Consider the following 144,179-nt stretch of genomic DNA (forward strand, 5'->3'; position numbering starts at 1 on the left):
CGTCAGACTCCATGGGGCTTTAGGTAGGAGGGAAATTTAGGCCAATTTTTAGTTAGCAAATATTTTGTGTGGGCCACTAAAAGCAAACTGTTCAGTTCATTGTTTATGAATGTTTGGATTGTTATAGTTAGTTCAGGAGGACCATCAAAGTCATAATGGGAAGGGTGACTTTTTTCTTTTTTCTTTTTTTTTTTTCCCTTTGGATACCAGGGATTGAGCCCAGTTGTGCTTAAACACTGAGCCACACCCCTGGCTTTTAAAACATATTTTATTTAGAATCAGGGTCTCACTGAACTGCTGAGGGCCTTGCTAATTTGCTGAGCCTAGATTTGAATTCATGATCCTGCTGCCTCAGCCTCTCAACCTGCTGGGATTTCAGGTGTGTGCCACCATGCCCAGCTTGGGAAGGGTGACTCTTTAGTAAGCTGCTATAGAAGAACACTAAGGATGGGACCATATTTTCACTCAGCTCTTCCCTAGGATTACCTGCCTGCTGCATCTTTTTCTGCCACATTCCATACTCTGTCCATCTTTTCTGTGTTAACTTCCTGAGTTATGAGAAGCTGGTATGCATAGTCAGTGTTTTCCTTTATTCTGAGTAGTTATGTCAAATTATTCAACATATTAGGGAGTACCAAGGTTCCTCAACTTATAGGAAATTGATAAGAACTATAGATAATATCCTGGGGCCTGTAACTGGATTCCCAGTAAGGTGAAATACTGCAGGTTTGAGCCTCAAGTAAAAATGACACCATCAATATCATCAAAACATAAACTTGAAACAATCCAAGATCCATGAAGCAGAGCAATGAGCGAATCTCTTGGGTAGAACAAAGCCCTGGACAGCGGCACAGCAGCATGTGTTCAAGAGACACAGGCAAATAAATGGTTAAAAAAGGAAAAAAAAATACTTTTAACATAATACTAATGGAATAGTAATGGTAAAAATAAGTTACAGAAAACTCAAAAGTAATATAACCAAGGAAAACAATGATTCTTACTCCATGATCTTTCTGTCTTGGAGTGAGACTACCATGGACTGAGTCCTCAGAAACTGTGAGCTAAAGTAAATATTTCTACTTCTAAGTTGTGGCTTTTAGCTATTTAGTTCCCAGAAATTAAATGTTCACTACGACAGAAAACTTACTAGTTGGAATGTCCTCTTCCAGTGTCCTATTTTTTCCCTGGTGCTGGATTTCAGAACTGCCTGGGGTGACACTTGGTACCCACAAGGGTATTTCTCATAGAATGTCTGTAGACCATCAGCCTCCTGGTCATCTCTTCCTAGAGGACAGACTGAGGATTGGGGTGGAGACTTAGGGTAAAAATGGTTGTCCTGGGGCTTAAAGGAGTCTCCTTTTTTTCCACTTCACTGACATTTATAACCCCTTGGAAGATGAATATTTTTCTAGTAACCTCCATTTCATGAAGATTATTGGTGACCTAAAAATTGGATCATGGTGTCAAGGGAGAAATACAGAATTTATTCTCCTCTCTGCATTTTCTCTGAATTGTGAATAAAAGGAGAATATCCAAAAGTTCAAGGAAAACCCACACCCTTCAGGTATACAAGAATCCACACTGTACTTCAGTGAGTAAGAATGGGGTGGGAGAAGGCCCAAGGTGTCAGGATGCCTTGATTCTAACCTTGGGTCTGACCTGTCTGTTTTACAGTCAGCTCTGCTCTTCCTGGGCTTGTCACCTTGAAAAGATTACTTTACTTACTTCAGCTTCAACTTCTCCCTAACTGTAAAATGTGTTTTACTAATAAAGCTTCAAACATAAGAAAATATATCCAAAGCTACAGGATACAGTTGGATTTTAGAAAAGGAAGTCGGCATTATGTTACTTTATTTAAATGTTTTATTTGCCTTTCTTTTTCTCTGGAATGTTCTCTATGGGATTCTCATATGCTCTATATTTTTATGGGTGATTTCAAGTGGAATTCCAGGGCTTAGCTTTGGAAATTCTACCAGAAACAATAAACAGGGAAAATCTATCTTCCATTATGGCTGCAGAAAAATGAATGCAGTTTTTAAAAATTGAGTGATAGCTGCCTAGGTGAATTTCAGATTTACCAAATCATCACCTCCTCATCCATGAAGGCCTGTGACAGTCAATAAATCATACATCTTATTATCTGGGTATTGGAGCTTAATGCTAAATCATGTGATATAAGTTTTGGCAAATCCTAGAATTATTCACATGATATATGTTTTAGCAAATGATTTGTTATCATGGAGATAGCAACCAAACATTACTTTAATGTTTTAAAAAAGATGGATGCTTTTGTTCTTCCTCTTGAGGTATGAATGTAAGTGCTTTACACATTTGTTGCCTTCTGTGGACATAAACACTGAGTTTGGCCAGGCATGGTGGGTGGTGCGTGCCTGGGATGCCAGCTACTCAGGAGGCTAGTGCAGGAGGATTGAAAGTTTGAGATCTGTCTTGGCAGTTTGGGGAGACCAAAAGGGCTATGGATGTTGCTCAGAGGTAATTCTTCAAACAGATCCTGGATCCAGTCCCTACTACAAAACAAAATCCTACTGAATGAGAATACTTTTACCCAATAAGTTATGGGTCCTTTCTCATTTAAAACTAAATGAATGAAATTGGGAAGCAGAGAGGTTTTTGCTCAGTTAATCTTGAGCCTACTATAGAAGGTCCTTTTGCTTCTTGAGACTCGTGTTTTCCAGGAATGGGTTTGAACTGCCTGCACTCACTCCAAAAGGAAGCCTAGTGGAGGAGGAGGTGGAGATGGTTTCCAGGTGTGTGGCCCTGGCAGCGTTGAATTTTCCTCCCAAACTGCCTTCTATTGGAACATGCATTTTTACTTCTCGGCCATTCAGGTTCATGCTTAACATGTGAGCACTTTGCTTCCTTTTCTTCTCACAACCATAAAATTGAACTCTTTAAACATGTGTACACGTGTATCCCCCCTATCTCAGGAGCCTTCTCTGTTTACACTTTCATCTAACCAGGCCAGTCATATGTGACCTGCAGGATTGAAAAGATTTTCTTTGTGATAAATGGACATTGGAATGTCTTGGTATCCTGGATTCCCACTGGAGATGTTTTGGGGTCATTGGATGTTGCTGAAGAAGTGACCCATGCTTAGTTGACTTTCACCTGAATGTTCCATCATCTATGAATACACAAGAGTCAATAAGATGCACATTTGTTGCCCCTAAGAACTTAGTCCTGAAAGAACATAATGATTAGAAGAGACTCAATCTCTAGCATGCCAAGGAAATTCTACTGAAACACCTATTAAGTCATTTGGTTTTGACTTGGCCAGTGTTGTCACAGCACTGATTATATGTTCTTTCACATTGATTGACACTTTGACAACTTGTTCTATTACAGCTGTTGTAAACTTACTTTCTTGGTGTAAATGCTGTCTGCCAGATTTTCCCTATAATGCTATTTTTTTTTCTCCTTGTCTTTAGGAATCTTGGTAGGATTTTCTAAGTAATCTACATAAACATTCCTATTTGATATAGAAACTCTTCTTTCTTAGTGGTTTTTCTTTGTGCCTTGCTTTGGGGAATGCAGCCTCTGCCTTTGGTTTGCCAAATTTACTCCTGGACGATTCCATCTGCAGCTCACGGACATAACCTCATAACCTCCTTGCATTTTCCATAAAAGAAACAAGCATCACATTTTTCCAAGAGTCTGAAAATTATAAAGTGTACCTCAAAATAAACTTGGAATAACAGGGAAAAAATGAAGACTGTAAAAGCCTCAATAACTGTGGCTCTTATTTTATTCACTGTCCTTAAATGTGTGAATCACAATAGTGTCTTCTAAAATAGCATCCAGCCCAAATTGATGTGTGTGTTTTACAAAATGGAATATATGACTCATTTGCATGAAAAATTGTCTACTGTTTCAATGTATAAAGTTGACATTTCTATGTGTGAATACATAAAACACAAATATAATTTGATCAATTTCATTTTGTATATTCTTAACATGTTTCCATTAGTCTTCTCATTTATAATAACTGCCTTGCTCTGAAAATTGATCTAACATGCAAACTTTATCTTGACTTTAATGCACCCCCGAATTACAAGTCAAATAAACTTGGGTAAAAATCAGCCTCTACCATTTACTGGTAGAGTGACACTACTGCTGTCACTTTCTTTTGATTTTCTGCACTAAGACATGAAAATCTCTTAGAGTGAGAAGTATGTATTTGAAATGGTCAAAAAGGATTGTTGTTTAGTTGCTATTTTAATAAAAGTGCATAAATACCTTAAAAATTGAACTCAAATTCATCAGTGGTTTTTTCCCTATAGTGATCTACCTCATTGCTGTTCAAGAGTTTCTCTTGGACCACTGCCAGTAGGATCCCTAGATTGGAATCACTGCTACATATCCAGAAAACCAGGTCACAGTTTAGTAAATCTCTGATTCATGGTTGTGCATTTAAAATTTTAGAATCATCCTTCTTACTCACCATAACTTTCTCCTCTGAAAAAAAATTGGCAATTGATCTTATATAAAATCACAATTAAAATGTATATTTTATGTTGATGCCTTAATTTTACATATTATTTCATAAAAGTTGATATATACACTTTTTTTGGACATATGACACTCTTACCTCTGAGTTAGATAATAGAGAATATCACTGTGTTACAAAGTATTTTCTTGAATAATTAAAGTGACTCACCCACTTGAGAGCAGTTCTACTAACTACCATTTCATTTTCAGTAGGCTTTCAAGCTCTGTGAATGATCAAATGGTCAATGTGCTATTATTTTATTTCAACTGTTGACATTCAGGGATATGGGCCATTGCTTTCTCTGAAGAGGAACGGGAATGCCTGGAGCCTGCTCAGAGGAATTTATACAGAGATGTGATGCTAGAGACCTACAGAAACCTGGTCTTCCTGGTTGAGCAGAGCCTCCCTCCAGAATTCCTAATTAATCAGAATTGCTAACTATGTAATTTCCTTCCCCTGCAGAATATCTTTGAGAGCTTCTGCTATTCATGAATGAATTTCAGATTCTTGCTTTCAAGAAAAAGGCTTGGGCAGTTTTTGTTACTGAGAAGAAAATGTTAATGCCATTCTTTTAGGTTAAGCCTCTCCCTTTCTTGAGGTGATATATACCCTTCACTTTATATTAGTGGTACTTACAGTAATTCAGTGATATGGCATGATGTGACCTACATGTCAAAATCCAATTTCTTTCATTTATGTTACAAGAATAGATATAGGTTTCCTCACTTCAGAATAGAAACATCAGTAGTCACAGGGAGAATCTCAAGATTTCATTTTCCAATAAACACATTGTCTCTAAGCTTTGTTTGGACACTTTCCTCTGGTGCAAAGGAGAGAGCCCCAGCCATGTATCTAGGTGGATAGAAATTCATGAAGCCAAGGATACAGTTGAGAGGTCCAAAGGTCAAGGAGGAAGCCAAACTTCCAATAGTTGGGGGAGAAGTTGTTATGCCACAGAAATGGTTTGCCAGAAGCTTAGGTTATTTCTCTTGCTGTCTAAAAGAGCAAGTACTGCCCTATATTTAGCATGGTTTCCTCTTCTTTAGTCTCCTCCTTCTCCTGCAAGGATGTTTCAGTACATTGAAATTAATAGCCCAAGCACTCCCCTTTGCTTGTGAGGGTCAGCATGATCTGATAGCATTTCCATCATTTGAGGCATCTCAGAAACCTATGCACATTTCTTGAGACCTCTAGGTGCAACCACTGTAATATATTAGTATCATAAAGCAGTTTCTCTAATATCACTTATTTTTATTCATTGAAATTCTCTTATCAAATATAATTATAAATACTTACAATGGATTTTCTGTGCAATTTTTTCTGCCATAGTGAATGTCAGTGACTCACAGTGGCTGCTCATTTTGGATGTATAGGCACAAGAGAAAATTGTAGTGATATCAAAGTGTTTGTAAAAATAACACGTCCATGGTTATTCAGAAATTTGTTGGTTGAATTTCCTTTTTTTTTTCCTTTTCTGTATTTTATTTTATAGAGTAAATTTCATCTTGTAGTATAGGTTTCCTCACATCAGTTAATAATATTTTTTATTTTTTAGCCTACATTTTATGATTAGATGGCTTTTTCCAGTATTTCACAAATTAGGGAAATATAAGATGAAAATAAGCTATGTCTGATCCTGTTTCCATTGCCAATAAAATTATATTTGCTTCTACTTTTTTGTTTTATATTTCATTTTTGTTTCTATTACCAATAAAATCACATTTGATAAAATAGATGGTATTGCATATAATTTTTTTAAAGAATGTTATTCTTATGGTAATTTTTACCACCCAGCTTCTGGTCACTTTTTTATGTAATATCCTTACTTTTTTTTTTTTTTTGCCTTTATGTTGCTTCCTTAGATTTAGAGTTTCCAGTAGACTGCATACAGTTGTATTTTTTAATAAGTTTTCTTTTCTTCTTATTTTTCTTTTACTTTCTATTCTTATTACTTTAACTTGTGGTTCACTCATTTTATTCTTTGATTCCTCTTTTGCTTTCATTCATTGTTGCCGCAGTCTGGCTGGGCACAAATCACAAGCCACTCAAGAGGAACAAACTTGGGCTGGGGATGTGGCTTGAGCAGTAGCACGCTTGCCTGGCATGCGTGCGACCCGAGTTCGATCCTCAGCACTACATACAAACAAAGATGTTGTGTCTGCCAAAAACTAAAAAAATAAATATTAAAAAATTCTCTCTCTCACTCTCTCTTAAAAAAAAAAAAAAAAAGAGGAACAAACTTTATTTCTGAACTCCACCAGCACACTCCACACACGCTCCCCAGGAACTCTCCCAAACGCCATGTGGCTCCTCCAGGAACCACCAACCGGAAAATCCCTCCTCCGGCACTTCCCCAACCAATGGGAACTCTTCAGGAATCCCAGTGAGAGCTCAACCGGAACTCAAGGGGAACTCCGCGAGAACTCAAAATCATCATCTTAATGGCTCGCTGGCGTCACCTCTCAACCACTACTTCTGGCAAAAATGCCATGCATCATCCTGACTCGGCTGTGGCCCTCAACACATTGTATGAGTATTTTGTCATTTACTTTGGTATTTTCTAAAAATCATTTTAAGCTTAGAATATATCTTAAACTGGCAAGAAATTAACTTCAATTTTAAAACAAAATTCAGTATATTTATATATCTTTTTAAAAGTATATCATTGATGGCAGTTATTTTTATATTATATACTCTGTAAGATGATTATGGTGATTTTTATGTTTTTGTCTTCCAAGTGTAATGAAAAAGTGTTTTATGACCCATCATTCCAGTAAATTGAAATCCATATTGGTATATTACATTTTCTTATCACATGACTTGTGTTGCTATGCACATTTATTTAATTTTCAATATGAAGGATCTACTTTAGTATTTTTTGAAGGACAGGTCAAGTAGTTATGTTTGGGGGCATTTATATATATTTAAAGTCTTTATGTTTCCTCACCTTTGAAGGTTAGTATTTCTGGTTGCAGTATTCTTAGTTGGTAATTTTGTCTTTGACCCCTTTGACACTATTGCTTAGTTCCTTTCTGTATTGCAAGGCTTCTACTAAGAAATTGACAATTATATTCAAGTTCTTTTCTCAGTTGCACAGTTTTCTTTTGGTGCTCTCAAGATTCTCTCTTTGTATCCAGGTTCTGTGGCACAGGATGGTGAGTTCAAAGCCAGCGTCAGCAATGGTGAGGTGCTAAGCAACTCATTGAGACCCTGTCTCTAAATGAAATACAAAATTGGACTGGGGATGTGGCTCAGTGGTTGACTGCCCCTGAATTCAGTCTGTGGTACCAAAACAAAGGTCCTCTCTTTGTTAATATTGAAAAAATGAAGTAAACTGTACTTTAAGTCTTTTTTTTTCCTACTTGGAGCTAATTGAGCTTCTTTAATCTTGACTTCTGTTTTTTTTGCTCATTTATAATTTCTTAGATTTTTTTCAATTGATACTGGGGATTGAACTCAGCTGTTTTCCATGGCCTTTTGCCTCAGTCCTTTTCAGTTTTTGACAGTCTCACTATATTGCTGAGGCTGACCTCAAACTTGTGATCCTACTGTCTCGTGCAGTGAGGAGGTCCATAGAACAGTGCAGAGGAGAGTGTGGCTGCGGAGCTGCTATTTCAAGCATGTGGCACAGTGCTTCCTGTTTTTCAGGCCTTTACTAACATCCTATTGTTTTCCAAAATGACTACTAATCTGCTATTGGCTGGCTTTTATATGGACAAATCCAAAAGAGTACAGGACACAAGAAAAACGGACACTTGACTAATCAATGGAACAAAATGCAGCACTAGGAACTGAACATTAGGAAAGAAGAGTTATGAATTACCCAAAGAACCTAAATAAACATTTGAAATAAGTTTAGTTTAGTGAACTAAACCAGAACACAGAAAACTGAATAAAATTCAAACAAAGATCATTACTAGAACCAAGCAACAATTGTGTACTTGAAGAATTACTTAAGAATAATGTCTGAGAGAGTTGGGAGGGGTGTTGTGCACAGCTGTATTCCTAGTAACTTGAGAGTAAAGATGAGAAAAACAGGAACAGCAAGCAAGCAGCTGAAACATCTGGGTGGAAGCCCCTGAGTCAGTCTCACCCTCGCTTAGTGGAAGAATCCTCTTGAGCACTAGGGTCTGCAGTGTCCGCAGTTTGGCATTCCATGCACATGGTTAAAGCAGTCCTGAAATCTTCTTGCAAGGCAGAGGTTGTCTTCCCATCTGAGGATGTTGAGGCTGGGGTAGGTTAAGTGCATGGGCTCTCTCTCATCCAGTGAGGAGGTCCATGGAACAGGGTAGAGGAGAGTGTGGCTGTGGAGTTGCTATTTAAGACCTCTGAAGACCAGGATGGAAGCATGTTTGATTTTATTATGCAGTTACCATGTGAATATACTCGGGCAGTAGCTAAGCAGATTACAGGCAGCCACCAATGCAATTTATTGCCATCTGTCCTGGCAGAGACCAGTTGAGGAGCAAGCTGTGGAGCAAGCAGCGGGACAGCAACACATGGCCTCACACAGAGGGGTGTGCCTAAGGGGTAAGGCCTGCCACTCAGGCACCCTTACCAGTCTGCCATGTATGCAGTACTCCATGCACTTTTCCCCACAGTTAAATATGGCTGCAAGTGGTGCAGCCATAGCTCAAGTCTTGTTCCAGGCAGCTCCAAGTCTCCTATACTTACTATGCTGCTTCTTAGGGACAATAATAAAAACAATTGCAGGTTTTGTTTGAACTTCTATGAGAACATACAACCAGGGAGTGGTGCATTTATCATAGCTTTATAGAGAGATAATACATGTAGCATTCAATTCACCCATTAAAACTATTTAATTTAGTGCTTAGTATATTTGCACCACTATAATCAATTGTAGAACATTTTTATCATCCTCAGAAGAAAATGTAATCCCTTAAAATGAACTTATACTCATTTTCCCACAGCTCACTCAGCTCCAGACAACTGCTCATCTACTTCCCGTCTCTGTGCATTTGCCTGTTTTGGAAATTTCACATAAGTGGAGTCATACAGTGCATGGTGACAGAGTGACTACAACAGGTCATTCCAGAAACATTCCTGCTCTATCTTGTATTAACAAGTGAGTTCCTTCTCAGTGGAGACTGTTACATTTCCCTCCACCCTGTGACCACTGCTTACTTCAACCCTCCTCCTTGCAACTGCCCTTGGTAAGGTCTGCACTTTGGGCACCTAGTGGGTATTTTTAGCACTTCATCATTTATCTGTCTTTCTCACTAGTCTAAACCTTTGAAGTCAGAGACATTGTGTTGTTGATACTTAAGGTACCCAGCATGTGATCTGGCACTAGTAAGCCTTTCAGTGTTTGCTGTGGAAGTCCTCCTGCCTGGTCTTTTGGACCACCTGCTGCTGGCGACTGCCTCCTTGCCCCTGCTTTCATCTTAGCTGCACACATGACTGCCTCTCCCGGATTCCTCCTTGGCCATCTTCATGTGGACTTGCTGATTGAACTGCTCTCTCCCCACTCTTGCTGTTCTTTCCTGATCTGAGTAGGCCAGGGCTTTAGGCCATGGTAGAATCAAGAAGGTAGTCTAGTTCTGGCAGCTGCATCCCTTGTCACAGAGGTCTGAAAATAAGCGTGTCTCTCTTGGACTGGAGATACCAAAGAGTACCTTCTTCCTCACTTGTTGTTGACTGACGCAGTATGGAAAGAGCATTGGATTTGGCATCAGAAGAGTCTTGGTGAGAGACAGAACTTCCCTACTACTTAACTCTGTGGCCTTTGCAAATTCATTAGTTGATTCTTTTCTTGTTTGTATTAAAGTAGGACTAGTTTCCTCTTCCATCCTCATGGGGATTTGATGAGGTTCATTTAGGCTGAAGTGTATTGAAATGTTGCCCTCAATTCTGGTCCTTTTTACACCATTTTACAAACATTTTCTGATATATTGACAGAAAGGTCATGTGACACATTTGCAGATGAGCCTTACAGGGAATGTGTGCTATAGATCAATGTGGAGCTAGGAGAAGGGAAAGGGTGCTGGATATTTTGAGGACTCTTTATTTATGGTGTGTTAGGTTTCAGGGAAGCATTTGCTACTGGTGCTTTGATATGTACCGGCAGTATGTTTTCTCTTTAAAGTCGGCCGCCCCCGTAACATATATGTTCCATTTTTTCTTTTTATTTAGAATTTTTTAATGTGAATAGCCATTTTGGCAGAACTTCAGGAAAGGCATATAAAATAATTGTTCTGTATAACAGGTTTGAATCACAGTATTTTTGAGACATTAAATTGGATCATCACGGGAAGTGTTGATGTTCAAAACCCATCTCTCTAAGTTGTTTTTTTTAAAGGCCTAAATTATGTCTCATTTCAAGTTTTTTTTCTTGGGTTATTTTTATAGGATAGTCTTATTACAAGAATGAAGAATTACCACATTGTTGAGATCTCTGGCAGTTAGTGGATCGAGCAGTGAGCATTCTCTGTGTATAAAGTGCAGATTTGTTTATCACCATCCATCATGGATACCTGGGTTGAGAAGGAGGTTTTCCTCAGAGGCACAAGGTTGGGAGGAAGGAGAGCGAGAGGAGAGCAGTTTGAAAAAAGTAAGTTGGAAGCAATCAGATGCAAATTAACAATGCTGGATTATCCACCAAGGTGTCCCTGAGTGGTTTTGGAGCCTAGGAGTTATTTTGAGTTGCTTTTTTCTCCCTCACTCTTCACATCCATTTGTTCATCATCAGGCAGTATTCTCACGGATCTTCGTCTCTTTATCCCACGGTAGCCAGCATCACTGCTAGCCTTTTTTGGCCTATAATAAAGGTTTTCAATTTTTTTTTTTTTTTACTAAGACTCACAGTACGAGGTAGCATTTTATTTGATAGCCTAATCCACCGAAACTTACAAATTGTGTCACAGTTTTTATAAGCAATATTTGATATTTCAAGCATAATGATCTCCGATATTTTCACATTTCTGCCCCATTTTCTCCACTCTCCCCTTATTACTTTTTAAAAAAGGAGGGAAATGAAATCCACTAAGTGGATTTTATAACACACAAATAATAACGGTAGCTAGAAAAGCAACCCTTGGCCTGCATAGGAACAGAAAGTCATGAGGTCTTCCCATTAGAGTCTGTTCATATTGCATGTTGGAAAGTTAGATTAGAGGGACAGCTCTGCTGCCTACTCTCCTGTGTGACTTTGCATCGTTATTTTGCTTTCAAGTTTGGTATCCCTGTTTATGGGGATTATTTAAGGAACAAGTAAAAAAATGCTTAGTAAACCATGCATTTAAAATATTAATAGTATGATTAGTAACATGCACTTTTTATTGAGATATGGTTTACATACAATGTATTGTACCAGTTTTGAGGGTGCAATCTGAATTTTGACAAATATATGCAGTTATGTATATGCTACGGTCATGACAGGAAGGATTTCATCACCCTTGTTGTTTCCTATGTGCTCCTTTGCAGTTGGTTCTCCTTGTGGCTCTTGACAGACCCTTTTCTTCACTATAGTTTAGTTTCCAGAATTTCATATAAAGGGGATCACAAAGTATCTTATCTGTGTCTGGATCATTACTTGGTAGAACTACAATTGGTTGACTTCTTTCCACTTTGGGGCTTTTATGAATGAAGCTACTGAGAACATTTTTATTTCAAGGAATTTCTTCTTTATTTCATCTGTGTTGTTGAATTTGTGGACATACAGGTATTTGTAATATTTCCCTATCTTTTTAACATATGATCTGTATTGATGACCTCTTTTTCAAAGTTGATATAGATACTTTGTGGATTTTAGTTTTTTCTTGTTTTAGCTGACTAGTGTCATGTCAATCTTTTAAAGACTAGCTAATTAAAAAAAAAGTTTTAGTTGTAGATGGACACTTTATTTTTATTTATTTTTTTATGTGATGCTGAGGATTGAACCCAGTGCCTCGCATGTGCTAGGCAAGTGCTCTACCACTGAGCTACAGCCCCAGCCCCAGCCCCAGATAGTTTTTATTAATTTTGTATATAGTTCATTTTTCCCATTTATTTATTTTATCTTGATTATTTTATTCCTTCTGGGTTTTTGTCCTGGTGTTTAAAGATAGAAGTTTTAAACATTGATTTCCACTAATTGATTCCACTAATGAAGACTTATTGCACAATGTACTTATAGAGAGAGCTGCTGTAGCTTTGTCTCACAAATTATGTGATGTCTTCATTTTTGTTCACTTGAAAATATTTTATACTTCCCTGTTGATTTCTTCTCTCATCTCTGGTGATATGTTTTGGTGTATATGGTTTTATTCTCAAATATTTAGGATTTTTCTGCTGTCTTTCCCTATCTGATTTGCAGTTCCTTTGTGGTCAGACTATGATTTGTATGATTTTAGTCCTTCCCAGCATAAGTCTTGCTATATGTCCAGAATGTTGCTTGTTTTAGTTAATGAGCTCTGTGTTTCTGCTTTTGTTGGATTGAATCTGGAGATAATAAAGAGGTCATGATGTTTGGTAGTATTCACATTTCCTATATTGCTATTGATTTTTTGTCTCCACTTCTAATCATTATTAAGAGAGCAGGATTAACGTCTCCAACTATAATTTTGCATTTTATTTATGTCTCCTTTCAGTTCTACCAGTTTTTGCTTCATGTATTTTGAAGCTTTACAGTGACAACCATATAGTTGTCCCTTGGTCTCCATGGGGTATTGGTTTTAGGATCCCAAATTGTAAGAGCATAACTAAGGGTGATCCTGGAGGAGGCTGGACATCCACAGTATTAGGCTAGGGGCTTTGGAGCCTCTCCTCTGGAACATGTGTGGCCAGTAAGCTGCTGGTGCAGAAGCAGGCTTGGCATTCTTGTGCCATTTTCTGGACTTTATGCTGCCTGAAGCTCTCCTTGTGTAGCACAGAAGTCTGAGTCTCCTGGCCATAGGAGAAGAAGCCCAGGCAAGGATCCATGAATGTTAGATTCTAGAGTCCTCCATAATATTATTTTAAAGGACATAAGGAGGGCAAGAGTTCTATTGTACCACACGGTGAGCATTATGTTCTTTATTGGTGTGGTGTACCAAGTATTGAACTCAGAAGCACTTAGCCACTAAGCCACATCCCCAGCCCTTTTACTATTTTGTATTTTGATACAGAGTCTCACTATGTTACTTTGGCCTCACTAAGTTGCTGAGGCTGGCTTGAGATCCTCCTGCCTCAGCCTTGCACGTTGTGGGGTTTCCGGGCTTGTACCACTACACTGGCTAATTTACTGTATTCTTGATGAATGCTAATAGGTAATGCCATGTTTTCTAAGCACTAAAATGATGATTATATGAAATAATGCATTTGTTCATTAGCTGGATTTAGTCATTTCACCATATATTTATATTTTAAAATACCCTGAAATACTTAGTAAATATATAAAATTTGGCAATGAAATGAATCAGTAAGTAACCAAAGTTATAAAAATTATAAAGCAAGTAATTTTTCTTGATTGCTGTGTTTTGACTTCACTCAGGTAACACTGACATAGGCTCTGTGTGTGTGTGTGTGTGTGTTTACCATTAAAAATATTTGTCCATATTTCTCCTTAGAGACCATAGGCTCTTTGCCCCTTTTTGTATATCTGTAATTGTCATCCAAAAATCTGTTATATCCAGGATTCTGCCACAGTAGACAGAAAGTGGTCTTCAGACAGTCCCAAGAAATCCAGAAATGTTCACATTTTACATTTCCCTTTTCCTAATTAGGGAAAAGAAGGGAGTTGGTGGATTTATTCTGGAGGAGAAAGGCCTGTAGTGGATCAATATAATACACTTTCATTTCCTCTGCTATATCACTCTCCTAATGGTCTATTCCTCTTGGACACTGTGAACTCTCAGATGGTTTGGGTAATTCTAACAAAGTAATTTTGTCTGTCCATTGTTATTTAGCTCATATATTTATGGAGAACTGATGGCCTTGGATGTACTATTCTGCCACCCTGCTGATGTCCTGACTGCTATAATTTCATGTTATATTTGCAAAGTAAATTCCCAGTCTAGAATGTAAAATCATTGTCATTTTCATTTATTTCAGCCATGACCTCTCTTCATACTTAGGAAATTTCACCAAAATCTGGCATAGAACATTTATTTTAAAAAGTGATAAAGAGAAGATATGGAAATTGTGACCTCAACTATTTACAACAAAAAATGGAGACTATGTAGGTAAGAGTGAAGGTCAGAAATCAGAAATCATCTTGTCAGTACAAGACAAATTAGTACTGACTATGTATAATGAAAATTTTACCATCAGCAGACCTCAAGAACATTTAGTACCTCAGAAAAGTATTGAACTTATAACTGAAGGACAAGTTTATAAAAGGGATCATTTTGAAAGTTTCTTGACAAACTGCAATAAACAAAAATTTTCTTCTTGTACCCAAATGTACACTTTTAATGATTGTGGGAAGGCCCCTATGTACTCTATACTGCTTAATCAAAATTCAGATATAGATTACTGGAAAGTGTGTAACACATGTAATGAAACAAGCAAGACCTTCAGCCAGGTCTCTACCCTAAGCAACCAGTGCACTTAATTGGAGAAAACAATTACAAATGTAGCAAAACACAGAAGAACTCCAGCTCTGGTTGCAATATGAGAGAACATCAGTGTGCTCATTGTACATAGAACCTTTACAGAGATGACAAATGTGGGAATGTCTTTCTTCGGTGCTCAAAGCTGATGACCCATCCAAGTACTCAGGGCCAAAAGACGCCTTGCACATGTGAGGAATGTGAGAGAGCTTCTAACTCAGCTGCTAGCCTTCCTCAATACAGTGGAGCTCATCCTGGAAGGGAGTCCCCCAAATTTAAGGAATGTGTCCAAGCATGGAGTTGCTCACCCCTTTCTAAACACCACAAGTACCATAGCAGTGATCAACACTACAAATTCAAAGATTGTGGCAAAACTTTTAATTGAGGACCTCCCCCTGTTAAGCACCACAGAACTCATAGTGGAGAGAAACCCTACAAATGTGAAGAATGTGGCAAATCCTTTAAACATCACTCCTTCCTTTCTAAATACCTAAGATGGCATAGCAGTGAGAAAACCTACAAATGTAAGGAATATGAAAATCTTTTTAAGAATTTTTCAACCCTAACTCAAAATCAAAGGATTCATACAGGAGAGAAATTCTACAAATGTGAAAAATGTTGCAAAGGTTTTACTCAAAGAACAGGCCTTACTAAACACCAGAAAATTCATACTGGAGAGAAGCCCTACAAATGTAAGGAATGTAGCAAAGGTTTTAGGTATAATTCATCTTTTACCAAACACCAGATAATTCATACTGGAGAAAAACCCTACAAATGTGAAGAATATGGGAAAGGCTTTATTCAAAGAGAACACCTCACTCAACACCAGAGAATTCACACTGGAGAGAAGCCCTACAAATATGAAGAATGTGGTAAAGGTTTTACTCAAAGAACAGGACTTCTCAACACCAGGGAATTCATGCTGTAGAGAAGCCCTACAAATGTAATGAATGTGGGAAAGCTTTTAGGTATAATTCATGCCTTATAAAACACCAGATAATTCATACTGGAGAAAAGCCCTACAAATGTGCAGAATGTGGGAAAGGGTTTAATCAAAGAGCACACCTTGCTGGACACAAGAGAAATCATAATGGGGAGAGGTAAATACAAGTGTAAAAACTGTTGCAGACTTGTCAGCAATCACTCAAACATTGTTAATCACTGGAGAATTCACAGTGGAGAGAAACCCCAAACAAGAAGGTAAATACTGTGGCCAAATCTTTACTCAAATTTCAAATTTTCTTTATCTTTAGAAACCTAGTACCTATAGAAAATGTGGAAAGACATTTGCCTGACATATATGCCTTAAATAACAGCAAAATATCTATCATGAAGAAAACACCATGAGAAATATAAAAAATATAGCAAAGCCTTTGTCTTTACCTCCTATCTAGATAGATGTGTGTGTGAGAGGAAAATGAGGAATTGCCTTTAACTTTTGCTTAAAATTTGTTATACATCCTTAGCTAATGTAGGAAAATAAAGAAATTCTCACAAATATCATAGAATAGTGCAGAAAACTTGTCTCTGTAAGGATACAAATTCATTATAAACCAAAGATTTTTCAATATTTTAACTTTTCAAAACTGGAGGAAATAATTCTTAGATTCTTTTATCGGAAGACTTGTTCCTGAGAGCTGTTATTTTTGAGACTTTCCAGTGAATTTTGAAATACTTTATTCCCATTATGTATGAATTTGTTTATTAAATAAAAGTAAAATTTGTTAATGTGTTAACATTGTTATTTATTGAATCATGGTCATATGTGACAGGTAACACATTGTTCTTCTTTACTAAATGTTCTACATAAAAGACAGTAAAAATGTACTAAAATATCTCCATTAATCCTTTTAGAATTGTCAACTCACATGGAGAATAGTAGTCCCATCAATCCAATCTTTATTTATTCTGTTTGTAATCATGGAGATTTTAAGACAGTTATAGGTAAGATATAAGAACATGAAATCAAGCCCAGATTTCTCTATCTTGAATTAGTACTTTCAAATTTTACCCTATAGGTGCTGGGCCCAGTGGTGGACACCTTTAATTCCAGGAACTCAGGAGGCTGAGGCAAGAGGATCCCAAGATTGAAGCCACCCTCACTAACTTAGTGAAATCCCAAGCAACTTAGTGTGACCTTATCTCAAAAAAAAAAAAAAAAAAGAACTAGGGATGTGACTCAGTGTTTAAGAACCCCTGGATTCAATCCCTGGTGCAAAATAGAATGACAGTACTCTTAAGGACCCTGCAATTTTGGAGAGCAACACAACTTACCAGGGATTTTTGAATACCCCAGAAACTAGGAGTCATCAGTGCATATTTTGTGAAAAGGGGGGCCATTGGAGACAGAGATTCCCAATGCTTGCCTGGGAAGCCTTGTGGTCAGCTGGACACTGGCCCATGTGTGGTAGAAAACAAAAAAGGCCGAAGATCCAAGCAGTTCCTCATGAAGTGCCCAAGAGTAGCCCTGAGGAGACTTGGTTCACATCAACAAGTTTAGTAAAACATTTGCCCAATATAAAAGACCTCTTCAGTCTTGGACACCCAGCAGGGAAGTGTGACTAGAAACAAGTGCCCAATAATGAGGGGAAAGACAGAGCCGCACTCAGGGAGCATTTAATGCTCCCACATGATTTATGTAATTATATATCTTTTGACTTTTGTCTTTGACCTTGGCTACCTTTTATTCTATGATCTATCATGGTAATTATACATTGGGGATTGAAGGCTAGAGTGAGTATATGGCACAGGCTTCCGAGATTTCTCTGCCACTGAGTCCTTGTGAGATACTCCAGATTACACCTGTCCCTTTTTAGGTCTTAACAGGAACAGGAACACCTGTCACCACACAGAGAGAAAAACAAACATCTTATTCAGAGGAGACACTGGAATTCCTGCAAGTCATGTTCAGAAGCTAAATAAAAAAGAAAACACAACTATATATATATATATATATATATATATATATATATATATATATATATATATATATATATATATATTTGTGTGTGTGTGTGTGTGTGTGTGTGTGTGTTAGCCCTTTGGGTCAAAGGAAGACCCACAATCATTGATTTGATTGAAATTGATTGGGATATGTAACTATTGGAAGTTCATGATCAATTTTAGGCCTAAGAGATGTGGAAGCAGTGTGTGTCTGGAGATTCAGGGATTTCAGAGTCAGCTACAGTCATCAGCTGCTCTTCATCCCAAGGCTGATTGATTGCTCTACCATTTCTGCTTGTCTCCACCCCAGGTCGGCTCACACAGGAGACTGCTTGGTTCTGATGACTCACTTAAAAGTTTTCTAAGGCAAGTTAAATTGTAATTTGGGAGTGACTGGGGAGTTATTGCAATTATTAAGAATATTTGCAGTTTTAGGAAGACACAAGGCCTTTATTTTATGTATTTTTTTTTTTTTTGTGGTACTGAGGACCAAACCCAGTGCCTCACACATGCTAGGCAAGCGCTGTACCACTGAGTTACATCTGAAGCCCAAGTTATATTCCATTTTTGGAATAATTTTCAATTTATGTGTAAGAATTGTTATTATTGAGTCCAGAGGGAAGTTTCAATACATGTACGTATTATATGATCCAATTAATAATTCACATAGCTTTCACTCACATATTTTGCATCATTATGGGAAAAACACTGAGAATGTTTCTTCTCATTTTTGAATGCACCACACATTAATACCTATAGTCTCCCTGCTGTGTAATTGGACCCTAGAGCCCTAGGATTTATTTTTTTTCATAAAACTGTGTTTATGGACCCATCATTCACTTTCAACAGATAACCAGAAGTGGGATACCTGAATCACAATCTTATAAATTTTTAAGAAAAGGGCTGGGGATGTGGCTCAAGCGGTAGCGCGCTCGCCTGGCATGCGTGCGGCCCGGGTTTGATCCTCAGCACCACATACAAACAAAGATGTTGTGTCCGCCGAAAACTAAGAAATAAATATTAAAAAAATATATATATAAAAAAAGAAAAGATCAGTCACTCCTGATGGCTTCCTCTTTTTGCATTGGCATGTGTTCCTATCTTAGGCACCATGATTCCAAATGCCACCATATGTGTTCATCAACAAGTCATGACAGCAGGCTTTGAAATGGGAAGTTTATATTTCATTTTTAAATGTGTTGGGTGTGTATAGTGTGTCTCATTTATTTGCCTCACTACAATTGTGAGATACAGCATGAGTCCTTCACTTTCTAAACACACACACACACACACACACACACATGCACATACAACACACAGTATATTTACAACTCCCCCTAATTTTCCTTGTTTTCATGAAGAATAAACAGTTTCCCATATGAACTAGAACATACCTACTTCAAGATGATGAGTCTCAAGCCCAGTTGTCTATGAGAATCTTACAGTTATTCCCCTTTAATAGAGAAGGGAGACTGCTAAGCAGATGGGACAGGTCAAGTGCAATTAGCATGATTACCCTATTTCTGTTTTACCTAGGGTGACACAGAATATTGGTGGTATTTTTTTAAGACCTATGTGTAAAAAAGTGTTGCAGTAAAAAGCACTTCATTTTTATTTATTTATATGTATTTATTTTATTACTGGAGATTAAACCCATAGCTGATATACCACTGAGCAACATCTCTGCTCTTCAGTTATTTATTTTGAGAATAAATAACTTGCTAAGTTGCTGAGGCTGGCTTTAGAAAAGCACTTCTCCTGCCTCAACCTCCTCAGTCACTGGGATTACAGGCATGTGCCACTGTGCCTTGGGGGAAAAAAAAACCAACAGATCTGAAATGTTCAGGGAAAGAAGTTTTCTTATTCACTTGAATTATCACAAACCCCATGAGTTTTAGAGTATTTTTAACAACTTCCTCATGTTTGCCTGTTCTCAAAATGGAATAAATAATAGTCAAAGTAAAACCATCAACTGAATATTAAAATATTTTGGGGGAGGTACTGGGGACTGAACAAAGAGATGCTTGGCCCCTGAGCCACATCTCCAGACCTTTTAATATTTTATTTAGAGACAGTCTCATTGAGTTGCTGAGGCTGGCTTTGAACATGGAATCCTCCTGCTTCGGCCTGAGCCACTGGGACTACAGGTGTGCACCACTGCACCTGATTTAAATGACCTTAAAGGGAGTCTCACAGCACCCTTCCAGCCCAGTAGGCAGAGCAGAGGACTGTAGGTGTTTGTCCATGGGGATGTGTAGATTACTATCTCAAATGTCACCAAAGGTGTTGCCTTAAGGAAACTTGGAGAGCAGGTAAGCACTGTCGTTTGAGCATCTGCATGACTCCCACAGCATCCCCAGGTGCTTTGCAAAGGAAACTGCTAACAAAGTTTGCTTCACTGACAATCAACTGAGTTGCTGGAGGAAGATCACTTCTCACGAAGTTGAGGACTCATAGGAAGGGAGAGCACCCTGTACTAATGTGTTAGAGTCTGTAAACAAGCCAAGATGGCGCCTGGCATTTTGCCAGAGGGAGTGGTTTGTGAAGTAACGCCAGCGAGCCATTAAGTGTGGAGATTCCTTATTGGTTGACTGCTGTATCTAGTTTATGTTAATTAAGATAAGCTGTGTGGAATGTATATATACCCCTCCTGCCTACAATAAATGGCTCCCACTCCTGCTGTATCAATCTACACAAGTTGCTTGTCACCCCCCAGTTATTTTGCTGCAGCCGGACTGTGGCACTAATGTTTCCCTTTTAAACTTTTTTTTTTTTTTTATAGATTTGATGCCCTTTAGAATCTTCTGTAATATTGGTACTTGCTGTGAATAAGCATGTTATTAACGACTATTTGAAGCACTCACAAAGTAGATAACATACCCTCAAGTGCTGCCATTTAGGTTGTGCTAGCAGAGTGGCACTGTTCATTGTCTGCTCCCCAGGCACAAGCCCCTCACTCCTGGGCTCCTGTTCCTCACACAGGCTCTGACTTTACTCATTTTTGCATTTGAAACCATCAGCATTAAGATCCTCAGTCTGCTCCTCTCATCACACTCCTTACAAAGAAGGAAGAGGGCAACTGGCCAGAGTTCTCTGCAGTGGAACTGATGAGGGGCATGCAAGCACTCCAGGATTTGTTATTACCACTTCAGACACTCCCAGAAAGTGTGTGGGCCCTGAAAATTCAGAAATCATTCTGGCTTCTTGGGCAAACACTCATTCCACTATAGTTGTGGGTGGACTTGCCCACCTAGGTCTTCTGCAGAGGAAAGGAAATTTCAAGCTGCAGGAAAGATTGGCTTGTATTGGGCACCCCTGAGCCTGTGGGTACCTCTTGAGAGGGCAAGGAATTCCCTGGGTGCCATCTGGGTAATGAGGGTTCATGGCTGAGCATGAAGTCAGAGAGGTTCTGTGATGGCCTGGTAGGTGCCCAGGGCTGCAAGGGGGTGCAAAATAAGCCCAATTGATGGTGCAAGTTGGCATCTCAGTGCAGGCAGGGAAAGCACAGCAAGCATGCTGCAAGGGCTGCATTGTGTGTGCGTCTGACACATGTGCAGTGTATACAAAGGCTGTTTAAACTGGATGATTTGGGTGTATTTGGAAGATTCATCTATACACATGCAGAAGAGGGGCCAGCAAGTTCCTTGAGAAAAGAGCTATACTATCTTTAAATTTTAAAAACATTCACAATGTCCAATTATAACTGCCAAGCAAACAACTTAAGTTTTCAGAAATTGCTGAGAGCCATAGCCGAGTCCCAATGACGCATGGTATTTTTGCCAGAAAGGAGTGGTTGAGAGGTGACGCCAGCAGGCCGTTGGGATGATGATGGTTATGTTAGGCTGTGTATGTTAGACCCTTGCTGTCCGCCTCGGCCTGCTGCTTTGGAATTCTCACTACTTTGGAGTTCTTGTGGGGATTCCCGGAGAGTTCCCATTGGTTGGGGAAATGCCGGAGGAGGGATTTCCAGTTGGTGTGTGGTTCCTGGAGGAGCCGCGTGGCGTTTGGGAGAGTTCCCAGGGAGCGTATGTGGAGTGTGCTGGTGGAGTTCAGAAATAAAGTTTGTTCCTGCTTCAGTGGCTCATGATTTGTGCCCAGCCAGACTGCGGCAAGAAATTAATTGCACTTAAATTTCCAAAAGTAAATTTGCAAATCTAAACCACATTTTCAAATTTTTATTTTTAAAACATTCAAAACTACAAGTTAACTTTTCACAAAAAATTGAAACTTCAAAACACATTGTTTTCCTTTTAAAATTGAAATCTATTAGCTTTAAAAGTGAGTAAAAGGTCAACTTTGCTAACATCTGGATCCTTGAAGAAAACACTATTTTGGTTACAAGAAGAAAGAAATAGATCAAACTCAGGGCTGCACACATGCTAGACAAGTGCTCTACCACTGAGCCACATCCTCAGCCCTCTTTATTTTGAGATAGAGTCTCATTAAGTTGCCCAGGCTGCCCTTGACCTTGTGGTCCTCCTGCCTCAGCCTCTGGAGTCACTGGGATTGCAGGAATGTACTACTGCACCAAGCAAGGCCTTTTTTATTTTTAATTGCCGAGGATGCAGCTTGGTGGTAAAGTACCTACTTAGCAAATGCAGGAGCCTGGTTCAATCCCCAGTACACACACACACACACACACATTCATATGACTGTTACTAGCCAAGCTTGGTAGCACATGCCTATCATTCCAGTGACTCAGCCAGCCTATATCTATCTCTCTGTGTGTGTGTGTGTGTGTGTGTGTGTGTTTGGTACACATACATCTATACTGGATATTGAACCCAGGGTCACTTTACCACTGAGTGCCCCATCCCTCTATTTTGAGACAAGGTCTTGCTAAATTGCTCAAACTATATATATTTGCTACAGGGAATTTGACTCAGGATCCCTTAACCACTAAGCCACATCCCCATCCCTGGTTCATGTTTTATTTTGAGACAGGATGTCACTAATTCCTTAGGGTCTCATTAAGTTTCCCAGGCTACCATTATACTTGTGTCCTCTGCTTCAGCTTCCTGAGCAGCTGGGATTACAGGTGTGTGCCAGTGTCCTGGCTAAGGCAATATATTTTATTGATTGATTGATTGATACCAGGGATTAAACCTAGGGGTACTTAACAACAGTGCTACATTCTCAGTCCTTTTTAATGTTTTATTTATTTTGCTTAAGTAAAGTTTATTTTTTTTTAAATGTGTTTATTTTTGCAATGCCATGTTTAGGGCTTTATGAAGAGGTAATATAATTTCCTTTTCCTTAACCATGGTTTTTTATTTTCAATCTTCTGCACAAAGATAAAAGTTTTTGTTAATCTCATAGTTAATGATATAAAACAAAGATCAGCAAACTTTCTCCAATGGTCTAGATAGTAAATATTTCAGGTTTTATGGCCATGATATGGTCTTTATCATGTGTTCTTTATCTTATAACCTCTGAAAATGTAAAAACCATTTTTAGTTTGTATCACATTAAAAAAATATGGCCAAATTTTCCCTGCAGTTGGTAATTTGCAGTAGATATTTTATACTCATGGTATAAAATATCTACTTTGTCTTATCAGAGAAAATGCTCTCTTTAGCCTTCTTCTTCTTCTTCTTCTTCTTCTTCTTCTTCTTCTTCTTCTTCTTCTTCTTCTTCTTCTTCTTCTTCTTTTAGGTACAGATGGACACAACACAATGCCTTTATTTTTATGTGGTGCTGAGGATAGAATCTGGGTCCCACCCGTGCTAGGGGAGCGCTGGACCGCTGAGCCACAATACCAGTTCTTCTTTAGGCTTCTTGAGAATCTACTATTGCTTAAAGTTAAGTAGAGAAAAGCCTTATTTATAATTAAATGTGGCTTGTTAAAAAGGTAGAATTGGGGAGTTCTTGCTCACTTTTGACTCTCTCAGGCAGTTTTTCCATTCATTCATTCAATATCTGCTAAGTACCTCAAGTTTTCTAGTATTTCTTTTCTTTAAAAGGGCAATTTCAGGCTGGGAATGTGGCTCAAGCTGTAGCGTGCTCGCCTGGCATGCGTGTGGCCTAGGATCAAGGGTTCGATCCTCAGCACCATGTACAAAGATGTTGTGTCCGCCGAGAACTAAAAAATAAATATTAAAAAAATTCTCTCTCTAAAAAAAAGGGGGCAATTTCTTCAGTTTCTCTAAATCAGGAATTACCAGTTTTAGGAAAAATTTGGATTAAAATTTCTACTGGCATTCAAGAGAATTCATGATTATAAAAAAAAAATCTAGCTTAACAATACTATGTTGCCCTTAAAATTGACACATCCTTCTTAACATTACAGTCTAAATTAGGAAAATATGTAACTATCTTTACCTAAAAAGATACTTTTTTTTCTCCCATAGGTTGAAACTTTCTTTAAAAAAAAGGTCTCAGATCTTGAACAGACTCCACCTAATTTCTTCCCACTTTCCTACTTTGCTGTCATGTAACATAAAATCTGGATCCAGGTAGGGTTCACATTAGTTTTTTGTTTGTTTGTTTGTCTGGCAGCACTGGGGAATGAACCCAGTGGTGCTCTACCACTCAGGTAAGTCTCCAGGACCCCCCACTTTTTTTTTTTTTGAGACTGGTCTCACTAAGTTGCCCAAGCTGGCCTCAAACTTGTGATCCTCCTGCCTCAGCCTCCCCAGGATCTGGGATTACAGGTGTGCACTGTTAGAGTCTGTAAACAAGTCTGGATGGTGCCTGGCATTTTGCCAGAGGGAGTGGTTTGTGAAGTAACGCCAGCAAGCCATTAAGTATGGAGATTCCTTATTGGTTGACTGCTGTATCGAGTTTATGTTAATTATATAAGCTGTGTGGAATGTATAAATACCCCTCCTGTCCTACAATAAATGGCTCCCACTCCTGCTGTATCAAGGTACACAAGTTGCTCGTCACCCCCCCGGTTATTTTGCTGCAGCCGGACTGTGGCAGTGTACTGCCCCACTTGGCTCCATATTAGCTTTTTGTATCATCCATAAAACTATAGATTTACAAGTAAATATTGTCCCTGAAGCAATTTGTACTTGCACCCTTTGTTTCAGAAATGATCATGTTTCTTCTCCCAGATGAAAATTCTGTTAGTTTTCTTAATCTTGCTATTTATCCAAGGTGAGGGAAGACATTTTATTTAAAAAAAGGGAGCCAAAAGGAGCACAGGCTTCAATATTAAAATATAAAGATTGCCCCAGCTGCAGCTCTTTGGCACAGACATCAACTATAATAACTTGATCACCGGCATCACCAAAATATGGCACATGTTGTAATTAGAAGTGGTTGTGATTTTCCTTTTAATCATGTAAACAAAAGGGGAAGTGCTTTGGAAAATCACTGTGCAGTGTTCTCTCATTTCTCTTAAGTACACATACATACAACCAGTTTTCCCTTTCATCAGGTTCTTGAAACAGGGGAAGAACCAAACAGGCCAGGGTCACCACTTTTGCTCTCCTCTCGATGTCCTTTTCTTCGCACTCCTGCTTGGCTAGTTTTTATCTCTCCCTCTGCAGCTTACCCTATTCCTTCATCCTTTGGGACTCATCCTGAAGGACTTTCCTCTCTGATGTCTGGGCATTGAGGACATCTTCCACATTGGTGTTTCGAAACAGACTTATCGGAACCAACGTTCATCTTGTACCTACTAGGAACCCTCCTTCTCATGGGCCTCATCCTCTCCATCTGTTCCATTAGATACCGGGCCAGTGGCTGTTCTGCTTTTCCTCTTCTAACACCACCCTAGGTTTCCCCACAATCTGTGCCTGCTTCTCCATGAGGGTACCAATGGCCTGTATCTCATCTTCTTTTTTCACTTCAGGTGACAGCATTCTGAGTTTCAGATGATGGTTCACAATCTCCTTGAGGATATCAAGGAGGGAATCTTCTTCGAGAAAAGCGGATAGGATACCCTGCAGAGTGTCCAACTTCTCTATTCTTCCTCCTTCTGAAGGTCACCAAGGATGTAGGAATTGTAAATGGCTTGGACCACTCCCAGTGCCTCCAACCAGCTGTCCAGTCAGGATCCAAAACCCCCACCCCGCCATCACTTTCCCTAGAGGCTGCCAAGGCCACTTCACAGGGTGCCACCATCTAGGGGTTCCTTTTTATGTTTTCTTTTTATTTTTTATTATGTTTTATTTTGAGACAGGGCCTAACTCAGTTGATTAGGGCCTCGCTAAGTTGCTAAAGCTGGCTTTGAACTCCTGATCTTCTTGCCTCAGTATCCTGAGCCAATGGGATTACAGGCTTGGCTACCACATCCAGCTGTTGAGTGAATTTAAATGCAATAAAATACAATTGCTTAGGTCTTGGATGATGTAATAGAAGTTAGTGGTAAAACAAATTTGATTATAGTTATAAATGTGTAAAGTCAAACTATAAAACTTTTAGAAGAAAACATAGGCAAAAAATCTTTTCATGACCTGGCATTAGGCAAGATATACCATACACCAAAAGAATGATCTAAAAAAATTGAACTTCATCAAAATGAAAAACCTCTTTTCTGCAAAAGACACAATTAAGAAAATGAACAGACAAGCTACAGATGGGGACAAATATTTGCACATCACACATGTCATAAGGACTCATAGCCAGGATATATAAAAAACTCAAGCCAAGCATAGCAGGGATGCCTGTAGTCCCAGTGACATGGGAGGCTGAGGCAGGAGGGTCAGAAGTTCACAGCCAGGCTCTGCAACTTAGTTAGATCTTATCCCAAAATAAAAAATAAAAAGTGCTGGGGGTGTGGCTCAGGAGTAAAGCATCTCTGGGTTCAACAAAAAAATCAATTCAGTCATAAGACAGGAATCAATAATGACCCACTTAATATATGAGCAAAGTAGACATTTCACTAAAGAATATGTAAAATTACTATTAAGCATATATATTATGAGCTAGGCTACATGGGCAATGACAAACAGACTCCATTTTGCCCTGAGACTCCATGTCATGTAAGAAATGCTTCTCCCATGGGAACACCCCACACTGTACCCATCAATAGTTGCTTAGCATAACATGTTTGGCAACACAAAATGGCAATTCTTATACAATGTAAAATTATTCTCTCTTTGGTTCCCATTTTTCTTGGGCCATGTACCTTGTCAGAGAACAATTGTCTAGATGTTAGAAACCATTCTTTAACTTGTGCTTGACTAGGGTCATTTTGACCCACTTCCCCTTCTGCTTATTATTTTAGATCTCATGACATTTGTTTATGGTCTTAAATTATAGCAATAGCCACGTATGATTAATATGATGGGGGCAGAGGGTGTAGACTAGCAGCCTGCCCCTTGGCCTGCCCGCTGGTAGGTCTGGACTGTCGGCTGGTAAATAAAGATGGTTCTGTCTCCTGCTTTAAGAATGGCTCAGGGATTTATTACAATCTTGCCATAAAACATATGGGTGATCCACATCACTGGTCAACTTGGAAAAGCAAACTGAAAACACCTTGAGATACTACCACACAGAGACTCAAATTCCTAATAATTAAAATAATTCTAGATTTTAAGCCAGTTACCCAAATCTCTACTCTGAAAGCGCATTGGGGAACTGGGGAATGGCTACTGAGTAGGCACCAGACTCAGGAGACCTGCTATGGACAGAACTTGGTCTCATACTCTCCACCCCTAGATGCTCTAGAGAAGCAGGGACCATGACACATTTTGGTCTCAGGTTATCAGTGTCAAGTAGGAGTCGGTGTCCACCCAGGCTCAATGTATTTGGGCATTTTCATTTTCTCAGAGCCCAGTTACCCACGGGAGTGAGCAGAACTTCCTGGGGAGAGATGGGAGGGACACAGGTGGGTGTTAGTGTGGGGTCACCTCAGTGCCTACAAAGCTGCTGCTCCTGGGGGCGAGATAAGGAGGACCTCAAAGCACAGGACCAGGAGGCAAGGAGAGGGGAGCTGGCCACTTGCTTGTCTCCAGACCTGGGCGGGGATCAAGCAGCGCCCTAGGTTGTGCAGTAAAGGGCCTCCTCTAACACCTGGAGAGTTGCCCCTGTGCAGCGGGCACACGCCCTGTTCTGAGTGTCCCCGCTTGCAGGTGCGCTGGGGACCCTTCACTTTGTTCCGCCTTACAGCAGTGGAGGAATGCATGAGTAATAAAGTGTCCAGAGCCTCTGCTTCTAGTCCTCCAAGCTAACAAGACCCTGGGTCTTCTGCAGCCCTGGGGTCACAGTCAGGATTCCTTCTGCAGTTGCAGTCTCTTCAATCAGGTTCTGGGTTTGAAACTAACTCTTAGGAACTGGGCAAGAACTGAGCTAAGGTGTTGGTGGCACACTAGCCCAGCCTGTGCGAACCCTGGGTTCCATCCCCAGTATCTCCCCAACCAGCTGGGGCAAAGCGGGCAGGGGGCGTGGCCTTGCGTGGGCGTGGCCAAAGCCGCCCAGGGCCCTTTGGCTGGTTCAGATCCTGCAGGCCCTTGCTGGCCACCAGCTGGTGCGCCCCTCGCAGGCCAGGTCCTGCCAGCCATCTCCACCACTCTTTCCTCCTGGCCTGCGAGCTGCTCCTCAGCCTGGCTCACTGGGGTCATCCCACCCCTGGCTCTGCAGTTAGGCAGTTAGGTGCTGTCACAGCCTTGGCCACTTAGGACCCTGGCTCACTCCTGGCTGAGTCCCTTTTCAGAGGAGATGAGAGGTCTGGGAGGGAGCAGGAGTGGTGCGCACTTCCCTCAGATCTCACAGCCAGAGAATGAGAGAAGTGGCGTCAGAACCGGACCCCTGGTCCCAGAGAGGCTTTTACCCAGTTCCCATGGCCTCCTGCGAAATCCTTAGATGGGAGTGGCTGGGACTCCACTACCCCCACGTGGCCACTCTCCAAACTTCATCCTTGTTTGCTCCCAAACTGTTCCACTCATTGGGGTGGAAACACCCCCCCACCCCCGCCCACCTCACACAGCAATCGGAGAGCTGGGACAGGATGCCTGTCCTCCTGGGCCTCACCTGAATTCACTTAAAAATAAGATGATTACAGGTGAATTGAAATGATGAGGTAAAATAATCCATCTAAATTCCTTTTTACCCACCTCTGGTACTGGGGATTGATCCTCAGGGTGCTTAACCACTGAACCACATCCCCAGCCCTGTTTTATGTTTTATTTTCAGACAGGGTCTCTGCAAGTTGCTTAGGGCATTGCTAAGTTTCTGAGGCTGGCCTCAAACTTGAAATCCTTCTGCTTCAGCCTCCAGAGTCACTGGGATGACTGGCCCGTGCCACCGCACCCAGCCCATCTACCTTTCCTGATTGAACTAAGGGCCTATAAATGTTAGCTCTGGTACTGTCCATTCCAGACCCTTTCTGTCTGAAGCAGGTGGCATTGTTGTCCCCTTACCTTTGCCATAGTGAGTGAGTCAAAGGCAGCTGCAGATGCCAGGAAGGCTGCCCAGCACAGGCCACAGCCCTTCCAAGCTTCTTGAGCCATGTTCTGCACCCCCTTAGCCCAGATGGCATGAGGGAGGAAGGGCAGGCATTGCTGAGACCAGAAGGTTTGGCCCTGCGTGTTCCCTACTCAGGCTCAAGACCACTCAGAAGGGACGTCCCTCACCTGACTAGGCTCTGCTGCCACTAAAGCTGGGAGGGCAGAGGGAGTTCCTCAGGGTGGGGGCATGGGAGTGTGTTCCCCTGATACCCCCTGCCTGGACAGGGGCTGGCACTACTTGATGTGAGGCTGCCAGGAGCCGTCACAGACATGTCTGCTTATTGACAGCCAGCTGGCACTCACAGGGCAAGAGCAAGGCACCCAGATGAGCTGGGCCAACCTCAGGCGGAGGACTGGGCCTGCTCTGGGATTTATTCCCAGGTCTGGTGCTTCCCAGGCCTGGTCCTGTGTCACCAGAGCAGCCTGTTAACAGCATGGAGCTGCTTCATGGTGCTGATCCCCAGCCTCACAGAACAAGGAAGGGAACAAGACCCCGCCCTGTACAATCCTCCCTGAACATCCCTCCCTGTACCCACCTTCCTGCACACCCCTCCTTACACATCTATCCCTGCACATCCCTCCCTGTACAATCCTCTCTGCACATCCCTCCCTGTACCCACTTCCCTGCACAACTCCTCCCTGCACACCCCTCCCTGCACACCCTCCTCGCACACCCCTCCCTGCACACCCCTCCTTCACACTTCTCCTTGCACCCCCCTCCCTGCACACCCCTCCTTGCACACCCCTCCTGCACACCCCTCCTTCACACTTCTCCTTGCACACCCCTCCCTGCACCTCCCCTCTCTGCACACCCCTCCCTGCAGAACCACCCCCTGCACACTCTCCCTATACACCTCCCTCCCTGAACCTCCCTCCCTGTACCCCTCCCTGCACAACCCCTCATTGCACAACCACCCCCTGCACACCCTCCCTGCATACCCCTCCCTGCACACCCTTTCTTGCACACCTCTCCCTGCACACCTCTCCCTACACACCCTCCCTGCACACCCCTTCTTGCACACCCTGTCACCACTGAAGCATGTCTTCCACCACAAATGTAAGTAGAGGCTTCTCAGAGTCTGCTGCTCTGGTTCCCAGGAATGAGTCAGCTTGTCATCTTGACAGAAGAGGTTCTACAAGGTCAGCTGGGTGAGGTGCCACATTACAGTGTCCCTTATGAAGGAGGGCTTCCTACCTCAAGTACCCCAGTGACCATCTTGGAGACAGCATTCCAATACAGCCTAAGACCACCAGCTTGATTTCCAATCCTGTGAAGAAATTTGTGCAAGTTCTTCTCCACTGCATCTGAGATCTTTGGTGGCTTCTTTGAGAGTCCGACCCAGAAGTTCCCTGGAGACCACTGTCCTTAGGCCTGCAGGACGCTTCTGAGAGCTTTGACTGCTCGGAATCTGTTGTAGTGAAGGTGAGGCAGACCTTTGGGAGGGGTCAGAGCGAGCACTAGAACAAACCGGGAATAGTCTTCACTTTAAGTTCCTGTCCTACAGCTTGGGTCAGACCACTGGCCACAGGACCTGGCTCCAGCAGTGGTGGGACCTGGGGACATGGATTTCTCTCTGCATCTCCTGTTAAGTGTGCCCATGGCAGCTGTGTGGTGGCCTTGGGGGCTGTGGGGAGCACCTGGCACCAGCCAGTGGCCAGTGGTGCTCCACAAGGTGGGCTGTGAGGGGTTGTCTCGCCACATGGATTCAGACAGGTTGTCACATACACAGGACACAAAAGTAGTGAGCAGTAAGCATGGTGTCCTCGTCCACATGGTGACACAAGCTGGGGTCCAGACAACAGATGGCACAGGAGCAGGTGGCTCTGCAGGCAGGGGCTGACCCCCTACTGTGGCCAAGCAACAGCTTGGACCTCGCTGGAGCTGTAGACTATGGTGCAGAGGCAGGCGAGGCTCAGAGGGCTGCTGTCCACAAAAGCAGAGGGGACAGAGGAGTACTGGCCTGGGGGCAGCATAAGCCTGGGGTAGCTGGGAGGCCTCCTGGCACGAGGCTGCTCAGCATCCCTGCTGCAGAGGACACTCGGGTTCCTTCAGGCCTGGAGGCCTCCTGGCATGAGGCTACTCAGAGTCCCTGCTGCAGAGGACACTGGGTTCCTCAGGACTGGGAGGCAGGCTGGCCAAGCTCTGCTTATGCTGCCATGGTGTAAATAGGCAGGTTGCTGGGCATCAAGGCTGAGCAGTTCCCTAAAGTTTGTCTGTATCTGTGAAATGGAGTCACCAAGAACACTGATCACAAGGTTTCTTTTTCTTTTTCTTTTTTTTTTTAAACAGGGGTTGAACCCAGGGACCTTAACCACTGAGCAACCTCCCCAGCCCATTTGTATTTTTATTTTGAGACAGGGTCTCATTAAGTTGCTTATGGCCTTGCTAAGTTGCTGAGATTGGTTTTGAACTTACAATTGTCCTGCCTCAGCCTCCCAAGTTGCTGGGATAACAGGCATGTGGCTCCACACCCTGCTTTGTTTTTCATATAAACTTCAGGTAAACGTCACCATTCCTACCGTGTTGAAGTGTTCGACTTGGGGTGCTCAGTATTCTCAGGGAGCTGCAGGACCACTGCTCTTACTCTGGGGCACTTCCTCACCCAAGAGCAGCAAACCCTGCACCCTGGGCAGTCTGTTCTCCCTGCCCTCAGCTGCTGGACACGTTAATCCTCTCTCTCTCTCTCTCTCTCTCTCTGCCTCTGCCTATTCTGGGCAGGTCACTTGAATGGAGTTAAGCAGTCTGTGGACTATTGGGACTGGCTTCTTGCACTCAGCAGGTTTTAATGCCTTTGTGTCTTAGTGCTGGGGTGAAACCAGGGCCCTCAGGTGCTAGGCAAGTGCTCTGTCCCTGAGCTAAACCCCAGCCTTCCCTTAGGATGCTTTCCAGGTGATCCAATTTGCTCTGTGTATCAGGGCTTCATTCCTTTTCAAGATCTAATGCTGTTCCATTTCTTGAATACATCACATTTTTGATCTTTTTGTCCACTGATGGACATATGGGCTGTTCCATCTCTTGGCCATTGTTAATAACGATGCTCTGGACACTGATGCTGAGTTTTGTGTGAAGGTACATTTCCACTCTCTTGGAGGTACCTAGACAGGAATTGCTGGGTCATGTGGTTGTCCTGGTTAATATTTTAAGGCACGGCCACACTGTTTCCACAGAGACTAAGTATACATTTTATCTCAGAATGTGGTTTTAAGTAATAAAAACCATTTTCAACAAAGCCTGGCCCACAAGACTTATGCTTGCATTCCATGGTTATTTATGGAGAACATACTGTGTGTATTTTTTAAACATGGTAGTGGAATGCATCACAATTTTTCATATCTCTGTATATAAAGTATGTTCACACCAATTCATGTCTTCATACATGTACTTTGGATAATAATGTCTATCACATTCCACCAACATTGCTACCCCCCCTGCCTCCTCCCTTCCCCTCCCACCCCTCTGCCCTATCTAGAGAAAAACTTTTGAAGGTTAGAGTGAGGTCCTCGATCAGTGAGATCCTAATGGCTTGATAGTGGGAACAGGAGGGTAAGAAATGAGGTTTTTTTGATCCATTGTAATGGCCTTGTGGGACGGGGTTAGCTAGAAGCCCAAATAAGTGGTTGTGGGAAGAGAGAGCTGAACCTTAGAGGGGGAGATGGGATATCCTCATAAGGCCAAGAAGTTTAGTAACTTGGCCGTGTGGGCTTTACTGTGGTACAGTAAAGGAAGGGACTGCAGAGAAGGGAGGTCAAGCACATACTGGAGGAGGAGTGACAGTAACAATGATAGGTGTAGAGGTCTTGGGCCAAAGCTTGTCCAAAAAGGTGGGGGCCATCTCTAAATCCCTGAGGAAGGACTGGCCATGCAAAGTGAGTGGATATCTGGGTATATGGGTCAGTCCAGGTAAAAGCAAAGAATCTTGGTGTAAGGGAATGGAGGAGGAGGCATCCTCAAGCTCTAGGACAGAAACGTATGTGGTGGAGGCGGGGACGGAGGACCAGTGAGTGCATGGATGTCGAAAGATGGGGTGTAAAGGACCACTGCTGCATTGATGACGGAGGTCTTGGACCAGATGGAAGGTGCCTGAGGGCTTTTTGATGGTGAGAATGGGTGTGTTATGAGGGAAGTCTGCAGGACACAATAGTTCTTTGGCTAGGAGGTCAGAAATGATTGTCTGAGTCCCCTAAGGCTGTTTAGAGGTACTGAGTATTGGGATTGGGATGGAAAGAGAGATGGGGTTTTGAGTGTGATGTGGATGGGATCTTGGTGTGTGGCTACAGAGGGGTTGTGTATGTCCCATGCCTGGAGATTGACCAAGCACCAGGGCAAGGATACTGATAAAGGGGTAGTTGTAGGTGATAGAAGAAAGAAGAGTGGGAATGAGGATGAGTCTGGGAGAGAGGCCCACATGGGAAAATGATGAGCCGAATTTACTCAGGAGATCTCTGCCTAGCAAGGGAGTGGGGCATTGGGGAATAATGAGGAAAGAGTGGGAGAAAGGGATCTCATGAATGGAGCATGTAAGAAGAGGGTTCTTAGTGGTTGATATAGTTTGCCTTCCACCCCAACAATGGAGGTTGTGGAGGTAGAGGTGGGTCCCCCAAATTGGACAAGTATTGAGAATGTTGCCCAGGTAACCAAAACGAGAGATGGGCCTACCTGTTACCACAATGGTTACCTTGAGTTCCAGCGTTGTGATGGTGGTCATTGGGTGCTGGGATCCTGGGCACCATCAGTCATTTATAGCTAGTCCCAGAAGGTCTGCCTGCAGTGTGGTGGGCTGGATGACCTCCCGCCTCACTGGGCAAGAGGGCAATGAACAGCCCAATGGCCCGCCTGGTGGCATTTAGGACAGGGACCAGGAGGAGGCGAGGATTAGGGCAGGATCCAACTCAATGACCCAACTGACCACACTTGTAGCCTGCTCCAGGAGATCTTCTGAGGGTTGCAAGGGTAGTGATTGTAGTGGCAGGTTGCTGAAATGCTTTGGCTACCATTTGATATTGAGCCAGAGAGGCCTTTTCATCTCTACCAGTGTACACCTCGAAGGCCACCTCAAGCACGTGAGCCTGTGGGGTGAGGGGACCTTGCTCCAACCTTTTAAGTTTAGCTTCAAAATGTCAGGGAAGCTTTCGGAGAAAAAGTAGGTCATGAGTGAGTTTTGACCATCAGGTGACTCAGGATCTAAACTGTGTATTGGAGTAGGGCCTGAGTCAGGCGGTTTAGAAAGGAAGGGGGTTTTCAGTTCACTCTAGGATGAAGACAAGGAGGTGCTTCTGGATGCCAAGCTGATGCCAGTGGTCCTTGGGCAGCCAAATTCCATATCCTGGCACATGGCAATACCACAGAAGCCCAGACCCCAGGGCACTGCTGGCCGCCATGCTGCTCTAAGGAAGTTTAGAAGCCATGTCTAAGAGCCAAGGCTTCAGGTCCGCTCTGAGGATGTTGATGGGGTATGCTGGCACCAGGAGGGACACGTGGCAGTCGTGTTACTCTTCTGGCCATCAGGAGGCTCTGAGACCAAGTTCACGCTGGCAGCTTCAGGATGGAGCTACAGAAGCTGGCAAAGTTACTCTGGGCATGTCGGTGATCTCCTGGGTGCTGAGATAGGAGCTGCAGTCGAGTTGCTCACGGGATTTGGAGTGGGAGCTGCTGCTGTTGAGCTCTGTGGTGGGAGTCTGGAGGCTGGATGGAAGTGCCAGCTTCCTTGAGGGCCCTCCGTGAGGACAGTTTTCATCTTGCCCCTGACTGCAGTCTATGATTAGGCACAGTGCCAGGTGCTCAGTCAATCCCCTGGGTAGCCCTGGTCCTTTGAGGGATTGTTTATTATCATATGTGTCATGGAGGAGGAAACTGAAGCCCAGAGAGGTGAGGTGACTTGCCCCAGTCATGGGCTTCCCAGCACTGGGTTTGGGTGTTAGATCCAGCCTGCCCAAGCTCAATCTGAGGCTTTTCTGGCCCACCTGGATCCCGGCTCTACTTCTTCCAGCACTTGACCATGATCTCCTCAGTCTTCTGTGTTGAGGGCCACAGCCGAGTAAGGATGATGCATGGCATTTTTGCCAGAAGTAGTGGTTGAGAGGTGACGCCAGCGAGCCATTAAGATGATGACTTATGAGTTCTCGCGGAGTTCCCGTTGAGTTCCGGTTGAGCTCTCGTAGGGATTCCTGAAGAGTTTGCATTGGTTGGGGAAGTGCCAGAGGACCAGGAGCTGCGTGGCGCGCGAGAGAGTTCCCGGAGAGCATGTGTGGAGTGTGCTGGTGGAGTTCAGAAATAAAGTTTGTTCCTGCTTGAGTGGCTCGTGATTTGTGCCCAGCCAGACTGCGGCACTTCTGGGTGTCACCACATGTTGTGGATTCAGGCTTCAGCTCTTCCGACTGTACAGTTCATGGGTGTCTGTAAGGCCACCAGGAGGTGCACTTAGGCCTCCACAGAACCTGGAGGCTGGTGTTCCAGCCATCACCAGGCTCCAGGTGCAATACTGAGCCTGGGCTCCAGATTCAGATACTCCAGAGCTGGTTCTGGGGACATCCCACCCTCACTGTCCATAGTTCTGCCCAGCCTCACCTCTGGGCTTCACTGAGCTATACCAAGGCCCAGAGGCAGGCACTAAAGTGCTCCTCTGGCAGCACGCCATGCTGTTGCAGGCCCTCTGCAGCAGCTTGATCAGGAAGTCTCTTCAAATTCCTGGGCCTGAGGGTGCCAATGGGTGAGCAGGATTCAGTGCAAATACCTCCCTCACTGATGTCCAACACAGTCACCAGAGAGATGATGGGCAGTGCACTGGGGACTCAGAAGCCAAGTTTGATGCATACAGTATTACTGCATCTTTCAGTACAGGTGACTGGTAAACTGCAACCAAATGGATGGGACTCATAACGAGAAAAATCTCTTGGTACTTTGTGGAGTATTGTACAGACTTACACTGCCTAATAAATCTGAAAGATAACAAAATGCTGGGGTCTATTTTTCTCTTTTTCCCACTAAAAGGGAATTCTAGACCTCTTACTGAGCTCTTTGGGTGCTGATCCTTCTGGGCATTTCCTTGGTATTTTTACTGGCCGGCCATAAATTGGTGTCATTTAAGTGGGATACAATACAAAAGGCTTCCTGGGAATTTGAGTAGCTGTGGGCACTGTTTTGGGGCACTCTACACCCCTCACCGCCTCTTTGACTCACAAGTCTCCGTGACTGAGGGTTTTATTGATGAGAATGTCTGGTGAAGGGAGGCAGCCTCCTCCTGGATGTGCCCTTGGTGGGTGCCATTCATTGCCTCCCTGGCATGGATATCAGACCATCCCTTTAGAAAAGCACCTTTCAGCTTGCTGCAGAGCTCTCTTCAAATTGAAACATCTGAGTTTTGAAAGCCTTTGAAACTCCACCATGAGATTCCTATTATTAGGTGGCTCAACTCAGATTCTGTGATTGTCGATGTGAAAAATAAAAATGGTTCATTCAAGAATGCAATTGGCCTGTCCTCATAAGCTTCATGCCACCAAAAAAATGGCTTCTCTATGCTGAAACATCCCCCTCCCCATTTAGCCATATTAGTTATTTTGTTTCAGCACTGGGGCCTTCTGGGTAGTTGAGACAGCATGAACATCTCCTTTCAAACACTGATTCTTGTGATCAGTTCAGAACTACTTCAAAAATGTTGTGGAGAGTAACAAGCATGAATTTATTAGAAAGGATAGGAAAGGGGGAAGAAGCCACTCTCAAGGGAATGTGACTTCTCTGAGAGCAGAGGGACAGAATGCCTTTTATTCCTGCTTTCCAGTTTTATTGGGGTTCCCGCAGAAATTCCCAGACAACCTTACCCAGGTCCATCTCTTGACTTTTGACTGATGGAGGATGACCTCTGACTTTCAAGTCCCCACTGCCATGACCACTCTAGGTCACTTTGGCACATGCTGACTGGGTCTAATTGGAACCTGTTCTTACAGGGAATTATCCTTCATTCCCTGAGTTCTGAGATCTGATCTGTGTAAGGACCACAAAATTCCCCCCCACTTCAGAATAACTTGTGTTCCTTTTATTGGCATTATTTCAGGCCTGCATTTCTCCTTTAGATGACAAGTATTTTGCTGAGGAATATAACCTATCTTGTCCATTATGCCAGATAGATCTGATGGTAAATAGCTCCTTGGAAAAGAAAGCATGTGGGAGTCAGGAAAGTGAGCCCATTTGATAGAATTATTGCCTTAAATTTGTGTTCCCACCACTTGCATCTACCTGCCTCTTATCATTCCCACACCAGGGATGTAGGGTCCCTAAATTCTTTTAGGGTATTGGGTATTAACTAATTCTGACGGCTTTCTGGTTAGAAAGGGCAAAGTTGGGGGCAAGTGACCCATAGTCCTTTTTATTCAACTAGTGTGGCCGGGACAGTTATGGGTCTTCAGAAACAGGGCAGTAGAGGTCCATGGTACCAGTTACCCGGGGACTGAATATGGTGTACATAGAATAGAGGTCATACTATGACAACAATACAGAGGACAGCAAAGCATTATTTTTTGTAAACACTTAGGGCATAATAATTAGTATTTCAGCCATCTCTTAAATCCATGAAGACAGTAACATATTCAAGCTTATGGTAGAGTCTAGCATGCCTTTTGAATGGAGGCCATTAAACTCTCTAGAAACATTAGCGGTATTGTCAGAAACATATACACATTTAGTTTTTATAATGTCACAGGTGTCCCCTTGTGAAATGTTTAAACTACCAACTACCAACTGCCACCTGATTTTTGTAAAATAGCTTTCTCATTGGTGATAACTCTGTTGGGTACAGAGATCCCTTTAGCTGTGTCACTTAGGGGTCTCTGGGTAAAGTTAGGGCTTCTGCATGCCACATTGCATTATTTAGACCAATCAGAGACACACATATTGGGGTTAGAAAACACACCAATGAAAAACAGGTCAGTTACCTAATGGAAGGGTGAGACGATTTGTGTGTCTGTGAAATCAGGTTTAAATTGGCTGAGGACAAGCCTGTGGTTCTGCCAGTCTTCTGTAATCCTTGTCAGACATCCCTGCATGAGAACCCTTCCTTCATAGCCTCCTATCCTTTATGTCCTTTTGTTAAGGCTAACATAGTACACACCTCAAGTTACATTAAGAGGAATTGCCTTTCCTTTTAATAGTCCATATGATTTTGCTTTTTTTTTCTTTCCTGCAGTGCTGGGGATTGAAACCAGGGCCTTGTGCATGTGAGGCAAGCATCTACCAGCTGAGTTATATCCCCAGCCCATGACTTTGCTTTGCTTATACTTTCTGGCAAGGTGTTTAAGACCAAGTTAGTCCAAACTGCCTTTGTTCCTGTCTACTTTAAGAGTTGACTGAGATTCCCCAGGAATCACTCTTGGGAACTTGTGAGAAGCTTCTTGGCTTCTTTAGTCTTGTACTTGTTTTGCCATCTGTCAACATGGATCAGGGCCTTGCTGACCAAACATGGTTTCCTTTGGTAGCATTATGGACATGTCCCAATCCAATGATCCTCCTCTTTGCAGACTGTGTACTGGTTGGCTTCCTGTCCTCATGATCCCCCTGATTGGGAGGTTGTGTGACTCAGGAGTTTCAGCATTCTAAGAGAGGTTCTGTCATTCCCTGGGTCCTGGCTGACCTTAGAGGGAAAAGGCCAAATTATTGTCTGCTTTTTCATTAGCACTTTTCCCCCTTGGCTTTAGTCACCAAGCAGTCCATTTTCACTGTTCTTGAAGTGGGAATAGTGGGCTTTAACTTTAATGTCTATAATTTATAGTATAGTTACCACTTGCATTTAATTATTGATAATGTTAGTGCTGGGAGTCAACATCATATCCTATCTGTTCTGTAGGTGATTGCTCATTGTCTTTAATCAACTCAGGCTGTTATGTTAGAGTAATACTTCTGTAAAACACTAATAGGCAACAGTTGATAAGTTTCACAAGGAAAGTAGAAGATGAATTTAACAAGTGCAAAAAAAATTATTGGTTTATACAATGGCTTTGAACCAACAAGCATAATGTCTATAATAACACTCATGTATACTTCATATCTATTAAGCCTCCAGAAAGACTTATGACTTTATCAACTCCATCACACATGAAATGCTTTATAAGTTTGCTTTTCTTGAAACTCGTATAGCCTTAAATATTTTTATATTTTACCTAAACTTTTAAATAGTTTTGTATTATGTCCTTTTTAACTTTGAGATTATAGTAATCTTTACGACAAAAGTCTCTTTTTAATTGAATTCATTCTAGTCTAATTTGGAACCATCCTAACATGGAGTAGGGTGTTCCCCTTGCTCATGTCTGCATTCTCCTGTCAATTTTACTTGCTCAATGGGACTCTCAAGTCCTACACATTTGCCTGAATCCTAACCACAGTGTGGCTAAGGTCAGACTTGATGGTTTCCACTGGACCACAGTGGCTCTGCAACTCAGTGCCAGCTCTGCAGAACCAACACCATAAATGGCACCTCTGCTCAGCAGAGACTTCAAAGCCCTTCACAGAGTTCTGGCAAATACTCCTCTTGAGGAACTTTCCTACATTTTGTTTGATTTCCAATGACCTTTTTGGGCTGCCACTCTGAAAACTAAAGTCTGGCAGATTACAGACATCCCTCCATGAATCTCTGTGGACCACAAAAACAAATCACAGCTTCTTGTTAAAACTTTCCTACTTGCATACACCCACAGGAGGGGTGGGGCCTTTGATGAGACTAATCAGAGCCAAGCTGCTCACTGAGTCACCCCTGCCCGCTACTCTATTGCTGCTTGGGTGTGTCATCACACCAGCTAGGACAGCACAAAGGGAACTCTGTTTCTGCAGAGGCTGCCATGAGTGCCAGGGAGTGGCTCCTTCTCAAAGGTGTTATAATTCTCTCCTGACAGTTTGATGATTTTGGACTGCAGACCCTTTCTAAATCTTCTCAGGATAATGTTGGTGTTTTATCATCATTGATACTTTTCAGGTTTGGGACAGTCATGTCAGTTCAACCTGTCAACTCGTCACAGGTTTGTGGCATGCATTGGTTTTCTGGACAATTTGCCACCTGACCATGGTCTACCTTTTATTGCAAAAGCTACTCAACAGTTGATTGACAGTGGAGGTGCTCAATGGACCTTCCATGTCCCCTGCCATCTGTAGGCATCCGGCATTACTGACCATTGAAAAAGTTTCCATCAAAATCAACTCAAAAAGGTTTTGATTCTCTCCTTCATCTCGTGGTCTGTGCATCTTGCTCAAGCAGTTGGTCATTAAATGCAGCTGTCCCCAGAAAGAGATCATCCCCTCTTAGCAGCATCCTGGGTGATGATTAAGATGACCAGTTTGGCAATTCTTCAAAAGTGAAACATACCCACCAGAGAACCCAGCAAATCTCATTCCTAGATATTCATCCTAGAGAAATAAAAACTTACGTTCACACAAAAGCCTGTACATGAATGTTTAGCTGGCTCTTTTAATAATAACCCCAAACTAGAAACAAAACCAGATGTCCTACAACTGTTCAATGGATAAACAAATGGAGATAACTTTATGATAAATCAGCAATAAAAAGGAACAAATGATTGAAAAATACAACTTGGATGAATCTCAAGGAGATTAGCTAAGTGAAAGAAGCTAGTCTCAAAAGTTTACATCCTCTCTGTTTCCATTTATGATTTTCCAAACGTTGAAAAATATAGTGGTGTAGAATAGATCACGTGTCCTGGGGATCAGGCATGGGAGGGAAGCGTGGCTACAAAGGAGGAGTTTGGGTGACCTGGGGGAGTCACAGAACTCTTTCCGTAACCTATTTGTGCTGCTGGTTGCAGTAAGTATGCACATTAAAATGCAAAGAACTGTAAGCCAAGAGGCTGCACTTCTTTCACAGGGGTACTGTTTCTTCCTGGGCAGGTGACCTCCTCCTTAAACAGCATCATGTTTGTGATGACATTGATCGTCCTTCTCATTGTCCTTTTGACCTACACAGTCTTACTCACATTTTAGCTGACCTCCAGCAGAGCAGGCTGTCTTCTTTCCTGGATGGCAATGGAGACTGGATCAGTGCATGTTCTGGTGGCACTTGTAAGTGGAGTCATGGCTTTTTGGGTGAGAAGTTCACCTGAGTACTTAATTTACACAGCAGATCTCATGCAGGAGCTGCATTGGACAACCTAGCATGTACAAAACTCTGCCTTAGTCTTCATTTTCCTGCTTGCATTCTAGGGGTTGGAGCACAGCATGTGGTTGAGCCTGACTTATCACTGTTATCGTTATCACAATGCCTTCAACTTCAGGTGAGACCCCACTGTCATTTGACCCAGGGGCTCCTACTGGACCTGTGTCAATGTGGGCATATTTTTAATGGAGGGAGGCCCTACCCATGCTGTCTTTATGCTTCCTAGATGACCTCTTTGTGGGGGCGGCCAACGTAATAAGAGCTGGCTTTAGTTTCTGTTCTTCCAGGCACAGCCTTAAAGACAATATCTATTAGCTATGAGGGGTGTATGTCAGTTTGCCCCCTCCACTCATCGGAGCTTTTTTCTATGTCCAAGGTACTCTACCCAATGAAAGAAAGAGATTTTTTTCTTTCTTTCTTTTTTTTTTTTTGGCACCAGGAATTGAACTTAGGTTCCCTTAACCACCGAGTCACATTCCCAGCCTTTTTTAAATGTTTTATTTTGAGACAGAAATTCCCTACATTGTCCAAAGCCTAGGTAAATTGGTTAAGACCTCAGTAAACTTGCCTCAAACTTACAGTCCCTCTGCCTCTGCCTCCCAAATTGCTGGGATTACAACTATACACAAGCACACCTAGTCCATACAGAGATGTTTAGGGGCCCCCTTCTATAGAAACCATCAGGACCAAGAAGCAAGTGCCTGTATTCATGGGGACTCCAGGAGGCCATTGTACCTGCTGAGCTCTGAGCAGAAGGCAGGACTCCATTCAGATCCACCTGCTTTCAAGCAAATATTCAGAGATTCAGAACACAAAAGGTGGGGGAGCTTGCACTGGAGGCCTGGTGCAAGCTACCACCAGATTTCTCAGTGACATCATTTACCCTGAGGTCAGAAACATCTGGTCTGCTGGTCTCCACCCTGATCTTCTCCCCTTTCCCTCTTATCAGGCAAGGACAGCCTGCCCCTGGGCTTCACTTGGTTTATCAAGGTGAGGGAAAGTAACTTGTTTGTGGCCATGTTGGAGGGCTTTGTGGGTGTGCCTGGTGAAACTGCAGGTTTCAAACTGGAGTTTTTAAAATGGAGTTGCTTAGGCTCAGGCCTAAGGCCATCCTCACACTTCCTGTCAGAGCTCTTTGTCTTTCTGAAGGTAGAGTCTGTCTTGGGCTTTAGCCCCAAGGAGAAATATTAGTAAGAAAGCCTATTCTTTACCTTTGGCATGAAAAGTAGGAAGTGAAGCCAGGGGACTCAGATCTCTGTAAGCTGCAGTGTGGCTGATGTGAATTGAAATGTGTTGGGAGTCTTGAAATAGAATGAGCTTTGAAATTATAGCTCCCAAATACGCTTCATTAATAATTTTATATTGGTATGATAATATTCTGCATAAGGCCTCACTTAGTTGCTGAGGCTGACTTTGAACCTTTGACCCTCCTGCTTCCATCGCCTAAGCCACTGTGGTTGCGGCTGTTTTTAATTTTTTAGTGCGATTGATAGAAAGTCACAATTACACTTGTGACTCACAATTTGTTTGTGTTGGACATTGCTTGCTGCCTTAGGGTATTGTTTACCAATTCAAAGCTCAAGATACTTCCTGATAAGACTAGAGAGCAGAAAAATTAAATAAAATTTAAAGTAATGGTTATTACAAATGATAAAGTGATATGATCAAAGTTAATATGAGACATGGTTCAATGCAAATATCTTTCTGGATAGTTTAGATATTGCTATTCAGCAGAACCTTAAAACAGCTGCTGTTTGAAGTTCTGGATTCAAAGTACAGAATCTCAAATAAAAAGAAAATAGGCATGATAGGGCATAACTGAAATACCCCGAATTTCAAGTTAGAGGCCAGCCTAGGCAACTTAGAAAGCCCTTATCTCAAAATTAAAAAAAAAAAAAAAAAAAAGTGAAAGGACTGTGGGTGTTAGTTGCTCAGTGATAAGTGTCCCTGGGCTAAAATCCTACTGGGGGGTAAAGAAAACGTCGCCAAGAATTTGCCATTCTGTTCTCATTCATCCTTGGTTGGATGCAATCTACTGTCACTCAGAGCATTGGCTCAATGAGCTCCGTTTCAGGGGGCGGGCACTGAAGTTCTGTCCAATCAGAGGCGTGACATTGAGATCTGTCCAATCCAGCGCAGAGCCCGTGAGGAGGGGGCGGGCTTCTGCCATCCGGGGCTGGCTGCTGTCCCGATCTGTCTTTACGTTCGCTCCGCCTTGCTCCTGCGGTAAGGGTCGCTGTACTAAGGAGGCGCTGGGAACCCACAGTAGAGCGCTGCGCTCCCGACCGCCAGGAAATGGTGAGTGAGCGGGGCGCGTCTGGAGCCCGGGCCCGCTGCGTGGAACTGGCAGGACTGGCGCGGCTGGAACCTGAAACGGTGGGTGGGACACCCCGTCCTCTCCAGTCTGCAGCCCCGAGTCCTCCTCGGGGCAGCGCCGCCCTCAGCTGCCCTGGCCGTCCTAGCGGAGCGCAGGTCCGCCGCGGCGGGGACCACTGCGTGGTCGCCTCGGCCCTAACTGAAGCCCTGTCTGGGCAGCAGCCTGCCAGCAGCCCGGCCTCGCTCCAGCTGTGCGGTGAGACCAGGGACCATCCTCAGGAAGGGCCCACCTCTGTGCGTGGTGTTCCTGCGTGAGAATAGCTGGGGTCTGCGGGGACCTCAGCTCCCCTACCTCCTGGGCCTTCCGAATGTGCGGGAAGCAGCATGTCCAACCCAGAGGAGCCTGTCCTGCAGCCTGGCTCTTTATAAATGCTTAAGTTATAGGTAAACTCCTAGGTTTCCAGCTCCCTGTCCGCATGGCAATGCTGAATTCTCCTCTCCAGGTTGTGAACTATTTGTCTCCCATGAGTACTCTACCGCTGAGCCACAACTCCAGCCCCCAATTTCTTTAAATATGTACCCAGAATTCTTGTAACTGGATCATATGGTAGTTCTATTTTTTTTTTTTTTTTTTTAGTTTTTTGAAGAATCTTATTCTATACGCACACACACACACACACACACACACACTGAAATTTATATTGTAACCAACATTCTATAAGGGTTTTCTTTTTTCCATATGGCTGTACTCTGGAGAATTTGTTGTCTTGCAACTTTTTGATAGTAACCATTTTAATAGCATAGTTCAGGCTGCAGGGGGTCTGCTATTTGATTGGTGCATTAAGTCCCTGATGCAAGTTAGATTCCAGTGCTTCCACCACCTGTGGCCAAACTTGTGGTACTGGTGAAAGGCGATGGGGAATTAGGAAAGATCCACACACACAGATTATGAAGATAAATAGTTTGAATCATGTGGAGCACTCCTCTCTGATGGAGAAGCAGATCTAAAGAGTTACACCAGCAATCTTTATTTATATATGTCTCCTTATCAGGTTAAGGAGTATGCAAGCATTATTCTTTGTACTAAGGAAAGTTTCAGAATTAGAAACATCTGCGCAGCTTTTCTACAGTTTCAATGTGAAATGTTAGGAGCTTTGTGTAGCGCTCAAGGAGGTCCATTGTTTGAAGTTACTGAGCAGCAGAGCTGGTGAAACATTGTGGTTGTCTGGCAGGAGAGTTTCTGTATCCCTGGGAGCTATGTTCCTGAGATCAAGGTCAAAGCTGATAAGACTTGCACAGAGCCTCCTTGGGCAGGGCTTTATCATAGCAGCAAGGCATCCTGTGCCTTTGCACAGAAACAATCCCAGGCAGCATGTGCACCACAGCCATGAGGTCATCAGAGACCCCCAATCGCAGTCACTGCTCTCCACAATCTAGCCTGTCAAGTTGCCACTGGAAGAGTGTGCTGTGGCTTTTTCTGAGATCTGTACTTTTTGATCCCTTTTCTTCTCTAGTGGTGGGAAGTACTTGCCCTTCAATATAAAACCACTTGTTTGTGATCTGTGGAGATTTGCACATACTCAGTTACCTTTGTTTACAGAACTCTGGAGGCTGGGATGGAGACCCAGGAAGAAAAGGTGTTGAAGTTGAGGCTCTCAGTGCATGGGCAGACTCCTTCTAGGAAGAATTGGAGTTATTACTGGGGTGAAGTGGGGGAGAGAGCTCAGGAAGCACCAAACTCCCACTTAGGCTAACAGTAGTGGCCTTTATTTTCCTCTTTAAATTCATGATTCTGGCTAGATAGGAGCTCATTCATCTGCAGCAGCAGTTGGCAGAGTGAGCTGGCAGACCCAGAGCCCTTCTAGGGATAAACTGACACCTTTGAGATTTAACCCATTGTCTTCCCTGGTCCCAGGTGATGAAGCCCATGGAAGTACTTCCATGTCCATAAAAAAATCACTTTTTCCTGTGGTCTTGATACTTGTGTGTTTGTAGTCCCCTCCTCTCTCAGCAGTAGATAAATTAAGATGCGAACCACAGAAGACTTTAGAGTTAGGATATGTAGAGTCCCAATCTTCCTCTCCTAGGTCTCTCAATTTACTTGTGGCATGACTTTGTCTAAGAACTTGAAACATGAATAGATATTTATTCAGTGTATCCATATATGAAGGGAGAGTCAGGAGTCTCCTATTCTGCCGAATTTCCAACATTATCCTCCATTAACATCTGCCTTTTATTGTGGTGCTGGGGTTTGAACCCAGACCTTGCACATTCTGTATTCACCCTCTACCAGTGAACTGTGCTGCCAGTCCCTGCACCTACCTTTAGATTGGGCTGACCATGCATTGAAGTCTAATGTAATTCTTAATATGCTTGGATTTATTTTGGCCTTCCTGTTGGTTTTGACAATAGAAAATTTACCTTCATGTGGCTTCAGCTATGGATTTTGTGTTATGAATCCTTAGTTATTATTAATGTAATATTACAGTTTTATAATATATGTTAGTGTCAGGTAATGATAGCTACTTGTTTTGTTCTTACAAATCAGGGTTTTTTGGCTAATTTTGTATATACTTTACAGATGAGTTGTAGGGAGTTTTGTTTTGCCCCTTCATTCAATAAAAGGAAAGCATCCTGAAATTTTGATGGAAAATGTTACAAATTAACTGGGAGGAAAATGATTGTCTTTGGAAGGATGAGTTTTATCATGTACACATGGTGTGTGTAATTGAGTCTTTTATTTGCTTCTGTACATTTTAATTTTCTGGTAAATTCTACATATTTCCTTTGAAAAGCATGCATACACATGAAGTATCATAGGGTTGAGATGGCTTTCTAATACTAATCTGATGTTTTCTATGGTTAAACTGAGTGTAATATGACAAAAGATGTGGGTGGGCCCTAGAAACCATTGTTTTCCCACTTTTTTATTGTGTCTTCTTGAATGTACACCCTCTTTCCACACCCTTTGGATTTCAGTTGTTTGGACCAATACTGCTGTGTCCTCATATGTTTTCATGGTTTACACATGCAGTGATTTCTACAAGTCTGTGCTGATGGTGTATTGTGTATCTTCATAGATTTCCATAAATATAGAACAACAACTTACATTTCATCTTTCATTCATTATAATTCATTTTTTTCCATATATTTTTCAGTATTGTTTAATTTTATCTATCTGATGTGATTTTATTTTACATTTCTCTAATTTCCTAAGATTTGGAATGTTTTCATGATTATTGGCTGTTGAGTTATCTTCTGTATAAATTGCTCAAGCCTGCTTTTTTTGGTGTCCCTGAATTTTCCTTTGCTATTAAAAATTTTTGGTTATATGTGAGGGAATTATTTTCTTCCACTGTGTCACTTCTCTTTTCATCTTTTAATGTTAGCATTTGATGAATAAAATTTTTGTTTTAATGTTGTCCAATTTTTTTATTTTTTAACATGTTTTTTAGTATACCTTTGAAAAGAACTCCTTTTTTTGTGGTTCTTGGAATTGAAACCAAAGGAACCCTCCCACTGAGCTACATTCTGGCCATATTTGAAATTTTATTTTAAGACAGGGTCTCACTAAGTTGCCCAGGCTGGCATAGAAATTTCCATCCTCCTGCCTTAGCTTTCCAAGAAGTTAGTATTACAGGTGTGTACCACCATGTCCACCCTGTGACTCCCTTTTTATAATAATTTGTGAATGTTTTATGGTTTGCTTTTATCTTTAATTATGTATTACCTCTGACAATGATTTATGATGTGATATGAGGAAAGACTACAATAGCACGTATGGGTCACCCAGATATCCCATTTTCCCAGCAGCTTTCTTTGGAATAGATGCAATTTTTCTACTTTCCTCCAGTGCAAACTTTTGTCATTTATCATTGTCTAAATAGCAGGTGTCTTTTTAAAAGTTCTGTCTTTGTATCAACAGGTCTATTTATTCATTTTATTGTGAGGTGTACATGACTACTGTGACTTTATAGCATATGACCATGTGTGGCCTAATGACTTTTTGGTTGGTGATGGACCGCATGTACAGTGACAGTTATCACAGGCTAGGTGTGTCGTAGTGAACCATCTAGGTATCAGTGCTCTGGGTGATGACTGCAAAATGAAGAATCACTTTACAGTGATTTACAGCATTATCATCTACACATGGTGTAACTGAGTCTTTTATTTACTTTTGTAAATTTTATTTTTTTTTAATAAATTCTATGTATTTCCCTTTGTTTTAGTTGTAGATGGACATAGTACCTTTTTTCATTTATTTTTGTGTGATGATTGAACCAAGAGACTTACATGTGTTAGGCAAGCACTACACCATGAGCCACAACCCCAGCCCTACATTTTCCTTTTAAAGCATGCATACACATAATTTACAGAGATTTACAGCATTTCCCTGAATGTATATCCAACATTAAATTAAGCTTATATATGTATATTCTAATTTATTTATAATGTTTCCTTCTAAAATATAACCAGAGTTTTTTTTATCTTATTTTTCTTTTAGTAGCATGAACATTTGACATGCTAACACTGTGGAAATGTTCATTTTCAATATTTTTAAATTTTAGTCTTTTCCCTAGGACTATTTTTCTATACTCCTAAAATTTGCTTTCTCCAAACTATTGAGATTGATGATTAACTAATGAATTCTTAGGCTCTTTATTAGTTCAACTATTGAACAATGTGTTTTCTTTTTTACTTCAGCTTTAGATGCATCCCATTTTTATAGCTTTATTGTGGGGATATAGCTCAGTTGGTAGAGTACTTGCCTCACATGCACAAGGTCCTGGGTTCAATCCTCAGCACTGCCAAAAAACAAAACAAAACAAAAATCATATATATATATATGTATATGTATCTCCATCCATGAAACCAGCACCACAGTCAACATAGTTAATATAGCCATTACACTAATGTGCTCCCTGGTCCTCTTTTATAATTCTTTTTTTCTACTCTTCTCCACCACATTTAAAAATTAATTTGATTTATTATGCAAAGCCAAAAATAGGATTAGTTTCAAAATTCTATACATCAGTGAATTATCATGAATAGGACACCTCATATAGCTACTGTCCTCCTCAATAATCCAAACTTTGCTGGGCATGATGGTACAGACCTGAAATCCCTAGAGTCAGGCATTATTGTGTTCAACTCAGCAGTGCCCCCTCCCTGAGTTTGTCAATTTGGAAAAAAATTAAAAATGTTCACTAATTTCAAGCTTAGAATTTCTTAAGTTACAGGTTGTTTGTTTGTTATTGGTACTGAGGGAGCTTAACCACTGAAGCCCATTCCTAGCCCTTTTTAGTTTTCTTTAGAGACAGGATCCTTCTGAGTTGCTTAGGGCCTCACTAAGTTGCAGAGGCTGGCCTGCAACTTGTGATCCTCCTGCCTCAGCCTCCCAAGCCACTGGGATTACAGGTATGCACCACGGGCTCATCCAACCTATGAATTTTATCAATAGTATTTGAAAGGCATAAAAATAATTCCTAAGAGGCAAGATATAGGTGGGTTTCAGCCAGCATACAAACAAACAAACCAAAAACCAAAACAAAGAAACAAAACGAAATAAAAAACAAAGAAATTGTATGCTAGGCCAGCTTTTGAGCCCATAAAGTGATATTGTCAAGGGCCCAATTCTTTTTAAGGAGCCTCCCCTGCTGCTGCTGTCACATCTGCCCCCAACAAGCATAGAAGGGTCTTTACACTGAGAGCTTCAGAGCACTGGGAGACGGAGGACTCAAGTGCAGTTGTGTTTCTAATGTTGTTAGAATGGAGACTTTAATGACCTTTCTGAGGGTATAATTTTTAGTCAGGCTATTTGTACGCTATCATCTGTGCCAAATTCAGATTTTGGTAGCAAGTAACTTTATTTTAAAGATGCATTGACAGACTGGGAAAGCAGACATCTATCTCCACGTTGACTAGAGAAGCACTTGCTTTCTGTCCTTGTCCCACTGCTGATCCCATAATAGGACAAGGATTTGAGAAAATGAAAAATTAGTTTTCTTGCTGTGCTAGTGAAGGAGAAACCAAGAGGACTTCTGTCTCAGAGGCTGGGATTCTAACTTCCCTGGGAAACAATGGGCCTTTGGTGATAAGGCTGCCCTCTAGCTGTGCCCTGTCAGGAGTTTTCATTTACTTGTATCCTATACAAGTACTTTGATCTCCTGGTGCCAGCCTTGGAGTCTTGATCTTTTTCATTCCTATGTGCAAGAGCTGAAGGAGAGATAATTAGCCAAGGACAGGAAGAAGATTAATCTTGCTCCTCCCATGGTTAGGAAGAGGGAGAGGGAGAAAAGGAAGGGAGGGTGTGTAAGTTTTAAAATAAGTCACAGTGGCAGAGTTCTGAGGATTATTTTCATTTTCCCCACAGTTAATTTTTATGGAAAAATGGGTGACTACATCTCTAAGCTGCTTCCTGTGCAACCTGGGTAATGAAGGGGTCCCTAGAATGGAAGGTTGTTGCCTGTTGTTGTAATGTTTTCTTTTGGATTTTTACTAGAATGGACAGAGAGGCAATTCCAGCCTTGGTGGTGACCTGGAAGAAGCAGGTCTCTTCTCTTGTAGAGAAGTTTCTTTGATTGTTCTACATGGTATTTTAACTAGATTTTGTTGGGGGTGGAATTGCTTTTGACATATTTTCCCCTCTGCCACCATGATAAAAAAATGGTCCCTAAAATATTGTTTTTTTTGTGGGCTCAATTTAATCTTGCTGCTGTGGGTCCCCCTTTGGAGGCATTTGACAGACACCTGTTCCCACTGCAAGAGGGTCTCTTGGCATAATTAGCCACCATCTTTTTAAAGGTGTGGTTTCCCTTTTCTGTTTTCCCTGTACATTGGCGAGACCAAAAAGCATGTAACTTCCCTGTTGGATATACAATGTTTTGCTTACTTGTTGGGCCATTTCTGCAGTGACAAATATTCGGCTGTCACTCTGCATTGAGGAAGGGATGTCTTAGGATCATCTCCTTCCAGGGGACTCTAGTTATTTCTGAAGCTTTTTCTATTCTGGTAGAATAAGCCTAACTCATACAGAAATGGTGTCTACCAATACAAGCAAATACCTGCAAGTTTCTACCACAGGACATTTCTGTACTGGTGAATCATAGAAAGGTTACATTTTTACATATTGAATTTATGGTAGACTGCCTCTTAGTCTTTGGATTGTTTGAGTGCAAAAGACACAGTTCTGAATTCCTTGCTGATGAGTCCATTGCAGGCATGACCCTCACTGGTGGGGCTTGAAGAAATTGACCAAGCCACCCTTCCCACAGCGAGCTGTCTTGTGAAAGCGTTTTTATCAAGAGCAGGCCATTGCTTCACGCAGAAGTGTGAGCCCATGAGAGTCTTTCTGAACTTTGCAGTGTTATCCTAGAAGTCAAGATTTTCTTTGCCCCTTTTCTTCTCATCAGTATGAAAAGACGTGAATTGGTCTGATTCAAGCTGAGGTTCAAGGCCCTGATAAAGAGTTTGTTCTTTCTTGCCATTTAGGTTGCTCTGTCAGCAGCCTAATTTCTCCTGGTCACTTAGATGTCAATCTTCAGATGACTAGGATAGTGCTTAGTTGCCACCTGCTTTGGTGTGACCGTGGTCTATATTAATGCCAATATTTTCAAGGGCATGCTTAATACCATTGTTCTTAGCTGCAAGGACTCTTCTTTCCTTCCACATAGTTTCAATGCTTACCTTCTTTCCTTTGGTCAGTGAGAGCTCTTGTCAGAGTAATTAGCTTGACTTTCTGGGTTGAAGTTTTAGGAGCAAAGTCTCAGCTTTCAATCTGTCTTGTTTCTTGACTGCAGAGTATACAGCTACCCACTGCCATTGTCCATGAACTTGCTTTTATCACTGAAGAGGCCCAGTCTGGCTCAATAATAGACTATTGAAGAAAAAACACTTTCTGAAGAGTCTCTAAGCTCTCTGAGCAGTCATACTATCTGCTGGCATGAGGGTTGTTTGATTTAAGGTGGGCGTGGTTTCTCTTGAGGTTGACATTGAAGGGTCTCAGAGGATAGTCTGGAATCTCCCTACCCTCCCAGCAGTCAGCTGACACCAATAATTCTGTTCCAGTACTTCTGTTTGAGCCACACCAGGACTTGATGAGGAACATGCAGAGTAGTGGGTTGTCCTAGAAGGGTTTCTCAACCGCTTGTAGTAAATCACAAGCGGTTCTCATGACATGAAGGCAGGAGGACCTTTCTTTTTCTGTGAGGTCAATTTGTTTTGACAGATAGGCTACTGGTCACAGTATGTCTCCAATGCCTGTGTGAGAGCTCCAAGGACTGTACCTTGTTTCTCATTTAGTCTTAACTCCTTTATGAGTCCGGCAGGCCTAGGGCAGGGCTGTCATGAGGCTTTGTCTTAACCTCTCAAAGGAAGCTTGGCTTTCTGGTGTACAAGTCAAATGTTTGATTTCTGATCCTTTTAGGGCTTCCTAAAAGACAGACATTTAGCTATTAGTCTAAAATTACAGACATTTAGCTATTAGTCTAAAATTAGGGACCCAAATGTGGCAGATACATGACATTCCCAGGAACATATATTTCTGTCTCTTGTTCCTGACTTCTTAATATAGCCTGCTTTTAATCTGACATTCAGGCTCATTTGGAATTCCAGATAGATGACTATTTTACAAAACTGAGCCTTTTTGTGGACACCCCACCACATGAGGTGGGATGGTTTAGTGCAGCAGTAGTATTTGAGAGGCAGTGTTCTTGGTTAGGGTTGGCTGTAAGCAGGTCATCCACATAATGCAAAAGGAGTCCTTTATCCAGCTCTAACTCTCTCAGCTACAACTTATGATAACCTCATTGAACAATATAGAAGAGAGTTTAAATCCCTATGGTGATGTGTTATTTTCATATTGAATTCCTGTCACTCAAAAGCAAATGGTAATTAGGCATTTCTTTTCAGTGGGATGTAAAGAATCCATCTTTTCATTATAGTGCTTTGAACCAGCCACTGTTACCTGGCATTGCAGTTAGCAATGAATTATGTTCTGTGGGCTGAATATTCTAAACAATGTTAGTTATAGCTCCTAGGTCTTGTACAAGTTGGTATTCATCACTGTGAGTTTTTTTCCCCTTTCATTTTTTGAACAAGCAGGGCTAGAGTACTACAGGGTATTTGACAAAGCCAATTCCATGCTTGTTGTAAGAATTTGTCCACAAGAGGCTGGATTCCTATCAGCACTTTTCTTAAGGGGGTACTGTTTCTTCCTGGGCAGGTGACCTCCTCCTTCAACAACATCATGTTTGTGATGACATTGATCATCTTCCCCATTGTCCCTTTGACCTACACAGTCTTACTCTCATTTTAGCTGACCTCCAGCAGAGCAGGCTGTCTCCTTTTCTATATGGCCAGGACATGTTCTGGTGGCACTTGTAAGTGGAGTCATGGCTTTTTGGGTGAGAAGGTCATCTGAACACTTAATTTACACAGCAGTTCTCATCCAGGAACTGCATTGGACAACCTGGCATGTATAAAACTCTGCCTTAGTCTTCATTTCCCAGGTTGCATTCAAGGGGTTGGAGCACAGGATGTGGTTGAGCCTGACATGTCACTGTTATAATTATCACAATGTCTTCAACTTCAGGTGAGTCCCCACTCTCAGTTGCACCTAGGGGCTCCTGCTGAGCCTCTTCTCAGTGTGGACATATTTTCCATGAAGGGAGACCATTCCCATGCTGTCTTTAGGCTCCCTTGATGACCTCTTTGTGGGGGCTGCCAACACAACAATAGCTGGCTTTAGTTTCTGTTCTTCCCAGGCCTTACCTTAAAGGTAAGATCAATTAGCTGAGACGGGTGTATGTCAGTTTGCCCCATCCACCCATTGGAGATTTTTCTATGGCCAGGGTAATCTGTCCAATGAAGTTCACTGTTGTTATAAAGAGATTTTTATTTTTTCTGTACCAGGGATTGACCCAGGTTCCCTTCACCACAGAGTCATGTTGCCAGCTATTTTTATGTTTTGTTTAGAGGCAAGGTATCCCTAGGTTGTTGAGAGCTTATCTAGATTCCATAGGGGCTTGCAAGTTGCTGAGGCTTGTCTCAAACTTGTAATCCTCCTTCCTTAACCTCCCAACTTTCTGGGATTTCAAGCATTCACAACCATACCTACTCCATACAGAGATGTTTAGGGGCCCCCTTCTATAGAAACCAGCAGGACCAAGAAGCAGGTGCCTGTATTCATGGGGACTCCAGGAGGCCATTGTACCTGCTGAGCTCTGAGCAGAAGGCAGGACTCCATTCAGAGCCATCTGCTTTCAAGCAAATATTCAGAGGTTCAGAATACAAAAGGTGGGGGAGCTTGCGTTGGAGGCTTGGTCTCTCCTCAGCTACCCTGACCTTGATGGACAGTCAGGGCCTGGGTGGTTGGACCTGGCTCTGAGGCCAGACAGGTGCCCTATTTATTTCCACATGGTCATGAGCCCTGCTGCTTGTGGTGCAGCTGCAGTGCAACCTGGGGAGCCCAGGGCCTTTGGCCTTTTTAGTCAGAACTTAGCTGCTGTTTTTGTCTAGAGCCTGTGAGGTTGCAGACCTCTCTCTACTCTGGCCATCTGCTTTTATCCACAGCTGTTTTCCCTTTTGCAGTTGTTTATCCCCTCCATCTTCCTGTACATTTAGGCTGATGGGATACTGTCTTAGGAACAATTGCTCTGCCCCTGTGCTGAGTGTCCCTGGGCAAATGGGGTGTCCTGTAAATCTTAAAAGGAGACCATCCCTTCCTTAAGTCCCAGTCTAGCTGTTCCACCACCAGCTACCATGTTCTTTTGTGGCTCTTTTTCCAGGTTGGGCAAGGGAGGTAGAAGGCAGGGCAGAGCGGGGTCCTCTTCACTTACCTCTCTAATCCCCAGCAACTGGGATTTTCTTCTGACATAGGGCTGGTTTTCCTGACCCACAGTGGGATGATCTGCAGCTGCCTGGGATTGGGCTGAGAAACAAACAGTGCTGGCCCAGCTTTCATTTTCTGATGTCTTTCTATCCTTGCAAGAAGCAGTGCCTTTTTACACCATCAATTTAGTCTCAGGCCATTTGTGCTCCTCATGCAACTACATGAATATCTGCACATGTAGAATTTCTTCCATTTACCTACCTCTGACACACCAATTCCAATAGCAAGATTATAATAGTTAAGGAAGTCATTCAGTGGCCTGATTGTTACAGTTAAATATCATCTTTTTAAAGACAGACTCATACTTGGCTCTCTTAGCCAGGATTATTCTGAAGAGTCTATAGGTGGGATCAATGCAGAATTGCCCATGTGTCAAAGGGCCAGCAACATTCAATCAAAAACACAGAGTGAACCAGAGTGGATCCCCCAAACCAGGACCAACTGAAAGGACCCTTTAAAACAGACCAGATGGGGGCACATTTCATAGATCCCCAACTGCTACTTAAGCACAACTCTGACACCAATGGTGCCATAGATGCCCACAGAAAGAGGGACCTGGTGCTCCCCTGTAGCAGACCTGATGTGTGGAATCCAGGGTTGCAGTGTGCACACAGGAGGAGTTTGCCAGATGTCCATGTTGGCACGACTTCACTGCATTCCTTTTCCCAGAATAGGCCCATGGTGGAGTCCCACACCATTCAGGGAGAGAAGACAAGAGGTTCTTAAAGCCAAGGGGCCTTGGCAGCTGCTGAGAACACCCCTCAGACTCTCCTTTTACTTACAGGAACAACTCCTCCAGGACAACCTGAGACAATCACCTGTCTCCTAATTCTCCAGGCTCAGCTATCAATGAGCTCATCAGCCAGCTTGCTCATCAGGGTGGAAGTGGGGTTGCTCAGAGCACCAGACCCACCCAAGAGGGCTGGAGCAGGGCACTCTCAGTTTTCTTCACAGTGACCAAATTTGACACTGATAGCTTGGTCCTTGTTCAAAATACTCATCCAATACTGAAATCAAGGTTTTGAAGAAAAGGAAAAGGTAGTTTTGTTGCTTTTCTACCAAAAGAGAAACACAGGGGACTCCTGTCCCAAAGGCTGTGATTCTAATTATAAGGTGAACACAAGTCCTTTTAAAGTGATAACTCAAAGACTACCCTCCAGCTGAGCCCTGTCCAGCATCAAAATTCCCTCGAAGCCTTGAGAGACCTATTTCTTAGATCTTCTTGTGCCATCCCTAAAGTCTGGATTTCTTGATTCCCACAGTGCATGAGCTCAAGGACATATAACCTGGTTTAAGTTCTGACTGAAGACATGAAGAAGGTTAATCTAATTTTCCCCATGGTTAGGGAGGCATAGATGGAAAAGAGAAAGAAAAACACAAGTCAGTTGTAAAATAAGCCACAGTGGAACAGCAGCAAGGGTTATGTTCAAACCATGAAATAGATCCTGACACATTCCTAGGGAGAAGCAAATAGAACACCTGCCAGGTGGGAGTGTCTGGGGTTGATGAAGAATAGAAAATTCAGAACCTGCTGATCATTGTGGTAGATGACAGTCTTCATATGGCCTCAGTATGGGACACTTAGTAAAACCATGAGAGGTCAGAACAACAGGAAGGACTGGGGATGTAGCTCAGTTGTAAAATGCTACTGGGTTCAGTCCCCAGTACCCACTCCCCCCCAAATTCAAATGTATGATCAAATAATCCTTTACTGAGAAGCCAGCATATACTTAGGAGGGGACAGGAAAAGACTGTGTTTGGGCTGAAGTGGAAGTGGGTCAGACTCCATGGGAGTTGGCAGGAGGGAAATTTCAGCAATTTTATTTAATAAATATTTTATTTGTCCTCAAACATTAATGTTTCATGAGTATTTCACATTTGGAAAAAAACAGTGGGTTGTGTTTTATGCATGCATTCAGATTTACTAGGAAATGTCAGTGAAATGTGCCAATCATCTGGGCATGCATGCATGTTTGTTCCTCATGAACATTTACCCTTACTTATTTTGATGTCATTTTATATTACTTTTGTTGATAATCTATGACATTGAACACTTTTCTTATGTGGTTTTTAAATCTAAAAATAATTTCCATCATTTTGTTACATTTAATTTGTGTGTTTATAACTTCTTCCTGTTTTACATGTTTTACTGAGAATATTCTTCCATTTATATTTCTTTCATACAGATAATTTCTCAGGTAAGATAGTCTCTTTTTGCCCCATGCTACATTCTTATGGACTGCTCTACCTTTTAATGGAATATAATTTATCAATCTGTCCTTTGGACTTGCTTGATTTTCTTATATAGAACTCTTATTATCCAGGAGCAGGTGTTGAACTCCCAGAGTTAAACCTTTCAATTAAAGCCTCACCTCCAGAAACTGATTATTTCTGGAGATACATATTATCCATCAGTCTGGCTCTAGAGCTTGTGAACATGTTTATTCCATTGAAAACAGGTTTTATTTTTAAAATGTGAGACAACCAAACTCCTCACATGATGTTTGTTTTCTTTCTTTTAACTCTTTTGAAAAAAAATATTACTGCTCTATAACTCTCATTTTAAATGTGTTTAATAATTACATTACTTTTTGGGCACCTTTTGTTTGCTGAGATATAATAGATTAGGAAAGAATTGTCCAAAGCCTCAGTAATGCAGGCACTAGTCTCCCTGGCTCCCTTCCTGGTGCAGCCATGCCTGGCTTGTGCGGTTCTCCTGTGCTGAGGGCAGAGTTGGCTTGCTGGAGCCACTGAGTTGTAGTATGACACACACACTGTGGCTCCATGTCTAGGAGGAGTAGGAGTAGCCCAGTAAAGAAAGGGGAACACAAGTCTGCCAGCGCCCAAAGGCCATAGTGAAACTCTGCCAAAATGCAAAACTCCCTTATGAGTATGAAACTGGCTGAGAGGAGCTGCAGCCCACAGTGTGTCACTCTGACATCATTCAGCCAGAGTTTGGATGTACCTCCTGGCACTCTATGCCTGTGTGAGGCCTGATAACACTCCCCAGTCATGGATTCTGGGTGGGAACTGCAGTTAGAAAGGAGGAGGTGTCCTTCCACAGTTGTATAAGACTTTGTCATGATTCTTGAGCTCTGGAGTGTCTTCTACTTGTGAGGCCCAGGTGGCTTTGCTGGGCTTGTGTCACCCACTGAACTGCAGGTCATGCAAGAACTCTAGGAAGGGTGCTAAAGTACCTAGAATGTGAGAAAATAGAGAAATCTGCAGATTTTAGGCAAAAGGAAGAATTCAGCCGTGGAGGGACTTTGTTCTGCCTAAAATTAGCTCCAGTTACAGCTAAGTTCACTACTGTGGCAGTATGGCCCTATCACCCACTGGATGGTGGGGTGGTAGATCAGCCTGCAGCTGGAACCATCATTGGTTACAAAGAGCCACCATTGGGCATCTCTGGGTCTCCACAATTTGTGCAGAGTACACAAAATATAATCCTGGGAGAAGCCACCTTGGTGGATGTGGTTCCTGTGTAGAAGGTGCCTTGTTGACAGTAGACATCAGCTTTTTCTTTCTCCCCAGGGTTATTCATTTTTTGTGCTTCTTCCACAATATGAGAGACAGGATCTCAAAACGTAGACCCTGTTCTCTCTATAGCTGCTCACAGGAATGACAACAAATCCTTCATTTTTGAGTTTTTTCCAGATTCAAAAATATCAATTTTCCACTAGTATGGAAATATGTAAATCAATGGATCTGTAACTGATGTGATTCTGCAATCTGTATACGGGGTAAAAATGGGAGTTCATAACCCACTTGAATCAAAGTGTGAAATATGATATATCAAGAACTATGTAATGTTTTGAACAACCAACAATAAAAATTAAAAAATATATATCAGTTTTCCTTTTGCAATTCATAGGATTATTAATATTTTTACCCATGCAATATTTGAAACTGACAAAGTATTTTAATTGTCATATACCCCTAAGTAGTGGATGATGCTTTTGAAAATGCTTGTTTTTAGGAGGTTAATATTTCACATTGGTGGAGAGCAAATTATTACCAGACTCTTTTCAAAACCTTAGTGCCTTCTTTTTTCTTCCTTAGACACAGTCACCTTATCACCATATTTTTGACAAGTGTTGTGGTTTATATCTGGGATGTCTCCAAAATCTCACATGTTGAAACATGGTGCCCAGTTGCATCAAGGTAGAGAGATGGGCTTTTGGGCCATGATTGGATTATGAGGGTTCTGACTTTTGTGGACTAGCCCATTAACAACTGAATAGACTGGGAGGGGAACTAGTTGGAGGAGGTGGGTCATTGGAGCAGCCCTGACCAGGATCATCTTCTCCCAGCACCTTCCTTCTTCTCTGCTGCCTGGCTGCCATGAGCTGAACAGCTTTTCTCCATGCTCTTCTTCCATGATGTTTCTGTCTTGGAGTGAGACTACCATGGCCTGAGTGCTCTGAAACTGTGACTGAAATAAATGTTTCCACTTCTAAGTTGTGACTTTTAGCTATTTATGTCACAGAAATGAAAAGTTCAGTACAAACGTTATTAGGTGTCATGTTCTTACTCAGTTTTTCCATGGTGCTGGATTTCAGAACTATCTGGGTATGACACTTGGTATCCACAGGGGTATTTCTCTTAGAATGTCTGTAGACCATCAGACTCCTGATTATCTCTTCCCAGAGGGAAGAGATTGGAGTGGAGACTTGGGGGAAAACTGGTTGACTTGGGGTTTAGCGGCATCTCATTTTTTCTATTTTGTCTATATCTGTAACCCCTTGGAACTTGATTGTGTTTGCCATAACCTTCATTGCATGAAGATTTTGTTGGCCTACAAATTGGATCATAGTGTTGAAGGGGAAACACAAATTATTCTCCTTTCTGTATTTTCTCTGAGTTGTGAATACAAGGAGAATATCTCAGAGTTCAAAGAATACCCACACACTTCAGGGTGTATAAGAATCCACAGTGTACTTCAGTGTGTAAGAATAGGAATGGGAGAATGTCCAAAATGTCAGGCTGTCTTGACTTTAACCTTGGGTCTGACATGTCTATATTACAGTCAGCTTTGCAATTCCTGGGCTCATCACCTTCAAAAGATTTCTTACTTCAGCTTCAACTTTTCCCTAGCTTTAAAATGTATTTTATTAGTAGAGTTTCGAACAAGAGAAAATATATTCAAAGCCACAGGATACAGTTGGATTTTAGAAAAGGAATTCAGCCTTATGTTATTTTAATTAAATGTTTTATTTGCCTTTCTTCTTCTCCCAAAGTGTTCTTTGTGGGTTTCTCATGTGCAAGAAGAGAAGGGGCTGCTCCTCCCAGCAGCCATCTTTATTATCTCACAAGTTACCTAGCCCGCCATTACCGTGACCACATTGTAACTTAGTATTCCTTTAACCACGAGTGCTAGCTAACTGAGCTAAGGTCTAGGTTAATACAGTCACAGAGCCCTTTTCTCCAAGAACATCACTATAGAAACTAGATAGTGCGCCTGCATAGTTATCTTAGTAGTTTCAAGGGGAAACTGCTGGGCATTCCAAGTGTGGGAAACAGTTTCCTCGTGAAGAACACTCAGCCAGGCATCCTGTGCTTTTGCACAGGAGTTTCCTAGTAGCTAGGCATTCCTAGCACAGAAACTTCCTAGCAGCCAAGCATTTTGTGTCTTTGCACACAAACTACCCAATCACCAAGCATGCCACAATCATGAAGTTTGTCAGAGACCCCAATCCCAAACACAGAACTCTTACATATTTTTTGAAAAAAATGGTTGCTTTTGCTATTCCTCTTGAGGTATGAATGTAAGTGCTTTATACATTTGTTGCCTCCTGTAGACATAAACACTGAGTTTGGCCAGCATGGTGGGTGGTACATGCCTGAGATGCCAGCTACTCAGGAGGCTAGTGCAGGAGGATTTTATGTTTGAGATCAGCCTTCACAAATTAGGGACACCATGTCTTAAAATAAAAAATAAAATGGGCTATGGATGTTGCTCAGTGGTAAATCTATATATAGTCCCTGGATTCAATCCCTACTGCAAAACAAAATCCCACTGAGTGTGAATACTTTTTCCAATTGAGTTGTGGGTCCTTTCTCATTCAAAACTAAATGAGTAAAATTGGGAAGCAGAGAGGTCAAAGCTCAGTGACGTGTTATTAAGTAAATCTTGAGCCTACAAAAGAAGGTCCTTGGGAACCATGTTTTTTGTTTCTTGAGACTCATGTTTTCCAGATATGGGTTTGAATTGTAGGCAGTCACTTCTGAGAAGGAAGCCTAGAGAAGGAGGAGGAAGATGTAGTTGGTTTCCAGGTGTGTAGCCCAGGTAAGGGATGGCTTTGCATTTTCCTTTTAAACTACCTTATATTTGGAATGGGTAGACCTTTATATTTCTACATTTCAGGTTTGTGCTTTACATGTTTTAGCCACTGTGCTTTCTTTTCTTCTTAGAATAGTCAACTGTAACTCTTTAAATATATATGCCCAGATATACCCCCTAGGCTGAGGCCTTTGTTCTTACACTTTCACCTAAACCAGGCCAGGCATATATGACCTGCAGGATTGACAGGATTTGATAAATGGATATCAGAATGTTTTGGGGTCCTAGATTCCCACTGGGGATGTATGTATGAGTCATTAGATATTGCTGAAGAAGTGTACCATGCTTTGTTTATGTTCCATCTGGATGCTCCATCATCTATAAATGCACAAGAGTTAATGAAACGCTCATTCATTATCCCTTAGTACATCCTGAAAGAACAGATTAATTAGAAGAGACTCAATCACTAGAATGCCAAGGAAAGTCTACTGAAATACCCTATTATATCATTTAGTTTTTATTTGGCCACTAATGATGTGTCCTTTTATGTCAATTGGCACATGGTAACAATTTATTCTATTATAGCTATTTTATCCTTATTTGCTTTGTATAAATGCTATCTGCCAGATTTTCCCCATACAGTAATTTTTGTCTCTTTGTCTTCATGTGTAGTGATAGACTTTTTCTTAATAATCTACATAAACCATCATATTTGATACAGAAACTCTACTTTCTTAGTAATTTTTCTTTGTGTTTTGCTTTGGGGAATGCAGCCTCTGCCTTTGGTTTACCAGGGATACTTTATTGCTGGAGGTTCTGAAGTAGACCACAGGCTTTCATTTTATTCCACCTGCAGCTCACAGACATGCACCTCATAATCTCCTTGCATTTTCCATAAGTGGAAAAAATTATATCTTTCCAAGTGCCTGAAAATTATAAAGTACCTCAAAATAAATTTTGATTCACAGGGAAAAAATGAACAGTGTGGATCTTATTTTATTCTCTATCCTTACATATGTGTATCTCAATAGTGTCTTTTAAAATAGCATCCACCCCAAATTGATTTATATTTCATAAGTAACTTATTTTCATTTGCGTGAAAAATTGTCTATTGGTTCAGTGTATAAAGTTGACATTTCTATGTGTCTCTACATGAAACTTAAATATCATTTGATCAATCTGATCTTGTTTCTTCTTAACATGTTTGCATTACTCTTCTCATTTATGATCATTGCCTTACTCTGAAAATTCTTTTAACATTCCCATTTCATCTCGACTTTAATGTTCCCCCGCATTTTTTTTTTCTGAATTGCAACTCAAATAAACTTGGGTAAAAATCAGGATCTACCATTTTTTACCAGGGTTTGGCAAATGTCATAAAAGATTGATACAATTACTGCCATCACATTCTTCTGGTTATCTGCATTAAGACATGGAAAATATTTAGAGTGAGATCGAATATATTTGAAATGTTCAAAAAGGATTGTCATTGATAGTTGTTATTTTAATAAAGTACATAAATCTCTCAAAATACTTGAACTCAGATCCTTCAATGTTTTTTTCTTATAGTGGTCTACCTCACTGCTATTGAAGAGTTTCTCTTAGACCACTGGCACTAGGATCACTAAATTGGAATCATTGCTACATATTCAGAAAACCATGTCCAATCTCACACCCACTGAACTAGGGTCTGTATTTTAGTAAATCGCTGATTTGTGGCTGTGCATTTAAAATTTGAGAACCATCCTTCTTACTCATTATAACTTTCTCTTCTGAGAAATAGATGATTTATCTTATTCTATATAAATTGGAATTAAAGTGTATAGTACTATAATATAATGCCTTAATTTTACTTTTTATGTAATTGTAGTATATATACTTTTTTCAAACTTATGACATTCTTTCCTCTGAGTTAGATAATAGAGAATATCACTGTGTTTCAAAGTATTTTCCTGAATAATTAAAGTGACTCACTTATTTGAGAGCCAGGTCTGCTAACTCTCATTTCATCTTCAGTCAGCTTACAAGCTCTGTGAATTATCAAGTGGTCAATGTGCTGTTAACTGACCTATTCTTATTTTAGGAACTGTTGACATTCAGGGACGTGGCCATTGATTTCTCTGAAGAGGAATGGGAATGCCTGGAGCCTGCTCAGCGGAATTTATACAGAGATGTGATGCTGGAGACCTACAGAAACCTGGTCTTCCTGGGTGAGCAGAGCTTCTCTTCAGAATTCCTAATTAATCAGAATTCCTAATTGTACAATTTCCTTCCCTTGATGAATATCTATTGGACACTTCTGCTCTTCATGAATGAGTCTCAGATTCTTGCTTTCAAGATGAAGAAAGGCTTGGGCAGTTTTTGTTACAGAGAAGAAAATGTTACTGCCATTTCTTTCAGTCCTTCATTTCTCCCTTTCTTGGGTTGATATATACCCTTCACTTTAGATTAGTGGTACTTACAGTAATTCAGTGATATGGAATGATGTGACCTACATGTCGAAGTCTAATTTATTCCCTTTATAGTACCAGAATAGAAGCATCAGTAGTCACAGGGAGAATACCAACAAGTAATCATTTCATTTTCCAATGAACACATCTTATTATCTAGATAGTATTTGAGCACCTTCCTCTGGAGCAAAGGAGAGAGCCCTGAGTCATGTACCCAGATGGATAGAAATTCATGAATCAGATGATGTAGGTGAGAGGCCCAAAGATCAAGGAAGAAACCAAACTTCCAAATGTTGGTGGAAAAATTATCATGCCACAGAAATGGTTTTCCAGAAGCTTAAGTTTATTTCCTTTGCTGTCCTAGAAGGACAGGTAATGCCCTATGTTTAGCATGTATTCAACTTCTTTAGTCTCCTCCTTCTTCTGTGGTGATATTCCAGTACATTCAAATTAACAACCCAAACACTTTTCCTTGTGAGGGTGAGTGTGATTTGACAGCATTTCCACTATTGGGGGTGTCTCAAAAATCTGCACATTCATGGAGAACACTAGGTGAAGGCATTGTAATATATTAGTGTCATAAAGCAGTTTCTTTAATATAACTTATATACTTATTCATTGAAATACCCTGTCACAGCCTCATCTGACTCACATGTGGAAACCAAAAGTGCAGAGTAAGATGGTTACCAGCTACTGCTGTGTTTTGGAGAATGTTGGCCAAAGTCTGCAAAATATTATTTTAATGGGTATCAGAAAGTCAAAAGTTGTATTGTACTACATAGTGAGTATCATGTATTATATTCTTTTTTGGGAGAGTTACCAAGTATTGAACCCCAAAGCACTACTGAGCCACGTCCCCAGCCCTCTTATATTTTTCAGTTTGAAATGGGGTCTTTCTAACTTGCTTATGGCCTTACTCTATTATTGCAGATGGTTTGAAACTTGAGATCCTCCTACCTCAGCCTCCTGAGTTGTGGGAATTCCAGGCTTGTGTCACTATACCAGCTAATGTACTGTATTCTTGACAAAGGGTTATAGAATGAATGCAGTGTTTTGTAAGCAGTAACATGATAATTATATGAAATAATTATTTTAAATTATTTTTAAAATAATTTAAAAATACCATGAAATATTTAGTAAATAAATGACATTGAATTTGTTATTGAAGTGAATCAGTAAATGAACAAAATTATAAAAATTAAATCAAGTCATTTGTCTTGATCACCATGTAGTAAATTTATCCAGGTAACACTGACATTGTGTGTGTGTGTGTGTGTTTACCATTACAAAGGTTTGTCTAAATCTCTAATGAGAGATCAGAGGCTCTTTACCCTCTTTTGAATATTTGTGTTATTGTTATCCAAAATCTCTCTTACATCCAGGTCTGTGTCATGATAACAGAAAGTGGTTTTCAGACAATTCCAAAAAAAGCCAGAACTGTTCAAAGGTCACATTATCCTTTTTCTATTGAGAGAGAAGAAGGTAGTGGGTGGATTTTTCCTAATTGTACAATGGTATATTCTCAAGGAGAAGACCTGTAGTGGATAAAACTACTACACTTTTCTTTTCTCTACCACATTATTCTTCTTAATGATATACTCATGGTGAATACTGTGAACTCTCACCATGGTTTGGGTAATTCTCACAAAGTAATTTTGTCTATCCATTGTTATTTAGTCTATATATTTACAGAGTAACTATGGCCTTTAATGTTACTATTCTACCACCCTGCCAATGTCCTGACTGCTATAATTTCATGTTGTATTAGCAAGAGATATTTCAAGTATAATATGTAAAGTAATTGTTATTTATTTCAGCCATGATCTCTCATCATATTCAGGAAATATCACCAGAGCCTGGCTTAGAACATTTATTGAAGAAAGTGATAAAGAGAAGATATGGATATTGTAACCTCGACTATTTACAACAACAAAAAAATGGAGACTATGTAGGTAAGAGTGAAGGTCAGAAATCATATTATAAAGGACAAGACAAATTAGTACTGACTATGCATAATGAAAATTTTACCATCAACAGACCTCAAGAACATTTAACAGCTCAGAAAAATATTCAATGCATAACTGAAGGACAAGTTTCTAAAAGAGATCATTTTGAAAGTTTCTTTACAAACTGTCCATTATTCTGCAATGAACAAAAAGTTCCTTCTTGTTCCCAAACATACACTTTTAATGATTGTGGGAAGGCCCCAATGTACTCATTACTGCTTAATCAAAATTCAGATATAGATTACTGGAAAGTGTGTAACACATGTAATGAAACAAGCAACACCTTCAGCCAGGTCTCTACTCTAAGAAGCCAGTGTACTTACATTGGAGAAAACAATTACAAATGTAGCAAAAAACAGAAGAACTCCAGCTCTGGTTGCAATATGAGAGAACATCAATGTGGCCATTGTGCACAGAACTCTTACAGAGATGATGAATGTGGAAACGCCTTTCCTCAGTGCTCAAAGCTGATGATCCATCCAAGTACTCAGGGCCAAGAGGTGCCTTGCAAATGTGAGGAATGTGAGAGAGCTTCTAACCCAACGGCTAGCCTTCCTCAATACAGTGGAGCTTATCCTGGAAGGGAGCCCCCTAAATTTAAGGAATGTGTCCAAACATGGAGTTGCTCACCCCTTTCTAAACACAAGTACCATAGCAGTGATCAACACTGCAAATTTAAAGAATGTGGCAAAACTTTTAATCTAGGACCTCCCCCTGTTAAACACCACAGCACTCATAGTGGAGAGAAACCCTACAAATGTGAAGAATGTGGCAAATCCTTTAATAATTGCTCAACCCTTTCTAAACACCTGAGATGGCATAGCAATGAGGAAACCTACAAATGTAAGGAATGTGAAAAAGTTTTTAAGAATTTTTTAGTCCTAACTCAACACCAAAGTCTTCATACAGGAGAGAAGCCCCACAGATGTGAACAATGTGGGAAATGTTTTACTCAAAAAGTATATCTTACTAAACACCAGAGAATTCATGCAGGAGAGAAGCCCTATAAATGTCAGGAATGTAACAAAGCTTTTAAGGATCATTCAACCTTTACCAAACACCAGAGAATTCATACAGGAGAGAAGCCCTACAAATGTGAGACATGTGGCAAAGCTTTTACTTTCGGATCAAGCCTTATTAAACATCAGAGACTTCATACTGGAAAGCATCCCTACAAATGTGAAGAATGTGGGAAAGTTTTAACAAAAAGAGGATACCTTTCTGAACACCAGAGACTTCATACTGGAGAGAAGCCCTACAAATGTGAAGAATGTGGGAAAAGTTTTACTCAAAGACCACATCTTACTCAACACCAGAAAATTCACACTGGAGAGAAGCCCTACAAATGTAATGAATGTGGGAAAGGTTTTCCTCAGAGTTCAGGCCTTACTCAACACCAAAGAATTCATGAAGGAGAGAAACTCTACAAATGTAATGAGTGTGGAAAAGGTTTTACTCAAAGCTCACACCGTACTCAACACCAGAGAATTCATGCAGGAGAGAAGCCCTATAAATGTAATGAGTGTGGGAAAGCTTTTAATCTAAGAGCATACCTTACTCAACACCAGAGAATTCATACCGGAGAGAAGCCCTATAAATGTAGTGATTGTGGGAAAAGTTTTACTCAAAGCTCACAACTTACTCAACACCAGAGAATTCATGCAGGAGAGAAACCCTATAAATGTGAAGAATGTGGCAAAGGTTTTAATCAAAGAGCATACTTTACACAACACCAGAGAATCCATACTGGAGAGATGCCCTACAAATGTGAAGAATGTGGAAAAAGTTTTACTCAAAAAACATGCCTTACTCGACACCAGAGAATTCATGCAGGAGAGAAGCCCTACAAATGTAAAGAGTGTGGCAAAGGTTTTACTCAAAGCTCACACCATACTCAACACCAGAGAATTCATGCAGGTGAGAAACCCTACAAATGTGAAGAATGTGGGAAAGGTTTTACTCAAAAACCACATCTTACTCAACACCAGAAAATTCATACTGGAGAGAAGCCCTTCAAATGTAATGAATGTGGGAAAAGTTTTACTCAAAGCTCAAACCTTACTCAACATCAGAGAATTCATGCTGGAGAGAAGCCCTACGCATGTGAAGAATGTGGAAAAATTTTTACTCAAAGACCACACCTTACTGAACATCAGAAAATTCATACTAGAGAGAAGTCCTGCAAATGTTAATATTTTGCTAAAGACTTTAAAAATGGTTCAACTCTTATTATACACTACATGAATAATAGGAGAGTGAAATTATACAAAGACCCAAATGTGACACTCTGTCTATAGTTGTTAATTCCTTACTCACTGAAGCACTGAGTAATGGGGAGAGATAATACAAGTGTAAAAACTGTTGCAGACCTCAGCAATTTCTCAAACATTGCTTATCACTGGAGAATTCATAATGCATAGAAACCCTAAACAATTTAAATACCATGTCCAAGTCTTTTCTCAAATTTCAAACATTCTTTAACATTAGAAACCTGATATCTATAGAAAATGTAGAAAGACATTTGCCTGAAATAAAATGCCTTATATTTAGATATAAGGCCAATTGATAACAGCAAAATATCTATACTGAATAAATCCCTTGAAAAATATTTTAAAATATGGCAAAGCCCTTATCTGTACCTCATAACTTGAAGTGAGAAGAAAATGAGGAATTGCCTTTAACTTTAAAAAAAATGTTTTTAGTAGTAGATGAAGACAACATCTTTATTTTTATTTATTCATTTTTATGTGGTACTGAGGATTGAATCCAGTGCCTCACACTTCTGAGGCAAGTGTTCTATCACTGCGCTTTAGTCCCAGCCCTGCCTTTAACTTTTGCTTAAAATTTATTAAATATCCTTGGCTGATGTAGTATAAAAAAAGAAATTCTCTCAAATAATCATAGAATAGTGTATAAAACTTGTCTCAAAAATTACTCAATATCTTCACTTTTGGAAACTAGAGAAAACAATCCTAACATAGATCTTTTTATCAGAAGACTTGTTCCTGAGATTTGTTAATTTTTGAGACTTTACAGTGGATTTTGAAACACTTTATTCAGATTATGTATGGATTTTGTTACTAAATAAAAGTAAAAAGTGTTAATGTGTTAACATTGTTTTGTATTGAATCATGGTATTATGTCAGAGGTATCACACTGTTCCTCTTTACTAAGGGTTGCATATAACAGATAATAAAAACATACTAAAATATCTCCATTAATATTTTTAGAAATAGCAACTTATTTGGAGAATAGTTTTCTCATAAATCAGATCTATATTCATTTCTTCTGTTTGTAATTATGGAGAAATTGATACAGTTATAGATAAGGTATAAAAACATGAAAATAAGCCCCATAGTTCTTTATTTTGATTTAGTACTCTAAAATTTTATACTACAGATGTCAGTCTCAGTGTTGTATATTTTTAATGCCAGCAACTCAAGAAGCTGGGGCAGGAGGATCCAAGTTCAAAGCCAATCTCAGCTACTTAGACTCTGTCTCAAAATATGAAACAAAAAGAACTGGGGATGTGACTTTTAAGCACTAGTGGATTCAATTTCTTGTATCAGTTTTTTAAAATTTTATTTTATTTTTTTATATGTTTTTTAACTTTCTACGGAAAGTTAAATTGTAATTTGGGAGTGACTGAGGTGTTATTGCATTTTTAAAAAATATTTTTTATCGAACATGATACATTTATTTATTTATTTGTCTATACATTTATTAATTTACTGGTGAGGATCAAACTCAGTGTAGGCAGGTGCTCTACCACTAAGTTAGAACCCCAGCCTGAGTTATTGCATTCATTTTGAATAATTTTCAACTTACAGGGAAGAATTGTAACTATTGGGTTTAGAGGAAAATTTCAACACATGTACATATCACATGATCCAATCAGTAATTCACATAATTTTCACACATCATATAGTTTTCATCACTATGGGGAAAACATTGAGAGTGTTTCTTCTCATCTTTGAATGCACCACACATTAATAGCTGTAGTTACCCTACTGTGTAATTGAACCCTAGAGCCCTAGTACTTGTTTTTCCCCCTAACACTGTACTTATGAACCCCTCATTCACTTTCAGCACATAACCAGAAGTGGAATACCTGAATCATAAATTTATAAATTCTAAAGAAAAGGTCCAGTCACTCATTATGACTTCCTCCTTTTTCCAGTGGCATGTGGTTCTATTTTGAGCACTGTGATCCCAAATGCCACCTTATGTGCTTGTCAGCAAGTCTGAACAGCAGGCTTTGAAATGGGAAGTTCACATTTCTTTTTTAAAAGTGAGGGGTGTATGTGGTATGTTTCATTTATTTACCCCACTATAGCAGTAGTATAGCATAAGTCACTCACTTAAAAAATTATATATATATTTATATCTCCCCCTTATTTTTTCTTGTTTTCATGAAAGATAATCAGAGTTTCCCAAACAAAAAAGGAAATAACTGCTTCCAGATGGTAAGTCTTGAGCCCAGTCATCTATGAGAATTTTATAACCGGTCACCTTCAATACAGAAGAGAGACTGCTAAACCTATGAGACAAGAGATCAAGTGCAATAAGGGTGATTACCTTATCTCTACTTTACCTAAGTTAACATGGAATACTGGTATTTTTTAAGACCTATATGTGAAACAGTATCACAATAAAAGGCACTTTATTTTTTGGTACTGGGAATTGAACCCAGGGCTGCTATACCATTGAGCAACATTTCTACTTTTTAATTTTTTATTTGAGAAAGGATCTTACTAAGTTGCTGAGTCTGGCTTCAGAATTGCACTTCTTTTGCCTTAGCCTCCTGAGTTCCTGGGAATACAGGCATGTGCCACTGTGCCTTGAAAGAAATATATACCCATACAAATCTTAAATGTTCAGTGAAAGAAGTTTTTTTTTGTTTGTTTGTTTGTTTTGTTTGTTTGTTTTTTTTAAGAGACAGTCTAGCTGAGTTGCTTAGGGCCTTGCTAAGTTGCTGATGCTGGCTTTGAACTCTTGATTCTCCTGCTTTATCCTCTTGAGCCACTGGAATTACAGGTGTGTGCCATTGTTCCTGGCTTAAATGATCTTAAGGGAGTTCCCAGCAGACTTCCATAGCCCTATGGGGAGAGCCAAGGATGGTAGGTTTTTTCTGTGGGAACACATAGGTTGCTGTCTCAAAAGTCACTCAAGGGACTTGCCTTTGAAAAGTTCTATTTTCTGGTTGCTGCATTCTTAAAGAAACTTGGAGAACAGAATGAGCACTATCATTTGAACATATGCATGACTTGTACAGCATCCCCAAGTGCTGTGCCAAGGAAACTGCTAACAAAGGTTGATTCACTGGCAGTCAATAGAGTTGAAGATCCCTCCTCACTGTTATGGGCCCAGCTATGGGCAATGACCAAACAGACTCCACCTTATCCTGAGACTCCATGTCATGTAAGAAATGCTTCTTCCATGAGAACCCCCCAATCATACTGATTATGCTTAGCACACCCTGCTTAGAAATACAAATATTTCTGTTCTTATACCATGTACAATTGTTCTGGTTTTTTGTTTGTTTGTTTCCATTTTTCTTGGGTAATGTACTGTGTCAGAGAATGTTTGTGTAGATGTTGGTGACCATTCTTCAACTTGTACTCAACTAAGGTCATTTGACACATTTTCCTCTCACACATGTCCCATGCAGGCAGTGGAATTTGATATTCCTCTGTGTGGAGCGGGCTGGCTGTGGAATAAAAGCTAAGGCCAAAAAACAAAAAACAGCATAGAAACCACAGGAAATAGTAAGCAATTTTATAAAGGGAGGGCAAGATGGCTCTGTGATCTTAGGGATCAAGCTTCCAAGTTGGAAAGAGAGAGAGCAAGAACCTGTGTTTGCTTTATTTATATAAGGAAAACATAAAAGGTTTCCCCTAGAATTTTCTTCACCAATTAAGATAGGAGGTGGGCTGTGAGCTGTCCAGTTTCCAATGGGTTATGCTCAATTCCAGAGCTACAAAAGTGGTCTCCCTAGCTGAGTGAAGACAGAGGTCACTGATATTGCATAACCCATTAAGTGGGAGGAGCCACAAAATAGTTTTCAATGCCAAATCTAAATCTCCCTGGCTCAAGGCTGAGTGAAGATAATCTCAAATAATTTATAGGTGATGTACCACACTTACCCTTCTGCTTATGATTTTGGATCTCCTGATATTTGTAGTCTTAAATCATAGTGACAGCCACATATGATTAATAAGTTGGCTTGTTTAAAAGGTGTCCTCTATCCCGTGAAGAAGTTGAAGGTGTAGACTTGCACCCCTTGGCCCACCAGCTGGTGAATAAAGATGGTTCTGCCTCCTGCCTTAAGATTGACTCAGTGACTTATGGCAATCTTGCCATAACATCACCAACTTGAGAAATCATGGCACCCTGCACTAAGATTTCCCTTTTAATTTTTTCTTTTTCTTTTTTGGATTTGATGCCCTTTAGAATTCTCTGTTATATTGGTACTTGCTGTCAATAAGCATCTTATAATGACAATTTCAAACACACACAAAGTAGACAAGGTACTCTGAAGTGCTGCTATTGAGCATTGTGCTAGCAGAGTGGCACTCTTCATTATCTGCTCCCAGGCATAAGCCTCTCGCTCCTGGGCTTCTGCTCCACACATGTGCTCTCACTTCATTCATTTTTGCATTTGAAACCACCAGTGTTAAGGTTGTCAGTCTTCTCCTCCCATCACACTCCTTACAAAGAAGCAATAGGGCAACTGGCCAGAGTTCTCTGCAGTGGAACTGATGAGGGGCATGCAAGCACTCCAGGATTTGTTATTACCACTTCAGTCACTCCTAGAAGATGTGGGTCTTGAAGATTCAGAAGTCACTCAGGCCTCTTGGGCAAACACTCATTCTACTGTAGCTGTGGACACATCTGCCCACCTGGATCCTCTGGAGGGAAAAGAAATTATTAGGCTGCAGCAAAGATCTGTTTGTAATTGAGGGCTCCTGAGCCTGTGGACACCTCTCCAGAGAACAAAGAACTTCCTGTGTGCCATCTGGGTAAGGAGATCCATGGGTGAGCATAAAGCAATAGACAGGGCCTGGAGGAGCCCAGGGCTACAGGGAGATGTGGAGTGAGCCTGATCATTGGTGCAAGTGGGTGTCTCAGTGCAGGTAGGAAAAGCAAAGCAAGCATGCTGCAAGGGCTGCATGGTGTGTGCATCATGGTGTGTGCAGTGTATACAAAGGCTGTGTGGATTTGGATAATATGTGTGTACACAGGCACAGAAGGGGCCAACAAGTTCTTTAAGAAAACAACTGCCATGCCTTTAAATTTTACAAACATTCACAATGTCCAATTTTAACTGCTGAATTAAAGCAAACAAATTTTCAGAAATTAAATGCACTTAAATTTACAAAAGTTACAAACCTAAATTACAGTTTCAAATTCTTATTTTAAAACATCCAAAGCTGTAAGTTTGAGAAATAATTAAAACCTCAAAACACATTGTTTTTCTTTTAAAATTGAAATAATGCAGCCCCCAGCTGAGATTTGGAGGTCTTCATCAACACAGGAACAAAACGAACATGTAATCTACAGCCATCAGTAAGAGAACTTCCTTGGATTATTTTTATAGTTCTTACTTCTACTAATGGTGATGGTTAGTTGCCAAAGAAAAGCATTCTTTTGGTGGTGAGCCCTGCAAAATAATTTCCTTTAGGGCAATGTACTGTCAGTCCCTGACAAACCTCCATTAATATACAGAGCCATTCCAACTTGACTTTGAGGCTGAATAATTGGAATGTGAATAGTGGTTCTCTCTGAGCCAATAAAAACTCATGAAGAGGAATGAGGATGTAGCTCAAGGATAGAGTGTCTAGGGGTTTAAGGCCTAGGATTATAAAACAAAGAAACCAACAAACACTTCCTCCAGATGCAAAGGAAGAAAAGAAGAAGGCAAACACTAGACAATATATTCTAGGACTTACCCACTTGAATCAAAGTGTGAAATATGATATATCAAGAACCATGTAATGTTTTGAACAACCAACAATAAAAAAATTAATTAAAAAAAATATATATATATATATTCTAGGACTTAACATTGACCTCAAAGCATAAAATAGTGTGAGACCTAAGCTGAAACTGAACTAAATACCATGAAAAGTGAACTTGACATTGTGTGTCTTAATGAGTCACCTGTAGAAATAAAATGTATCCCCTACCAGGGCCAACTCTCAGTCTTCTGCAAAGGGCTCAGAGGAGCTCTCTGTCCTTTCTTAATTTGTAGCCCCTGCAACGGGTTTCTAGCAGATTCCAGAAGGAGTTCAGGAGGGAAGAGAAATGCTCTGGCAGGATGGGCTTTGCACCCATGGAACTGGGGTGGACAGCATTGTTTGCTCTCCAGAGGAGATGGAACGTCTGGCCTACATCACTTCCACCCCTCCCTGAGACAATGATTGCAGAACATTGCAGAATAGTCACAGATGGTGAAGAACCCTAAGGGCTCCTGGAGAGTGACTGTGGACTATGGTGAACTGAGTAAAATGGAGCCTTCTCTGCACACAGCAGTTCCCAGGATGCATGAATTGGATAGGTATAGCCCAGACATCTCCCCCCAGCAAAATGTGACGTATATTTGGGACAAAGGAGTGCTTTGTGCACTAGTCCTTATCCCATGAGCTCCAAAATAATGTAGGGCCAGTGCTGTATGCACCTGAAGAAGATTCTTCTGATGAATGTGAGCTGACAGCCGTTGTCCTTCAAAGAAACAGCAGCCCTCATGAGCGACAGTACACTGACTGATCCAGCAGAGGCCCTTAGGCCATTGACTGCCATCGCTCCACAGCCCTCCATAAATGCCTTGTGGTGTGATGCTGGGATGGGGTAGAGCAGTCAAAGTCTATTCCATGCCAAAGTGCTAGTGATACAGGGGTCCTGGGCACCCCAGGACACAAAAACAAACAAAAACACTCAAAGACTAATCAACTCTGTTGGCAGGGCAAAAATTTTACTTGATGCACAGATGTTTAAAATAAGTGTTCATTGCTGTTAATGTTTTTTTGGCAGGAAAAAGATGACTTTAAAGGTTAACTAGGTTTGTTTGATATCTGGGTTTTCATGAGTAACATAAAATGAGTATTAAAAATAGAGCTCTCTGGAAAATTTTCTGGAACTCCCAATAAAACTGAAGGGCAAGAGGAGTGCACTATCCTTGTTTGTGGGAGGAGCCACTGCCTCTTTTTCTCCATTTTCCTACTTTTTTTTATTTGGTAGCAGGTATTGAACCCAGGGGTGCTACTGACTGCATAACAACCTCAGCCTGTCTTATATTTTATTTTGAGACACGAGTCTCACTGAGTTGCTTAGGGCTTTGCTAAGTTGTTGAGGCTGGCCTTGAATTTGAAATCCTTCTGCCTAGGCCTCTCAAGCTGCTGGATTACAGGTATGTGCCACTCTATTTGCCTTTTCTATCCCTTTTAATAAACTCTTCTATTGTCCTAGTAGGTTCCATGTCTTGCCTGGAGTCCTTTCAAGCAAGAACACAAGAGTCAGGGATGGGGACCTTCAAAAACAGCTCACTCTGTCTCCACAGGTACTCTTCTTTGCAGCACAGTCATCCCTGATTCTTGCCTTTCACTTTAAACAGGAGGAAACTGGCTGAGGGGGGGTCACATGGCCAATTAAAGACAGCTGAAGCCAGAGTATTTCAAGACCCCTGCCCCATGTCCTGTCACATGCCTGGTGTTCTCTGGCAATAGGTCAACCAAATGTTCCCCTTTCCATCTCCCAGCATTACAAAAGTAATAATGGCTGCAATTGTCCCAGACTCAGAAATCCCTTAAGAATAATTTTCTTCTCCCTGCAGTTGCTCATTACCCTTTGCTAACATCTTTTCTTCTCTTTGGCTGAGTTCTTATCAGCTACCCATCCAATGGGACATCTAGGGTAAGAGGAGTAGGTAACTCTGCTCCTATAAAGAAGTCACATTCTGAATACCACATTTCCTCTCCTGAAAGTTGGTAACAAGGGGGATCCATAACCCTAGGGTATGGGCCAGAAGGAAAGGTACTAAGGTCAGAGCAGCTGCTTCTACCATTGCTTGACATAGCCTTTGCAAGTGGGAAGAAAGTGAAAATGTAAAGGGCACCCTTTCACCTCTGCCACCCCTTTGAATGGCTCCTCAACTTCATCTTCCTGTCACTCATGTCATACAGCCCCACCCAGCTCCATCTCTCGACTTCTGAATGACATCAGGATTGCATCAAAATTTCAAGTCCCCATGAAAAGATTTTATTACTGTTACACTAAAGAACTTGTTTGTAAAGATTTTATGGTTGGGGGCAATTAACCTATCTCCCCGAGTTTTGAAATCTGCTTTGTGAAATGGTCACACCATTGCCCAGCCTAACTTGTGTTCTTATCTGAACAATATAAATCTCTAGATAACTATAGAGAATATTCTGCCCAACAAAGTAGAAGAGACATTTTTCTCAAGTGTTTAAGGAACATTGTTTAGGACATGTCATATTATGGCCATAAAAATGTTAATAAATTAAAAGCACTGAAATCAGGACATTTTTTTTTGTAGCAACAATAAAATTAAGCTAGAAAAGATGGGGCTGTGGCTGTGGCTCGGTGGCAGAATGCTTGCCCTGCACATGTGAGGAACTGGGTTCGATCCTCAGCACCACCTAAAAATAAAGATATTAAAAAAGAAGGAAAGAAATTAATCTAGAAAAGAAAATAACAGAAGGAAAACTTAAAAATTAACATATATGTAGAAATTACACAATGTACTCATTAAGAAGAAAAAAGTCAAATAGAAAATAATTTAGGATGGATGAAAATGAAAACACAACATGCCAAAACTTGTGAGGGGCAGCAAAAGTAGTCCTCAGAAAGAGGTACACTCACACATTGCTTTTGGAGTGCAAATGGGTATAACTACTGTGGAAAGCAATATGGAGATTCCTCAGAAAACTTGAAATGGAACCACCATTTAATCCAGCTATACCACTCCTCGGCATATATTCAAAGGACTTAAAATCAGCATACTATAGTGACATAGTCACATTAATATTTATAGCATTTCAATTCACAGTAGCTAAGTTATGGAATCAACCTAGGTGCCTTTCAACAAATGAATCAATATATGGTATATATACACAATGGAATATTAGCCATAAAGGAGAATAGAATTATGGCATTTGCTGTTAAGTGGACAGAACTAAAAACTATCATGTAAGTGAAATAAGACATTAAAAAAATGGCTGGATGTTCTCTCTGACATGTAGATGCTATCACGCAATAAAGGGGGGAATAGAATTTCACTGGATTAGACAACAGAAATTTCAGGAAAATTTAAGGAAAAGAAGTGAGTATGGGAATAAGTAGAATGATTCAGACATACATTTCTTATGTACATATATGAATACAGGACCAGGGTAGCTCCACATCGTGTACAACCAGAAGGATGGGAAGTTAGAATGTACTTTGACATATCATACCTACATGGAATATACTGTCATGTATAACTAAAAAGAATAACAGAAAATTAAAAAAAAAAACAACAGTAGTCCTTCCTCAAAGGGAAATTCATAGCTATAAAACCCTCACTATGAAACAAAAGTTACCAAACAAGAACTTAAATTTACATGTTAAGTAACTAGAAAAAAAAAAAAAAACAACAAGCAAGGTATATTCAAATGTAGCAGGAGGTAAATATAATGAAGAACAAGGCAACAATAAAAGACATAAAGAATAGAAACTGAAATCAACACAGGATTTACAAAAATAAAGGTAATTTTATGCATAACTGTATGTCAACAAATAGCCTAGATGAGGCCAGAGAGGCCCAACCCGCTGGTGGCCCTTCTGGAGAGGAATGCCCTGTCTGCCTTGAGAGGAGCGGCACTCGGGTTCCCTATTCACCAATAGGTGGCTCCCCCCAACCGCCTCCATCTTGGGACATGGCAGCTACTGCCGTAGCCCTCCCCACATGGTAATCTCCACTGTGGGACATTGCACAGGGCCAGGAGGTAGCTGCTGGTTGCAGCACCACACACCACACAGCAGCATCACAAGCCACCCAATGCCATCATACAGCCCCTCCTTCTAGCTCCATCTCTGAAAGCAGTTGCCTCTAATTTATGACACCTCCACTGCCACCTCTGCCATACTTAGCTGGGGCAGATTTCACCTTGGGACCCTGACTGGGGCCTGGAAGCCTAACTTTAATATACCTACAGGCTTGATACTAATGTCACCACCAACCAAGGACATGGGAAATCATCACCAAGGTCCCGTGGGCCTGGTTGCACCAGAGGTCTCTCCTCTAGGTGTGCCAACAGTCACCATCCTGTTAAAGAGGCAACAGGGAGCCTTGCATGAGGTCACCTCTCTCTCTTTTGTCCTGCTAACAGCAAACTTCTTTTGATTAAACCTTTACTAGTCCTATAATCTAATACCTCGATATTCTCACATTCTAACTCATAAACATCAGCCTCCCTCTCTTTCTACCATTTGAAACTGTAAACCTTATTCAAACCTGCTGGCTACATGATAGAAAATAAACAAACTCATCATTTCTGTTTATAGTGACAAAACTGTAAACGCCAAACTAGAAGCTAATTGATTTATGGCTGCATATTGGTTGCATTGAGTGCTGTAAATATTGATGTCCTCCTTAATGGTGAGGTATTGATAACCTGCAGGGACAGCACAGGATTATAGGATAGAAGCTGCAGTATCTCAGATCTGTACTGCAAGAGAGGAAGACACATAGACAACATGAAAAAACAAGGGAGGAAAGTGCCCCAAACAAACCAAGATATCATAATAATAGAAATCTCTGATAAAGCATTAATCTCTAGAATATATAAAGAACTCAAAAAACTTAACACCAAAATAAATAAATAAATAACTCAATCAATAAATGGGCTAAGGAACTGAACAGATACTTCACAGAAGAAGAAATACAATCAATCAACAAATATATGAAAAAAAAGCATTCAACATCTCTAGCAATTAGAAAAATGCTAATCAAAATTACTCTAAGATTTTATATCACTCCTGTCAGAATGGCAATCATCAAGAATACAGGCAAAAATAAATATTGGTGAGGATGTGGTGGAAAAGTTACACTCATATATTGCTGGTGGGACTGCAAATTGGTGCAACCACTATAGAAAGCAGTATGGAGGTTCCTTAGAAAACTTGGAATGGGACCACCATTTGACCCAGCTATCCCACTTCGTGGTTTATACCTAAAGAACTACAAATCAGCATACTACAGTGATACAGCCACATAAATGTTTATAGCAGCTCAATTCACCTAGGTATCCCTCAATAGATGAATGGATAAAGAAAATGTGGTATATATACACAATGGAATATTACTCAGCTTTAAAGAAGAGTGAAATTATGGCATTTTCCAGTAAATGGTTGGAGTTGGAGAATATTATGCTAAGCAAAATAAGCCAATCCCACAAAACCAATGGCAAAATGTTTTCTCTAATATGCAGATGCTAATTCACAATAAGGCAGGGGCACTAGGGAAGTATAGTGCTACCTTAGATTAGGTAGAGGGAAATGGTGGGAGGGGAGGGGAGGGGATGTGGGGATAGGAAAAATAGTAGAATGAAACAGACATTATTACTGTATGTATATATGTGACTACATGACCAATACGATTCTGCAACAGGTACTCTCAGAAAAATGAGAAATTATATCCTATCTATGTATGATATATCAAAGTGAATAAATGCATTCTACTGTCATGTATAACTAATTAAAACAAATTAATAAATTTTAAAAAAGAATTTGCTGACAGTGCAGTAAATGAAATGTCAGAGAAGGATATATATAATTAAAATGATCTGCGAATTAAAGAATGACCTAAGTCAGCAAATGCAGGCAAAAATTGATCACTCCAACAAAGAGATAAGAGAGCAAATACAGGTAGTGAAAGATTACTTCAAAAAGAGAGAGATTCTGAAAAAAACACTGAACAGAAATCCTTGAAATGAAGGAAACAATAAACAAATAAAAAACTCACTAGAAAGCATTACCTATAGACTAGATCACTTGGAAGACAGAACCTCAGACAATAAAGACAAAATATACAATCTTGAAAATAGAGTTGACCACACAGTGAAGATGATAAGAAACTATGAAATGAACATGTAAGAATTATGAGATAACATAAAAAGAACAAATCTAAGATTTATCATGCTAGATGAGGGCACACAGATTCAAACCAAAGAAATGCACAATTTCTTTAATGAAATAATATCAGAAAATTTCCCAAACATGAAGAATGAATTGTAAAATCAAATACAAGAGGCTTACAGGATACCAAATGTACAAAACTACAACAGATGTACACCGAAACACATTATAATTAAAATGAGTAGCATAAAAAGTAAGGATAGATTTTAAAGGTCACAAGAGAGGAATCAGATTACATATATGTGAAGACCAATTTGGATCTCAGCAGATTTTTCAACCCAGGCCCTCAATGCCAGGAGATCGTGGAACAACATATACCAAGCTCTGAAAGAAAATGGATGTCATCCAAGAATCTGATTTCTAGCAAAATTAAGCTCCAGATTTGATGATGAGATGAAAAACCTTCCATGATAAATAAAAGTTAAAAGAATTTACGGCAAGAAACCCTGAAGTACAGAACATTCTTAGCAAAATATTCCATGAGGAAGAAATGAAAAATAATGAAAATCTGCAAAGAGAAGAACTAGAGTAAAGGCCAATCAAAGGAGAAACCAAGTCAAGTTAAAAACCAAAAATTAACCAAAATGACTAGAAATACAAACAAAGTCTCAATAATAACCCTGAGTGTTAATGGCCTAAACTTATCGATTAAAAGTCATGGAGTGGCAGATTGGATTGAAAAAAAAAAGACCCAACAATATGTTTATTTCAAGAGACTCATCTCACAGGAAAAGACACCCAGACACTGAAGTGAAAGGATGGGGAAAAATGTATCACTCACATGAACTCTGTAAACAAGCAGGGGTTTCCACCTTCATATCAGATACAGTGGACATCAAACCAAAGTTAGTGAAAAGGGATAAAGAAGGTCATTTCACACTGAAGGGAATCATACATTAACAAGACATAATAACCATAAATATCTATGCTTCAAACAATGGGGCATCTATGTATATCAAACAAACCCTTCTAAACTTCAAGAATCAAACAGACCATAACACAAATAATACTAGGTGAATTTAACACACCTCTCTCACCACTGGATAGATTTCCCAAACAAAAACTAAACAAAGAAACTATAGAACTCAATTCAAAATCAATAATTTAGACTTAACAGACATATATAGAATATTCCATCCATCAACATGTGAATACACTTTTTTTTTCTCAGCAGCACATGGTTACTTCTTCAATATAGACCATATGTTATGACACAGAGCAATTCTTGGCAAATACAAAAAAAAAATAGACACTACCCTCCATTATATCTGACCATAATGGAATGAAACTAGAAATCAATGATACAATAAGAAATAGAAGTTACTCCAACACCTGGAAACTAAATAATATGTTATTAAATTATTCATGGATAACAGAAGACATCAGGGAGGAGATAAAAATTCTTAGAGGTAAATGACAACTCTAATACAACATACCAAAGTCTCTGGGACACTATGAAGCCAGTACTAAGAGGAAAGTTCATTGCATTAAGCTCATTCATTAAAAGAAGAAAAAGTCAACAAATGACCTGACATTACATCTGAAAGCCCTAGAAAAAGAGAAACAAACACCAAAAGAAGCAGAAGACAGAAAATAAGTAAAATTAGAGCTGAAATCAATGAAATTTAAACAAAAGAAACAGCTCAACAAATTGACAAAACAAACAGCTGGTTCTTTGAAAAAATAAATAAAATTGACATACCCTTAGTCACACTAATGAAAAGAAGGAGAGAGAAAACTCAAATTACTAAAATTTGTGATGAAAAAGGAAATATCAGAGACAAACACTATTGAAATACCAAAGATAATTAGAAAGTATTTTGAAAATGTAAACTCCAGTAAAATAGAAAACCTAGAAGACACTGACAGATTTCTAGAGGCATATGATCTACCCATACTGAACAAGGAGGACATATACAACTTAAGCAGATCAATTTCAAGTAAGGAGATAGAAGACACCCAGGACCAGATGGATTCTCAGCTGAGTTCTACAAGACCCACAAAGAAGGATCAATACCAATACTCCTCAAATTATTCCATGAATTAGAAAATGTGGGAATCCTTCCAAACTCATTCTACAAGGCTAGTTATCACCCTGATGCCAAAACTGGACAGAGACACATTAAAAAAGAAAGAAAAAGAGAGAGAGACAGAGTCAGAGAATGAGAGAGAGAAAGAGAGAGAGAGAGAGAGAGAGAGAGAGAGAAAATCCCATACTAATATCTCTGATGAACATAGATGCAAAAATTATCAATAAAATTTTGGCAAATTGCATATAAAAACATTTAAAAAATAGTGCACCATGATTAAGTGGGTTTTATTACAGGGATGCAAGTTTGGTTTAACATGGTAATCAATAAACATAACTCATCACATCAATAGACTTAAAGATAAGAATCATATGATTATATTGATTGGTGCAGAGAAAGCATTTGACAAAATACAGCACCTTTTCATGTTCAAAACACTGGGAAAACTAGGGATAGTAGGAACATACCTCAACATTGTAAAAGCTATGCTAAACACAAGGCCAACATTATTCTAATGGAGAAAAATTATAAGCATTCCCTTTAAAAACCAGGACAAGAGAGGGATGCCCTGTTTCACCACTTTTATTCAACATAGTCCTTGAAACTCTAGCCAGAGCAATTAGACAGACTAGTTATTAAGCAACTCAGTGAGACTCTGTCTCAAAATAAAATAAAAAATAAGGCCAGTGATGTGGTGTTTAAGGATATAAATAGGAAAAGAAGAACGAAAACTATCATTATTTGCTGACAACATGATTCTATACTTAGAGGATCCAAAAAATTCCACCAGAAAACTTCTAGAATTAATAAATGAATTCAGCAAAGTAGCAGGATATAAAATCAATACCCATAAATCAAATGCATTTCTATACATCAGTAATGAATCCTCTGAAAGAGAAATTAGGAAAACTACCCCATTCACAATAGCCTCAAAAAAATTGGGGAATCAATCTAACAAGAGAGGAAAAAGACCTCTACAATGAAACCTACAGATCACTAAAGAGAGAAATTGAAGAAGACCTTAGAAAATGGAAAGATCTACCATGCTCTTAGATAGGTAGAATCAATATTGTGCTATATAGATTCAATGAAATTCCAAATAAAATCCCAAAGTCATTTCTTATAGAATTAGAAAAGGCAATTATGACATTCATTTGGAAAAATAAGAGATCCAGAATAGCCAAAGCAATCCTTATCAAGAAGAATGAAGCAGGAGGAATCACAATACCAGAGCTTAAACTATACTACAAAGGAACAGTAACAAAAATGACATAGTATTGGCACCAAACAGACATGGAGATCAGTGCTACAGAAAAGAAGACACAGAGACAAACTCACATAAAAGGTGCCAAAAACATACATTGGAGAAAAGATAGCTTCTTCAACAAATGCTGCTGGAAAAACTGGAAATCCTTATGCAGAAAAAATAAAATTAAACCCCAATCTCTTGCCATGCACAAAACCCAACTAAAAGTGGATCAAGGACCTAGGAATTAGACATGAGATCCTATGCCTTATAGAAGAAAAAGTAGGCCCAAATCTTCATCTTGTCAAATTAGGCCCTGAATTCCTTCCTTAATTCCCCAGTTCTTCCCCTTTCCTTCCCCACCCCCATCTCCTTGTTTACCTGTTTCTATTCTACCCCTCTCCCTTCTTTTTCACAAGATTACTTTTGTTTATTCCTTTTTTCTCTGTAGCTATTGCAGGTGAGAGAAAACATTCAACCTTTAATTTTCTGGGTCTGGCTTGTTCCACTTAACATGTTCTCAGTTACATTCATTTACCAGCAAATGTCCTAATTCCATTCTTCTTTATGGCTGGCACAACCCCATCATGTACATGTGCCACATTTTCTTTATCCATTTGAGTCTTGATGTGCCCATGGGCCGCTTCCATGAGTTGGCTGTTGTGGAATGTGCTGCTCTAATTGCAGAAATGCATGGAAAGTCTGTGTCTCTTAAACCCAGCCATGGATTGTAGGTCTTGCCATTTGATAAAAGAACATCATCATCTTCCCTCTTTCTCCCAGGGGAGGGAAGCAAGAAATGTCTGCAGTCCTGGTGTCACATCCACAGCCCGGTTATGCTGGGGTGGTGGAGCACACAATACAAAGTCAAAGAAAGTGCCTGGAGAGAGCATGGAAGATGTGTGCCTTATTGGAGAAAGCTTGTGGGAGATTAGGGATGTTCCAAGGAGAGTTAAATAGCCACAGGCTGACAGGGAGCTCCTCCAACCCTCAAAGTGCTTGGCCAAATATGTATTCCTTCTTCATGGCATTTGTACAGTGGTGGCTGGGGGATAGCTGACAAGTATCTTTTCCACTATGTCCTCAGTTCTACATCCACCCCACTGAGAGAGAGAGAGAGAGAGAGAGAGAGAGAGAGAGAGAGAGAGAGAGAGAGAGAGAGAGAGAGAGGTCTTCTATGTGATGACAACAGCAGCATTATCTTGCTAGGTTTGTTTGTCTGATCAGCATCCCAAGGAGCAGCTATCCTGGTGTACATGCCCAATAGAGGCTTATACAGGCAACACTAGCCTGCCCTTATTCCCAGTGTGCACAAGAGAAAACCCAAGTTCTGCCAGATAACATGTATCTGGACTTCCCAGCCCAGGCCTGCTGTTACTGTTTCTTTAACTTAGTGAGGTATTTTGAGAACAGAAAAGGGGGCATTCAGGGACATGGTGTTTTACAGTATCCCTTTCTTAGAGACGATACACCAGGAATTCTAATTCTTGTTCTGTAGTAATTGATAGGGTAAATGTTTGAGTTGGGCATTGTCCGTTTTTTTTCTTGGGCCTGAAATACACAATTATGTTGTTTATTTGGGATTTTACTGATTTAAAATTAGACACTTATAGCTAAAAACTTTCCTATTAGAACTACAGAGATTCTGGCATTTTGTATTCTTTTTTAAGAATATTTTAGTTTTGGGCTTGGGATATAGCTCAGAGATAGAGCACTTTCCTAGCATGAGTGAGGCCTTAGATTCACTCCTCAATAATACACACACACACACACACACACACACACAGAGAGAGAGAGAGAGATGCATTTCTCCTCTAATTTCTCCTATAATCTACTCATTCTATAGTGCATTTTTTGGTATCCATGTCTTTATATAGTTTCTGTGGCTTTACTTGCTCTTGACCTCTAACTTAATTCCTTTCTGACTTATTAAGATCAAAGAAATTGTATTAACTTTATGGAATTCTCTAAAACTGGTTTTGTGGCCTAAAATATGGTCTATTTTAGAGAAAGTTTCATGAGCAGCTGAGAAAAGAGTGTATTAAGCTATTGTTGAATAAAACATTCTGTAGGTACCTGTTCCTTCCATTAGATTTAAAATATTTTGTAGGTTTGAGGTGTCTTTGCTAATTTTGTGTTGAATGGCATATCTATTGGTGAGAGAGTTATGTTGAAATTATTCAATATTATTGTGCCAGGATATCTGAGCTTTTATGTTTGTTTATGGGATTAGATGCATTGATATTTGGTACATAAACATTTTCTATTGTTTATCTTCTTCATAAATCTATCCCATTACCATTATCTGGTGACCTTCTTCATCCCTTCTGATTGATTTTGATTCGAAGTCTGCTTTGTTGGATATGAGGGTCACTACTCCTGCTCATTTTTAGACTCTGTTTAATGAAAATTGACTTTCTATACTTTCACTTTTAGTCCATGGATGTCTGTGCCTGTTTGTGTGTCTCTTGCAAGCAAGACATAGTGTTTTGTTTTTTGTTTGTTTGTTTGTTTGTTTTTTTGTAATTCAATCTACCAGTGTGTCCTTTACTTGGAAAGTTGAGATCATTTACATTCGGTGTTATTATAGAAATATTCAACTGAATTTTTTTTTTACTTATTGAATCTTCTTTTCTAATATTTATATTAGATTCTTCTCTTTGGGGAGGGTCCTGGGGCACTAGACCACTGAGCCACATCTCTGGCCTTATTTTTTATTTTATTTAGAGACAGAATCTCACTGAGTTGCTTAGTAACTAGATTTTGCTGAGGCTGGCTTTGAACTCATGATCCTTCTGCCTCAGTCTATGGAGCTGCTGAGATTACAGGTGTGTGCCACCATGCACTGTGCATACATCAGGTTGTTTTTCAGAATCTTTATTGAAATGCTGTTTCACAATCTGTATTTTCTCCCTTTCTTTATTTATTAAATCTTTCAATTTATTAATCCTTTTGATAATCGACTTTTAAAATCATTGGGGGTTCAGTCATTTCAGTATCTATGGATTTCAGCTATTGGGTGGCTTCAGACTTTTGGAGGCATCTTGTTGACATGTTTCACTATACATTCTGAGGTCCTATTTTTGCACACCTTTTTACAATGGGTGTATTTTTCTTTTATGTATGGGTCTTTGTGATTAGTTATTTATTTTTATAACAAACCCTGGGCTGAGAATGTATCTTAGCATCAACACAGGATCAGCATAATCAAAGTATCACTTTCACAGAAGGGAGGAACAACCAGTAGCAGTGGTAATTTAGGAGCAACTTATGTATCAATGCATAGTAACAAAGTTACTGCTAATGAGCTATATAACTCTGTCATCCAAAGAGGAAAGTGGTTGAGAAATGACAGGTATTTTACGTTTTAAGTGCCATAATCAAAATACCCGAGAAGAACGACTTTGAAGAGGAAAAGTTTATTTTGTCTCATTATGTCAGAGGATCAGTCATGGTTGGCTGACTTCATAGCTCTGGGCCCGAGGTGAGACAGAGCATTGTAGTGGAAGGGAATAGCAGAATTAAACAGCTCAGAACATGGCAACCAGGGAGAGAGAGAGTTCTGCTCACCAGGGACAAAATATAGCCCCCAAAGAGACATCCCAGTGACCTACATTCTCCATCCATAGTCTGCCAGTCTAGAGTTACTGCCCAGTTAAACTGCTCAGGTGGATTAATCCAATAATTAGTTTACACCTTTGAGAATCTGATTCCTTCATTCTGATGTTTTTACATTATTCTATTTATGAGTTTTGGGGGACACTAGCTGTCCAAAACATAACATTCTGCTCCTGGCCCCAAAAGCTCATGCCTGCCATGACTAAAATGGCCAAAGTAGTAGGTTCCAGTGAGGGGTGATGGGAGATTAGAAAAATGAAGACTCACATATGCAGATTTTTTTAAGATAACAGCTAGGAGTGGGTGGTGCACTGACATCTAATGGAGAAGAATATCTAAGGAATTATGCCAGCAATCTTTATTATATATGTCTCAATAACCAGATTTAAAACTAATGCAAGCATTATTCTTTGTATTCATGAAAGTTACAGAGTTAGCAACATTATGCAGCTTATTCATCAGTTACATTGTACAGATGCAATGTGCAACCTAAGGAGCTTTGTGTAGCTCTCAAGAAAGTCCCTTGTCTAAAGTTACTGTTATGCAAGCAGGTTCAGGAGCACCAGAGCTGGTGAAACATTGTGTTTGTCTAACAGGAGAATTCCTTTATTCCCAGGAGCTGTGTGCCCAATATCAAGGTTGATAAGACTCTAACACAGAGTCTCCTCATGGAAGGCATTACCATAGCAACTAGGCATCCTGCACTTTTGCACAGAAATTTACCAGGCACCAAGCGTGCCACAGCCTTGAAGTCATCACAGACCTCAATTTCAGATACTGCTCCCTTGTTCACTGTCACTACTCACCAAATTTCTCCCTTTTTTATTTTTTAATGCAAGTGATGTGTTAAGACTTGATGTTTGTCATTTAATTCCTCTGTGTAAGATTTAGCATCCTATTGTTACAATACAAAAGAAAATTAGTAGCAAATATATGATTCCAAAAATGTACCATACTGAGTGTTTTAATATATTCTGGGGATTAAAACCTTTTAAATCATTAAGTATTTAATTAGCAAGCCACATGTGACCACAGAATCAATCCGACTTTCTTGTATATGGTGATGTAACTGTATATGGTGATGTAACTCCATAAGATTTAGGCTATCATTATTTTTCTGCCAAATGCCTATTAGATGATTTTTAACTTTCTCCCCATGCCATTGAGAAGCATTATTTTTTTTTCTGTAACACAAATATATATATTTGGTTAGTTAGTTAGTTAGCATAGGAATGAAGCTTTCATCTAAATTTAAGGGCAGCAAGTTTATTTCCAATATTAATAACAGTAGCTTCTAAGGCATTTAACTTTGCTTTTATCTTGTCATCAATATTTGCTTGATTTTGCAAAGTTTTGAAATATTCTGTGCTAAATCATCAACAAATTAAGCATCATGTATGCTACTGGATAAAGCTATAGCAGCAGCCATGACAGAGACTAGATATAAAAGCAACTACTCCAACTGCTATAAGACCAAGAGCACTGAGTATTAATCTGCTGTAGAACTTGAACTCCAGTATGATTGAATCCAACTAAATGGACAGGTCTAATATGTATATCTGAAGAGCCTCCCATCATGTGTGTGTGATTAGTAAATATTGATATAGATTCTCCAATCCACACAGCTTGGGTGAACTAAAGGTGGATCTGGAAAGTAATTCCAGTAAGTTTCCCCAAGAACATTACTTACCTGACAGCTTAGGAAAGCCAACATGTCCACATACACTGTGCCAGGAGATTTTATGTTTCCCTTTGATTCACTATCTGATCAGTCGGATGCATCAGATTCTTCGATTGTTTTCTCATGTTGGCAGACCAGGTTTTTGGGTTTGTCTAGTTGTTGTTGCTGTTGTTCTTCTTCTTCCTCCTCCTCCTCCTCCTCCTCCTCCTCCTCCTCCTTCTTCTTCTTCTTCTTCTTCTTCTTCTCTCTCTCTCTCTCTCTCTCTCTCTCTCTCTCTCTCTCTCTCTCTTGCCAATGTCTCATTTTTGGTGGGTGTCGTGATCAACACTTCCAGTGTAAGTTTCAGCATTTCAACTGTCAGCATCATCTCCAATGATGATGATGACTATCATGTACCCAAATAGAATGAATTGCACTTTCTGGAAGAATACAAGCATGACATCTACTGCACATAATCACTGGATCTGGTCCATTACACAGTCCTGTTTGTAAGTCTTTCCACCAGAGACCTGTGGAGACTGTGGTTGTGTGAACTTCAGCATCACAGATCAAAAAATTTAATACAAGTAGAGCATGATTTAATCAATAATTTTGTGGAGTCCTATTTTCCCATTTTTGTTTTTGTAACTAATTTTTGAGATAAATTAGCTTGCTCCACAATGGCCTGGCCTTGAGTCATGCCAGTTTGGTGTTCAATATGGTATTGATCACAAAATTGTTGAAAAGATGAACCCGTATAGGCTGGAGCATTATCAGTTTTAATTTGTAGCAGACAGCCCAGCACTGTAAGAGCAGCCAAATAGTGGGAAATAACTTGGTGTGAAATTTTACTAGCCAGGAAAATTAATAAAAATCACCTGTTAGGCATATAGGGTTTGTCAAAGCCAATGTTGTAGAACTGAGAAAGAGCACCGCAATGAAAGCAGGCTCAGTTTCTCTTTTTAACAAAATTGTGAAATGAAGTTAAAGACTTTGGAGGAGAATGAGCAAGGTGCAGCCCTTCAATGACTTCTGATACCATCATACAGCCCCTATAGGGGCATGAGGAGTAGGAAACATCAACATGTGTGTAGGCTTCTGTGAATTAATTCAGCAAGTTGTGCAGTTTGGATGGCTGGTCTAACTTTTATGAACACAGCTCTAGCCTCTGTAGTAAGCTGTTGAAGAGCGGCTGGAGAAGGATCTCCACATAATATGTCAAATAAAGGTCTCAAATCTGCAGTAGATGATTGAAAACTAGGCCTTAACCAAATGATATCTCCTATTAACCTTTAAGTCATTGAGAGTACATAATACATCAGTTTTAATCTGTAAATTTTATGGCTGAATTATACATCTATAATTAGGCTACCCAGATACATATTTTATAAAAGAGGTCTTTTGTACTTCTGTAAGACACTAACATACAACAGTTATAAAGTTTACAGGTAAAATATAAAATAAGATTTAACAAGAGTAAAAACATATTTATTTATTTATTTTTTTAAATTTTTTATTGTTGGTTGTTCAAAACATTACAAATTTCTTGACATATCATATTCCACACTTTGATTCAAGTGGGTTATGAACTCCCACCTTCACCCCATACACAGATTGCAGAATCACATCAGTTACACATCCATTGATTTACATATTGCCATACTAGTGTCTGTTGTGCTCCGCTGCCTTTCCCATCCTCCACCATCCCCCCTCCCCTCCTCTCCCCTCCCCTCCCCTCCTCTCTCTCTACCCCCTCCACTGTATAACCCTGAGGGTCTCCTTCCATTTCCATGCAATTTCCCTTCTCTCTCCCCTTCCCTCCCACCTCTCATCCCTGTTAAATGTTAATCTTCTTCTCATGCTCTTCGTCCCTACTCTGTTCTTAGTTACTCTCCTTATATCAAAGAAGACATTTGGCATTTGTTTTTTAGGGATTGGCTAGCTTCACTTAGCATAATCTGCTCTAATGCCATCCATTTCCCTGCAAACTCTATGATTTTGTCATTTTTTAATGCAGAGTAATACTCCATTGTGTATAAATGCCACATTTTTTTTATCCGTTCGTCTATTGAAGGGCATCTAGGTTGGTTCCACAGTCTTGCTATTGTGAATTGTGCTGCTATGAACATCGATGTAGCAGTGTCCCTGTAGCATGCTCTTTTTAGGTCTTTAGGGAATAGACCGAGAAGGGGAATAGCTGGGTCAAATGGTGGCTCCATTCCCAGCTTTCCAAGAAATCTCCATACTGCTTTCCAAATTGGCTGCACCAATTTGCAGTCCCACCAGCAATGTACAAGTGTACCCTTTTCCCCACATCCTCGCCAGCACTTGTTGTTGTTTGACTTCATAATGGCTGCCAATCTAACTGGAGTGAGATGGTATCTTAGGGTGGTTTTGATTTGCATTTCTCTGACTGCTACAGATGGTGAGCATTTTTTCATGTACTTGTTGATTGACTGTATGTCCTCCTCTGAGAAGTGTCTGTTCAGGTCCTTGGCCCATTTGTTGATTGGGTTGTTTGTTCTCTTATTGTCTAATTTTTTGAGTTCTTTGTATACTCTGGATATTAGGGCTCTATCTGAAGTGTGAGGAGTAAAGATTTGTTCCCAGGCTGTAGGCTCTCTATTTACCTCTCTTATTGTTTCTTTAGCTGAGAAAAAACTTTTTAGTTTGAGTAAGTCCCATTTGTTGATTCTAGTTATTAACTTTTGTGCTATGGGTGTCCTGTTGAGGAATTTGGAGCCCGACCCCACAGTATGTAGATCGTAGCCAACTTTTTCTTCTATCAGACGGCATGTCTCTGATTTGATATCAAGCTCCTTGTGAATTCACTTTTGTGCATGGCGAGAGAAAGGGATTCAGTTTCATTTTGTTGCATATGGATTTCCAGTTTTCCCAGCACCATTTGTTGAAGATACTATCCTTCCTCCATTGCATGCTTTTAGCCCCTTTATCAAATATAAGATAGTTGTAGTTTTGTGGATTGGTTTCTGTGTCCTCTATTCTGTACCATTGGTCCACCCGCCTGTTTTGGTACCAGTACCATGCTGTTTTTGTTACTATTGCTCTGTAGTATAGTTTGAAGTCTGGTATCGCTATACCGCCTGATTCACACTTCCTGCTTAGCATTGTTTTTGCTATTCTGGGTCTTTTATTTTTCCATATGAATTTCATGATTGCTTTCTCTATTTCTACAAGAAGTGCCGTTGGGATTTTGATTGGCATTGCATTAAACCTATAGAGAACTTTAGGTAATATCGCCATTTTGATGATGTTAGTTCTGCCATATTTAGATTGTACAATAGCTATGAGCCAATAGACATGATTTTTGTAGTCCCAAATATTTATTTAGTTATATATTTTTTAAAATTTATTTTAAGATTATAGTATTTTTTAATAACAAAAATTTATTTTTTGAACTTTAAATAAACTTTAGTGGTTATCATAACAGGGAATAAGGTGACAGAGTCTTGACTCAGATGAGTTGGTCTCTTGACAAATCTTAGGTAAGTTTTATTTTATTTTTTAAACTAACTTAATCTCTTTTTAAGTAATATTTTATAAAGTTTTTGTATATCATTTTTTAGTCTATGTGAATAAGTTAACATAATTTAACATTACATCTGAAATAAAAATTTTAAAAAGTCAACAGAGACTCTAACACTTTTGTAGGGAAGAGGCAAAATATCTCATTGCCGCATTCCTTGCAACAAAAACACTCAGAGTCAGAACTGGGTCGTGCGAAATAATCGCACAAGAGACAGAGATGCCTTTTTCTTTTTCTTTTCTTTTTTTTTTTTTAAAGAGAGAGTGAGAGAGGGGGAGAGAAAGAGAGAGAGCGCGAGAGGGGGAGAGAGAGAGAGAGCGAGAGAGAGTGAGAGAGAATTTTTTTTTAATATTAATTTTCCAGTTATTGGCAGACACAACATCTTTTTTTTTGTATGTGATGCTGAGGATCGAACCCGGGCTGCACACATGCCAGGCGAGTGCACTATCGCTTGAGCCACATCCCCAGCCCCAGAGATGCCTTTTTCTTAGGGGGTCCTGTGATGGCTCCTCTGACCTTAAGGGTCCACAGAGAGAGAGAGAGAGCCAGCACATGTTGACCCTTTTATTGAGGAGAAGCCATTCAAATGAGGCAAGGGGTCAGTCAGGTTTTAGGGACCTGAGTCTAGCTTCATGATGTATTTTGGGGTGTGCTGTCACCAGGAAGATAAAGTAAGACATGTGGGCAGTCATACTATTTTCCTGGCCTTTAGGGGGCTCTGAGTAAAAGCTCCTGCTGGTAGCTTGACAATGGAGTGGCAGAATCGGTCAAGTTTACTCTGGGCATATTGGTGATCTGAGTACTGAGATAAGATCTGCAGTCATGTGGGTCACGGGATTTGGAGTGGGAGCAGCTGCTGAGCTCCTAGACCTCTTATTGAGCTCTTGGAATGCTGAGGACAATACTAAATTTTTCTGGGCATTTCACTTGTTATTTTTACTGGCAATTCATAAATGGTATCATTTAAAAGGGATACATTACAGCAGAGTTCCTGAGAATTTGAATAGCTATAGCTACTCACTACTTTGGGAACTCTACACCCCTCACCACCACATTGAGTCACAAGTCTCCATGACTGAGAAGTTTGTTGATGAGAACCTCTAGAGAAGGGAGGTAGCCTCCTCCTGGAAGTTCCCTTTGGGGGTGGCACCCATGGCCTCCCTGGCATGGATTCCATGTTCATTCCCTCAGAAAAGCAGATTTAAACTTGCTGCACAGCTCTCCTCAAAGTTGAATGTCTGAGTATGGAAAGCCTTTGAAACTCCACCAGGAGATTCCTATTATTGGGTAGCTCAACTCAGATTCTGTGATTGTAAATGTGAGAAAAAGTACATAGTACACTCAAGAACGCAGCTGGCCTAACCCCACAAGCATCATGCCACCAAAAAGTGTCAACCCTATGCTGAAAAATTCCCCGCCAACCCCCCCCCACCCCATTCAGCCATATTAGTGATTTTGTTTTAGGACTAGAGCCTTCTAGATAGTTTAGGCAGCATGAATGCTCCCCTTCAAACACTAATTCTTGAAATCAATTCATAACTATTTCAGACATGTGTGGAGAGTAACAAGCATGAATTTATTAGAAGGAACAGAAAAGGGGTAAGAGGGCATTCTCAAGGGAATGTGTATTCTCTGAGAGCAGAGGGACAACAATCCTTTTATTCTTGCCCTCTAGTTTTATTGGGGGGTCCTACAGAAATTTCCAGAGACTCCCACCCAGGTCCCTGTCTTGACTTTTGACTGACAGAAGGATGACATCAGACTTTCAACTCTGGGGTGTCATGACCACTCTAGGTAACACTAGAGCATGCTAAATGGGTCTAATTCGAACCTGTTCTCACAGGGAATTATCCTTCTTTCCCTGAGTACTGTTATCTGATCTGTGTAAGAATCACAGAAGTCCTCCCACTTCAGAATAAGTTGTGTTCCTCTTATTGGCATTATTTCGGTGTGCAATTCTCTGGCAGATAATAGGTATTTTGCTGAAAAATATAACCTATCCTGTCCATGTATGCCAGGCAGGTCTGCCAGTAAACAACTCCTTGGAAAAGAAACAATGTGGGGAGAAGAGGAGCAGCGGCCTGCTGAGAGGGAGAGCCGCCCCCTCCCCCTGCGCTGGCAAGGTAGACGGAACTGTGACCACCCACAGAATAGGCCCAGCGGCCTGCTGAGGGGCAGAGCCGCCCCCCACCCCCCGCACCTGCCAGGTAGGCGGAACTGTGACCACCGACAGAAAAGGCCCAGTGGCCTGCGGAGGGGCAAAGCTGCCAACCACTCCTGCAAGGTAGGCGGGCCTGCGACCCACTGGCGGAACAGGCGCAGCGGCCTGCTGAGAGGCAGAGCCGCCCCCTCCCCCCGCGTCTGCAAGGTAGACGGAACTGTGACCACCAACAGAACAGGCCAGACCTGCAACCGACAGACAGAACAGGCCCAGTGGCCTGAGGAAGGGTAGAGACGCCCCCCCCGCACCTGCAAGGTAGGCGGACCTGAGACCCACTGGCAGAACAGCCCCAGAGGCCTGCAGAGGGGCAGTGCCACTGCCTGCGCCTGCAAAGTAGGCAGAACTGCGACCACCGACAGAACAAGCCTAGCGGCCTGAAGAGGGACAGAGCCGCCGCCCGCGCCTGCAAGGTAGGCGGACCTGCTACCGACCGGCAGAGCAGGCCCAGCGGCCTGCCGGCGTGGTAGGCACATTTCCCCAATTGGAGGAAGGGCAGAGCCGCCGCCCGCGCCTGCGAGGGAGACTTTGCAACTATACAAGACCAATATAAATATATAGGGGGAAAATTCAATAGCACAACAGTTTCACCAAGTAGAAAGGAACGCAAACAGTATGAAGAGACAAGGAAAGAAAGGACCACAAGCAATGCAGTTCAACTCAACATTAGAAGAGGTAATAGCTGCAGCAGATGGAATGTCAGATAAAGAATTCAGGATATACATGCTTCAGATGATCTGGAGTCTCAAGGAAGACATCAGACAGCAAAATCAGACAATGAAAGATCACTTCAACAATGAATTACATAAACAAATCCAAGAAGCAAAAGATCAACTATACAGGGAGATAGAGGTTATAAAAAAGAAACAAACAGAAATCCTAGAAATGCAGGAAGCAATAACCCAACTTAAAAACTCAATTGAGAATACTACCAGCAGACTAGAACACTTAGAAGATAGAACATCAGACAATGAAGATAAAGTATTTCAACTTGAAAAGAACATAGACAGCTCAGCAAGACTGTTAAGAAACCATGAGCAGAACATCCAAGAAATATGGGATAACATCAAGAGACCAAATTTAAGAGTCACTGGGATACAGGAAGGGACAGAGTTTCAAACAAAAGGAATGAGCAATCTATTCAATGAAATAATACGAGAAAACTTCCCAGACTTGAAGAATGAGACAGAATCCCAAATCCTAGAAGCCTACAGGACGCCGAATGTGCAAAATCATAAGAGACTCACACCTAGACACATTATAATGAAGATGCCCAACATACAGAATAAGGAGAGAATTTTAAAAGCTACAAGAGAAAGGAAGCAGATCACATTTAGGGGTAAGCCAATCAGGATAACCTGATCTTTCAACACAGACTCTGAAAGCTAGAAGATCCTGGAATAACATATTTCAAACACTGAAAGAAAATGGGTTCCAACCAAGAATTGTGTTTCCAGCGAAATTAAGCTTCAGGATGGAAGATGAAATTAAAACCTTCCACGATAAACAAAAGTTAAAAGAATTTGCAGCTAGAAAACCATCTCTGCAAAACATTACAGGAAGAGGAAATGGAAAATAACAATGAAAACCAACAGTGGGAGGTAGGACAGTAAAGGGGGGAAAATAATCAAAGAGGAAAACAAACTATGTTTAGTAACATAAATAAACAAATATGGCTGGAAGAACAACCCATATCTCAATAATAACCCTAAATGTTAATGGCTTAAACTCACCAATTAAGAGACACAAGCTAGTAGAATGGATCACAAAACAAGACCCAACAATATGCTGCCTACAGGAGACGCATTTGATAGGAAAAGACATACATAGGCTGAAGGTGAAAGGTTGGGAAAAATCATATCACTCATATGGACTTCGGAAACAAGCAGGAGTGTCCATACTCATATCAAATAAAATAGATTTCAAGCCAAAGTTAATCAAAAGGGATAAAGAGGGACACTACATACTGCTTAAGGGAACCATACACCAACAAGACATAACAATCATAAATATATATGCCCCAAACAATGGTGCAGCTATGTTCATCAAACAAACCCTTCTCAAGTTCAAGAGTCTAATAGACCACCATACAATAATCATGGGAGACTTCAAAACACCTCTCTCGCCACTGGACAGATCTTCCAAACAAAAGTTGAATAAGGAAACTATAGAACTCAATAACATAATTAATAACCTAGACTTAATTGACATATATAGAATATACCACCCAACATCAAGCAGTTACACTTTTTTTCTCAGCAGCACATGGATCCTTCTCAAAAATAGATCATATATTATGTCACAGGGCAACTCTTAGACAATATAAAGGAGTAGAGATAATACCATGCATCTTATCTGATCATAATGGAATGGAACTGAAAATCAACGATAAAAGAAGGAAGGAAAAAGCATACATCACTTGGAGAATGAACAATAGGTTACTGAATGATCAATGGGTTACAGAAGACATCAAGGAGGAAATTAAAAAATTCTTAGAGATTAATGAAAACACAGACACAACATATCGGAATCTATGGGACACATTGAAAGCAGTTCTAAGAGGAAAATTCATTGCTTGGAGTTCATTCCTTAAAAAAAGAAAAAAACCAACAAATAAATGATCTCATACTTCATCTCAAAATCCTAGAAAAAGAAGGGCAAAACAACAGCAAAAGAAATAATTAAAATCAGAGCTGAAATTAATGAAATCGAAACAAAAGAAACAATTGAAAAAATTGACAAAACTAAAAGTTGGTTCTTTGAAAAAATAAACAAAATCGACAGACCCTTAGCGATGCTAGTGAAGAGAAGAAGAGAGAGAACTCAAATTACTAGCATACGGGATGAAAAAGGCAATATCACAACAGACACTTCAGAAATACAGAAGATAATCAAAAATTATTTTGAATCCTTATACTCCAATAAATTAGAAGATAGTGAAGGCATAGATAAATTTCTTAAGTCATATGATCTGCCCAGATTGAGTCAGGAGGATATAGACAACCAATATCAATCGAGGAAATAGAAGAAACCATCAAAAGACTACCAACTAAGAAAAGCCCAGGACCGGATCGGTATACAGCAGAATTTTACAAAACCTTTAAAGAGGAACTAATACCAATACTTTTCAAGCTACTTCAGGAAATAGAAAAAGAGGGAGAACTTCCAAATTCATTCTACGAGGCCAACATCACCCTGATACCTAAACCAGACAAAGACACTTCAAAGAAAGAAAACTACAGACCAATATCTCTAATGAACCTAGATGCAAAAATCCTCAATAAAATTCTGGCGAATCGGATACAAAAACATATCAAAAAAATTGTGCACCATGATCAAGTAGGATTCATCCCTGGGATGCAAGGATGGTTCAATATACGGGAATCAATAAATGTTATTCACCACATCAATAGACTTAAAAATAAGAACCATATGATCATCTCGATAGATGCGGAAAAAGCATTCGACAAAGTACAGCATCCCTTTATGTTCAAAACTCTAGAAAAACTAGGGATAACAGGAACATACCTCAATATTGTAAAAGCAATCTATGCTAAGCCTCAGGCTAGCATCATTCTGAATGGAGAAAAATTGAAGGCATTCCCTCTAAAATCTGGAACAAGACAGGGATGCCCTCTTTCACCACTTCTGTTCAACATAGTTCTCGAAACGCTGGCCAGAGCAATTAGACAGACGAAAGAAATTAAAGGCATAAAAATAGGAAAAGAAGAACTTAAATTATCACTATTTGCAGATGATATGATAGTATACCCAGCAGACCCAAAAGGGTCTACAAAGAAACTATTAGAGCTAATAAATGAATTCAGCAAAGTGGCAGGATATAAAATCAACACGCATAAATCAAAGGCATTCCTGTATATCAGTGACAAATCCTCTGAAATGGAAATGAGGACAACCACTCCATTCACAATATCTTCAAAAAAAATAAAATACTTGGGAATCAACCTAACAAAAGAGGTGAAAGACTTATACAATGAAAACTACAGAACCCTAAAGAGAGAAATAGAAGAAGATCTTAGAAGATGGAAAAATATACCCTGTTCATGGATAGGCAGAACTAACATCATCAAAATGGCGATATTACCAAAAGTTCTGTATAGGTTTAACGCAATGCCAATCAAAATCCCAACGGCATTTCTTGTAGAAATAGAGAAAGCAATCATGAAATTCATATGGAAAAATAAAAGACCTAGAATAGCAAAAACAATGCTAAGCAGGAAGTGTGAATCAGGCGGTATAGCGATACCAGACTTCAAACTATACTACAGAGCAATAGTAACAAAAACAGCATGGTACTGGTACCAAAACAGGCGGGTGGACCAATGGTACAGAATAGAGGACACAGAAACCAATCCACAAAACTACAACTATCTTATATTTGATAAAGGGGCTAAAAGCATGCAATGGAGGAAGGATAGCATCTTCAACAAATGGTGCTGGGAAAACTGGAAATCCATATGCAACAAAATGAAACTGAATCCCTTTCTCTCGCCATGCACAAAAGTGAATTCAAAATGGATCAAGGAGCTTGATATCAAATCAGAGACACGCTGTCTGATAGAAGAAAAAGTTGGCTACGATCTACATACTGTGGGGTCGGGCTCCAAATTCCGCAATAGGACACCCATAGCACAAAAGTTAATAACTAGAATCAACAAATGGGACTTACTCAAACTAAAAAGTTTTTTCTCAGCTAAAGAAACAATAAGAGAGGTAAATAGAGAGCCTACAGCCTGGGAACAAATCTTTACTCCTCACACTTCAGATAGAGCCCTAATATCCAGAGTATACAAAGAACTCAAAAAATTAGACAATAAGAGAACAAACAACCCAATCAACAAATGGGCCAAGGACCTGAACAGACACTTCACAGAGGAGGACATACAATCAATCAACAAGTACATGAAAAAATGCTCACCATCTGTAGCAGTCAGAGAAATGCAAATCAAAACCACCCTAAGATACCATCTCACTCCAGTTAGATTGGCAGCCATTATGAAGTCAAACAACAACAAGTGCTGGCGAGGATGTGGGGAAAAGGGTACACTTGTACATTGCTGGTGGGACTGCAAATTGGTGCAGCCAATTTGGAAAGCAGTATGGAGATTTCTTGGAAAGCTGGGAATGGAGCCACCATTTGACCCAGCTATTCCCCTTCTCGGTCTATTCCCTAAAGACCTAAAAAGAGCATGCTACAGGGACACTGCTACATCGATGTTCATAGCAGCACAATTCACAATAGCAAGACTGTGGAACCAACCTAGATGCCCTTCAATAGATGAATGGATAAAAAAAATGTGGCATTTATACACAATGGAGTATTACTCTGCATTAAAAAATGACAAAATCATAGAATTTGTAGGGAAATGGATGGCATTAGAGCAGATTATGCTAAGTGAAGCTAGCCAATCCCTAAAAAACAAATGCCAAATGTCTTCTTTGATATAAGGAGAGTAACTAAGAACAGAGTAGGGTCAAAGAGCATGAGAAGAAGATTAACATTAAACAGGGATGACAGGTGGGAGGGGAAGGGAGAGAGAAGGGAAATTGCATGGAAATGGAAGGAGACCCTCAGAGTTATACAAAAGTACATACAAGAGGAAGTGAGGGGAAAGGGAAAAATAATACAAGGGGGACAAATGAATGTTAGTAGAGGGGGCAGAGAGAGAAGAGGGGAGGGGAGGGGAGGGGGGATAGTAGAGGATGGGAAAGGCAGCAGAACACAACAGACACTAGTATGGCAATATGTAAATCAATGGATGTGTAACTGATGTGATTCTGCAATCTGTATATGGGGTAAAAATGGTAGCTCATAACCCACTTGAATCAAAGTGTGAAATATGATATATCAAGAACTATGTAATGTTTTGAACAGCCAACAATAAAAAATTAAAAAAAAAAAAGAAACAATGTAGGGGTCACCAAAGTGGGTCAATTTGAAAGAATTATTCTCTTAACTTTGTGTTTCCACCACTTGCATCTGTCTGACCCTTATTGTCCCCTCCCCCAAGGAATTTCGGTCTATAATTTCTTTTACGGTGTTGAGTATGAACTGATTCTGGCTGCTTTATGCTGACAGAAGGCCAGGTTGAGGGTAAGTGACACATAATTCTTATTCTCCAGCAGGTGGTACAGGGACAGTTATGGTTATTCAGCATCAGGGCCATAGAGGTCCATGGTAGCAGTTGCTTGGGAACTGGATGTGGTATGCATGGGACAGAGGACATGCTAGACAACAATAAGTAGAACAGCAAAGCATTAGTTCTTATAAACAATTAGGAAAACAATTAGTAATTCAGCCAGTTTCTGAAAATCATGAAGACAGTAACACATTCAAGCCTAAGGTAGAATCTACCATGTCACTGAGTTTGAATGGAAGCCATTCAGGGCTTTAGAAACATTAGCAGAGTTGTTAGAAACATATACACATTTAGTTTTTATAATGTCACAGGTGTCCCCTTATGGTATGGTTAAGGTATCTAATGCTACCTGATTTTTGTAAAATGGCTTTCTCAGTGTAATTAACTCTGTTTTGTACTGAGATACCTTTAGCGATGTCACTTGAGGTCTCTGGATAAAGTTAGGGCTTTCCACATTACATTATTTAGACTCATCTGAGGGAGATATATTGGAGTTAGAAAACCAAACCAATGAAAAATATGTCAAGCTAGCCTAATGGAAGGGTGGGAAGATTTGTATGTCTGTGAAATCAGGTTTAAATTGACTGAGGACAAGCCTGTGGCTCTGCCAGTCTTCTGTGATATTTATCAAATACCCCTATACGAGAACCCTTATTTTGTAACCTCCTGTCCTTTATGTACTTTTGGTAGGGCTAACATAAGATACATCTCAAGTTACATTAAGAGGATTTGTCTTTCCTTTTAATAGTTCATGTGTGACTTTGCTTTGGTTATGCTTTCCTGCTATGTGTTTAAGACCAAGTTAGTAAAAATTGACCTTGTTCCTGTCTACTTAAAGCTTGACTGAGATTTCTCAGCGATCATGCTTGGAAACTTGTGAGAAGCTTCTTGGCTCCTCTAGTCTTGCTGTACTTGCTGTGCCATCTGTCAGGATGGGTCAGAGTCTTGCTGATCACACTTGGCTTTCTTTGGAAGCATCATGTACATGTCCCACTCCAATGATCCTCCTCTTTTTTTTTTTTTTCAGACTGCGCTGGTTGGCTTAGTGTTCTCTAGGGTCCTCACAATACCCCTGATTGGAAGATTGGGTGACTCACCAGAGTTGCAGAGTTCTAAGAGATTTCTGCCTTCCCTAGGTGTTAACTGATCTTAAAGGAAAAGGGCAAAAATATCATCTGCTTTTATATTAGCATTTTGCTTCCTTGGCTATAGTTTCCAAGTTTTGGTTTTAAACACCAAGCAGTTCACTTTTACTGGTCTTGAAGTGAGGGTAATGGGCTTTAACTTTTATGTCTTTAATTTATATTATAGTTACCTCTTGCATTTAATTAATATTAGGGCTGGGAGTAAATATCATATCTGTTCTGTAAGGTGATTGCTCATTGTCTTTAATTAACACAGGCTGTTATTTTAGAGTATAATTTCTGTAAAACACTAATAGGCAATAGTTCATAAGTTTCACAAAGAAAGTAGAAGATGAATTTAACCAGTGCAAAAAAAAAAATTTGGTTTGTACAATGGCTTTGAACCAAGAAGCATAATGTCTATAATAACACTAATTTATCATTTATACCTATTAAGCTATTTAGCATCCAGAAAGATCCATAACTTTATCAACTCTACCCCATATGAAATGCTTTATAAGTCTTACTTTTTTGAAACTTTTTATAACCTTAAATAATTTTTGTATTTCACCCAAACTTTTACTTAGTTTTGTATTAGTTCCTTTTTTACTTTGAGATTACAGTAATCTTTGTAACAAAAATGTTTTTTTAGTTGAGCTAATTCTTGTCTAATTTGGAGCTATCCTAACATGCAATAGGGTGTTCCCCTTGCTCACATCTTTATGTCACCTGTCATTTCACTTACTCAATGGGGCTTTCAGGTCACAAAGATTCCCCGGAGTCTTATTTATTGTTTGGCTAAGGTCAGACTTGATGGTTTCCACTAGACCACAGTGGCTTTGGAACCACAGTGTCAGCTCTTAGGACCAACACCATTCATAGTACCTCTGCTCAGCAGCGAGATTTCAAGGCCCTTCACAGAACTCTGGCAAATACTCCCCTTGAGGAAATTTCCTACATTTTAACAGATACTGTGGTGGTTGCCAATGACTTATTTGGGATGCCACTCTGAAAACTCAAGTCTGGCAGATTAAAGATAACTGTCTATACATCACTCTGGGGGGCAAAAACAAATCACAACTGCTTATTAAAACTTTCTCACATGAATAAGCCCACAGGAAGAGCCCATTCTCTGATGAGACCAATCAGAGTCAAGCTGCTCACTGAGCCTGCACTTCCCTGGCTACTAATCTATTGCTGCTTTGATCTGTCATCACACCCAGTTATGACAACAAGTCTACCAGCACAAATGGAAGGACTCTGTTTCTGCACAGGCTGCCATGAGTGCTAGACTGTGCCTCCTGTTCCAAGGGGTTAAATTCTCTCCTGGCAGTACAATGATTTCAGGCCTCACTCCCTTCCTGATTGTTCTCAGGATAGTGTTAGTGTTTTGTCATCATTGATACTTTTTCATGTTTAGGTCTGTCATTTCAGTTCAATCTGAAATTAGTCACAACTTTTTTTACATGCATTTGATTTTCTGGACAATTTGCAATCTGACCATGGTATTTTTTTCAAAAGCTACCCCACAATTGATTGATAATGAAGTTATTCAATGGACCTTCCATGTTCCCAGCCAGCTGTAGGCATCTGGCATTACTGACCATTGAAAAAGCTTCCATCAGCAGTTGTCAGCTGCCCCTGTTATAGTGGCAAATTATCTGTCAGCATGATCAAAGCTGTGTGTTTCTTCAGTCATATCTAAAGAAAACATATTACCTCTAAACCAAAACATTAAATGGGAGGCCTAATTTTTACCAGTTGTACACTTTAGAACATCTGGTATCCCTGACCAACCACAGGTGCTGCACACTGCAGAAAAGAGGAGAAGATATGAGGAGTCCACATCATGTCTTCAGTAATCATTGTTTCTCATTTAGTTATGACATTTCCTCTGCCTCATAGTAATTAGCTACTATTTATTTCATCCTCTTGTATGCCATCTCTTTGCAACTTTTTGGCAATTTCAAATTACAGGGAACTGAGTTATAGGTCCAGGTTACCTTCATTAATGGGAAACACTAGTGGAAGGTCAGGATGACAGTGATCTTTTCAGCAGTTAAGCAGGGAGGCTTAGTGGGGAGCTGGAGGGCCAACTGAGGGCCAGCAACAGCTCTGGTCATTCCACAGCCAGTCCTAGGTGTACCTGAGAAATGCTGCCTTTTTACTTTCTTCTGATGTAGTGTCTCTTGGGAGCTCTGTTTGTCCCAACACCTGGGAGACTGTCTGGTCTCCATCACATCCCTGTCAGTACAGGGCCACTGGTGGGCAGCCTTCCCAGAGAGAAGTGCTTGCTTCTGGGAAAGCCTATCCATGGCCTGAAGCTAGAGTGAGGTCACAGGGCATCAGACTTGTCTAACAATTCCAAGAAACCCCTGCCAGCAGGCCCTTGGAGGGTCCCCTCATCCAAGAACACTGTGGCAGGGCCTTTTGAGGGTGTCACAGGAAAGGAAGGAGCTGAAACTCCAAACCTTGGTTCTTGTGTTCTGATGAAAGAAAATTTAAAGTCATAGCCCAAAAGTCATATAAGGGAACTTTATTACAAGTGAAAGTGAGATGGAAAAAAAAAGACAAAGTGAGGCTTAAACAGAGAGCACTCTGAAGAGAGAGTGGGCTGACTATAAGCAGAGAACAACAAAGGAGAGAAGACTGTCTCCAAATTTATTAGTGTGTGATGTTTAACAGGAGAACTGGGAACCATCTTCTGTACCCTTTACCAATCAGGTGTTCTCCTCATCCTATATGTTAGGCAGTGCAGTTTTGACTTTAGTTGATCGCCTTGGAATGGTCATGGTCATCATCCTATTTAGGGGATCTTTATGTACAAGTCAATCCCATGTTAATGTGGGCTCAGTAGCTGGTTAGATGTTATTTTAATGTGTCTGTTCTGCTACCTTTATATGAGTAGAGATACCTAACCATAATTCCTAGCTTCACATCAACATTAATGATTCCTGTCAAGAGTTGGCCCATTAATTCTTTTCTTTTGTTGTATTTTCCCATTAGCTCCTTTGTTTCTCTTTATTTTCTGCAAATTAACTACCACTCTTTGCTTGCACATCTACTTTGAAAATAGTTTAAAGAAGACCCTAAAGTAATTTAAAGAACAGTTGTGACCTTGCCATGCATTTCTCTGCTCATTGATGGCTACTTCCTAACATTCCCCCACTCAAGGACTGGAAACCCTGAATCATGCAGGGGATAAGGGATGATGAAGTCAAAACAAAAAATACTTCCTGCTGATTAGGGCATAGTCCTATAGGCTTGCTATCTGTCAGGAAAATGCTTCAGATTATGAGTAAGGTCTATCAAGGAAGCCAAGGCAATTCTCTGGTTTAGTAGAAACATATTGTGAAGCCACCTGGGAGGCAGATACTATAAACAAAACAAGAAGACATAAGTATTGGAAAAAGATTGATGCCATAGACACAACAGCATCTTAATACACCAATAATATGGATGTCAGCGGTTTCTTTCACTAGTAAGTGTCAAAAAAAAAACATGGGCTAAAAAGTTGATTCCATGAAAAAAGAGGCAAGGACATAAAATCTATTTGAAAATTTAAATCTAATTTTAGTTACATTGAAGAGTGGTCAGGAATGTAAACACAACATTCACTCTGGATAATGTGCCACCCTGAGCTGCAGCAATTACATCCAAAGCCATCTGGTTTTGCAATGCAGCTTTTCTTGTGAGAGCCACCTGGTATTAAGGAGAGAAATACCTCTTTCAGTGTCATGCTCAGTGTTTTTGTATAATTGGTCAGAGTCTCTGACCTGATCTCATGCTGTTACCTGATCTCATGATATTCCATGGAAACATCCTTTGTGTGTCCCCTTCTCTTGTTCTGCCTTTGGGTGTGGCCTTCCTAGGTGTCAGTCAACCTGCTGACAGCAGACATCAAGAAGCTAGACTCAACCCCCTGAAACCTGACCCCTTGCTTCATTTGAATGGCTTCTCTTCAATAAAAGGGGTCAGCATGTTCTCTCTCTCTCTCTCTCTCTCTCTCTCTCTCTCTCTCTCTCTCTCTCTCTCTCCAGACCCTTAAGGTCAGAGGAGTCATCACAGGACCCAAAGAAAAAGGTATCTCTGTCTCTTGTGTGATTATTTTGTACAGCCCAGTTCCCCTGGAGTGACCCTGAGTGTTTTAGTCATGAGGAACGTGACAAGAAAGCATGTGTTTCTCCTCATAACAGGATAGAATTTGAAGCCTTAGTTTTATTACCAAGGTGTTCAATGACATGTCGTATTTAAATTGCTTATAGGTTTTTTAGAGAAAGTTAAACCTGAGTCTGTATGGCTATCTAGCCACAAGAGGCTTTTAAAGGAACAACCAGAGATTATTATGTGGTCAATCACTATTTTTCTTGCAATTTCACAAATAATCAGGCAAAAGTTGATAAAATTTAATGGGTCAAGCCAGGATAAAAGAATCCTATGCCATGTGCTCACTGTGGAGTTGACTGGCTGGCCTGGGATGTAGGATATCTGGACCCCAATTCTGTAACATATGTTTCAGTGAAGTCCACAATGCACTCACAAGTTTCATACATCCTTTTTGGTGACATTTTATTTTAATTTTTGTTTGAACTCCCACTTAGAGATAATATAGATCATTTTATTTATCCTTTCATTTTTGATACATATTTGAATTGTTTCCAGTTTGTATGTAATGCTGCTGTGAACATTCTTTCACATGGTGAACACAGGGTCGGCATTTCCATTGGGTATATGCCTAAGAGTAGGACCTCTGATCAACAAATACAGTCTATTTCCATCTCAAGAGATGCCACCACAGAGTTTTTGAAAGTGGTTGTGACCATTTAAATGCATACCTGTGTGTAAGTGACTATTTTTACCATTCCTGTGACCCTAGAGAAGTTATCATGCTTTTGAGGCTTTCCCCCCACACACAATGGGGATCACATTGGCATCTACTTTCTGGAAGATCATAAAGGGTAAAACAGATTGCTCTACATCCTTATAACTCTTATCAGTTGTTTTAAGCTATGGCCTTTTTTTTTTCACAGTGTCATCTGTCTTTTAAATATGTCTGGCACTGAGGATTGAAACCAGATTCTTACACCAAACAAGTGCTTTACTACCTGAGCTAAATCCCCAGCCCTGCATTGCAATTTTAAATTGAGTTTAATGAGTAATGATGTGGAGCACATTTTCATATACACGGGGGTCATTTTGTATCTTTCATTGAAATGGCTGATCAGATAGATACTCATCCATTCCCTTCCCCTTTGTGGGTTGCCTGGGTTTTTCTTACAAATTATTACTTATTATTCACAGCAGGAGGAGTCTGGATGTGGCATGGGAATTGCCCTAAGGGCCAAGACCTTTGTGCATTGTGCATAAGTGTATGGTGCTGTAACAGAGATCTGGCTGTTCAAGCCTCATGTACATCTGCAAAAGCCATGTCAGAAGGCCAATAAAACTGCACATGCAAGCCTGGCCCACATTGGCACCTCATGCAATATTTATGGAGCTCCCAACCATGTCCTCATTCAGTACATACAGTTCACATAGAACTCCTCATTGCATTATCAGGAAACTGAGACCTAGACAAAGTAAGGAACTGGTCTAGACCACAGGGAGCAGAGTTCAGTAGGATTCTTCCCCCTCCCATATGTTTATTTTGGAATGATAACACCTATCATTCCACAAATCCCTTCCCTGTCTCTCTTCATATGAGCCATTTTCCACTCCTTACCCACTCATGAGCACACAATATACACCTCCATACATGCATATGCAACACAAGTACAATTTCCAAGGTTGGCACCACAAAGTTGGGGGCAGAAAAGTAGAAGATAATAAGGAAGTACATAGTGGAAAAATTCAAAGCTTGAAGGTATACCATCCATGGGGCAGTGATATCTTTTATGTTTATTCATATGCTCAGGGACAAGCAAATGGACAAGAGGATTAAAAGATTTTCAGGAATTAGGGAAGACAGGGTAAGATTTTATATTCTATCTACCTTAAACTAAGATGAGTTCAACTATGCTGTGTAAAAAAAGGACAAGAGGAGATATAGCTTCAGTGTCTTCCCATATAAGCTGGGTGCTTTAACTGGATGACTTCATGCTCAGTAAGTGTTGGCCTTGTTTCTCCACTGAGAGCACACTGCACTCTAATTTTATGGGGAAAATAAGACTTTGAGTTCCATAGAAGACCATCAGAGCAATGTGAGTCTCTAGTAAGAAAGACATTTATTACTGCACCTTCTCCCTTCTCCAGAATTATTTTTTAAAAAATTGATGTTGTTCTTAAGCCACCTAGCCTAGGGGACTGTGTTAAATCTGGGTCCTGAAAAGATGACAGTTATTTAAAGGGTCAGCCACTCCCACAGAACTACTTGGTTTTGACTGTAAGAGGAAATAGGAGGTAGGGACATAAAGCTTTCCTGAACTGGGCACAGTGGCACATGCCTGTAATCCCAACAGCTGGGGAGGCTGAGGTATGAGGATCAAAGTTCAAAGCTTCAAAGAATCAGCAGTTTATCGAGGCACTAAACACTTAGGAAGAGCCTGTCTCAAAATTTAAAAAAAAAAAAAAAGGCAGGGCCAGGGATCTAACTCAGTGGTAAAGTGCCTTTGGGTTCAATCCTTGGGAGCCAAGGAAAAATGTAGGGTAGGGCTGGGAATGTGTCTTGGTTGTAGAGAATCCCCGGTACCACAAAAGGGAAAATAAAAAAAAAAGAACTACATCTATTGCTTGATGTCTCTGAAATGGGAGAAAGATGTCCTGATGATAGAAATGGAAGCTGAAATGCTCCTCTCCCCTGATTGTAAGCCTAGGATCATAGCTACCAGTATAGTTTGCCTTGCCAGGAGAGTGCTACAGGGTCCCTGGTGTCATATGTGTCAATCTTTTTTTTTTTTTTTTTAAGCCAATGAATGGATTCTGGCTGGTTAAAAGCAGAAAACTATCTAACTATCAGAACTACTGAGAATGCTGGAGAGAAGATCCAAATTGGGGGGAAGAAGATAGGGATAAAGTCTAGTCATTAAAAATACTCTGTATGGGCTAGGGTTGTGGCTCAGAGGTAGAGTGCTAGCCCAGCATGTGTGAGGCACTGGGGTTGATCTTCAGCATCACATAAAAATAAAATAAAGATATTGTGTCCACCTATAACTAAAAAATAAATATTAAAAAAAAGAATCGAGTCACTAACTGCCTAGTGTTGGGACCCACTGTGTGTGCTGGGCCACACATCCATCTAATTCTAAACGTAGCAGGATAACAGGGCAAGGTTTATTGTCAGAAATGAACCACATGTGAGGTTCATTTGATTTCAAAAAGCATGTTGCTGATGCAGAGTGCAGTTAGTCCCAGAAGAGAAGGACCTGCACAAGATCTGCTGGAATTCAGGCCTCTTAGAGGTTGTCCTCTGGTGTCTCTCACCCATTGTTATTCTCATGTCAAAGTTTCAGGGTTTTCTATGGTTGATACCAAAATGTAAATTGCATGAGCTTAATTTCATTTACATTTTATGATCTTCCAAGAAGTATATGCCAATGTGATCCCCATTGTGTGTGTGTGTGTGTGTGTGGGGGGGTGTAAAGCCTGAAAAGCATGATCATTTCTCTAGGGTCAAAGGAATGGTAATAAAATGTAAATTCTGAAGCCAAATCTGTCTTCTTAAACTAAGGCCTTTGGCTGCATTGATAACTGTCCAAAGAATTGAAAGGCCATCTGTGTTTGCATACTTTTATACAGTTGAGAAGATGAAAAGTCAGTACCCCTAGGAGTGCTTGGGGAGGCCTAATTATTGGAAGAGGTTCACTGAAATAAATTTTGAAGAAGTGGCCTAACGTTTTTGGCATTAGAAATCTTTTAACCAGGCACACATTCTAGAAACTGTCCCTTATCCAATTCACTTGAAGGAAGATGCTCAAGAGAGAAATCTGTTTCTTGATGTATCCTAAAGCTCCAAGGTTGTAGCCACAAAAAATGTTCAGAGTGGGAGCATTTATAGATGTTGACAAAGCCAAACACAAGACCCTATGTCCATTCATCAGGAAGCACCCACAGGTAAAAGAGGGCAGGCCAGAAAAACCAATCCAGAAAAGCCCTTTCTGTGAGCACACGTGAAAAGTCTTTCACCTTCCCCTTAAATGTATGTGGAGGTGTGTAGAGGGGAATTGCAGAGGACCTTATTAGATAGATATTAGAATTCTGGCAGTCTTTCATATTAATACCACTGGGCATGCATGGCTAGCCAGGGTGGGTATTTAGGCATTGAGTCATAATTTTTCTACTGAACTATTTATCTAGGGACTTTACTCTGTAATTTGGTGTTACCCCTGGATGGAGGTGTATATTTATATTTATATATTCCAGATCTTGGTGTACAATGTTTCAAGGGAAGCATTCCCTGTGGTACCTGCCAGAGTGGTTAGTGTTACATGCTGTACTGGATGACAGGAGATCTCTTTGCAGAGTTCCATACAGATCATCAGGAAGCCATTTATTAACTCTGTTTCCTTGAGAAAAAATCAAGTACACCACATAACCAACAATTATATCTCTGGTCTGAGGTTTGATGACCCTTCTGGAGAAGTGTATTCACAGGCAGGTACTTGAGATGTCCAGGATAGAGCTAGTACAAATACCCAAGTATAGAGATGTCTCTCAGCTTTGTTCTAGCACTTTACCACTTGAATGACCTACATTTTCGTTCCCAAAGGTATCTGGACTGTATTTACTACCTCATGCAACCCAGTAGGTATAAAGCTTCAGATCACATACTTGTAGAAATAACAGAGAAAGCATTTGACATAATTTTCAATTTGTACTGGGCAATGGATATATTTTTTTTACTGTTACTAGTTTTTGCTTTAGTTTCCAGCCCCAGGTAGCCCATGTAGCAGTTGACTCCACTGTGCGTCTAGTCCTTCTACAAGACTTAAATAATAACAGCCTTACCAGGACAGTATTTACATGAAGAGGAGTGAGGATAACACAAAGGAGGTTAAACTTTACTACATATTTCTTTTGGAACTATACCCTACCACAAAACACATTGTTGTGGGGCAGTTTGCTGAGAAAACACACCAAGTCCCAGTTTTGACCAAATTGAAGAGTCTGTATTCTGACTGGCTGGGACTGCTTCTTACAGAACCAAGTTGTGTCTGCAGAAAATAGCCTAGAGCTTCAACATTTTAGGGTATTTAAGTGAAAAACCACAAAACCCCTCTCCAAGCTGATGCAAGCAAGCGGGGTACAGAAGCTGAATCGAGCAGTTAGCAAAAACAATGCAATGGGTACATTGGTATTTCCCATGGGACTTTTCCAGGTTGGCATAGCAGCAAGCAAGCAGAAGGGAAGTGGGTCACAATGACCCTGATTGAGTACAAGTTAGAGAATGGTTACTAACATCCAGACAATCAATCTCTGACAGGGTACATTGCCCAAGAAAAATGAGAACCAAAGAGAGAAAAATTTTACATTGTATAAGAATTGCCATTTTGTGTTGCCAAGTATGCTGTGCTAGGTAACCATCAATGGGCACAGAGACAGGTTTTTCCCATGGGAGAATCGTTCTTACATGATATGGAGTCTCAGGGTAACATAGAGTCTGTTTGGTCATTGCCCGTATAGCCTGCTGCATAACAATATCACTGTGGTTCCACCAGGTAAGAAGCTGTGTGTCCTCACTTGCCTTCAGAATATTCCAGTAAGAAATGTCATTTCTTGCAGCAGTTTAGCCTTTCAATGTTGGTGGAAGGTGATGTGATACAATTACACCTTCATTCCGCTATGCAGCAGGGACAGTGTTTGTGTGTCCTAGAGGGCTACATCTGTTTCATAGGGCTGTCATAAGACACTGCCACAATTATGGGCTTCAGGACAATAATTTATTTTATCCTAATTCCAGAGGCTATACATCAACATCCTTGTTGGAATGATTTCTTTTGAGGCCCACACTTTGACATGTAGATTGCCATCTTCTGTCTCTGTTTGCACACATTTTTCTATGCTTATCCATGTCCTTATTTTCACTTCTTATAAGTGGGCCAAGTGGCTTTATGGATTAGGCCCCACACCAAATAACTGGACTAACAATAATTATGTCTTTAAGCAACATATGTGCAAATAGAGTCACAGTCTGAGGTACTGGGTAGTTAGAACATCAACATGAGATTTGGGGAGGGGACACAATTTATCTGATAACAAACTGGTTTCCTAATGAGGATAGAATTTGAGGAAATGGAATACTGATTGAAAGAACATGCACATGTAACATTGCAGTAGCTACAGGCAGAGCATGATCACATTGAAGCTGTAGCTCTTAGACTGCCACCAGAAATCTCTGACTGTAGCCGCTTCTCTGAAGCCAGTATTTTCTGGGTATTGGCATAGTTTTTATTTTGGCTGTTCTGTCATCCTTGTGGCAAATAAAATAACAATGTTTCATTAATTTCCAATTTCCCAGCTGATCAGCTTGAGTCATCTTTCAGTTGACTCTCAGCCATTTAGGTTTGTTATTCCCTTAGTCAAATTCTGGGCCCTATGATGTGCTCTGTTGCACCTGTAGTTTCTAAGCATTTGCCCCTAGGAGGAACCTGGGTTGACAGCTGTGTTTCTAAAGACCTCCCTTAACAACAACAACAACAACAACAACAACAACAAAAAGACAAGAAATTGTGTCAAAAAGTCCTCCTGGAATGTTTTCTCTAGGTGCTCACTTCAAAATATGGAGGAGAGAGTGTTAAGGTCTGTAAACAAGTCTGGATGGCACCTGGCATTTTGCCAGAGGGAGTGGTTTGTGAAGTAACGCCAGCGAGCCATTAAGTGTGGAGATTCCTTATTGGTTGACTGCTGTATCTAGTTTATGTTAATTAAGATAAGCTGTGTGGAATGTATATATATGCCTCCTGTCCTACAATAAACGGCTCCCACTCCTGCTGTATCAATGTACTCAAGTTGTTCGTCACCCCCCAGCTATTTTGCCCAGCCAGCCGGGCTGCGGCAAGAGAGGTTTTCTCCCAACAGGAGCAGGTTTGAAGGAATTTCATACAGTCCTGTCTGGGCAGTTCTCAGTTGGGATGCATACTGCCCAGAAGCCATTTGATATGTAGAAGCCTATGTTTTCCCTGTATTGAGGATGTTCTTGGAGGACTTAGTCGGATGAAGATCCTCATGGAGACTATTAAACACATATGTGCTATGGCTCCATCACGGACAAAACCCTGGAAGACACCTTGTAAATAATAATTGTTTCACCACTATCTGCCACTCACACCAGTTTTCTTTTGCAAGTTTACTATAACCTTTTCTTAATAGGGACTAATGCCATCCACATGCCCAAATACAACATGTTGAATTTTCCTTGTCTGAACTCCAAATACTAATATCAGATAATTCATAGCACTGCCAATAATCACAGGTCCCCTTGCCCTCCTCTTATTCTATGCCTATAATAAAGAAGATCTTTGCTGCATTTCTCTACAGCTCATGTCCATCTATGTTTTGAAATCATAGGACTTGGTGGTCCTTTACATCCCGCTAGAGTAGCCTATTGAATAATTCATAAACCCTGATTTAATCTACCACAATTTCAAAATCAACCTATATTTTTATTTGTAAAGGGGAATTGATATTAATTCTAGCTGGTGTTTGCCCTTTATGTAAGCTGAACCAAGATTCCCTGGATCCTGGAATTGGAGTCTCATAATGACTCAGATATATGAGAAAGTTCTCTTTGTGTTTTGATATGTAATACATAGTACTGTATTTTATATACATATAATCACAAATGCTGCTTTTTTTAAAAAAAAAAAAAAAAGGTTGTCATATTCCAAGTCTGATGAGAATTAGAAATGTTGCATGAGTTCTTTTTTCTGGTGGAGGAGTTTTGGATTTGGAATAAGGTACAGCTCATGCTGAGTCCCAGTCCAGCTAATTAGCTGTGGGGCTTTGACCACAGGATGAAACAGACATCATAGCCTGGCCATTAGGTCTAAGGCCAAATTGTCAAATAAGAAGTATTCATTTCATGTTTGAAACAATAGAGTCAAGCCTGTGGACAGATCTGAAGACATGTGTCCCCCACTTCCTGGGACCCCATTTTCCTTTGTTTTCTGTCTGATAGCTGCAATAGGAATGGAGCTGTGACAACCTTCCAGTGGGAAAGAGTGACCTGCTTTGGACACTTCCCTGTCCTCACTCAGGCACTGTCTCACTGGGATATTGGGTCTGAGGAGAAATATTATTAAGGAACTGTGTCCATCACTTATGGCATAAAAAATAGGGGACCTGGACTGGGGTTGTAGCTCAGTAGTAGCTTACTCGCCTAGCACACGTGAGGCACTGGACTCGATCCTCAGCACCACATTAAAAAAAAAAAAGATGAAATAAAGATTGTGTTTCCACCTACAACTAAAAAATAAATTAAAAAAAAAAAAACAAGGGACGAGGCTCTTTGTTTCAGAGGACAGGGGACCTATAATAGTCAAATCTGAATGTGTTTGCTGCAATATAGCATTACAATCAGGAAAATTTAATGAAATTGAACAGTAATTGTCATTATATTATTTCCACTTGTGAATACTATGCAGACATATAATTCGTAAGTTGAAATCACCTTGTATTCGAACTTCATCGCACATGTTCCCTGCGGGGTTAAATCAGTCTTCTAAGAGGAAACTTTGCCTTCAATTAGTTGTAGCCTGAGGCTCTCTTGTCCAATATGAGATATCCTGGAAGGGTTAAACCCAATGAGTTTTGGGATATAGTTCCAAAAATACATAAGCTTCATTAGTAATTTTATACATGTGACATTGATGTAGGACAGTTGAGGTCAGACTCCCAAGGAATTTGTAGGAAGCAGATTTATTTAAGCTTTAGTTGTCCAGAGGAGCTAAGGATGAAAAATCTCTTGATCTAGGGAAATAAAGTGAAATTTATCCTCCCATGGGTGTTTACATAACAGTTACTCTCTTTCTGATATTTTTAGCACAGGGGTTTTACAGGTTTTTCCCAAGAAAAACAATAACTTTTGTACAGCAAGCTCTCTTGAAACAGAGTCTGTTACAACATTTGTCTGTAAACCTGGCATTTACAAGAAAGAGGAGACTTCAAACCACAGTGAGATCTCTGCAGAAAAAAAAAAAAAAATCCTGCCCACATTCTTTTGGGGCTACATGAACATAATGAAAATAATCTGGATAATATTCTGGATATATTCGTTTATGACATTACAATCAATTACCCTCTCTTTTAAATTTTTAAAGTGAATATTAGAAAATTTTAAGTTACCCTTGTGCTTCACATATGGTTTTCATTGGACATTGCTGCCTTAAGGGATTGCTTTCCAGGCCAATCTGCAGACTCACACGACAAGAGAGCAGGAAAGTTAAATGAAATTGCACAGTAATTGTCATTTTATTATTTCCACTCGTGAATACTATGCAGACATATAATTCATAAGTTGAAGTCACCTTGTATGCGAGGTTCATCGCACATGTTCCCTGGCGGTGCTAGATCACTCTTCTAAGAGGAAATTTTGCCTTGATTAGTTGTAGCCTGAGGCCCTCTTGTCCAATTCGCAGTCCTCAAGAGTGTGATCTCAAGCCAAAGTAATTCCATTTTGTTTAATAACTCCATTTTGTAGAACAGCCGTGCCACATAGGGGCAAGTTGTTTTTCCTTTTCTTGTAGAGACCCTCAAGAACATGGAACTAAGGGGGCTTTGTTTCCGTAACTGGGGTGACTGGGCTAATTGTGATTGGCTAACCTTCCCACCACCTGACTGCAATCTACCACTTCTGTAACTTGGCTTGCTTGCTTTGGCCAAACCCCCCAACGTCCCTCTCGTGGTTTTTAAGCTTAAAAGGAGCGTCCTTGAAATTGTCCTTGCAATTGTTCGGGGATCCGGAGCAGACTATGTTCCTGGTCAGTGAGTGGCAGGTGTGCTTCAAGGCTTGATTCGATAATACGTGAGTTGTCTGGAAGACAATTTAAGAAGTCCTGGACGTTGCTTTAACTTCAAGAAAAAAAAAAAAATAAAAGTTGTCACCAGGAACCTGTCATTCTGGCCTCACTGATTCCTGGGTTGGATGTCGTCTACTGTCACTCAGAAAGAAGGCTCTCTGGGCTCAGCCTGCGGGGCGGGTCTGCAGCCCGGTGCAGCGGAGAGCACTTGGGGAGAACCGTCCAATCCCGACTCAGCCAGCGAGGACAAGGGCGGCTTCCGTGATCTGGCCGGGCCCTTTCCTTCTGAACCGCCCTTCTCGCTATCTGGCTCTAGGCTTCTGTCTCCAGTCCTGGGGTCTCGCTGGCTTTGTCCTGCAGGTGCTGGAGATCCCTGGTGGCCGCCTGACTCCCGAGCGCAAGGAAATGGTGAGTGTGGCGGGGCCTCTTGAGCCCGGGGAGGGAGGTCGTTGGAACCGCGGGACTGGCTACGGTGGGGCCAGGAGCTGCTGGGGACTCCGGGGTCCGCGGCCTGAGCCCTCCTCCTGGCAGTGTCCCCTCAGGCCCCTGGCCAGCCAGGTGGGGAGCGTGTTGGCAGCAGAGCTCCTGCCCAGCCTGCTGCACCCGCTCAGCTAGCCCTAGAGAGTCAGCAGCCCGGTCTTCCCAGGTGGGTGGTGATTGACAGGCGGGATGGCGGTTGGAGAAGTCTCTCCACGTGGGATTTTCCTGCAGGAGAGGAGCAGTGGCTCTGGGCTTCCCTGCCGCCGTCTTCCTAAGCTAGCTGGCTTTCTTGCTTTTTCTCCCTCCTTCCCAACCTTCCTTCCGCAGGGTGCTTTACCAGGAGCTCCATCCCTGGTTCTGATGTAGGGCGGAGGGGGCGGCACCTGAGGAATTCGCGGGCAGCAGGTTTACTTAAAGTTGCAGCCGTCCAGATGGAGCAACGCGGGGACCCTGGTAGGGAACTTCTCTGAGATTTATAGTCAGTGCGTGGTTACAGGGCAGCTACTTTTTTTTCCCCATAATTTTAGGATATAGAGAGGTTTCACAGGTTATTATTTTACCAAGGAAAACAAAAATAATAACATGTACAGCAAGCTCTCTTGAGACAGAGTTTGTTACATTTGTCTCCAAACTGGCCTTTTATAAGAAAGAGAAAGTTCAAACCACAGTGAGCGCTCTGGGGGAAAAAAAATCCTGCTGACATTCTTTGTAATGATCTTGCTGACAAGAAGAGAAGCTTACTGTTGATAGTGGTTCTTTGGGGGCGACATCAGAATTTTTTATTTTGAGAAAAGTTGCTGAGACTGGCCTAGATATGTTTGGATTTACAAAGACTGTTCTATTGAATTTAAGAATATAATTTTCAGCCAGGCACATGGTGCACACCTATACTCCCAGCGGCTCAGGAGGATAAGGCAGGAGGATCAGGAGTTAAAAGCCACCCTCAGAAACTTAATGAGGCCCTAAGCAACTCTGTGAGACCCTGTTTCTAAATAAAAGAGGCTGGGGATGTGGCTCTGTAGTTAAGTGCCCTGGGTTTAAACCCCAGTACAACAAGAAAAAAAGAATACAATTATATGGATTCTTCTATGGATTTTTAAATGTTGTAATTCCTTGATCATTATGATAGTATTATTGTTTCATAATATACACTATCTCATAATGATAGCTACTCCTTTTGCTTTAATAATTTAAAAGTTTCTTGGCTAAATGAACATATATTTAACTTATGGATAAATTTTAGAAACTTATTCTTTGGTTCCTTATTCCATTACAAATAAAGCATGCTGAATATTTTTATTAGTGCATTATATTCATACATAATGTTGGGGTTCATTTGACATAATCATAGAAGCATGGGTATAATTTGCTCCATTTTAGTGGTACTTCCCCTTTCCCTCTCCTCCTAGCTCCTCATTCCCCATCCTCTCCTGGTCTTCCTTCTGTTTATTTATAGTTTTAAACTACTGGTTTATAGACAAACATAATGGTGAAATTTACTGTGATATATTCATATATGTTCAGAGCAGTTTTGATGGGATAATATAGATAAGTGTGGAGAAAATGGTCATTGTTGTAATGATGACTTTTGTCACTGGTACATGGTGTGTGTAATTGAGTCTTTTATGGACTTTGGTATATTTTAGTTTCTCATAAATCCTACACATTTCTCTTAACAAACATGTTCCCATGTGAGATACAACATTTATGTGAATCTGTATGAAACTCACGTGGTGTTGGGCTTGGTCGCCCTGAGTCTGCTACAACAGTCTGTAATCCCAGTGGCTCAGGAGGCTGAGGCAGGAGCATCCTGAGATCCATCAACCTCAGCAACTTAGCAAGGCCCTAAGCAACTCAGTGAGACCCTGTGTCTAAAAAAAAAAAAAAAAAAAAGATGGGAATGTGGCTCAGAAGTTAAGTGGCCATGAGTTCAATCCCTGGTACCAAAAACAAACAAACAAACCAAAAACCCAAAACAAAACAAACAAAAAGTCTCATGGTGTAAATTTGTGTGTGTCAAAATGACTTTCCCCCATGTAGACTTTGTCACTGGGTTCTCATCCCTCTCGCTGATATTTTCCTGGTCCTGTGTTTCAGAACTGCTTGATGTGGGATCCCACAGTTGGCCTAAATTCTCCTGGAGTGTCTCATGAACATCAGTACCTGGGTCTTATCCTGTTAGAGAGCTGATGAATTTAGGGGTGTAGTCTCTCAGGAGTAGCTGAGTGTCCTGCAGGTGAGAGGAATCTCCTGGTGTACCCTTTATCTAAAAAGCACTTATTTCCTTATCTTGGCTACTGTGTATACTGCCAAGTGAAGATAAGTATGAAGTCATTTATTAACAGAGGGATTCCAGTTCCTTTGGCTGTATACCCAGAATTATTTTCACTGCATCATATAGTAGTTCTATATTTAGTTTTGAAACAACTTTCATGCTATTTATAAAAAATATTCTGTACCAAATTTATATGTTACCAACCATGTAAAAGAGGTTCTTTCTTCCATTTCCATAAGATCAGAGCCCTCATTACCTTTTCAGATTTGCTTAGGCTGCACAAGATCTTAAATTTGACTGGTGCACTAAATTCCTGTTGCAAGCTTGCTAGAATTCAAGCTGCCCAGTAGCCACTGGGAAAAGGAGCCGTGAACCTCTTCTAGAAATAAAGGGAATAAGCAGAGATTGTAGGTGGGCATGGAGGTGCATGCCTGTAATCCCATCATCTGGAGAGGCAAAAGCAGGAGGATTGCAAGTTCAAAGCCAGACTCAGCCACTTAGCAAGCACTTAGCAAGGCGCTAAGCTGCTAAACATGACTCTGTACCCCCCTCCCCCCGCAAAAAAAAAAAAAAAAAAAAAAAGAGTAATAAAAGGGCCGGGGATGTGATGCAGTTGTAATATGCCCAAGGGTTCAATCCCTGGTACAAAATAACAACCGTAACACACAAGCAAAACTGGGATCTGTGGTTTTTAACTACTTTTCTTCACTTCTTGTGGGGACTGTAGCACACAGAAGTGCTTGCACACCAATGTGAAGCTCCTCCTCTGTGATCTGGGGAGATACACATATGCACAATTGCCATTTCTCCTAGGGTTTGGGGATGCAGTCTGTTGAGTGGAATGAGTTACAGTTGGGACATTTAAATTTAAATTTTGCATACTCAAATTCCTTATTCTGTATGTTGGGCATCTTCATTATAATGTGTCTAGGTGTGGATCTCTTATAATTTTGCACATTCGGCGTCCTGTAGGCTTCTAGGATTTGGGATTCTGTCTCATTCTTCAAGTCTGGGAAGTTTTCTCGTATTATTTCATTGAATAAATTGCTCATTCCTTTGGTATGGAGTTCTATACCTTCCTGTATCCCAATGACTCTTAAGTTTGGTCTCTTAATGTTATCCCATATTTCTTGGATGTTCTGCTTATGGTTTCTTAACAGTCTTGCTGAGCTGTCTATGTTCTTTTCAAGTTGAAATACTTTGTCTTCATTGTCTGATGTTCTATCTTCTAAGTGTTCTACTCTGCTGGTAGTATTCTCCATTGAGTTTTTAAGTTGGTTTATTGCTTCCTGCATTTCTAGGATTTCTGTTTGTTTGTTTTTTATAACCTCTATCTCCCTGTATAGTTGATCCTTTGCTTCCTGGATTTGTTTGTGTAATTCCTTGTCGAAGTGATCTTTCATTGTCTGATTTTGCTGTCTAATGTCTTCCTTGATACTCCAGATCATCTGAAGCATATATATCCTGAATTCTTTATCTGACATTCCATCTGCTGCATCTGTTACCTCTTCTAAAGTTGAGTTGACCTGCATTGCTTGTAGTCCTTTCTTTCCTTGTCTTTTCATACTGCTTGCGTTTCTTTCTTCTTGGTGAAACTGTTGTGTTTTTGAAATTTTTTCCCCCCCTATATATTTATATTGCTCTTGTATAGTTGAAAAGTCTCCCTTGCAGGTTTGGGCGGGGGCTCTGCTCTGCCCCTCCTCCAATTGGTGTGAGGTGTCTACCACGCCCGCGGACCCCTGGGCCTGATCCGCCGTTCTGTTGCAGGTCTGCCTACCTTGCAGGTGGGGGCGAAGACTCTGCCCTGCCCCTCCTACCACGCCCGGGACGCTAGGCCTGATCTGCAGGTTGGTCGCCGGTCTGCCCACCTTGCGGACACGGGTGTCAGTTCCGCTCCGCCCCCACTCCAATTGGGGTCACTTGACCACCACACAGGCGGGCCGCTGGGCCTGATCTGGGCGTGGGCGAAGACTCTGCTCTGCCCCTACTCCAGTTGGGGTGAAGTGTGTACCACGCTGGCAGGCCGCTGGGCCTGATCCGCCGGTCTGTCGCAGGTCTGCTTACCTTGCCGGCGCGGGCGGCGGCTCTGCCCTGCCCCTCCTACCACGCCTGCAGACCGCTGGGCCTGATCTGCAGGTTGGTTGCAGGTCTGCCTACCTTGCGGGCGCGGGTGGCGGCCCCGCTCCTCCCCTCTGGCTCGACGACAAAGCGAGAGAGACTCGGGTATCTGTGACTCACCCTCCCTACCAGGGGACCAACTGTTTCCGTTGCCGCTGGCACCGATGAAGTTCTCTCCTCGGCCGCTCTCCGATGACATCAGATCTCTGCCATGCTGGCATCCCCTGTTCTATGGCTGAATCCCATTTTCTCCTCTTCCAATAGGCGGAGCTGTACCCTCTGAGCCGAGCTTCTGCCCTCTATGTGCTGAAGAAATCCCTGTACGGTGGCTCCTGGGAGTCTCTCAATCCTGTTAGTCCAGAGCCCTTTCACTTATCCGGCCCCTCCCCCTGTTCCTCCTCCCAGCCAGCCAGCCAGGTCCTGTTCACCAGAGGCGGTTCCCCAAGGATCTGATTACACTTGCAGCCCCACCGCGTGTCCTATATCCCGAACGATGAACACCCTCTCTGTCATTCATCTAAGCCCCAGTGCTGTGGTGGGGTGATCTGGGAACCAACAGTTTAATTTTTCCGGACCCCTTTGGTGGGCATGCCCCCAGACACTGGCGGCTAAGATCTTGGGTGTCGCCGCTGGTGTTAAGGGGAGGTGGGGATCTGGAATCCCCTCTGCTTCCCTACAGACACGCCCCCGGAGAGATTCCCGAGGTTTCCTGGCTGCTTGTATCTGGAGGGGGTGGGAGTCACACACCTGCTAACGTGGATTCCGCTGGGAAGGAATTCTGTCGGCGGAACTCTGGTGATGTTACCACTCTGCTATGGTGGGCCCCAGGCTCCTTGCCGGAGTGTCCGAAGGGAGGGGTGGGACTGGTCTGTCTCTGGTTGGTTTCAGCTCCCAGTTCACTATTTCATGAAGGCTTGGCGAGAGACCTCTTCCTAGAGTCCCTGCACTGCTCCTGCTGTGCTGCGCCCCGGAGGCTATCCGCGGAGGCTATCCGCCCTGACGCGGGGGCCGCGTGCAGGCAGCCGACAGTCGCCTAGTCGCGCGGGCAGTGGCTGGCGGGTCTGGACCTCTGCGCTGCGTGGCGGAGATTCACTCATCTAGCGCAGACTGTCACCTCCAAAAATCCTACCGATTCCAGGCCGGTCTCTCTTTAGTGGAATTTTGCTAGGAGTTTCTCAGCAGGTCGAATCTAAGCGTATCCATGCGTCTCTCTGACCCCGTTGTTGAGGAGGTACTGAAAGCGCTGCCTCCCCTCTCGCCGCCATGTTGGATCCCCCTCCAGAGTTCTTTCAATTTCATTTGTTTTTTAAAGCAGCAACATTTGATATTAGTAATACTCTGTGTTATGTTTATTTTCAAATTTTGCTCTTTTGCTTAGGATTTTCTTTACTGTTATTTTCACAAAATTTGCTTTTTCCAAATTACTGAGCCTGATTACTTGCTAATAAATTCTTTGTCCTTTTATAGTTTACTGGTTAAAGACTGTATGTTTCCTTTTTAACATCTGTTTTAGATGTATCCTACTTTATTACAGCCTTATGGAGGTTTGATGGACATCTGTTAACCTATATATATCAAAGGTTTATGCTTTTATGTTTGGACATATGTACACACCCATGAAACCGGGACTGCAGTCAACAAACTTATCATATCCATTACTACAAAATGTCCTCTATGCTCATTTACATCCCCCCCCCCCAAATTTTATGTAATAAATTTGATCTTATTGAGCAAGAACAGGGCAAACATCAAAATGATAAAGATCCTTGAATTACCATAGAGGGAGCACTTTCTGTCTCTACATCAAGACACAGAGCATTGATGATCCCCAACACCCCTCCTTGCCCTCTTTCTCTTACCACCCTCCATTCTCCCCAGTAGTTAGTACTGTTTTCCACATAGTTCTAGAGAAGTGTTAGTTAAAGGCAAAGCAAGCAAACGGTAAAAGAGCAGTGTGACTCCCTCTTTACTCAATCATAGAAAAAGGGGAGGAGAAGGGGGCAACAGTGGGCTGGGCTCCAGCGCTGACCCCAGCCCAGCCGGGTGCTCTCTGATAGGAGGGCATGTGAGGTGAATCCTAGGATGAAGGAGAGGCTGGGAAGGTTGTGAGACTGTGGCTGCTAAGAGAGGCTGGCAGACTGCAAGGAGGGGGAGGGGGATCTGGGGACCAGTTGGAGGCTCAGATGCAGCAGGCAGGAAGGTGTAACTGTGGCAGAGGGAGGGGGAGTGCCAGCACCTGGGGGGTGGAGTTGAGAAGGCTGGTGTGAACACAGAGACATGGGATCAAGGGCTGTGATGAAGGGAGACTAGGTATTTCAAAGTGTGAGGAAGAGGACTCAAAATCCATGCTGAGCTCCCTGAGTTTGAAGAACAGGGTCCCTGAGGTTTCATTGTAGGATTATAGAAGATATGAGTGTAAATAGTGCGGTGGACTCCATGAGGAACACATAAAGTAGTGGGCTGTCCTAGAGTGGGTTTCTCAACCTCCTGTAGTAAATCACAAGTGGCCGTCATGCCATAAAGGCAGAGGACACTTTTTTTACTGTGTGGTCAAGTTTTTTTTCACCGATAGGCTACTGATTGATCTATCTGCAGTGTCCATGGGAGAACTCCAAAGGCTGTACCTTCTTTCTTGTTCATATAAGGTCTTTTAAAAATTTTGTTCTAATTAGTTATACATCACAACAGAATACATCTTAATTCATTGTACATAAATGGAGCACAACTTTTCATTTCTATGGTTGTACATGATGTACAGTCACGCCATATGTGCAGTCATACATGTACATAGTGATGTCCATCTCATTCCACCATCTTTCCTGCCCCCCATGCTACCTCCCCTCCCCTCCATCCCCTTTGCCCAATAAAAGTTTCTCCATTCTTTCCCCCCATATACTCCTATTATAGATCAGCATCCACTTATCAAAAAGAACATTTGGTCTTTGCTTTTTTGGGGATTGGCTTACTTCTCTTAGCATGATATTCTCCAACTCCATCCATTTACCTGTGAATGCCATAATTTTATCTCTTAATGCTGAGTAATATTCCACTGTGTATATAATACCACAGATTCTTTACCCATTCATCTACTGAAAGGCATCTAGGTTGGTTCCACAGTTTAGCTAATGTGAATTGAGCTGCTATGAACAGTGATGTGGCTGCATCAATATAGTATGCTGATTTAAGTCCTTTGGGTATAGAGCAAGGAATGGGTAGCAAGGAGTGGGTCAAATGGTGGTTCCATTCCAAGTTTTCTAAGGAATCTCCAGACTACTTTCCATACCGGGTGCACAATTTGCAGTGCCACCAGAAATGTATGAGTGTACTCTTTTCCTCACATCCTCACTGACATTTATTATTTCTTGTATTGTGATAATTGCCATTGTGACTGGAGGAGTGAGATAAAATCTTATAGTAGTTTTGATTTGCATTTCTCTAATTACCAGAGAAGTTGAACAGTTTTAAAATTGATTTGTTGATAAATTATATATATTCTTCTGAGAAGTGGTCTGTTTAGATCCTTAACCAATTTATTGATTGGGATATAGATAGATCAATAGATAGATAGATAGATAGATAGTTTGGTATTAAGTTTTTTGAGTTCTTTTAATATCCTGGAAATTAGTGCTTTATCTGATGTCCTTGTAGTAACAACAACAAGACCAGGACGAGAAAGACTCACAGCTGAGTTCTATAAGACCTTCATAGAAGAGCTAATATCAATACTCCTCAAATTATTCAATGAAATACAAAAATAGGAAACCCTTCCAAACTTATTCTATGAGGCCAGTATCACCCTGATTCCAAAACCAGACAAAGACACATCAAGAAAACAAAACTTCAGGCCAATATCTCTAATGAACATAGATGCAAAAATTCTCAATGAAATTCTGGCAAATCAAATACAAAACCATATTAAAAAGACAGTGCCCCACAGTCGAGTGAGATTCATCCCAAGGATGCAAGGTTGGTTCAACATACGGAAATCAATAGATGTACTTCAGCACATCAATAAACTTAAAGGTAAGGATCATATGATTATTTTAATAGATGCAGGAAAACTATTAGACAAAATACTGAACCCTTTCATGTTCAAAACACTATAAAAACCAGAGATAATAGGAAACTATCTCAAAAAAAGGGCATGGTGTTAGTACCAACATGATTTGTAGACCAATGGTACAGAATAGAGGACACAGAGTAAAACCCACATATATACAAGTATCTCATACCAGACAAAGGTGCCAAAAACATACATTGGAGAAAAGAGCTTTTTCAACAAATTGTGCTTGGAAAACTGAAAATCTATATGCAGCAAAATGAAACTAAACCCCTATCTCTGACCATGCACAAAACTCAACTCAGAGTGGATCAAGGACCTAGGAATTAGACCAGAAACCCTGTGTCTAATAGAAAGAAAAGCAGGCCCAAATCTTCATCATGTCAGATTAGGCCCCAACTTCCTTAACAAGACTCTTAAAGTACAAGAAATAAAATCACAAATCAATAAATGGAATGGATTCAAAGTAAAAAGCTTCTCAGCAAAAGAAAAAATCAATGAGGTGAAGAGAGAACCTGTGGAAAGTGAGCAAATCTTTACCACATGCACATCAAATAGAGCACTACTCTCCAGAATATATACAGAACTCAAAAAACTTAACACCAAAACAACAACAACAACAACAAATAACCCAATCAATAAATGGGCTAAGGAATGAATAGACAGTTCTCAAAAGAAGATACACAATCGATGAACAAATATACCAAAAAAAAAAAATGTTCAACATCCCTAGTAATTAGAGAAATGTAAATCAAAACTACTCTTTAAGATTTTATCTCACTCCAATCAAAATGGCAGTTATCAAGAATACAGGCAACAATAAGTGTTGCCGAGTGTTTGGGGGAAAAGGCACACTCTTTTATTGTTGATGAGACTGCAAATTGGTGCAACTAATATGGAAAGCAGTATGGAGATTCCTTAGAAAACTTGGATTGGAACTGCCATTTGACCCAGCTAATTCACTCTGTGGTTTATATACAAAGGACTTAAAAACAGCATTTTACAGCCTCATCAATGTTTATAGCAGCACAATTCATAATAGTTAAAACTATGAAACCAACATAGATGCCCTTCATTAGATGAATGGATAAAGAAACTGTGGCATATATACACAATGGACTATTACTCAGCATTAAAAGACAATAAAATCATGGTATTTGCAGGTAAATAGATGGAGTTGGAAAATGTCATGATAAGAGAAATAAGACAATCCCAAAAAACCAAAGGTCAAGTGTTTTCTCTGATAAGTGGATGCTGATCAATAATAGGGGTGGGCAAGGTTGGAATGGAGAAATTTTGGATAGGTCAAAGGGGATGGAGGGTAAGAGGGGGAGCATGGGTATAGGAAAAATGGTGGAATGAGATGAACATCATTACCCTAGATACATGCATGATGACACCAATGAATGACTCTACATAAAACCAGAGAAATGAACAATTATGTTCCATTTGTGTACTATAAAATGAAATGAATTATCCTGTCATGTATAATTTATTGAACAAATAAATAAATTATTAAAAAGGAAGTGTTAGTGAGAAATCAAATCCAGTTACATTAACAAGTTTGTTTGAACTGAGCCCTCAAAATGAATAGAATGGATAAAAGCATGATAGGAAAGATCATTCTGAGCAGAGGTAAGACTCCTCCTAGGCAAAGCATTGAAAGCCTAGAAGTACATGAGAATGTCTAAATTTCATTAACGTATGTTTGAATATATTTGAAAAATATGTTTGGCACCTTGTTACGTTAGGTAATTACAAATATTTGACACTACTAAGTTAATTTCCCCTGCATTTATAAAATAGATAATAAAATTGATTGAATGCATTTTTTAGTTTTATCTCACATACAGACTTTGTATATAGAAGTGTAAGGGATTTCAGGGGTTGAGAGAATTAATTTTTTTTCTTTCAATGGTTAGAAAGAAAAAAGAGTTGTCAGAGATACTATAAACTCTTATGCTGAAGGAAGACTACACTAGTTCAAGGTTGGAGACTATTAAGGAAAAACCCATTCTGATGGTGATTCATACTTTTCCATGTGCTATTCAGTTCTTGAACCTCTTCTATTTCCATCCCAATTCTACCCATATCCCAAGGACATATTCAGTAAGAACCTACTCTACACATTGTATTATTTCTAATGTTATAATACCTTCAATTTAAATTACTTTTCTTGTTCCTAAACTATCCTTTCAATGTAACACATCACACATTGTCATTAAAGAATGTCAGAGAATACATTATTTTTATAACTAAACTACAAACTATTAAGGACATGCCGACAATGACCTTGTAGTATATTAAGCTTTCAGCTTATAAACAATAATTATAGTAAATTTAGAAAGTGCTATTGTAGTTAGTGCATTGTATCTTTTTAATGTAAATAATTTCAAAATGTAATGAAAACAACAGCAAACAGATAACAATCAGAAGAAAATATTAATTAGTATTAAATTTTAGGAATCCATATATCTAGAGAGAATGACACAATCTAAAATAAAGTCCTGGCCCTATCTGCTTTATATAATAGCGTTTCAAAATTAAGAACATAAACTAAACATTTTATATGAAATTATAGTAGCCAAAGGATTTAAGCTCCCGGGTATCCTGACCTTTTGATTAAATCACAGGTCTCTATTCATTAAGTAGTTATTTTAACTAAAAATAATCTCATTTAACATTAAGGCATAATTTGTTTTTGGAAAAAAATAGTAAATATTGAATTTTGATATCATGTATTCTCTACAAATTTGTGTTTACATTTTTTTTTTTTGCTAAACAAAGGAAAGTTTACAAAATACTAATTGAAAGATTCAGAAGGGATATCAATTCTGCCTTCCTGTTTAATAGATGCCATTATCAAGCAGTGTGAGTTTTATTTATTTCATAGTTTAGTGGAATTCAATATTACCTTGATATTAATCATAATGGTTCAACTTTTCTCAATTTTAATGGCTGGATAAATTTATTACTGAAAAATGATATAAGCAGATTTGTCAGGAACGTATGTACAACACTTCTACAATTATTTGTATAATGCATATTTAGTGAATACTTTTTACATAGGAGACACCATACTATGTGTGTAATCAGGGAAAAGCAAACCCAAGGAAATCTCAACAATAGTGGAATCTTGTTCCTTACCACTTAAGTGCATTTTGCAGCAATTCTACCCTGTTCATTGTTACCTATATGAAGACATTGCTTGTACAAATTGGAAGAGAAAATGTAATTTGACAATTAGTTTTGAACCAATTATGTATCTTTAAGAAAATTAAGAAAACAAGTAGTTTCTTCATTGTAGCAAAAGTATCATCATTATTATTTGGTAGGTACTTCAAGGTACATCTCTTGAAGTAGCTATCTCTTGAATGAACTATTATTTCTATAGTGTTCATGTGTTATTGCATGTATTTCATTTCATCTATTCAACTTTAATGTAATGCTGCTCAATAAGTGGCTACACATACATACATTAGCATACATGTATACATAGATGAATAGATAGTAAGTTATTTCTTGTAACAGCAAAAATTTAGGGATCTGAGTTTACTTTATTTATAAAAATTTTTAAAGAATTAAAAGAATTATAAATGATACTTGGGTATACAGCAGTTTATACATAGGAGTTAAATATAAAATCAATTTATAATTCTGTATGACTAGTATGTGTACCTTGAAAATGTTAGTAATGAAAAATTATATTAATATGAATACAACCTTAAATAATAAAAATAAATCCATATATTTTGAGTAATCATTCTTGGACATATGGTGCCAAATAATTTCTTACACTAGCTCCATCTTCACAGCAAATGAAAAATTTGAGGATTAAAGATTAAATGGTGTGATCATGATCACATCATGTACCCAGTAATTGGCATGCCTGAGGTGTATATCATTTTTAATAATTGCAAAAGTGCCAGAGTCTGAGTGTTAAATGAAAGAGGTCTTTGTTTTTGATCCCCTCTATCTTATTCGCAGGACTTCATATGAGCATCATCTTTGATTATCACTTATCATTTGCAATGTCACCTTTGTTTTTAATCTAATGTTTGTCTGCAAAGTTTAGTCATGGATCACTCACAGTAAAGGACCTGTAAACATCATGTTCTTTATTCTGTTTGGTTATTATCACCACCTAGAATCTACATAATATTCACAGGAATTATCAGAAGGAAGGAAGAAAGGAGGAACTTGATTTCATGAGGGTGGACCCAGAAATAATGGAGCTGCCTGAATTGTTCTTTTTTTTACAAAGAGATTATGAGTCTTTGACATGGGCTACACTTCAAGCACATTGAATTCTGTATTTAAAAACTGAAAGTTTTCAAACATACTTGAAAAGCCATTAGTTTTCATAGAAATATCATTTATTCAGGAAATTAAAAATTTCACATCTAATGATTTTACTATGAGATTGTGCTGATTGAATTTATGCCAAAAGGGAGAAGAAATTAAAATTCATGAATAAAAAAAAATGACATCTTAAAGGACCCATTGAGAGAATCTCAGTTTGAGAGTTAGTTTATAAGGGTATTATGGACTATGTTGGGATATTTTGTTTATTTACTAATTTCAGTTTCAAAAATTAAGAAATATTCTATCCAATTCACTCTCTCACTTTTATTTTTGTAGAAAGGAGAATCCATTAAGGAAATAACTATTATTAAAATATGCAAAAATATTTGATTAAAGCAATTTTGATATTTTTAATTTGGAAATTTTAATAATTTCAACTCATATCATACCTTCAGATGAAACATTCAGTAAGAGTATCCCTTGTTGTATAAATGTTTGTTCAGTTGTTTTTTTTTAGTTTTAAGGTGTTTGAGATAGAGGACTGATTAAGATGTTTTTTTTGATAGGACATGAAATCATGTTTAATTGATTAATTAATTAGTTTTAAATTTTTAGTTATAAAAAAAGTACAGAATATTTTGACATTTTGGTACAAACATAGAGTCTATCTTGTTCTAATTAGTATTCCAGTCTATTAGCTGTACATGGTGTAGAAATTCACTATGGTGAATTCATATTTGTTCATTGAAAAGTTATGTTGGAATCATTTCACTATCTTTTAAAATTAATGTCAAGTGAATGTCAGTCTAAAATTTATATTAATTTTAGTGGTTTAGTCCTTATGCAATCATCCATTTAATCTAATTATTGATTGAGCAATGATTTTTGTATCAACTTATTTTCATGTGCTAGTAAATAACTATTATTTATTTTGCTTCCAATTTTGGTAACTTTCCTACTAAAACAGACATGTTTGATGGTTAGTTTGATGTCATTTATTTTATTATTATTTTTTTAATGTAAATCTTTTTATTTATATATAACAGCAGAATATATTATAATTCTTATTACATATATAGAGCACAATTTTTCATATCTCCGGTTGTATACATAGTAAATTCATACCAATTTGTGTCTTTATAGATGCACTTTGAATAGTAATGATCATCACATTTCACCATTATTAATTACCCCATGCCGCTTCCCTTCCCCTTCAACCCTTCTGCCCTATCTAGAGTTTGTCTATTTCTCCGATGCTCCCACTCCCGATCCCACTATGAATCATCCTCCTTATATCAAAGAAAACATTTGGCATTTGGATTTGGGGGATTGGCTAATTTCATTTAGCATTATCTTCTCTAATTCCATCCATTTACCTGCAAATGCCATGAGTTTATTCTTTTTTATTGCTGAGTAATATTCCATTGTGTATATATGCCACACTTTTTTTTTTATCCATTCATCTACTGGAGGGGATCTAGGTTGGTTCCACAGTTTAGCTATTGTAAACTGTCCTGCTATAAACATTGATGTGGCTGTGTCCCTGTAGTATGCTGTTTTTAAGTCCTTTGGGTATAGACTGAGGAGAGGGACAGCTGGGTCAAATGGTGGTTCCATTCTCAATTTTCCAAGAAATCTCCATACTACTTTCCATATTGGCTGCACCAGTTTGCAGTCCTACCAGCAGTGTATGTGTATACCTTTTCCCCCACATCCTCACCAATACTTATTGTTGTTTGTATACATGATAACTCCCATTCTGACTGGAGTGAGATGAAATCTTAGAGTGGTTTTGATTTGCATTTCTCTAATTGCTAGTGATGATGAACATTTTTTCATATATTTGTTGATTGACTGTACATCATCTTCTGAGTAGTGTCTCTTTGCTTGATGTCATTTAAATTAGGCAGTAATTAAAGAAAAGGTAGTTCTTGTAATAAAAAAAATTGGAGGTTGAATTTTAGCAAAACCTTCTATCACAGGAATATATGATGCTAAAATAGGTCCTACTCCAAACTATTTTTTCAAATCCTTATCCTTCAGTGGAAGAGTCTTTAGAGCTTCAAAAATAAATAGCTGGGATTGCCTAAGTTAAATACACTCATATGACACTAAATACTAAAGTTGAGATGTATTTAATGAACAAGGCCTTGAATAATGATCCTAGTAGTGCCTCTTTAAACTTTATAGTTTTCAGAAAAACTGAAGATTTGTTATTATCTCTTCTATGGCTAGAGAGATCAGCATGTATTTTTCTCTGTAAAACTTCTTTGAGACTAGATGACCAGAGCTAAAGAATATTCAGAATAGGAAAGCTTATGATATTTCTTATTAATTAGCATCCAAATATAGCACAAATATATATTGAATCAATATATCTTTATTTGAACCAAGAGGGTATTTGGTTGTATTTCCATTTGTTCTATTAGAAGATATAAAAGGAATTAGAATAAAACTGTTTGGAAGAAACTTACTCAGAAAACAGTACATTGTTTTACCCAGAAAGTTATAACAAAGTAGACGACTTCAGAGTGGTATAGAAGTCATGATCCTTTAAAAGAAAATCTTTTAAAACTCACAGATTAATTTTATTTGTTCAAGTTATAATTTAAAATAAACAATTTACAAGAGTGACAGGTTTATTGCATATTTTATTTTGTAGTCCTAAGTACCCCATTTTGTAATGCCATTTAGACATTCTTAAGTTAGATAGGTACATAATTGTTTTGTATTAAAATACGCTGGCATTTTAAATCTATAATTTTCAGTTAAGATTAAATTAATTTAAATGATACTTAAGAAAAATCAAATATGAATTCCTTTAAAATAAAAATGAACTAGAAAACAATCTCAAACATTTTATTTCATCTCTTTTGTGTGTTTTGTGATAAAGTAATTATGCAATCAGTAATTAATCACTTCTGGCCAACAATGAGGGTATTGTAATTCTGGAAAATAATGCATTCTGCTAAAATGGCTGGATAATAACAAACTGAGCCTAACACAAACATTAGGATAATAGAGAAGAGACAATGAAAATAAGTTGTACTCCTCTTTAAAAGCCAAGACAAAGTAAATTAATAGGCAAAATGCAAATTAGTTGGATGCAATATCTGAATGCACAATAAAATGGAACCTAGTTTACTAAAGAAGTTTCAGTTGGGTTTCTACAGGGATGGTCTTCTTTGACCTTGTTTGCTATTAATTACTGATTTTGCCAAACAATTTAATCACATGAATATTTTGGATAATAAGATACCATAGGATAAATGAAAATAAAACTATGCAAATTAAATTAAATTAAATATTATTTATAACAAATTTTGTAGCAAAATAAAGTACAATTCCATATATAAAACCAATTGCCATTTTCTACCTACTGGAAAGAGATAAATGCTTCATTTAATTCCTGCCTACCCCTTTTTAGAAACAGCCTGGAAATAAAGAAAGTATATGAGAATCCTACCTCTAACACTCATTGACCTATCTACATTTCTTGTTGTACAAATTACTAAGCACCTCAAAATTTTAAATGATATCCCTGAGTTTTCTTTTTGGATAAGTTGTAATCATTTGTAGGTTTGAGCCTCAACATGTAGGAGAAATGGTAGACAGATGTCAGGTAGGTTGTTAGTTAATGGTAGGTAGGTAGATAGATTTATTTTATTCATCTACTTCTCCCATAATTCCACCCATCACATACTTTCCTGTCTACCATTGTTGCCTTAGTGTAAGTACTTATAATTGTATTAATTAGAATAAGCATGTTGTATTTTATGGATAGTTTTCCTATTTTCCACAATTGTCTGAATTATTAGGAGCAAGGACAACTTCTTAAGCTTTTTTATATGCTGAACATTATGATTTTAGTCACTTCTCAGAAGTAGTTAAGCAATGTTACAAAGTAATAACAAAATTCAAATTTTTTAGACTCTTTTCACTAAAGAGGTACTATTTTCAATACACTGATCCATTTGATATACAGCATGATAACTCCCAATAAACTCAAATTTGTCTCTTTTCCTTTAAGAAAGCATTTATAGACAGCATTTTAAATGCTGGTTTTCTCCTTCAGAAATGTTGGTACTAGAGAATGAAGAGGAGTTGATGTTGAGAGAATGCACTAAATGTTAAGGCTGGGGGTGTTATAATGACATAAAATTGAAAAACTAAAGGTAAATGTGGGCAGCCGCCCTGCCCATGGGCGGAGCATCCTCTCCCAGCCTTGAGTAAGAGAGTAGGGGTTGGGTTTGGTATCCCATGCCACGTGCTGTGCGAAGCAAGTGGCCCCCAACTTCATTTGCCAAAGAAGTTTGCTCTAACCCGGGACTTGGCCATTACCCAATGGGATTGGACAACCCCCTTTGAAACTTTCTCCCCTGCCTTTTGGTGAAGAATATTCCATCAAACTCCTTTATGTGTTCCCACTAAAAAAATAAAGATATTCAGGGTGCATGCTCCCTTGCCTTCTTGCATGGAAGAGGACTCTTAAGAGTGCAGAGCAGTCTTGCCCTTGATCTGAGAACCTTATGTCCATGTGTTGCGTGATTTCTTTCTTTGTTTTCTTAGCTTAATATGGCAGCAAACTCTTTTGAAACCAGCTCATCTCCTCAGCGAGGGTCCTTAGAGAGAGGTAAATTTGAAAACATATTTTGAATAAATATACAATGACTGAAACTCAAGGCCTCAGTGGTGTGTATTTTAAGTGAAAATCCCAGGGTGCCATGATATCATGATGATTCAATTTGTTGTTGGTATAGAGTCAAGAAATCCATCTTAGATGAGTATTTTCTACATCCAGACTTGATAATATAAGCTTTGCTTCAAACATAAGGGCTAACAACTCTAAATGACTCAGGAAAAAAAGGGGAATTTTAATGAACTACTAAAGAACATTGGGTAATATGAAGTTATAATTAAAAGAATGTTTAGTTCCCAGAACTTGTAGCACAATATTGTCATTGAATTATTGTGTACTCTTTTTTATTCTCAGGTGTGTGAACTTTGGTCATCCAGAAGGAACTGTGATCTAAGATGTTTTCCTAAAGACAAAGCAACATATACAAAATCATACATATATAAGAATTAGGCACCATGTTACATTATTTTTTTTTCAAAAATAGCAAACAAAGCCACTCAAATTTTGCACAGAGAAGTTCTAAAAGACAAGGACAGGCAAAACACAATTTCTCTGGTGTTGGTTCTAGATGCTTTTTCCAGCCAGCAGTCTTCCCATCTCTTCAGCTGTGGCATCTTCAATAAAGATGTCTATTTTAAGCTATAGCATTCTGATAAGATTAAATTTCTTATTTTCAGTGTGAGAATAATGGCACTGACTCTCATGAGCTACCACCAAAAAGAGAAAATAAGTTGGGCAAAGAATATTTCAATTTCCCATTGCCCACAAATTAAATATATTTGTGTGAAATGGAAATTGACTAGAAAAATAAGAGGTAATATTGAAATTGAAGATAAAAGCTATAGGGATAGTATTAAGTGGGAACTTATTAATCATGTTCATGCATAAGGCTCTTTTCTCTTCCTCATTATTATAAGTCCTTCCAAAGTTGTGTTCAATTATTAATTTTCATTAATTGAAATAATTTATTGACTCCAACTATCTGCCAACCTTTCTTCACCGCTATTCCAGTGGATCCTGATGCACAAGCAGGGCTCATTTTGGTTCCAGAATTAAGTGTTTGTTTGATTGTTTTTTCACAGTAAATTTTTTTTTTACAGTCTGGTAGTATTTAGCAAAAATTTTATTTATTACATATTTTTAAAATCTGTACTTTGAGCAACAGAGAAGTAGAGTCAGAATATATGGGTTGGAAACCCTTTCTATCTCACAAGCACAGCCAGACCTGTTAGCTCCCATGGCTGAGGTGAAATTATGTCTCATTTCTGCTTTATGTATGAGGTACCACCATAAAAGGATTTTGCCTATTTAGGCCTTATGGTGTGTGTGATTTCCATAGTTTGTCTTTAAAAATCCAGGATTGTAAAATATTTTGATAGGATCATAAGAAAGAGAATTCTTTAATGCAGTGTTTTAGTTTGAAAATAAAGTTTAGGACAAATTTGTTGGAAAGGTATCATGAATATAGACACTGTAATTATTACATTTTTCTTTTTTATTTGCCATTTAAATTACTGTATTACCGTTCTATTATTATAACAAGATACCTGAGATAATCAATTTAAAAGAAGAAAGGTTTATCTTGGCTCACAAGTTTGAAGGTTTTAGTCCATGGTTGGTTGGCTCTGTTGCTTTGGGGCCAAGGCACCTCATCATGGAAGGAGTGTGTGAAGGGGAAATCAGCTTACTTCGTGGTGGGGAAGCAAAGAGAAGAGGAAAAAAGAGTTGGGGTCTCAATCACCCTTTTTAAAAGGCATGTCCCTAATGATCTACTTCTTCCCATTAGGGACCACCTATTAAATTTTCTAGTACCACTATGAGCTGAGGATTAAGCCTTAACAAATGGGTCTTGGGGTATATTTCAGATGGAGTCAGTAGTAACTACATTGCCCTAAGAGATTTTATCTCAAAAAATGCTACCCTGGGCTTACTGGTCAGTAAAGGAGAAAGAAGATCTGAACTGAAGTAAAGAGACCACTGAATAGCTGTAAGTTTACAAAGCAATTAAACAGATCTGAAAAACTTGAAAACCCTGATAAAAGAAAAATTGATTTTTCAAAGAAATTAAAAAAGATATCAAGGAATGCCTAAGTTTTCCTATTGCTGAGTATGTTAATCAAATTTTGTCACTGTGACCAATACCTGAGAACCAACTGGGATAAGGACAGCTTTATTTTCCTCAGTTTTTGAGGTTTCAGATCATGGTAGGCCAGCTCCATTACTTTGAGCCTGAGGTAAGGCAGAATATAATAGTGGATGGACAAAGTGGAGGAAAACTTCTCAACTCATGGCAGCCAGGAAGGATAAAGAGAAAGAGGAGAGGCAAAGGGCAGGGGATCCAGATATAAGAAATAACTTTTCAGAGCATGGCCACAGTGATGTAATTCTTCCAACAGTGTTCCACCACCTACGGTTATCACCACCTCCCAATAGTCCATTGGGCTACAATGGATTAATCCAGCCCTCATAATCCAATCAATTCCTCAAAGCTCCACCTCTGAACTTTGCTGTACTAGGGCCAAGGCAATCAGTAAACAGGCTTTCAGGGGGACATTACAGATCCAAACCTTAACACTGGGACAAAAATACAGAATGGAGATTTAGCCTGAATGAATACTTGGAGCTCTTAAGCATCACCATGAGACTCATGTTTTACTGAAGACCAAGATCCTTTAGTGAAAGAAAATATTTCAAGGTCTTCATACTTATATTCCAAGACCAGAAAGGTGACCAGGATGACTGACATCCTAAAAGAAGGGCTGTCAATACCATATCAGGACAGTAGAAGACAGGACAAGCCTTAACATGAAAACAATAGCCCTTCTTCTCTGATTTTGGGTTCTGAAAGGCCTTTTTTCCTCCATGTACATAGCCATTAACCTGAAGATCAACAATATACAGGATAAAATGTCTGAAGGAGTAACAGCTTATCAAAAAAGATGGAGCATTTTAACTCCATCTTATTATTAGAACTGCATAATAGTGGACTTATTTCTTTCATAATTTTTGAGCAGTATAGAAACTTCCAAGATGAGCAAGTCACCTAAAGTAAATGAGGCTGCCATTTCCTCACACAGCTGCAGATACAGTTGTGACTCACTAACTCTAACCCTAACCCTAGCCCTAACTCTAACTCCTGGGTCTTGGACTGACTGTAACTACATTGTAAGATAGGTGGGTGTGGAGCCAAAGAACACAGAAGTCATCCTATCCTCTAGGCAGGATTACCAGTCAAAAGGTCACAGGGCTTTTATGCAAACTTCCTTGCTCAGTGTCCTTACAAATATGGTACCCAGGAGCTCCATAGTAAATTATTTAAGCTCTTTTCTCATTCCCAAGTATTTTCTCTTCCTCATTATTATAAGTCCTTCCAAAGTTGTGTTCAATTATTAATTTTCATTAATTGAAATAATTTATTGACTCAAACTCCATTTCTTGTTGTGTGACTTGAGACAACCAGCTTCATGTTTTTGAGTCTACACAAGCCAATCAAATCTGAATTTACATGGATGGAGCTCAAGCATGTCTATACTTTTATAGAAACAACTTCAGTTTATTTTAATATGTAGTTGAATTTGAGAACCTTTAATATCGAGTTTTGGGTTGGGGGTCATAGCTCAGTGGTAGAGGGATTGCCTAACACATGTGAGGCACTGGGTTCAGTCCTTAATACCACATAAAAATAAATAAATTAAATATAGGTATTGTGTCCATCTACAACTAAAAAAATACTGGAAAAAAATAAAGTTTTAATTTACTGAAATTGTATGCTTAGATTTGGAGTTCAATCTAATTTAGGTCTAGCATATAATACTCACTTTAGTTCTCTGTCCTCATTTCTGTAGTATACAGTTTCCTAAATTCCTGCCATTTCTATCTATATATCACATGGTATATCCATCACTCAGTCTATAAACAAAATAAATATATTTTATTTACATATATAATATTTAATGCACACATGTATTTACTTATTTATATATTATAACAAAGAAAATAATACCACATATTTATATACAGATGCTCATCAACTTATGATGGGGATACATCCTGATAAACACTGTAAAGTGAAAATATTATAGGTAGAAAATTCACCTAACCTATCAAATATCGTTGCTGTACAACACAGTACCCCCATAGTGTATTTGTTTTTGAAACTTGTGATTACATGACTGACCAGGAGTAACAGCTCACTATCATTAACATCATAAAAGATACTGTACTGCACCACAGTCTGGGGGAAAACAAAATTCAAAATGTAAAGTTTAATTTTTAATGAATTTGTGTCACTTTTACACAAGTGACAAATCACAAGTGAAACCACTGTAAGTTGTAGATCTATATGTACATATGTAGTTATGAGGAATTGTGGAGGTTGGTTAAGTAGTCACAAGGCTGTCTTGCATCTAATGCAATATCCAGGAGTCCACAGGCAGGCAGCAAAGTATGATCATGTGCTGGCTAAAACCCATGAACATGCACAAGAAGCCTAACAAGAATGGACTGAAGCTCATGCCAATTTTTATTTCCTCTGGCCCATGAAGGTTTACTTTAGAAGCTATGTACCTCTGTCTTGGAGCTGGACATAAGCACACATATATGGTCTATAGACATTTTAAAAATAATCAGGAGGAAGGTAATACAATTTCTGGTGCACCTCCAGCCACATGCTGAAAAGTGAATCAGTAGATCAGTAGGAAGTAGATAAATGTGGGGACCCTGAATGCAGAAACATTCTATAGCTTTCTCTCCTGTCTGCACTGTAGAATATCTGTTTTCCATTTAAATGGCCTTAGTCCTTTTTTAAAGGACTTCAACATCATTTAAATCATGGTGAATAGAAAACCCCTGCTTTTGGTAAACTAAAAACCAACTGACAAGGGATTTTTATCTGCAAAATCCCTCCAAGACAGCATCGATACTAGTGTTTGAACAAATAGCTATCACCAACTACAATGAGACAGTCTCCCTTGCAGTCCACTCTAACTAACAGGATACTAGAAAGGAATTATGGGGAATGTATTTTAACCTAGTCAATTTAACATATCACAAAGCCATCATGCATGATTTTCATATTAATAGCAGTGTCCTAAACCTTTTGATGTTGAGAGAAACCTCAGGTTTACATCCGTAGTTGTTCAAGAAATACCTGTACTTTAAAGTATGTTAACTATTCAGCTATTGTACCTAGGCCTTGTTTCAAATTTGGTGAATGCCACTCTTTTTATTTTATTTTATTTTTTTTTAATTTTTTTTATTGGTTGTTCAAAACATTATAAAGCTCTTGACATATCATATTTCATACATTAGATTCAAGTTGGTTATGAACTCCCAATTTTACCCCAAATACAGATTGCAGAATCACATCGGTTACACATCCACATTTTTACATAATGCCCTATTAGTAACTGTTGTATTCTGCTACCTTTCCTATCCTCTACCATCCCCCCTCCCTCCCCTCCCATCTTCTCTCTCTACCCCATCCACTGTAATTCATATCTCTCCTTGTTTATTTTCCCATTCCCCTCACAACCTCTTGTATGTAATTTTGTATAACAATGAGGGTCTCCCTCCATTACCATGCAATTTCCCTTTTCTCTCCCTTTCCATCCCACCTCATGTATCTGTTTAATGTTAATCTTTTCTTCCTGCTCTTCCTCCCTGCTCTGTTCTTAGTTGCTCTCATTATATCAAAGAAGACATTTGGTATTTGTTTTTTAGGGATTGGCTAGCTTCACTAAGCATAATCTGCTCTAGTGCCATCCATTTCCCTGCAAATTCTATGATTTTGTCATTTTTTAGTGCTGCGTAATACTCCATGGGATACTTGGGAATCAACCTAACAAAAGAGGTGAAAGATTTATATAATGAAAACTACAAAACCCTAAAAAGAGAAGTAGAAGAAGATCTTAGAAGATGGAAAAATATACCCTGTTCATGGATAGGCAGAACTAACATCATCAAAATGGCGATATTACCAAAAGTTCTCTATAGGTTTAATGCAATGCCAATCAAAATCCCAACGGCATTTCTTGTAGAAATGGATAAAGCAATCATGAAATTCATATGGAAAAATAAAAGACCCAGAATAGCAAAAGCAATTCTAAGCAGGAAGTGTGAATCAGGCGGTATAGCGATACCAGACTTCAAACTATATTACAGAGCAATAGTAACAAAAACAGCATGGTACTGGTACCAAAACAGGAGGGTGGACCAATGGTACAGAATAGAGGACACAGAGACTAATCCACAAAGCTACAACTATCTTATATTTGATAAAGGAGCTAAAAGCATGCAATGGAGGGAGGATAGCATCTTCAACAAATGGTGCTGGGAAAACTGGAAATCCATATGCAACAAAATGAAACTGAATCCCCTCCTCTCGCCATGCACAAAAGTTAACTCAAAGTGGATCAAGGAGCTAGATATCAAATCAGAGACTCTGCGTCTGATAGAAGAAAAAGTTGGCTCCGATCTACATATTGTAGGGTCGGGCTCCAAATTCCTTAATAGGACACCCATAGCCACTCTTTTTAAAGAGAGGTACCTCAAATCAAAATCTTACATCTCCCTTAGCTTTTAATTTCCTGTCCATTTTTTATGTGTCTTCTAGTTTTACAGATCTAATTAATAAACACAGAGGACCCCAAATAACTAACCTCTGAAATCTTAGTTTAGTTTATTTCTTTCATACTTTGTAACTAGAAAAAGAACATCAAAATATTATTGATTTGTTAGAATATTTATACAGACATCCCAGAACTCCTGCGATGTGCTTAACACTGCTGATATGAGAAGCCTGGCTTTTTGAAGTATAGTCAATTTGCTTCTGGGATTGAATTGATTGCGCAATGATCTGTTCAATTGCTCACTCACTGACCTGCAAAGAACCAATTTGGTTAGTCATGTAGATATGCCTGCTGCCCTCACTAATCACTGCAAACGAATCCGGTTTCTGTTTAAAATACTCTAAGGGGAGGATTCATTGGAAAAGGCAGAAATTCAAGAGCTATTTTGGAGAAAATTATTCATTTTGTCCCATTCACATGGTAGATTGGATTGCAATTACAATTGGCTAATAAATGTACTGTAAAGATAGAGCTACTTAAATGTTCTCAGAACAGATTATCTTATTGAAATTTATGAAATGAAATTTTATTTTCCTTTAGTGTCCCACATCTGTTCTTTAGACTAACTCTGATAGATTATATTTATCTATATTCTCTCTTTTCAAAACCATTTTTATTCTAGTATACATGTGTTTCATCTCAACTTGAACACTTTAAAAACTTGTTTGTCCTGAAGAATCTATTATAAAGATACAAATATTATAAAGTATACAAATATTAATCTAAAGTATACAAATATTATAAAGTATACAAATATTAATCTGGGCCAAATTAATAAAATGAAAATTTATTGGTGAAATTTAAAGCAAAATTAGCAAGTAGAAACAAACAAACAAAAACCAAAAATATAACCAGAGTTCATTTAAAATTTGTTAAATTAGTACTTTAAGATTACCTACAATTTATTAATTTTTTTCCCCAGATATTCAGTACTAGATGGGAGGTAATTATCCCTGGATTAAGTGGACAGGACAGTGAGATGAACATATCATTGGAAGACTCATAAAATGCATTTATATTTGGTTCTAAAGTTGTATGAGCTGAGATAATTCAATTTTAAACACACATAATTGCATTTCTGAATATCAAATTTGATATTTTCTTTCATATTTCTTCTCTAATCCACAATATTTTGTTAATCTGAAAACTAAAATAGAATAATATATTGGAGCCAGCTGTGTTTAGATTATATGTAGTTGACATCCTACACTATGATGGAAATTATTTTAAAAGGATGAAAATAATCCTGTCCTGAAATCCATACAAAAGACTTTTCATATAGATGTTAAAACAGTCATGTTACATCATCTCTTTTTTGTATAGTAAGATTATACAAAAATATGAAGAATTGTAATTCCATAAAGATATGAAAACAGGATGGGGAATGGGAGTAATTAGCTGCTAAGAATTTCAACAGATTTCTGGAGCAAAATAGACTAAGTGGAGAAGTATATGGTAAAGCAGAAGAAATTGTGTCCTTGAGCATGTGACGCAGAGTCAGAGTAGAACAGGCAGCCAGTCCATCAGGAACCCGGGCAAGCTCTGCAGTGCCAGATGCCAAGGGGTGAGCCTGAAACTCACAGCTGAGAGGAGGGATTGTTGAATATGTGGGTATGGAGCAAGTGATCCTTAAACAAATTTCTCTTTACCCATGTGTGCTTCTGCACAAGTAGAAACTGAAATCTTCCATTCAACAAGATCTGGACATCTCTGTCCTCTTTTAGGAACTTCAGTTTAAACACACATAGATCACAACTATTTTCAGATGCACAGATGCAGACACATACTTTTCACCTGCACACCCAATAAAAAAACAAAACAACAGGTCTTCTAGGAAACCATGCAGAAAAAAGAATCAGTTCAAGATCAATTAAAAGAGATATAAATGATTTGAGATAATTTACTTTTGAAATGATTCTAATAGATATCTGCACCCACACAAAATAATAAAATTTTGTAGAAAGGGGACAAGGTATGGCTGTTGGTATTTTAGAATACAATATCAAAAAAAAAAAAAAAGAAAAAGAAATACAATTCAAAAATGTATGGTCAAGGTAAATATTTGATGTAAATATTTGAAACAAATATTTGGGTGCTATTATGGAAATATAAGTGAAGAATTTATTATTTCAGTAGGAATTTTATAGATATTATATAAATGATTAAAACAACAGTTAACACATTATTAACATTATAGACATGAGGTAATAATCTACCAAGAAAAACAGCCATCACATAGTGGAGACCTCTGAAACTAGAAACTGACAGTTTCATTATAAGCCATTTGCAGTATTAAATGTTTTAAGCAAGCACAGAGTGTTTTTTCTACCTTAAAAATAAAAGTCATACGCAAGATGTATTAACATTTTCTTAGAAATCTTTAAAATGTCGTATATTAGATTTTTGAGATAAGAGTAATTAAAGCAATAATGAGTTTCAATATAACATTAAATTTACATCAGCTTTCATGTTTTTGTTTGTTTTTAGTACTATGGAGTCATTGTCTTGAATTGAAAATAACTTGGTCAGAGAATAGAGTTTTTATTAATTGTCACCAAAAAAACCGTTATTATTGAGGTGTTTAATTCATCCTGCTTTTTTTTCCCCCAACAGTGTTCTTTTAAATCTGTAAGATGTGTCTCTATTATATTGATGTGTAGAGTGAAAAGAGAAGGATATTGATGGCTCATGTCTCCTCTTTGTCTCAGGGACATAGGGGAAATGGCTAGTTCACTAAGCATCAGTATGAAGTCAATGAAACCTCATACAGTTCTGAAGCATTCTATTAAATAAGAGAATATGTTTTACAGTCAGGAAAAGGATAAATTTTTAATTCATTTGCAGAAAGCAAAGAAGACAACTGACAAATTTCATTTTGCAAAATCAAGGACACAGCTGGCTGAGATGAGAGTTTCTAGATCCAGCCCTAGGTGAAATAATTTTTCCTCAGAAAATCATATTTCAAAAAAGACTTTGTATACTTTTATTTTATTTCACCACTTTATTATTACATTTTAGAATATATTGATGGGAAGCATTTTGCACACTGAGCATTAGTCAATAAAGGAAAAGAAGAGATAAAGGAGAAAACATTACATTTTCAAAAGGAAATGATATTAAGTTCCTCAAATTTATTTGCACTTTTTCATTTCAAGATAATGAAAAACCTGTGCTGCATGGATGCCCTTGCCTATAGGTATCTGCATGAGTTGGGTAAAAAATGCAAAAGTGCCTATTAAAAAAGTACCCATTAGGACAATCAAAGACATAGGACTTATATCAGATCAAAAGCTATCAAACGGAATGATTCAACATGCAAGAATAAACGTGTGATGCTGTTATCTAGGCATTCTTTTAAGGATCAAAAATATTCCCAGATAAATATATGGACTGAACCAATGTCCTTTATGCTATTATAAAATTAAGAAAATAGATGGCAGAGGCTTCTTGAGGGCTTGTCTTATTGGATTCACTTTTCTTTATTTCTTTATTTACCTATTTAAGCAACAAATAGTTATCCCATGCATCCTCCTTGCAACTCCTGGGAATTGTACCAAGCAATGACAAAGGAGGAAAATGGTAGGTGTGGTTGGTCCCTATTAATTGAGTGTACTATACTGCTTTTGGAACTATGAGGTAGACAGAAAAATGTGTGATTATCCCCTGGCTTCCAGTCCAGCAGACCACTCTGATTCTCAATGGCCAGTATATGTTGAGTGAATTCATATCAACAGCTCCTTGTTCAGGGATCACTACAGGCAAGGCTTTGAATCTGGACCTAAAGAAGACTGGTGGTCACATCAGAAGTGTTCCCTCCTGTCTCTTTAACAAAGAGATGCCAGGCAGACATATTTAAACGTTCTCCAGATCTCCTACATATGAACAAACAAAAGATTACATACCAGATGTACACATACCACTTCCTCTGCTTTTCTTCATTTTTCAGGGATACAGTTGGGATATATCTTCCCTTCTTTACAAAATCAAATTTGCCCCCATTTTTTTTCAACACATAGCTTTTTAAATTTTTACTGTCTACCTGTTAGTCTTTAATTAGCCATCATCTTCTGTTGGCTCCAGTCATGATGAACACAGTATTTTCCGTAAAGTTACCAGTTAGTTACATATTGCTGAACCCATGGGCCATATACTGGTCTTAACTTTATTTCTCAACTACCTCTCATTGTATTATTTTTATTTTTTTCAATTTGTCTTTTATGATGCGGTATTTACTTCTCCTACCCTGAAGTCTCTTTCTTAGTCTCTTAGATCTCATTATTGTCTAAGAAGACATTGAATAATGAAGGTTATAAGGCTAATTTATGTGAATATCTATTCTTTTCACCATTCTCTTTTTTCCCCTATTGTATTTTATCGAGACCTACATTATAGATTACTCAGTGTTGCCAATACCTAAATTATTAGTATCTGATCAACCGTCTTTCTGA

At 39.7% G+C, this 144,179-nt stretch overlaps 1 protein-coding gene and 2 pseudogenes across 1 annotated transcript; 2 read left to right on the plus strand and 1 right to left on the minus strand.

Annotated features, from left to right (window-relative positions):
• The first annotated feature begins 15,153 nt into the window (after window positions 1-15,153).
• On the plus strand, window positions 15,154-16,620 carry LOC124100432 (zinc finger protein 678-like; annotated as a pseudogene).
• A 6,967-nt stretch (window positions 16,621-23,587) lies between these two features.
• LOC124100390 (coiled-coil domain-containing protein 43-like) lies at window positions 23,588-26,055 on the minus strand (annotated as a pseudogene).
• A 17,651-nt stretch (window positions 26,056-43,706) lies between these two features.
• Window positions 43,707-121,567, plus strand: LOC124100419 (zinc finger protein 479-like). Its single transcript, XM_058583032.1, has 5 exons — window positions 43,707-43,903; window positions 63,101-63,227; window positions 115,542-115,633; window positions 120,363-120,449; window positions 120,778-121,567. The coding sequence occupies exons 1-5, from the start codon at window positions 43,823-43,825 to the stop codon at window positions 120,850-120,852; spliced, it is 462 nt and encodes a 153-aa protein (XP_058439015.1). The 5' UTR covers window positions 43,707-43,822; the 3' UTR covers window positions 120,853-121,567.
• Window positions 121,568-144,179: the final 22,612 nt, after the last annotated feature.

The sequence above is a fragment of the Marmota monax genome, unplaced genomic scaffold (genome assembly GCF_021218885.2).
Source record: "Marmota monax isolate L192 unplaced genomic scaffold, Marmota_monax_Labrador192_F-V1.1 WCK01_AAM20220418_F8-fsc00238, whole genome shotgun sequence".
NCBI lineage: Eukaryota > Metazoa > Chordata > Mammalia > Rodentia > Sciuridae > Marmota > Marmota monax.

Bases quoted from the DNA above. Each gene is read 5' to 3' on its own strand.
- LOC124100419 (XM_058583032.1), top strand. From the start codon at position 43,823: ATGGTGAGTGAGCGGGGCGCGTCTGGAGCCCGGGCCCGCTGCGTGGAA. The intron at 43,904-63,100 runs GTGGGTGGGACA...TTCTTATTTTAG, and splicing joins CGCGGCTGGAACCTGAAACG to GAACTGTTGACATTCAGGGA. The intron at 120,450-120,777 runs GTTAGTCCAGAG...GCTTCCCTACAG, and splicing joins CCTGGGAGTCTCTCAATCCT to ACACGCCCCCGGAGAGATTC.